Genomic DNA, 142,180 nt, shown 5'->3' on the forward strand with positions numbered 1-142,180 from the left:
ATTGTTGCGTAGTGCCATGAAGGCCTTTGAGTTTGCTGATACTTACAGAGGTGCATACAGTGACAATGCCAATGTTAGAGATGGTGTCTGCCCATTTTACTGTGATTTTGATGGTTACCAAGTAAGTACACATACATGACCTTACTCAACTCCACATAGGATATCTCTCAAGTATTCCATACTTCATAAGTCAAAACATTGTTCACGAATCACCACCTTTGTATAAGGATGAGTAAGCATAACATATGAAGTAATTAACCACATGTTGTTAATCACCTTCCATTCATTCCCACAATATCAGTTACATTATAGACAAAGCATTCAGAGATCACTTCATAATCTTTCACTGGATTTGTTTGGAAAGAGAATTTGTGACAGCTTCTATGTCTATATTGTGTAAATTTCATTCCTATTTCGAAAAAAAAAAATATAGCCGAGTTCGAACCTTATACTATCCTTTAACACACTATTGTAATTAACGTTTGACAGGATGAATTGCTATGGAGTGCAGCCTGGCTCAGGAGAGTCACTCAGGATGGTGGTTACCTTGACTACATACAAAACAATGGCAAAACCCTTGGTGCAGAGGACAATATAAACGAGTTTGGTTGGGACAACAAGCATGCTGGCCTCAATGTTCTAGTCTCCAAGGTCAGAATGTTTTCCAAGACGAATATCTTGAATATCAATGATATAATCTCATGTCAAACCTTTCCTTTATTTTCCAGGAAGTCCTGGAAGGCAACATGTACAACCTCGAATCATACAAATCATCGGCTGATAGCTTCATGTGCACCCTTATACCGGAGTCATCATCGTCCCATATCGAGTACACTCCAGCCGGTCTCATCTACAAGCCAGGAGGCAGCAACCTGCAACATGTAACTTCCATTTCTTTCCTACTACTCGTTTACGCCAACTACCTTGCACGAACCTCACGATCCCTCAACTGTGGGAACATAGACATCAGTCCTACATCGCTTCGAGCAATCGCCAAAAAGCAGGTGGATTACATTTTGGGTGATAATCCAATGGGATTGTCATACATGGTTGGATACAGCGACCATTATCCACAGCGAATTCACCACCGTGGTTCTTCATTACCATCTATTAAGGACCATCACCAACCCATTGCTTGCAAGGAAGGTTCTGTGTACTTCAATTCCTCAAACCCTAACCCTAATGTCCTTGTGGGAGCCCTAGTAGGAGGACCTGGAGAAGATGATGTCTATGAGGATGATCGCGCTGATTTTAGGAAATCCGAACCAACCACATACATCAATGCACCATTTGTTGGTGTTTTGGCATACTTTGTGGCTAATCCCAGCTAGTACCCCAAACTAACTAGCAGAAATTGATACCTGTGAAACAGAGATCGATTTTGTAAATAAAAACCACATCATGATTGAAACATAGGGAAAGAAAATCAGTCTCTCATCTTGAGAGCAGAGTGAAGAGGCTTACGTGTTATTGAGAGCTCCATACGGCATGTTATAGGTTTTTGTTGTCACAGAAGAAGTAATTTCTTTGTGACTTTTTACAGATAATAAAAGGAGTGTTTCATATTACTCTTGCTTCTCCATCACATTCTCCAGTGTTTCAGAAGAGATCGATGATGAAATGAAGGATCTGAAATGCATGATTCGGATATATAATGAAGCTTAGAGCATCTTCAACAGTTTCTTTATATTTTCTCCAAAATAGATAAGCAAACTTTAAAATCTCCAAAAAAATTATGCTCCAACTCCAATTGTTTTTTTATTTGCAGATTTTTACATTTATTATTTTAATTAACTATTATATTTTATTATTTATCATAACCATAATATATTTCATAATTTCATATTGTTAACTTGAAATATTTATTGCAGATTTTTTATTAGTTGTAATCTAAGTTTGAGTTGTTGAAAAAAGTGTAAACATTTAATATTTGGTTATGCAATTTTTTTGGCAAATGTTGCAAATTTGGAGAATAACTCTTCTCTTTTATCAAATTCTCTATTTTGGAGAATGTGATGGAGAAACTGTTGGAGTTGAAAATTGGTATTTTTTCTCCGAAATGCATAATCTGTTGGAGATGCTCTTAACATGTATCATGTATCGCTGTCTAGTATTCTATACTACGTACTTGTTAACGTACGTAGGACATGTTTGATTATCGAGGATTAATGTTAACAAAATATATTCTTCGATTTTGATGATTCATAGTCAAGTAATTATCCATTCATGTCGATATATTAAGTAATCTGATTATCCGATCCTTTTCATGTCTATATATAGTTATATCTTGTAATTTCATCATTCCACATTCAGAACTCATACAATCCAAGTACATACTGTATATATAGTTCCCTTGCCTAGACAAGTATATAGTATAGTAGTGCTGCTGCATGCATGTGGATTATTTGATTTGGATCGATAAGATGACTTCACTAAATTCTATATTTTTTTTGTTCACGTACGTATACTAAATTTTGTTTACCTGAGACTGATCAAATCATGAAATTTCTGTCTTGGCTTAGATCGATCGATCAGGTGCTGTATAGTACGTACAATTGATCAGTAGGCACATGAAAGCTAATAGTTATGACGTTTAATTGTGACAAGAACAATTTCTTATGCCTGATGTTAATTATAACTGCGAGCCAATATGATTGAAGGGTTTGGAGCATGCTAAGGACAAGAATAACATATATAACAGCGTTAGCTTAGTTTTACTAAATAATTAGTTATTTCATCATAGATCAACGAACTCCGATCCAAGCTAGTCGTCTTGAAAATGCACGGATTGATGAAAAATGTGGTATTTGTTACAGAACTTATGTCATTGATCAGACTTTGATACATCAATATATATGTCATACAGTTTATAGAGACAACTAAGTAGAAGACATGTTAGCTTATTCCGTTAAAAAAAAACAGAGTTTTCTTTCTCTAGTTCAGCCTAGTAATCACAGTGAGGTTCTAATCACTTTTCTACAGTTTGTCGACAACATCGGCGAGTTAAATGTTCACCTCCCTCTTCCTCTTCCTCTTCCCCTTTCTCCTTCGTTGGATACCAACCTGCTTTCGATATCAAAGCGAAAATAGTTTCAATTTCATGATATTAATTTCAATTCCTTTCTATATCTCACATTTTCGTTTTTGATCAAAACCTTCATTGAACATTTAGAGAGAATACATATAGGAACTTCACAGTTCACACTACTTTTTCCTCTGATCAGTGTTGAAATAAGTCGTATAAAGACTTAGAGAGAATACATAGAAGAACTTCACAATTTCTCCATTGTTTCAATGCTCGTGAAATCTAACGTTCAAATCATGTGAAAAGCTCACTCTAAAAAAGTGTGGCATGATTTGTCGATTTTCACATAACTAAATTACAATCTCAGTTTTCCCACTCCTTACTTTAACCGTACAGCATATATGCATTGCATCATCATTTGCTATCTCATCAACAAATCGATCTCTTCAGAGCTCGGCGAATCTCATTGTCGCCGCTGCCGTGCGAGTCTGGCGATGAGTGTGGATGTTGTGGACAAGAGGGGAATTCGAAACTCAGTTTACGAACTAATAATTTTGAATATTCTGTAAGTAATTTTTGTTGTGATGGCTCGGCGCCAGGCAGTGGCGGATCTAAGTTTTGACAATTAGGTGTGCGGAAAAAAAAAATTAAGAATAATGTAAATTCTTGATAAGGTTAAATAAATTTTTTTTCTATATAATATATTGATAATAATACAAAAAAGATAAGAATTGCAAATCAAAAGGCCAATAAAACTTATTATATATAAAATACTCTAACTAAATTGCGCACTAACATCCATCTCTAACAAATTGACGAATCACTGTCTTTTAAATCAATATTATTTACATATTTCTTTTCAATGTAAATCATTTTTTTATCATAATGTAAAGCATTATACAAGCTGAGAGTGTTTTAAGCCTAGTCTAATGTCTATAATTGTTATAATCATAGGTCAATTTCACAACACACAAACATAACAATAGTATACTCATTTTATATTCAATGTATTTAATAATTATAGGGAATTAGGTGGGAGACTACCCATTACAAGTAGTTTGGGGTGTGCCACATTCTATCACAACACAAAATCAATAGTAAAATGGTCAACTAATCACAGAAAGAGATAAAGAGAGTTTTGACATATATGAAAACTTTATGGGGGCTTTAAAACATGTGGCATTGGCTGGTGGGTGTTCACCTATTTTTGCCTAGTGGGAAAACTTGGCCTGACATGTTCATTTTCTTCCCGACGGCTGCTGGGCACGCCGTCACTTAGATCTGCCTCTGGCGCCAGGGGCTTCGGCCGTACTCTGTGCCTGGTGCCTTCATCTTTACAAGGTGGATTGGATTACAAGACGATGATATAGTAGTGTACATTTGTAGATTATTATGGTCTATGGATGATTAAGATTTGTCTCAGTTTCGGGGCAGCTGGAATGTTTAGGATCCCCCGGACATGATATGCATGTTTTCTTGCCTATGAATTAAGCTCACTTTTGAGCCCATATTTGCTCCAACCACTAATCTACTGCAAAGTCTGCAATGCTCTAATTAAGTGCTTAAATTATACACAAAAGTTGATCAGAAAATAAGATATACGTACGTTGCTTAGATGATTTGAGAGATGGTACAGCGTTCTATAGAGTTAATGGTCGGTATAATGACACGCATGTCCTATATAACAATTATTATATTATTCCTCAGAGCGGTAACATGATCCTTAATTAAAGTGGTAAATTAGTTTAACTACCACACACAATTAATTGGTAAAATGTGTGATTATGCATATGAATGATATGATAGCCTTACTCCACCTAAATTACTTACAATTGATCGGATTAAATGCAAGCATAGTCGACGATGGCCAAGAATATATTGGACATATGGGTGAGCTTTTCATCATATATTCCAGATTGAGGTCATAATAAGAGTCGGGTTGTCACGATTCCGAAATTTCAAGTGTGAAACTCGAAAATTGAAGTCATGAAAAATTCTAAAACAATCTCAATAAATCGAAATCATCTTATCGTCACAGCGTATCGTTACTGAGTTCATAGAGCATCTCAGTCAAATTGATTATTACAAAACCAACATATAACTCAAGCATTATATTAAATGAAAGTGTAAAATCCTCTCAATCCTCACCACAAAATAAAACAAAGGAACTTCGAAATCTTCAGAGTAGTCCTTCTATTCTGCTAATCCACATCTGCAGAACTATCCCATTCACCATCGAATAGGTGAACCGGGATTGTAAACACAAACCCGGTAAGCTTTGCAGCTCGTATGAGTAAATCAACAATATAACTCGCATATAAATACAACAGAAAAATACTGAAAATATTTAATTATAAATGTACTCATGAGTCACAGGACAGCCCATCTGGTTGTCCAATCATATCTGAAAATACAAGTGCTCATGAGAAATCGGGCAACCCATCTGTTTACCCAATTACATTTATAATACGGGTACCCATGAGGCCCAGGTACTCATATGTTACCCCTCATGCAGTACGCCGCCAGACATTGGGCAACCCATATGTTACCAATTATCCAAAAATAGGGCTACTCATAAGCCGATAACTTATCTGTTACCTCTCATGCCAGTACACCGACAGAAAAGACTAGAGCTCTAACTGAATCGTAACTGTCGCCCGGCCAAGGCTAGGTTCCGACATGCCAACACGTCCGAAGACAGAAAAAAAACCTTTTAACATAACTCAAGTTAAAACCACGTACAATACATTTCTCTCATGTTATTGCACAAAAAGACAAGCGAAGCACGCTTAGATAAAACAAATATCAGGGTTATAAATAAACTCATTTGAATAAGAATATGACAGTATATAATATAGCAACCTATATATATGTATCGATTTTTACCATTTATACACATACAGAAACTACTATATCATATACATATCGTATTTCAATCTTTAAATAAAGCATAATTATGAATCACCGCCAAGGGTAGACTTGTCATAGTGAGATTTACTAACCTTATTTTCCTGAGCGTAATTTCTGCAATACCGAAAGCAAATCTTTTATTTGTTTCGTCGATCACCTAGATTGGATAAGATGTGATTAGAATCGTTACATAAAACCTCAAATGTAGGAACAGTATTAATGTTTTACTATTCAGCAATTTGCGGTTTTGTACGTAATTACTGTTCACATAAATACTATTCACGTGTTACTGTACAAGTACATACTATTTACGTATTCTTGTACAAGTACATACTATTTACGTATTCTTGTACATCCATGTACTAATCCATCGTAAATACTGTCTCAGTAAATACTAAATACCGATTTACTTTTCAGAAATTTCTTTTTTTACAATTACTGTATGTAATTTACTTTTATATTTACTGTACGTAAATTACTTTTATAATTACTGTACGTAAATTACTTTTATAATTACTATACATAATTACTTTTATATTTACCGTACATAAATTACTTTTACAAAAATTTATTGTTCAAAAATCACTATTTATGCGCCGCCGTGGCGGCGTGTGGGGTTCACGCGCAACCTACGGCAGCCGCGCGTGGTGCTCACGCGCCTCCCCACAGTGATAGCGCGTGGAACTCACGCACCACTCAAACCGGCGCGCGTGGCTTGCCCACCGCAGCCCAAAACCTCTCATTTCTTCCTCTCCTCCCTTCCACAACCCAAGACCGCCTTTAGCCCATCTCACCTCCCCTCACGCGCCGCCTAAGGCGGCGGTACTCACTCCACCTCCTGCACCTCTGATTCTCCACCAAATCGACACAATCTTAACCCCATTCAATCTCAACAATCACAATATACACACCCTTACCTAGATTGAGCCTTGCAACCACCGGAATGTCGCCGGTAAAGCTTGAACCAGACGACGGTTGAGTTCGAGCAGGGGGCGAGGCGACGGCGCGGATCGAGCTCCAATCTCCTAGCAGGTTGGCTTCGGCGACGAGGATCAGTGATGGTGAGCTGGTCTCCGTGCTCTGGTCTTGCCAGCGACAAAGCTTGGACGGCGGAGGAAGTCGCAGGGCCTCGGGTTGTCGCGCGAGCTTCACGGTGGCGAGGGAGGTTGCGGCTTGCTCGGGGTTTACTGCGGTCGAGCTTGCGGAGCTTTTGAGATCGGCGATGAGGGCCATGGACGTCCGGTTGGCGAGATCGCCGGCGACGATTTCGGAGAGAGAGGTCGGGGAGAGAGAGAGAGAGAGAGCTGCGGGGGAGATGAGAGAGAATGAGAGTTTCCTAAATTAGAAACCCTAGTTCCAATTAATTCCTTTATATACCATTTTCCAAAATCGGAAACTAACTTCCGTCGCTAATAACTTTCACGTACGACGTCCGATAAGAACGAGTGACGTGTCCACGAAATCGTATCGACGAGTTCTACAACATTCGTGAAGAAAGTTTTTGGAAACGAGCGACGAAGTAAAAGTCGACTTCCGCGTTGCGGAAACGTGACGTTTTTCCAATTTAGATTTGACAACGTCGTGAAGCGAAGAAAAAAAATGCGATTTATTAAATTTAGCACGTTTATAAATTTCTACGAATTCGTACAAATTGAACCCAAAAACAAATCGGGTTATTACACGGGTAGCTTCTTTGTTTAATGAGACGAGTCGTGTAGCTCGAGCTTGTAAATGGATGCACTTCTTGTAGCAGAAGCAACAACCTTGATAGATAGTGTGCGCAAGAAGGAAAGACTTTACCGTTATTAAAGTTGAAGGTGATTTCAAACGACGAGTTTATGTTGTTAACGGTGTTTGCAATCCACCTTGATCGAAAGCTCCTCAAGATCGTTGGGGGTGATATTGCTCAGGTTTAATATTTGAGAGGCAAACTTTGTTGTCGATTCTATAGCTAACTTAGGTCACAATTGTTATTTCGTTGTTACTGCCCAAAACAAAAAGGAGTAAAATTCACACATCTCAAATTGCAATCCACGTACCATACTAGGGCTGGATTGGTTGGTATACTAGTCTTAATTTTCCAATACCATATACCAACCAATATATATTTGGTATGAAAAATCCACAATTTATACCAACTAATAACGTTGGTATACCAATTAAGTTGTACGGTTGGTACTCAGTTGGTACGGTTGGTAATGGGCTTGTACCAACATATTTAAGGCCCAATCCAAATAAGTAATAACAAATAAGTGAAATAGCAATAGAATTCCAAAGTCTTATATAACTTCAACCAAATTACCAAATACAAAGTCATAAATAGAAAGCCAAAGTCCAAATAGTCAAACTGTTAAAGTACTTATGAATTCTCAAAACAATTGAAAAAATAAATGATAGGTTTAAATGCGATATATGTTGACATGTTGTAAGCAATGATGGTGCTACTGATAGGTCTAAGCATTTGTACTTGGCAATTCGATTGAATCGATTCATTTATAATTAAATAAAAAAATTGAAGATGAGAAAAATAGTGTACTTGAGAAAGAAACTCAGAGAGATTAGATTAAGGTTAGTAGATTTATACGGTTTGGATTTATTTTTCAATAAATCTATGGTTGAAATTTAAAGATATATATATTTTAATTAAATAATTTAATATAATATAAGTTAGTAGGTACGATATATCATGGTATATGGAAAATTTATACCACCTACCTACCATATTTTTAATATTAGGACGGTATACTGTACCATATACCGTGTACCGAGTATTTGGTATACCAACATATTTAGTACGGTTGTATACGAATTGGTTGAGATGGTTTTATATACCATTGCCACCCCTACCCCATACTGAAAATATAAAAAATGTGCCTATATATATTTCTTTAAATTATCCTTAAAGGGATATATTTGTCATTCTACTTTCACCGTCAACTGCACAAGGCCAATTGGAACGTCGTCGTTCTGTATCAGATGTTGCTCGAACACTCTCCTTCCCAAAGATTCCATCTTTCTTCTAGCTCCAGATTCGGGTTCCGGTCTCCAATGGCTGAAGGTACGCTTACGCTTTTCGTCCCCACAAGGTTGTGTTCATCTTGTTCTTTATTTAATTTCATATTCCTGCAAATTTCCCAATTTAGGGTTCAGGTTTAGGGGTTGAGTCTGAAATGAGGACTGAGGATTGTTTATGATAAATTCACCTGCAAAGAATAGTAACCCGGTTTGTATAAAGTCGAATAGAATTCAAATGATCATTACTTGTATTTGTATGTGTGATTGTGTTTGTTGAATGGTTTTACTTGGATATCAGGCTTCTTTTGTTTTTGATACCAAGCATTGTTGTTGAAGCTTTTGAGAAATAGGACCTTGTTTGAGTTAGGGTAGTTGGCATTTTGAGGAATCCGCATTTATCTTTGGATAATCAGGTTGTTTTGCTGATTAGTTGGGAAGATTGGGGACTTTTACGGTTTGGTTGATCAATTTCAATTACTTGTTATATCTTGCCATTAATCTAGATGGTCCTCGTCAAGCATTTGTAAATGTATTACTCCTCTCGGCGTATTTGGTTTCAAATTAGCTTACTTGAGGTTTGTATTTAATTTGAGTAAAAAGAAAAGGGTTTCTGGTAAACATATATCCGTTAAGGTGAACAAGCTTCTATTGTACACATTGCTTGGCTGTTCTATCAGCTTCTGTCCTCAATTGTTTTATAGTTTTTGGTTAATGCTTGAAGCGATTAATGTGAGCAAAGTATGGTGGTCGGTTTTGGAGTCACAGTTCAAAAGGGTCTTAGATGGATATCACGTCATCAAACTCTAATTTGTTCTAACTTCTAAGTGATTGTCACTGGTTCTTTTTTTCCTTTCTGATTTTTCCATGAGAAGCTTCATATGTTGCCTTTCGTATTTCGTCTAATTCTTTGTGACATAATGGAAGAGGGTGATAAAAACTTGTTTCTGAACGTTGAATATACAATCATTGTTTTGCATTTACAACTGTCATGTCTTGTACTTGTTTCCTCTGACATGGTTCCTCGCATATTTGTAGCTATGGACGTTGGAGACGAAGTTAAGGAAGACACTATTCCTATTCTTATTAGTGGTTCTCTTGCGTCTATTCAAACAGGCAAGGCTGGTTCCCCAGAAGACATTGCTTGGGTTGATTCCTGCTTGATTAAAGAATCTGACATTTCGGATGATCACTGGAATTCTCTGAAAGCTGCACTGATAGATATTCTCAATTCTCATCCTGTTACACTTGGCTCGTCTTCTGGGGCGAGTAATGGATCACATCAGGAAACAGACACCGAGATACATCATTCTAGTGAGGAGACAGAACCAACTCAGATCGCTATCAGGGAACAGTTGAAGGCAATAGATGATGATGCCCACAGAAATAATGATATTCCAATTAGCAAAGATGCTAATGATTTGCTGTCATTTACTTTCCAGGGAAATCCTTTTTTGCCTGGTTACAATGACGACTTGGGAGTGACTGAGAACTTTGATTTAGGAGTCAGTATGGATTCTTGGGCACATGAGATCGAGCCTTCAACTCAGGATATATTCAGGGTTTGGAATTTAGAAGTTCCCGAAGAAGAAGATGAACTTGTTAAGCAGTTGAACAGCGCCCTTGAAGAAGGTTTGCCTCAATCATTACCATCAAATTTTCCTGATTCTGATGCCTGGAAAAATTTGGAAGAAACTTCGGTTGATGATCTAGTTGCTGGGATTGCTGACCTTTCTTTGAATCAAGTTTCCAGTTGAACAATTCATTGTTCGTACTAGGCTTTTTTATTTTCGTTATTGTTGTGCTCGTGACAGTTAGCTTCAGTGTTGCACATTTTCACTGAACATAGATGAGGCCTAATTGAGTATAGTTCAGCCAACAGTTTATCAAGATCAACGGAGTTTATTGAATTACCAAATACCTTACTGATGCAGTTCTGGAAGTTTCATTTGTCTTCATTACATTTTCACTTACTGGAATGCTGCTGATTCCTGATATTTTGATTCATGGAAGATGAATTCTTAGGTGGGAATATTGCCAATATGTCTCATGGAAGCAAGTAGAATGATTGTTTGTGAAGGGCTTTCACCACTCATTGACATTGCTAATCAGCCATGAATCACGTACTTGGTGATTGGAGCTAGGTAGCAATGAAAATCATCGGCATGATCACATCGAACAGCTGATGTGGGATATTATCGACCGTCAACGTTGAAATCAGTCTAATCAAACCATATGTTAAACTAGAGCCATTAGCCAATAAGACGGGAACAAACAAGCAACAGTGATGACAGGCAATAGTGTTTCTATACCAGCCTCACATTTACTTGCCAATTTGGAGAGGAATCTCTTATAACAAGTCTCTTTTGGACACTTTCCGATTGCAAGCGTCATATAATTGTCACTTTGCTAAACAGAAGAAAAACAATATCATGGGTTTTCCTACACAATAATCCACCCCTTTTACAAGGTGAGCAAAAACCCTCATGTCTGAACCACGTATGCAGCATGCCAAGTCAGCAAGTTATCATCCACATGGCAGAGCGACATTGGCCGTCTCATAACGGCCTCAAATTAGACATCTTTGTAATACATAGGACACTTATAAATACAAGAGATTGAGTGCATGTGTGGCAAAGAGCACAAGAGAGCTTTGCAGGAGATAAGATTATATTTTTATACCTGCACTCTCAAAGGGCTGCTAAGTTACATTGTAGCAAGCAATGGCATCTGCATCTCTACTCAAGTCTTCTCCAGTTCTTGACAAGTCTGAGTGGGTGAAAGGCCAGACCCTCCTCCGCCAGCCTTCTGCATCATCTGTCGTTAGATGCCACCCTTCTGCCGCATCCGGTCTCACCATTCGTGCTTCATATGCCGATGAACTTGTCAAGACCGCTGTATGTGTTCTTTCACAACATTTCAATTCATTATGTAACATATGTTATAAGCTTCTCCAAAAGATATGCATGTTGTTATGTCTTGCTGTTAGCTCATACAAACTCATATATATTCCCATACCATATAGTAAACTTGCAGCATAATAATGAGCTTCAGACCAAAAAAAAAAGAACTCACAGTATGACATAAATATTAACATGTCAAAGCTGTTTATTAATGATCAATAAATATTAACTGAACATGCTCTAGAAAGATTAGACATGCACTTAGCATAATGTTATGCTAGCAAATGAGATTAAAGCTCTGTTAGGATTTGTACTGATGAGCTCTTCTTTTGGTTGGTATAGAAAACTGTTGCATCCCCCGGCCGTGGAATTTTGGCCATGGATGAATCCAATGCAACCTGTGGCAAGCGTCTGGCCTCAATTGGGTTAGAGAACACTGAGGCTAACCGCCAAGCCTTCCGTACCCTCCTTGTCACAGTCCCTGGCCTTGGAAATTACGTCTCTGGTGCCATCCTTTTCGAGGAGACTCTCTACCAATCAACTGTTGATGGCAAGAAGATTGTGGATGTGCTTGTTGAGCAAGGCCTCGTCCCTGGGATCAAAGTTGACAAGGTAAGCCACTGTAATTAAGCATGCTGCAAGCATAACTTACTGAAAGCATAGGTACTATGTAATCTCATGATAGCTGCATATGCTGATAAGATAATGACTCCGATAACAACAGGGTTTGGTGCCCCTAACTGGTTCCAACGATGAGTCATGGTGCCAAGGTCTTGATGGACTTGCTTCTCGCACAGCTGCCTACTACCAACAGGGAGCTCGGTTCGCCAAATGGTATGGAGAAATCCCAGATATTCACTATATGCTCTTGGCCAGACCATAATTTTTGAGCTCATGATTGAGATAAAGCTAGTTCTAACATAATTGGTATACTTTGATGAACTAGGCGTACTGTTGTGAGCATTCCCAATGGTCCATCCGCTCTTGCAGTAAAGGAAGCAGCATGGGGTCTTGCTCGCTACGCTGCCATTTCTCAGGTAAGAGAAATGATAGTTGTTCAGCAAAGAACTTTATTTGATGTTATATATATATATATATGTTGTATTCTTGAATTATTTGGCAAATTTGCAGTTTGATCTCAAAATTAATTGATTAATTACTCTAGCAGATTGTTTAATATATCTGTCTAGTTGGGATGCGCGTCTGATTGAGAAAGATTGGCTTATTGTAACTACAGGACAGTGGATTGGTCCCAATCGTAGAGCCCGAGATCTTGCTTGATGGTGAGCACGGCATTGACAGGACCTTCGAAGTTGCTCAAGCAGTGTGGGCTGAAGTTTTCTTCTACCTTGCCCAGAACAATGTCTTGTTTGAGGGTATCCTCCTCAAGCCAAGTATGGTTACTCCTGGAGCTGAGTGCAAGGAAAGAGCCACCCCAGAACAGGTTGCTGACTACACCCTCAAGCTCCTCCAGAGGAGAATCCCCCCAGCAGTCCCCGGAATCATGGCAAGTCTCACAAACACTCTCCATTTTTTTTGATGATGTTATAGATTTACATGTACTAATATCTTAGGATTGTGTTATGCTGAGCAGTTTTTGTCTGGTGGACAATCTGAGGTTGAGGCAACCCTTAACTTGAATGCCATGAACCAATCACCAAACCCGTGGCATGTGTCATTCTCCTATGCCAGAGCTCTCCAGAACACTTGCCTGAAGACATGGGGAGGCAGACCAGAGAACGTGAAGGCTGCTCAGGAGGCACTACTCATCCGTGCCAAGGCCAACTCTCTAGCTCAGCTCGGAAAGTACACCGGAGAAGGAGAGTCAGAGGAGGCAAAGAAAGAATTGTTCGTCAAGGGGTACGTGTACTAGATCATTGGTGCCAATGCTGTAGATGATGAACAAACCGAAAGGAAAGATTATCTTGATGTTGGAGGAATGAAGATTAGGTTCTGTGATATGTGTGTATCGTGTTATAGCCCATGAAAGACTATTTTTGTTCATGATCATTTCATGTACTTTTAGCAACTTAATAAGCTTCTTGATGATGAGTTAGCTAGTTTCTGTTTCTCAATCAAATATTTCAACGCTTAAAGTCTGAATTTCAATTAATACACTAAACTGAACCCAAATCTATTAGCTTCTCATGGATTAAAGTTCACAGGAAAATGCAATGGCTAGGTGTAAGATAAGTTTGTGCTATTCTCTTAGTGGATGTAGCTAGCCGGCCGTGGCCTTGATCATAGAGGATTTGTTGATTCAAATGCACATTCAAGGGTGCCAAAATGTCTCGACTGAGAGTATTTGTTATGGATATAATGGTGGTGCTTATGCATTTCCTTGATGGTGTTTGTCTACAGCTAATGGTACATAATCATAGTGAAACTCGTCGAATTTCACGGTTTGATAGCTGTGATGGTAATGCTGCCGAAGGAAAAACATTTACCAATTGATTTCATGACATAATCTCATATTGTGGAAGCTTTGGCTCTGTGGCATGGTATAATGTTTAGCTAGCAAGGGGTTTCTCTGTTGAGCTGTACCCAGTTGATGTATATTGACAGTTTTTAGTTAAAGTATTGATAAAAGAAACTTATAAGAATCATGTTCTTCTTCCAGCTCATTGAGACTTGAACAGAATCAGTCCATAAATTTAATTCTACAGAAAAGTTTTCAAGATTTTCGGGACAATGTAGATATGTGTCAAACAAAAACCTAAAATGAAGGGATCATATACACATTTGTCCAATCTTTTCGTTGGACCCTGCAAATTATCGTGCTTATGATTCCACTAGGTCACAACTAGAGTTGCAGATACAATTATCCAATTTTTATAACGTACTCTTTCTAGCTCAATCTTTTTAAAACAAAACAAATAAATAATTATGTCACAGAGAAATTCTCCATCAATTTGCAGAGATACAAGTATTCCATACTAGCTAGAGTGTTTGAAGAGGCTTAAAATTACTCTGTTGTTTCAAGCTAATTACAATCAACATTACCTGCATTGTCATCAACTCATAATACAGTTCTACTATCTGCCATATGATCATGACAATTGAAATTAAGTTCTTACTCGAACAGAAGAATGAAAAAGATCATACTAGTACTTTGAATTATTATCGATTACTAATTTGTCTTTTCTTTTCTTTAGAAAGAAAAATAAAGGCTAATTCCTCGCCCTTAGTTTAAATTTTATTGATAAAAAGAAAGTACAACAAAGAAATGGGAGACTAGGCCATAACCACTCGGTGGATCACGGCCTTGTTGCTTTCCATTATGCTTATACGCTTATACGTAAGGTTGATATTATACATGCATTATGAGATAGATAGAGAATAACACCCATATTAATCTAATTTTTATTGTTTTCTTTCCCGATCAATTTCTTCTTTGCAAACCAGCTACTTTTAATGCAATTGCTAGTGCTATCTTTTCTTTGATGGTGTTAAAGAATTCAAAATAGGCGTACCTCCATGGCTTGTTCAGAATCAGTGTGCCACAAACACCCCAAAAGCCTACAATAAAGCCAAGCACGGCGCTGCTATGAATACCAAGCTTTCCACAAGAATCTGCATGATTTTTATTTTCTTCTGCATGAGGCATGTCATCGTCTTCTTCTTCTTCTTCTGGGCATTTTGAAAGAGGAAATCCACAGAGTGAAGGATTGCCTTCATAAATAGATGAATCATCCTGCGTCTGAAGTTAATTGCCAGAAGGAATCCTACCGGTCAACTTGTTGTAGGATACATTCAAGTGAGACAAGAATGTCAAAGAAGAAATACCTTGAGGAATGTGGCCTGAAAGTTGGTTCTGGGAGAGGTCAAGAGTTTCGAGCAACTTCAAGTTTCCAATGTTTGAGGGGATATTTCCACTTAATTGATTCATGGACAAGTTCAGGGTACTCAATCCCATGAGACCGCTTATTTCTTCAGAAATCTCACCTTCCAAACCATTTGACAAAATATCAACGATGGTTAGAAGTTGAGCACTAGTGTACTCATATTCCAATTCTCTTCCTTTTAATGTCACAGTTGTTAAATCAGGTCCACCATATTATGAGGAGCTCCCGAAAACACGATCATTGACTAGAGAAGTCCGATTAAGAAAGCACTTTGCTATAGTCCCTGATAAGTTGTTGTGACCCAAATCCAGGATCCGAATGTTAGAAAGAGTACACAATTGTAGAGGTATATGTCCACTTAAAAAGTTGGATCACAATTGTAGCACTGCCAATTGAGATACTTTTGATCCTATCCAAGAAGGTATGCTTCCAGTAATCTTGTTGCCTCTTAGATAAAATCTGCCCAAAGCCGACAAATTTTGCAAGGAAGAAGGAATGTCTCCGCTAAAATGGTTGTTGTCCATTCTTAATACTTGCAAAGAACTCGGAACACACATTGAGGTTGGAATGCTACCAAATAGAGTGTTGTTCGAGACATCCAGAGCTCTTATATTGTTCCACAAACCCCATTCTTCAGGGAATTTCCCAGAAAACCTATTGTTGTTCAGAACAAGGGTATGTAGAGACTGAATAGTGCAAATAGATGATGGTATAGTTCCATTCAAGTAATTATATTCAAGATATAGATATACTAACATTGGAGCATTAGTGGAGGAAAGCTGGAGGCGCCCATGAAATTGATTACGGCTTATTTGGTTGTTAGATAAATCCAAATTTCCGATTTGAGAAGAAATATTAGACATCCAATCATCTGGTATTGCACCCCAGATTCCAGCTTTCGTAAGTTTGACATGGAAGAGCTGAGTTTGAGATTAAAGCCATAGAGGGAAGCTTGGGGCATTTACTCGGCAATTCACCATGTACAGTACACGGAGCTGGAAAGGAGGAATCCATTTAGGATCAATGAAATTGAAAATGACAGTCACATGTTGGTCTGTGCTTACTCGAAAAGTCTCTAATCTTGTGAGATTTATGAAATGAGTTTCTGTTAAACTCCAAACCCATGAATTATAACCCAGATCAAGCGTAATAACCTGAGAGAGTTGTCCCACACTTTCAAGATTGGAACCGTTGAAATAATTAAAGCTGAGATCAATAGAAACTAGCTGCGAGAGTTGTCCCAAACTTTGAGGAATAGATCCCCAGAAACAATTCCATCCCAAGGTAAGATGTAGTAGGCTTTTTAGCACTCCCAACGAACTAGGCAATTTGCCTACTATCCTACAACGAGAGAAATCTAGCGACTTCATTCTATTAGATGAACAATTTGAAAAACCACTCAAAAACTCTTCAATCCCCCCATTAAAGTTGTTTCCCGAAAGATCTAATGACTTGAGCTTGCACAAATTTCCAACGAATTTGGGAACTTGACCTTTTGAGTCCCGTGCTAGATAATTGGAGGTGTTCTAGAGATATGAGTGGTGCAAATTCATCAACAAAGGAGGGGTCACTGAAAGAATTAAAACCTAGATCCAGATTGAAAATCCATTTAGGAAATGAAGAATTGACAAGACGATTCCATGACATATCAAGGACTGCAAGTGATGTTAAGTTATTGAATTCTAGTGAGTGAGGAATGATTTGAATATAACAAGACGACAAATGCAGTTCTAAGAGAGAAGGAAGCATGTTAACAACATGTAGCCAACTAGCTCCCGTGCTACTAAGGTCTACATCTCCAAGATTGAGGTATTCTAGTGAAGAGAGATGAGAAAGCCAATTCAAGTTTTCGGAAGACACATCATAAGAACTGAGGTCCAAATAGTTCAAGTTTGAAAGGTTACCAATAGAAGAGGGATTTTCTCTTGTAAACTTGGAATTTGAGAAACTGAGATACTTTAAACTCGTAAGCTACCCAAACTTGAACTATGTGAATCCCTTTGAAGTCATTGTTGCTTAAATCCAAGTAACGCAGATGTTTCAAGCCAAGTAGTGAAGGATTAATCAACTCACCAAGCAAAGAAGATTCTTCATACTCACTGGAGCTCCACAAGTAATCAGATCCAGTGTATGGATTACGGAGATCAATGGCTGCGACATGACCAGTGCGGTTGTTGCATGAAATCCCTCTCCATCGACAGTATTGGTGACCAACCCAAGAAGAAAGCCTACTAGACGGACCAGTGAGATCTTATTTGAAGCTGAGAAGTGATAGTCTCTCTTCCTCCGTGCATGATTTCACAATACTGTTAGTGTTTAGGCATGAAGAGAGACCGACACTTCTCAGCTTCAAACAAGATCTCACTGATCCGTCTGGTAGGCATGAAGAGGCCAAAATTAACAAGAGCAGCAAGTGAAGAGTGAGGTGAGATAAGGGGTTGAAGTAAGCATAGAAATCCATAACTAATTTGAGGCTTTGTTTGTTTGCTGCTGATGCATGGGATGCATAACACAAGTGAATTTATAGCCTTATTGTCCAGATATTTTGAATTCATCATTCTCCACTATTTTTACAAATTGACTCGCAAGTCCTCTCAGTAATTAGCTGAGAAAGATTGGTATGAGTTGTGTACTAGTAAATCCAAGTACTAAAGACGTTGAAGAGTCACCAACCACGAGTGTCACATTGGGTCTTTTCTGGGACTTTTCTTTAGTAGAGCGACGTATCATTAGCTGATAATTTCCAGCAATTGCAGGTCCTAAAATGACAACATCTAGCGTCCTTTACTTGTCACAATTATACGAGTTGAATAATCCGTCAACAAAGACTCCTTGCCGTAGTCTTCACTCTTCAAAGTTTGCTGCAAGATTCCAGGTCTAGATAGGACAGGACAAGTGGACAACTTCATGTTTTTTTTTTTACTTCTGGTAATTTGGTGTGTGGTCATATATCCGAAAATCACATGAGATACTTTTGAACTAGCAGATGCCATAACTACAAAATTCATTTCAATTAGTGAATCAACTATAACTTCATGCTAAATAATATTTAACACCATTCCTTTCTTCTCTGATGCTCTCGCATCCCACGGATATCGTGCTTGTGATTCTACTAGACCACTACTAGAGTTGAAGTTCCCAAATTTCTTAACCTTTAAAAATCTTTTTGAAAAACATTGTGCTACACCGTCATAATCAGATTGTAGACAACACAGATGAGGTATCTATAAGTTCCTCAGGAAAAAAAAATTAAGAAAAAAGGAATTAATAGAATCTATGGTTGACTCTTTAGGCTCTCTTTGTACCATATAGTAGAAGTCCATGTTACATGTTTGCACTCTGTAGTTTGGAGCTTGTAGGAGATCTTTTGCGTTGTATATAACTATATATCACAGGAAATCAAGAGCATATGCCCTACTTCTCTGATGGGAGGTAAAATTGGATTGCAAGGACATGATATTTTGAGCCTGCAATCTTCCCCACCATATTGACTTCAATGGGAAGATTGCAGCGCAAGCCATGTGAGCCTCAGCTGTTATTGCACAACTAAAGAGTGAGTACTGCCGTTGGAAGTGCGTTGGAACCTATTACAGCAAATTGTCACCTTCCCATTTCATCCATGGTGTACACTGGTATTTGCCAGTTCTTGGTGTTCTTCTTGGGGTCATCCGTAAGATAAAGATCTGTATCATCTTCTTTAAATGTTCTGATGAATGTTTTAGCACCCATAAAGATAAGCCTTTCAATCATGAACAATTGGTAGTTATTCTCAACCAACGGGTCCAATATGCGGCTATAATTTGATGCATACGCCAATTTGTATCTGCATAGGTGAGCAATAATTATCAGTATCAGCTGGGACATTTTAATGCAAAGCCACCAAGGGCCTTCAGATTGGCCGAGTTATAAGCACAATAAAAAAATTGAGAAGTTAAGCTAGATAAGAAATTGAAAAACCAGCACTATCACCCAGTTGATACAAGAACAATTCAATTAATAAAAATTCCCTCAAAAGAAGAAAGGTATATATATAAAAAAAAGTTAACACTCCTTTGTGAAACTCAATTCAGTGTTGGGGGCGTTCCTAATTATGACATAGTATGTGGAGATGCATTAGAGCACCAAAGTATTAAAGTTCACTTAAAAAAGAAAATATCGAGATATTCCTCAAAGGGAAGAACAAGTATAACTCTAATATAATACTCAGGACAGAATCAATCATGTGATCTAACACATTACTCCACTTAGAAGGCTCATAAATTACTCGGTCTAGTATTGACAATGGCTCCAAGGAACCAAGTCAAAAGCTCTAGTCAGATGCATTTCACTTACTAATCATAAATCGTCCCTACTGACGTTGTCAGTCAATCGCCAAACATAATTAAAAGCTTCAATCTCACTGACAACCTAGCAGTTCTTGATGATTTCTTAGGTTGGTGGTAATTTGCTAGAAATAATGACATGAAATAGTGTGAGGAGCAAACCATAACATTACGTGCATGAGACATTGTTTATCCTGGCAAACAGATACACAGGTCTTCAATCTTCAAGTAGCATTACAGAGACCAAGAAAGATGTACCTGACCGAGAGAGGTGAAAAGAATCCTGGTGTCCTTTCATTTGAAGCAATATAAAGAGTTCGTCCAGGCGGGACCCATTTTTTAATTCTGCGGAGAATAAACTGAGGGCGTGTATCCCTGTCCAGATGAGGCGATAGAGTCCTCTCAACACCATTCCTGTCCTTCCTGGTCTTAAGTCTATCTCCACGACGAACATGAATGGCATCATAATCACCAAGGATTTCCTTAATCTGTGAAAATACTTTGGTCAAAGTCTGTAGTCGCAGCTTATAGGCTAAATGCTGTAACTACATTTTTCTATATGATACAAATTAAATAATGCAAAGTAGAAACACATAAATGAGTTCAATCAAGATAAGGTTGGCTACCACCACAAACTGTACGTTCTTTTGATGCTGACAGCTGTTGTAGTCTGGATTACATGTATGTTCAATGTCCAGTTCAGCTATTTATCCCTGGTCTCATGAATAGTTCATGTTCATCTTATGACAATAAAATAATCCCATTCCATTTAGGTATAGTATTTACTATCCTTCTCTTATGATTTACATTCTTCCTCAACCTAGAATTCCTTTAAGCTTTAAGTTTTGGTCCGTGAACTTATGAGTTCCTGCAGTTTTTAAAATGGTATTACATAATCCTACCTGAAATATAGTCATTTCCGCTACAAATTTCTTAGATACTCTATGATTTATTTTTCTACCTTGTCAGATGCAAAAACTCACTAGTTCTAAAAACATTTGTTCATCGGCATTTATTTACTTTGAAAAGATACCTATTCTTCATGTTCTCAAAGTTTCACTAAAGAAGATACTTGACATCTAGCTGCCAAGATGATAAGAAGAGAGCAAAAGTTAAGGTATCCAAATTGAGGTAGGAATCAGACATAATACGAGATTTGAGAGATAATCAAACAGTTTTCAACAACAAATCCAGCTTTTGTTAAATAGTGAATGACATGAGGATGAATCAATGCCGGATTAAAAAATATGTTCATAAATAGAACTCATATATATATATATATATCAGAATCATCATGCACAATAAGGACACAGAAGAATGAGCAATTTTGATGCTTTATACAACCCTCAGATGTGGAAATACGACTTCATGACATTTACATGACACATACCTTCTCAGCTGCACTCCTCAATTTCTTTGCTGCCCTCGAGGGAAGAAAAGAATAGGGCAAAATTAAAGAACTACGGTTGTTTCGATTCTTGCACTCCGCAAACCTGTGGGAAAACGTAATTAATTCCTGAAAGAAGGTTGAAGTTCGAGTGACACTCACAAACTTAACCAAAGGGAGCATAATTGAAGAAACACACCTCAAAATTTTTCTGCAATAAAAGAAATACCACATACAATTCAAATGTATCTAACATGCCTTGTAAAACAACAGAATGCAACTGCTTAGTTACCCAGATCCTATATTTACTTTATAATTTCATTATTTTTCAATCAGGATTGACTCAATTAATTGATAAGAGATGAGTTAACAAAAAACAGGGGTTATAGGTTCATATCTATTGATGACAACTGGTTAAGTGTATATCAGATATCTCAAACATAACTAAGACATTAACAGGGCCCATGGAAACAAGGTTAACTGGGAAATCACAAAGGTTTAGAGTTCTATCCTGCGTGAACCAATAAACACATCTCATCTTTCCTTGTTCAAGAATACAATTGTTCACATCTCATAAGATAGAGTTCTATCCTGCGTGAACCAATAAACACATCTAATTTTTCCTTGTATAAGAATACAATTGTTCACATCTCATAAGAATGAGCAGAGGTTTTCCCTGAAGAAACAAATCAAAGAAATTTAGAGGCTAAAAGTAAATAAAATAAAAATTTACCATGAAAGAGGGCTTGCAGTTCTGTTTATCAGCAAAAGATTTGAGAAACTACTGTTTTTCAGATCAAAATGACTAACTCGTTCCACATGAGAAACTCCTCTATCTCCCAACTTCATGCTTGTTGTTAGCACCTTATACCACTTTTTTGAATTGTCTAATATTACTGGTACCATGTCTGATATGAAGCTAATATCATACAAAGAGTCCATGGAACAAGAGTTTGCATTCCAACTGCCAAAGAAAAAGGAAGCGAATTCACATTGTATGTTATATGCATGCTAATTATTAAAACAGTGTATACAAATTTGAGGGTAAATTACATATCTTAATTTATCTGTAAACGTGAAGCAATTCATTAATTAATGCATTTTAGGTAGCACGTGTAGATCTTCCACGGACGAAAAAAGATAAGCTACATAGGAGGTAAACAACATACTTTTCCTCTGAACTTGCATTATCTGAGTGTTGAAAGAGCCCTTTCTTATTGTGTATCGGATTGATGCACATTCTGGAAGGCATTACAAAAGTCCTGCACACAAAGTCAAATGCTACATGAGATTACATAAAGTTGCTCCATTCAGTGGATTAACTATGTCATGAAACTCGAGTAAGGTGCAATCCTTAAATCACAAGATCCATCCTGACGAGATCACACATAGTAAAGTTGTCATAAGATTACAGAAACTCTTAAAGTTACTTCATTCAGTGCAATAGTTCTGTTTTGAATCTAGAGTAAAGTTCAAATGTAGGGACTACTTTGGAGCATAATATGAGAAGAACCATCCTAACACAACATTACTAGCTCTGATAGATTTTTTTTTTACCTTGTTCACTCTTTTCTAGTCTATTTGTACACAACCTTCTCTTGTTCCAATGCTAGTTATCTACAGCTTCTGTTTTTACGTTATATATAAGGAAACATTATGTCTCATGTCTATACAGAAGATGCATCCATATAAATAATGGTGAACAAATTAATATTCAACTATTGACATGCATAATGCATAGTACACAATAAAGCTGTCAGTACTATATTACTGACATGTCTCAGTCATAAGGAATCCAAAAATGCATACGGCTTAGAGTACCATCCTGCTAAAGAAGCTTAAAGCTAGTCAGGTTTGAATAAATGTGACCCACCAGGGTGTTCTCTTTCCCATGCTCACAAGCTTAAAAAAAGTTTAGGGTACAAACAAAGGCAACGTGAAAGATAAAGAAATTTGTTTGAGGTTTTACAATTTTGGAGTAGAAAAAGATTTTATCTATCGGATTTCGGATATAATCTTGAGCGGATGTGTTGGTTTTAGCCCAGCTCTGGTCTTCAGTTCAAACAGATCCGACTCTAAGGGCGGTTTTGATTCTACTAACAGCAATGGAGTACTTAGGCGGCCTGCTCTAATCCCAGCTGCTTGGCGCCACTATGGGAGAAGAGTGGCAGCTGAAAAACAATAAAAGGGAGGAAGAATTTGGATACAGTGACGGAGATAATAATGATGATAATGGTGGTGGGGATGATTCTAAAGGCAGTTCAGGCAAACATGGGCGTGGTGCCGCAACCCATGCATCCCCCTTTGCAGCAAATGCCCTTCATGGTCACAGCTCAGGCAGGAGACTCACTGAAACTGCAGAAGGCCCCTGAGCCAGACTTGTCAGCCTATGATGAAACGTAATCCGTAATCCAAGTCCTTAACTCGCGCACTCACACCAGTCACACATATGATGCCATATACAGCCAGACTAAGTTTCCCGGAGCAGTTTCTCAGTTTAAACTTTTCAGTCCAAAAAATACAAAATCACCACCATCTACCAATCAAGACACACGTGCCCACACTCGGCTTCGTCCATGTCCTCACAAAACCAAACAATTACAAGAACCTATTCAAACACAAACCTTCTCTTGTCCCAATACTACTCTACAAAGCAATACCACAGCTCCCAAGTTGTCGGAAATGAAGCGTAAACCTATTAAAAGTGAGTACCTCTGGAGTAAGATGGCTTCCTCGAGAGCGCAGCGGAGACTGGACTCCTGGTGGCCGAGTCCCTCACAGGACTGGCAGTGCTTTCCGGGGCAGTCGATTCGGCTCCCCCAGTACAGATACTTGTCATGCCGCTGCGGAACTGTTTCTACAGTCTTGATAGATGAAGAAGTGAAGTCATTGGTGGAATTGAGATAGCTATATAGAAAAACAACAGCGATCAGTGCTACGCAGATGGCCAGGAACACAATCGGGGAACTGGGCCCCGATTTGGGCTTCACTGGCCTCCTCAGCTCCATCGGCCACAGCCTTGCTCTCCACAATCACGCATTTCAGGAGGTGCTGCAAATTTTCTGAGGGAATTGTGTTTCAAAATCTAGAGGTGGATTTCTGATATGAGATATGAATAGAGACGGTAGACGAATGTCAGTGTTTAGTGCCAGTTTTTCGCAGAGGCTTGCCCGAACTCTCTTCGATCTGATGATATAGAGAGGAAGACGAGGAACGGGGGTTTAGATTACGAAACTACCCTTGGAATAGAGCACGTGACGAGCGCGTGACTTGCCCAGGGTTTTGGGTTCGTCATTAGTTTCAGGGTTTTAGCAACCCGACGTTTTCTCTCTCGCCGGTTTGAAGATGAAGGTGAAGGTGATATCTCGATCCACAGATGAGTGTACTAAAGAACGAAGCCAGGACCTCCAGGTCAGCCGGTCACTCCCTCCTCCTCCTCCTCTTCTTGTCTCTCTCTCTCTCTTCAACTCCATTTGAATCTGTGCAGAGGGTGTTCCACAATTACGACCCTGCCCTCCGGACCCAGGAGAAGGCCGTGGAGTATGTCCGCGCTCTAAACGCCGCCAAATTAGACAAGGTAGTTGAAGCAGCTTGTTTTGATTGATCAACTCTAAAACGAATTGGATTTTGAGTTGTTTTGGTTGGGTTTTAGATTTTTGCAAGGCCGTTTGTGGGAGCAATGGATGGGCATGTAGATGCTATATCGTGTATGGCCAAAAACATGAACCATTTGGTTGGCATCTTCTCCGGTTCCATGGACGGAGGTATACTTTGGCTTCATCTCTTTGACCCCTTTCGTGTCGCCAAATCAAATGGATGTTTGAGTTTCCATGTTTTTAATGTCTGCAGAGATTCGGCTTTGGGATATAGCTTCCAGGTAATTTCTTGTTCATTTTTATGATTTTGTGTGTGTAAGTCCTCTGGTGATATGCCATGGCATTGTCGTTTAATATGTATATGTGATATAATTCATTATTTACGTGCAACTGGATATGTCAAATGTACTTAGACATTAAACATGGTAGTTCTAATCTATTTTTTAGATTTTTTTTCCATAGCATGAAATAGTGATCAAATGCTCTCTTTTTTTTTTCATGTGGAAGACCATTACACAATCGTTTGAATTATAAATTCCAGAACCTTTCTATCAATCTGATGTTTTTCACATTTTAGCTCGGATCTGCATTTGTCATTATGGTCCTTCAAGCATCCGTTGTTGAAATTTATGTCTTTATCATTTTATGAGCAAAATAGGCGCACAGTTCAGCGGTTTCCTGGCCACCAAGGTGCTGTGCGAGGTTTAGCAGTATCTACAGATGGGCGTGTACTTGTTTCTTGTGGAACTGATTGCACGTAAGGCTCAACTTCCTGGGGCATTACCATTTTCCCTCTATGCTTTACTTTTCTATCTATGCATGTAGATCTGTCCACCCACCAGGCAGATTGCATGACCTTATATAACTGCAATTGTTTTTTCATACAGTGTCAGGCTATGGGCTGTACCTGTTTCCACTGCTATGGAGGCAGATGCCTCTACTGATAATTCTGTTGAGGTATTGCCTTCCTACTTATTTTATTTTTTTTCCTATAAATTATTTTTATTTTTTAAAAGTTATACCCCTCTAACTGCCATGTGATTCCAGCCGGTGGAAACTTATGTTTGGAAGAATGCATTTCGGTAAGTAGATACAGTCGAATTTTCAGATGCTATAATGTGCAAGCTGATTTTTATGTTATGATTTTCTTCTATTGAGGTGTGTGTAATTCTTTTCAGGTCTGTTGATCACCAATGGAATTTTGATCGTTTTGCCACAGGTGGAGCTGGTGTAGACATATGGAACCACAACAGGTTTCAGTCTCGTCTACATATTTATCTGAAAGCAACAGAAGATATTATTTTCTTCCTCAACATGGAAATAAAAAATTTACTTTCTGTTGCATAGGTCTGCACCAGAACAGAGTTTACAATGGGGAACAGACACAGTTATATCTGTCCGGTTTAATCCTGGAGAGCCTGATATTTTGGCAACATCTGCAAGGTATGCACCGATCATTATTAAGACTTTGGGAACAAATATAAACTACAAAAAAAAAAGTAAACTAGATTTATCAGATATCGGGTGCCTTTTTTGTTAGGATCTGAATGGATTCCTTTCTTGTTTGAGAATGTCCTGCTCCAGGCTTGGTTCTGCTGCCAGTATTATGTTTGCTCTCAATATGTGTCATCAATTCAAAATGAAAAAAAAAATTGTGAAATTACATGGTCCAAAGAATATGTACTACTTTTGTGAGTGATGTCTACTTTCTCTTGTCAGGTTGTTATTAATATCCTCTAAGATATAAGTGAAGTGAAGTATGATTTCAAAGTATGGAGTTCAAAGAATTTGTCAAATATAGTATATTTACATGGTCCAAAGAATACGTACTACTTTTATAGTAACCTTTTTTTTATGCTTTTATGATATTAGAGCAAGATTTTTTTATTTTAAATATCCTCTAAGATATAAGTGAAGTGTTGCATATAAGAGTGACATTATATATATTCTGTTCTGTTTTGTAGTGATCGCAGCATAGCACTATATGACATACGCATGGGGAAAGCAACATCAAAGATTATCATGCCGGTATTGATGCCACATCATCGCCATAGTGTTTTTGACATATTTAGATCTGGATTTTAATTTGGAGTTGTTTTCAAACTGTCCATTCTTACTTTTGATCTTGTGTGAGGTTAATTTATAAAAAGTTGTTTCCTGGGGAGCTTTGCACTTCTGACTTATATTTTCTTTGGACAGACAAAAACAAATTCCATTTGTTGGAATCCAATGGAGCCAATCAACTTCACTGCTGTAAGTGCACTTATTTCCGTTTATTTTAGCAAAAGTTCTTTGGAGGAAATAAAGAGGTATAGCACTGGGTAGATGAGTTATACAGGCTGTCCTTTAGGTGATATGGACTTATGGAGGGATAGGCACGAACAAATTTTTGAGGAAATAGTTGTGATGGTGTAGAGTACTTGTGGGAAAGGGTTCATTTTTGAGCATCTCGGGTGTGGGTCTCCTCAAGAGTTTAATATATTCTCTTCAGGGCATTCTTTTTTTTATTGGAGTGTGGAAGTGTTCTAGTTCTTAGATGCTTGTATTTATATCATCATCTGTCTGCGCCAATGTAAAATTTTGAATATTCAGCTCTCCACTTTCAGTACACGTAAGGGAAACATAAATATTTCTTCTTTCTGTACTACAGTCTGTCAAACTGTGTAAGATTGTCTATAATCATTTAAAGAGTTCCACATGTAGAAATTATTCTTCCTTGTATAGTTTATTTTTTGTGTAAATGAGGTTCTAATCCAATTCTTCAATTACACAGGCAAATGAGGACTGCAACTGCTATAGCTTTGATTCTAGAAAGCTTGATGCAGCAACTTGTGTGCACAAAGATCATGTCTCTGCTGTGTAAGTTGATCATTTTGTGATTGAAATTCTTCTTTCACATCTTAATTGTTAAAGTTAGTCTCATTGTGCATATACTGGATATATTGCTTATATGACTTGTATACCGAATCTATATATTTTCTTTTTCAGGATGGATATAGATTATTCACCAACTGGTCGAGAATTTGTAACTGGGTCTTATGATAGAACAGTGAGTTTTGTAACTCTAGATTACTAAACTCCACCTCAACAATTTTATTACTGTCTAAGTGATATTAAAATACGTCTTTCTCAGGTGAGAATTTTCCAATATAATGGCGGTCACAGCAGGGAGATCTACCATACAAAGAGAATGCAAAGGTTAGCCCCATTTATCTGAATGTTCGGGTGCTTGGATTTTGTTGAAGATATGTAACAAACGTTATGCAAATCGACATGTCCATGTTTTTGACAATGTTGCTGTTGGGAGTGTTTGATGAGATTATAATTCTGTTTTCTTAGATATCATTGAACCTGTTGTCTATGTTCCTTTTTTTTTTTGCAGGGTTTTCTGTGTCAAGTTCAGCTGTGATGCTAGTTATGTGATTTCTGGAAGTGATGACACTAATCTTAGACTTTGGAAGGCGAAAGCATCAGAACAGCTGGGAGTTGTAAGACATATCCTCCTTTCTTTATGTCTCAACTGTTGCATTGGCTTCTTAAACATGTATTTTTAATGCACTATATAGATTGTCTGCAGTTGAAATGATATTGTTTTGTTTTGCTGTAAGCTTCTTCCAAGGGAAAAGAAAAGGCATGAATATTATGAAGCTGTCAAGAATCGCTACAAGCACCTTCCTGAAATCAAGCGTATAGTCAGGTACAGAAGGATGCATGAATTTGGAATCTTTATTTGGGACTGCAAATCTTATATATATATATATATATATATATATATATATATATAATAGTATGGGGTTTAAAAGATAACACGAGTATGCATGTGCTATATCCATTTTATAATTTTGAGGTCATAGGTAACAAGCATAGAATTAAGTATTGATTTCCCCATGTAGTCGCCATTATCGATTTGGTGTTGAAAGCTTGCTGTTGCATGTGTCCGGAATTTGTTTTAGAAATTTCTTGGGGAATATATATTTTGACTCAGTAGAACGCTTCCAAAAGCTATAATTATGTGTGGTACAACTCACATGTATGTGATTTACATGCTCTAGTTTTTTGCTCTAATACATGGAGTTGTAGATAGGTTGGTTGGAACTTTCTAGTTAAAGAAATGGTCCCTAACTTTGCAATTGTTGCATATGGTGTTTGTGCAGGCACAGGCACTTGCCAAAACCAATATACAAGGCATCTGGCCTCCGGCGTACAATGATCGAAGCAGAGCGAAGGAGAGAAGAGAAGAGGAAAGCTCACAGTACCCCAGGAAGCAGAACCTCCAAGCCATTACGTGAAAGAAAGATTATCCGTGTTGAGGAGTGAGTTATACAAGGAGGTATGGTTGCCAATGTGTATCGAAGGATGAGTATGGAAGGTCGAGTTTCGTAAGTTTACAACATGGTTCATTCCTTCAGTTAGTGGCTTCCAAATCATAGATTATCCCGACTTGGCGAAATGTCAGGTGCCTTTGGCTTTGTATTTACCTAAGGTTTTGCAGAAATGTGTGGTGGCTTTGCCATTGTACTTTATTAAGTGTCTTGTAACTGTAGATCACATTGTAGTTTATTTAATATTAAAGATGAAACTTCATCCTGCTGTTGATGGCATTTATATGATTGGATGAAAGTGTTTGTTGGAACCCCACCTCAATGCGTTCAGAATAGGATGCAGATATCCTTAGCATTAAACTCTGCTCGTGTTCTGCTTGCAAAATTACGATGGCTCAGATTATTTGCCTGTGGTTAAACCAATATTATGTTACTTCAATTAAATTCCAAAGGACCTTTGTTGTTAGATCTATCAAAACTCAATTTCTGTTGTCAGATCTTTCCTTTTTTACTTTTTTTAGGGGAATAAATTAACTTCATTTGACATTAAGCCATGCACGACCACAATGATCAAATACAAGAGGTGACATGCCACCTCACATACAAACTAACTTAAGAAAGCGAATAAATGCTAAAAAACGTGTTAATAAATAGGGGAGATCATAAAAAGATCTATTTCGACATTGGTAATTAAAAAAATGACAAAATACTGGTCACTCCCTATATTTTTAGGGTCTCGATAGTTTACTCTTCATATTTTCAATTTCAACCGATCACTCATTCTAATTTTAATTTTCGACCAATTGGTCCATTCCGTCTCTCTCCGTCTAAATTGGTCGTCAAATATTTTTTAACTTCCTCAAATGCCCTTGGGTATATGGGTATTGTTTTATTATTATATTTTTCTACTCTTTCTCTTCTTCAAAACATCTTCCTTCTAGAGCTTCTTCTATCTCCAAGTCTTTAACAGTACTTGTTTCATCACTGGCAGTATCTGCATTGCTGATCAATGCTAAGGTGTAGCGTATCAGCTTTTGTTCTTAATTTAGCGGCTTTAGCATTAACAACCCATCTATGAGTAAAGCTACTGAAAAAAAAAAGAGAAAGTTTGAGACTGTTGATCACCTGGCTAACATGTACAAGGGGAATAAAAGGAAACATTTATCAGACCTTGAATCACTATTATCTTGCATTGTCATCAGGTTCTCAATTCCCGCACTACTGTGGCCAATGACGAATATATTCTCAACCTGAAGTCAGCCACAAACAGTTCAGTTTCCGAGAACAATAGAAAGGTCAGGACAGCAAGAGAAGATACTGAAGTAAAATGCGAGTTCCCTAGACTTTATTTATCTACCAAACACAAAACTTAATTATTACAAGAAAAGTAACTCCCTCTAAGTACATCTGAAAACTAGACTTTGCAGGTTGGCCGGATAAGTTCAAGAACCCCTAAATTCAATGCCTTGATCTGGAAAATAACTATCTTTGATGAACCACATATCTGACTTTACATAACATATAAAAAAGTGGGAGGAAGAGATATGAGAATAAGATGACCTACTTCAAGAGTATTTACTGCAAACTCGAGGGCTGCATTCTACAAAAAAAAAAAAAATTAAAGTTGATAATAAAAATTTGGCGTATGAAGACCCAAAATATCAATTAATTTGGACAAAATAGGGAGTTGGTCTTCATCAATTTTCCAGTGATGAAACAAGTACTGTTAGAGACTTGGAGATAGAAGAAGCTCCTGAAGGAAGATGTTTTGAAGAAGAGAAACAGTAGAAAAATATAATAATAAAACAATACCCATATACCCAAGGGCATTTGAGGAAGTTAAAAAATACTTGATAGCCAATTTGGACGGAGAGAGACGAAATTGACCAATTGATCGAAAAGTGAAACTACAAAGAGTGATCGGTTGAAATTGAAAGTATGAGGAGTAAATTGTCGAGACCCTAAAAATATATGGAGTGACCAGTATTTTGTCCTTAAAAAAATGACCAAAGATTTAGAATTTATAAAACAGTCACTTATGTAAATTTGCTAAAGCGTTACCCATCAACTTTGTATAATTTATGAAAAATGCCACTACTTAAACTAATACAGTAATACACAGACTAAAACGACGGAGCCAACATCTTCTCCGATCATCCACTCCTCCGAATTCGAATTCCAAGTTTCCAACCCGTCCTCCAGTATCACCTCCTCCCATCGCCGCCGACCTCAAACCTCCCTGTTGCCGATCTCGGACGGCTACAACCCTCGCACGATGACGTTGATCTTCCCCAACATACCTCACCGAACTCACACTGTCACATCCCGGATTGGAACATGAATAGTATATTAGGATTTAAAAGGAGATTAGCAAGCGAACATAGCGATTAGGTTTTGCTCAGACACTCACTAATGTGAACATGTAAGTAAAAGGTTTTCGACAAGACAATCGACAAGACAAACACGTTCACAAAAATAAATGATAATACTTTACATTTCCGCGAAAATAAATAAATTTATACAACAAGGAACGCGGAAGGTAGCGTTAGTGCCACTGGCCCAAATGCTAAACAAATAGACAACCCAATTTTAATACAAAATGAAGGTGAGCGTCGTCCTCGCTTGCCCAGTAGGGGCCATCCCGCCCATGAGGTTTGAAAACCAAAATCAGGTAAGGATAAGTTTTATAAAACGTTGAGGGTAGTTTACCGCAAAGAAAATCATTTAATTAAAAATAAATGCAAGTTTGGGATACAATCATGCTAAAATAGTTTGTAGAGCTTCAAAGGTAGGGTAAGGCAAATTCAAGTTCAAGCAATGTTCGACCAATCCTAGCGACTAAATAGTTGAGGCCAACTACATGTCTGTTGTAGCACAAAGTAGCGAGAGTGTCCATTTAAACGGAATGCCCTCAATAGTATAGAATATAATAGATCCAATAAAAAATAGGGCATTGCTCCTCCGGAGGTTCACGGTCATCGACACCGTAGGAATTACCTAGTATGCTAGGCTCCCATCACTCTCAAGTCAACACGCGCGAGGATTCACTACTTATCCTATCTCGAAAACGTGCCTAGTCTCGGGTTTTCACAACATTTAATGCATCATAAATCATTCAACCGAGAACTAGACTATGCAATTATATTTGGCCCAAAATCAACATAGGAGGGTTAGCTCCCCTACCTGGAATGACATGCAGAATCCCAGCCGTTATCCAAATCAATAGAAGTAGCTGTTGTTGTTGCTCCACTGCTCGATCTCGTAGCATCAATTCTGAATTTATCAATCATATAAAGAGTCAATTTCAATTCGAATATCGAAGATAAGTTGACTTGATCATTTTCCTACTTTGACCGGGAAAGTCAATCTTTGACTTTCCGTTGACCAAGTCTTTCCTTGTTTGACCAGGAATTGTTTACGTTTGACCAGTACTCAACTAATTCTCGAATGACTCGAGAATAGTCCAACTTTAATTATCGAACAATAAGAATTAATAAGCATGCTTTAGAGTTAAACATACCCTAAATCGTAAAGATAATATTTAATATTTTACCAATACTTTTCTAAGTTGTGTAGTTCTCGATTCTCGAACCGGGCGAGAATCAGAACAATTGGATAATCGTAATGAATTGTTATGTTTAATTGTAGCCATGTTGAAATTATAATTTCACTAAGTTACCTTAGTTAAAAAGTAAAACCGTTAAAATCATTTCGTAACTAGTAAAAAGGTAACTTAGAATAAAACCGTAAAAGTCAAAGTCAAACAATAAATAGTAACAATAAAACTTCCAGGAATTTTTTTGTAAATTCACATCACAGTAAACAGTAAAAATGTAAACTGTAAATGGTAAAAACCCATTTTTCACCCTTATCACTCTGATCATACTTCCGGCCTACCAGACCACTTCCGATCAATACAAATCAACACACAAGTCACTCACAAGCTTCTCAACAAATCAATGACCACCAAAATGACAAAACAGAAGAGAAAGGAAAGAGATTGCTACCTCCACAAGTCAAAAATGCAGAGCCGAGGCTGATGCTCCTCTTCCGATTCCAAACCAAGCTGCTGCTCTTTCCCATTTTATTACAGCTCCAAAACTTGTCCAAACCAGGAACCATGAAGGTTGCCAAGATGGTGGTTTCACGACGGGACAAAACAGAAAAAGAGAAAGAAAGAAGTTGAACTCAAATCACAGGAATTCGTAGGAGAAATAAGCCAAAACAAGAGGAAGAGAGTTGGGCTCAAAAATACGAGTTTAGGAGGACTAGCTTGGACTGAGATGCTCGTCGGAGGTCCAAATCGATGCTAGGAGGACGACGGCGTCACAGTGGCCAAACCCAGAAAAGTGATCTTCAAATTAGTTTCTGATTTGAACATATTTGAGATAGAATCGGATTGGGTTTCAAGGATAAAGCTTTGGCTTACCAGAGAGTGACCAAAGAAGCTTGCCAGAGTTGCCAGATTTGCCAGAAAATCATTGAAGACATCTCACTACCGCCTTCTCCGATTTGCTAGAGAATGAAATCACGTGCAGGCTTTTCTGAGATGGTTGAGTATATGATGGAGAGAGGAAGGTGATGACGTGATTGCATGTCGCCGGATCACCGAGGCGTAGCGCTAGATGAAGGAAGAAGGTGTTCGGTGTTGAGGGAAGGGAAAGAGAGACCGAGTGGTCTCTGTGTTGTCGAGAACAAAAGAAGGGAAGGAAGATAAAAGAAAAATTACTTGGGCCCGGGTCATAGGCTCCGGTCAAACTGGAAAAGCTGGGCTCCAAAAATAAATACCCAAAATTGAAAAATACTTTAAAACAAAATACAACGTTAGAAAATCGTAAAAACAAAACCGAGCGTCGGGAAAATATTCCGAAGACATTTCCGAACTCGTGGTGACGTGTAGGTTAATAATGATGTATTAAACTACGTACTTGACATTTAACATAAATGTCAATTAAGTATTCCTAAAGTGTCGGTAATCGAGATTAGAAATCTCGGTCTTACACACATCTTATGAGATTAGCACGACGTCGATTCGACCGTACAACTCCTCAGATCTATAGCTCGACGGCTCCTGAAGTCATCTTCTTCGACCTCGTCATCCTCGACAAAGTCAAGCACACCATCAATGACTATATTCTCCGGTCAGTTTATCAGAAATCTCGATTTTTGTTATTATGCAGTAAGAATGAGTTTTCGGGTTGAATTTGTTGAGCGGGACCCGAAATTTCAAGAATCGCAAGGAGTTTGATGGTTTAATTTGAAGTTTTAGGTTTTCATCGATGATTTTGAGCTTGGTTTTGTTATCGGAATGCTTGATTTTGCTCCTCAGTTGAGGTTTTGGTTTTCCCTAATTTGATTATGTTGTGGTTAGTGTCAAGAAACGATGAGATTGCTGACGTTTTGCTGAGTGATGTGGTTGGTGTTGATTTTGTGGGGTGGAGGCTAGAAAGTAGAAAGTGAAGGAGATGATGATGGCTGAGACTCCGCCGACGCCAAATTCCAAAATCAATAGGACTACATAGTCACACTCCACGTGGTTCAAGAGTTTGTGAGGAGAAGATAATGGTCACATGTAGAGACATAGTCACATTAGTAGTCACACTGTAACTACAAATGTGACTACTGGTATGACTAGCAGTTTGACTACTTGTGTTACTTGTATTGTAAGCTGAAAAAAAAAACTAATGAACTTGGAGAAAATGGTGATGCATATGTGAAGCATTTCTTTGGGTGTCTGATCATAAAATATATATTTTTTGTTCAACTTCAATTTTTTGAATTCCTAATGTGATGTCTAAGTGCGCCACTACCAGTGTGCCTACCAATGTGACACGTGGTTTGACTCCTAGCGTGGTTATTGATGTGACTACCAGCATGACTCTCAGTGTGGCTACTGGTGTGACAACTTCAATGTCGATATTTAGATCCTTGAGAAATTCAAGATCATATAACAACATACAAATGTTCGTTATGTTTAGTCATTTTATCCTTCTTCTTTTTCACATTTTCTTCTCATCACAACATAGTCACATAAAACAGTCACAAAGGCAGTCACACTATCAGATACACTAGTATTCACATTACCAGATACAATAGCTGTCATAATGTCAATATTGTGGCTACCAGTGTGACACCTAGTGTGACTGGTGGTGTGGCTGCAAGTGTGACATGCTGAGAGAAATTGGTAAATCCGTGAAATTATGTTAAAATTCAAATAAGATATTTGGCTTGTTTGAGAAGTTTAAGATCACATAACAGGAGACAAATGTTCATTACTTCTACTCATTCTTTTCTTCTTATTTTTTTTTTCACATTTTCTTGTTGTCACAACATAGTCAAACTACCAGATACATGGGTAGTCACACTATCAGATACACGGGTAGTCACACTACCAGATACAACTGTAGTCACACTACCAGATACAACTGTAGTCACACTACCAGATACAGTGGCAGTCACACTACCAGATACAGTGGCAGTCACACTACCAGATACAGTGGCAGTCACAAAGTCGTTATTGTAACAACTAGTGTGACTACAATTGTGACTGGTGGTGTGACTGCAAGTGTTACATGTAGTGTCACTGGGGATATGATTGCAAGTGTGACTCGTGGTGTGACTGCAATGTGACATGCGGAGAGAAATTTATAAATCTATGAAATTATGTTAAAATTCAAAAGAGATCGGTATGATTGTGCTCAGAATGAAGCAAATAGCTAGAATTATGGGGTCTTGGGCTCCAGTTTCGCCGGAAAAGCTTAGAGCACCGCCATAGACGGCGGCAACCCGGTTTCAAGAGTTTCTGCCCTTTATATTGTGGTCAATTCGGAGTGGGTATGATATCAAAATGAAAGAGGGAATAGTGATCTTTCTAACGGTACCAACCACGCTCAAATCCATCGTGAGACGACAAAGTTATGGCCGAAATAAGAAAAAAAATGAAAAAAAAATGTGAAAATGGGCAAAACAGTCAGTAAAATATTAAAAAAGTGATTTTTTTTCTAATTTTGTTTGAAGCTTGTTGATCTTTTTGTAGTTTCCAATTAAATGTGAAGACCATCTTATAATTGGATTTTCTTCTTTAATATTTTTATAATTTAATATTTGATTTGGCACTAAATAATAATTTGCCCTAATAAATAAACTAAAGTCTGAAAAAGTCTAAAACGAAAACGAAAAAAACACTAAAGAAAAAAAACTAAAACATAGTAACTCCCTCAACGACTTTTGATACTAACACATCGAGCATACGACATCAATTGCGTACTCTCAATGTTAGTAAAATCGAAAGTAAAAACAAGAAGGAGGATCTTTCCTGATGCAGCTAGGAAACTACCCGTGCGCCGCCTCCGCATGGAGTCTTGCAGCATCATCCTCATTCTCAAGTCCAATTAGCCAGGCCCAAAATCCTCCAAAGCCTACAAGCCAAGGTATGAGCCCAGACCCAAGCCCAGGCCCGAGACCACTAGCTTGTTGTACCCTAACCCACCAATTTCATGGTAGGTTCTTCAACCGGCTGGTCACCACCTCTTCCAATACATGTCCGCGGTTGCAAACGCAGCCAGAGACCCTTCTAGGTCAATTACTTCCCCACACGACATCACGCACTTGATCTGCATAATCTGCATCACTACAATCATCAAAATCTCTGCCGGCACCCTCAATTTCCAACTTGCAGGCCGATAACCATTCTTTCTCCATATCAGAGTCTCACTGCTAGATTGTTTAGGTGAATCAAATCGCCACTGCCACTGCCACTGCCTAGTCCAGGTGAATCGAGTTCACCGCCTCCGCAAGAAGAAAACCCTAAATTTTCTTTCATCGGTCGCTCCGGAGAAGTTGGAGCGTTTTTGTTTTGAATGCATGGGAATGTGCAGTTTTTTGTTCATTTTACTTCTTCGTTTTATAACTATATTGTAATAAAAAGCCTGAAATTAAACAGAGGGAAGGCCAGACATGAAAACAAATAGAAAAAGATAGTGATGAAAGGTGATCTGGCATATATGTTTATTAATTTTGATATCTGAGCAGCAAAAACCAATTTGGTTTTGTGTAATTAGTCTTTACTGAAATCTTGAATGAATGTATGGACTAGAAGATGAGCTTTAATTTGAATAAGAGTACATTTCATGGCGCAATTAGTAACGAAATTCCAGAGTACATTTCACAGATACAATCATACAACACAGCCAAAAAGCTGCTACCCAAATCAAAACCCAGCATAGCTCTAACCTGCTGAGCAACTAAGATCTACATGATGATTCCTATATGGCCTATCTAACAGAATTTCAGTGGAATATGAGCAACACGTTTATACCTCACAGAAGGGATGCTGAGCTATTCTTCCATCCAAAGGATCTACGCTTAGCCTTTGGTGAAGTGAAACTAAGCCCAAACATTCCCTTGAGGGCCTGTCCTTGCTCAGCAAACCTGACCAGCTTTGCAACAATGGAAGCACTCTCCTTGACATGGTTCATATCCTCTGTGTTACTCCATAGGCGGTTGGCTAGCTGCAGCCTTCTGCGCTTCGAGTCCAGTCCAATACCCCACTTTTCAAAAAGACGCTTCCTCTCTTGTGCTGAAAACCTTCTCTGCATCAGCTTGCTTAACATTTGTCTCTCACGAGAAATTGCTTTCTTACTGTTTATGAAAACAAACATGTCAGATCATATAGAGATACCGATACCAAGTGCTGCAAGAAATATATGTTCACAGAACCATAAGTCCAGATTTTACAGATTCTTAACACTAGTCTACAAAATTTTGTGACAATCTTATACTTGTGGCCTATTGACTTGTGTACTGCAATTCAATTTGCAACCAGCTAACATTGCCAGTCAGACTCGGACCTAGTCAGTCACAATGACAATTATATATAATTCAGTAGCCATGTGATCAAGATGACTTTACTAATGAGTAGCAAAAGAGTGAAGGGAATGTGTTTGTAAAGGGAGACAGAACCTTGAAGACAAAGTCAAAGTCTGACCATCTTCCACGGCCTGATCTCCATGGGAATAAGTTTCTTTTAGGAACAAAAGTCTCCTGAGCTCTACCTCCATGTAAATGGAATCTGTGGGATCACCTTTGAAAAGCAACAAAAAGTAGGTTCTGTGAACCACTGATATACAGCAAGTCTCCCAAAGTTCAAAGATGGCCTTTTGCTGTCTCTCAAATTCCAGAGGCCAATCAAGAGTTTCCGATAATTCAAGCATTGGATCAATTCCTACGTCTTTCACACTTTTTTCAAGCTTTCCAGCTGCTCCTGCTTCATGGTCCTGGCACATTCAGAGTGATACAATGAAGCATAAAGAGTCATAAGAAGTTGAAACTCATATAAGCAAAACGTGAAAGAATTGCACTTGCAACTTAAATGCTTAAAAAGTGACATGGTCCACAATTAACAAGCCACACGAGCTTGTAGGTAACATCTGTAGGTAACATCGCATGCTTCCCAATTTTGGCCAATATGAAGTTTTGAACTTCAAGCATGAAAGTCAAGCATTGAGACTGCTTAACATTTTACATTTCATGAACAAGAACCATCCTGGACATTCATAACTATGACATTCAAAACAAGGCCACTTCAGATAAAAGAACGTTTTCTGGAGAAAGCAAGGTTGACATGCATAAATGACGGATTCTCAATTCTTTTTAGCAAAAATTTTGAAATCGAGAACATTCTTACCTCACTGTTGACAATTTGCTTGTCAAACTCGAGCTTTCTTGCCATTTTCTTTAGTCCTGTGACAAAGGTATGGACACTAGTAATATCCCCAACTGCAGTACTCTGTGCCTCTAGCTCATCCATAGCGCTCCCAATGGAAGACTGAGAATCATTTCTTGACAACATTATGCTAGAATCATAACTTATCAGAGAAACTTTCCTCCCAAAGCCTTCAGGTCTCCCAGGAAAGCTTTTCTCAAATCCATTGCTCGGAGTTCTCTCTCCTATATCAGGAGAAGATGAACCAGTCATGAGACTTTCTCTACAACTCCAACTCCTTGTTAACTTAAGGCTTCTAGAACTTGAGAAATCTGATGTTCGTACATCTTGCATCCTACTGCTATCACTCATGTGGGTGATTATTTCTTGACCAGCTACACTTGTATCCCCATCTAATGTCAAGGAGAAAGTTCCTTCATTTCCAACAATTGATGAGGAAAGGGATTCACAGTTCTTGTCCATTCTTGACTCTTCCATTTCAATACAGCGAACCTCTTTGCAATAGTCACCAGTGTCTTGTGAATTTCCTTCAACAGTATCCTCTAGACTCTGGTCTTCAGAGTTCTCCTGAAGCTGGGTGTATGAGTTCACACTGTCTCTGTCTTCAAAATGTAGATTACTAAACTTTCTGATGCCATTTGAATAATGAGGATCGGCAATGCCTGATGACTCTGATACTGAATATTCATCATCTGAAATATCCCTGGCTTGCCATTTAGGATGATGACTATCTGTAGTCTGTTAGAGAGTAAATAAGCAAGAGTTAGAAAAAAAAATATGGGAATTATTACATGTTAAAAACTACACGACAGAAGGCAATATAATATGTACTTGTTTTGAGTCATTATCATTTCCAACCATCCTCAATAAGTCCTCCACTCGTGATTGAGCAAGATCTCGTTGCTTTGTCAGCTCTCTAATTTCTTTATCCATCTGAAAAAACATCATATTTAATTTAGAGTTTGAATTTACATGGACTTATGTGTATCTAATGCCAAACCCAATTAGACTCAGTTCATGATGTATCAAGAAGAGAAGTCATATTGACATTGCTATTTTGGACTGGAGTGGAATTTCTACTGTTTTACAAGAATGTCTTGGTGGTGTACAGGATCTCAGATTCTTTTGTATGACAATGAAATTTTTCCCAGAGAAAGCATGTCCAAATTTGCCAGTATAAACATGCATACATTACTGAAACAGTGAAACTTAGGAGCATAATCCCACATATGACGAATGTGTATGTTGTATTGGAAGGAAAACATCTATTGCTATATAAGAATGTCCTCAGCGGCGTACAGGATTTTCACAAATGGTTATGAAAAATTTGTCACAGAAAACATCTCAGAATTACCAGTATAAACCTGTGTATGAATGTGAGACTTTGGAGCAGAATTCCACATATGTCAATCATAGTCTTCTTACCAAAACATTTTTTTATCTCATGTATCTCCATCTTAAGCAATGTCTTCCCATCTATTACAGATACTAGGTACTATTCCCTAACTGTAAATAGAATTTCATATTGAGAATCTTTACCTTTTCAATCTGAAGATCTTTCTTTTTGAGTAATGCTACATAATCAGACGCTGAGGAAGGAGGGCCGGGTGTTCTCAGCTCACTCTCCAATCTAGCTAGCTCTTTCTGCAAATGCTTCACCAAGGCCTTGTCTGACATGACTACATTGACCTGCGCTTTTGTAGTCACTTCTTTAGCACAACAAGCAAACAAAAGGGTGTTTCTAGTTTGCTCAACATGTGTTCTTGCAGGGCTCAAAGTGCAAATAATGGCAGTTCTAGCATTACCACCCAGGCAAGGCTGCAGTATACGTGTCAGCTTAGAATCTCTGTAGTTGATGTGTCCATGTCTTCCTTTACTGCGTTGAATTAAATAACAATAATGACGAAGGTAAAGATATATCACTAAGATTAAAGGACAGGAAAAAGTAACAAGACATAGAAGGAGACAGAAGTTCTCAGGAAAACTCCTGTTTAATATCAAAGAAAGAAATCTTTCTGTTCATGGATGTAAACAGACAAAACAATATATATTACTCTTCAAATCAACTCAGTCTAGGAGTACTCAAATTAATTTCAGATAATAACCAAACTAAGCATTGATTAGGGTGCAGCTTGTTGTTGATCCTAACTACCCAGTACTGCAATACTATTTTCAGTTTGAGGCCCCCACTTGTTTGAAATTAATTATAAAACAGGTATACAAAGAAAATTCAGTTCGTTCGCAACCCAATTAATCTCAATGTTGTCATTGTTATTGCTAGATCTCCCAAATGAAAGTTCAAACATGATACTGTTTTTGTTGCCATAAATTATTATCAATGGCATACATCTAAAAGAATTTAAAGGTAACATTTTCTGCAAGTGGTGTACAGTGTACAAATAATCCTTGAGAAGGGTCCAGGGTGCTAGATACAGCATATATATGCTCATCAGCAAAATAAATCTGAAGCACTGAAATATATATAGTCAGGTAGATGAATTTCGGTAGACAGAACAACATACAATTATAACTTATCTGTGATGGCTATCGATTGAACTTGAAAGAGATAGTCAGACGTCAAACAATTACACAAAAGAGGAGGGACTAGACAACCTTAGCTTGCGTATAACAGTCCCGAGAGTAAGCAAACTGCGATTGATGTGGCAGCCTTCTTTTAATCTTGTCCCAGCTGATAATGCCTGAGATGCACGCTCGCTCCCTGCCAAGTCCACAAAATTCTGCGACAAAAGTAATTCAACAATAATGTCATTAGTTATACTAACAGGAGTATGATTTATAGAGCACAGATCCCAATACATAATGGATCAGTATGTACCACGCTAGCTGCAAGGGTGGTTGAGTTTCCTTTGGCTAAGAACTCACGAGCTGAACTTTCAATTGCCTACAAATATATATATATATATATATATATATATATATATATAGGATTAGACATAAAGTTATACAAACAGCATTACGAACAGATGAGAATTGGACATACCAATCTGATAATTTGATGTGATCTAGAGCTTTTCTCATTCAATAAGGTCTCCCCTATCTGTCTTTGAGCTGCCCAAATATGCCAAACATAACATGAGACACAGCACTTCATAGTAAAAGGATAATTCTCTGAATTGCTTTACCTTCACAAATAGAAAGAAGCTCCTTCAAGTGGCTCCAATCCCTCAATGTTTCCTCAGTGATTTTCTCTACAATAGTCCCCCGCTGAGCAGAACATGGAAGTGTTAAAATAAAATTAGGCAGAAAGGAAAATATTATTTGTCAAGTGGTAGAAAGGTTGCCACCTCAGGATCATCTAGTAGCCTGAGTGGGGTATTATCTGTGCTTAGAAGGTCTCGGACAGCTTCATTGTATATCTCAATCGCTGAAAACTTAACAACAAAAGCTCTTTCCTCATGCTGAACAGAATAACAATGTCTACATTAGTCTTGTTGCAACAAAGGGTATTGAGGCCAATGAAATTGAATGCTGTGAACAAAAAACACATAAACCTAATGCATTAGTTGTTTTTCTTACCCTATGTATATAGTCAAATATTTCAGCTACTGTAAACTCTGTGATACCATTCATGGTGTACGTTTTCCCACTGCTTGTTTGACCATATGCGAAAATACTCGCTGGAAAAAACGTAAGCTCTTAAGTAGTCACATAAGTGAGGTACTAGAAAACAGTCAGGATGTAGATTGTTATACTTACAGTTGATACCATTCACAACTGAAAGAGCAATTTGTTGGGCACCTTCTTCATAGACCTGTCTTGTAGGGCAATCACCTCGAAATACTTTGTCTATCATGGAAATAGAAACATAAATAATGAAACAGTTAAACATGTATCGCATTAGTTTATGTACTGTTAAAAGCCTACCCCTTTAGAGAAGAAAGCTACTGCAGGACATAATAGTGACATTATGATCTCTATTATGATCTCATATTCATGCACCTTATATAAAATGTATGAGTAAACTTTTAGAAAGATGAACAATTTCTTACCGAATGTGTATGCATTTGGAAATGTAGACCCTTCCCGCAGCGTGTTCCGATATAAGATGGTGGTGTCATTGATGCACTCCCAATCTGCTACTTCATTTGATGCAAGCTCCTTCTCACTCAAGGGCCTCAACCTGACCAAAACTAGAATCTTCTCTTCGTGACCACTAGCTCCCTGCATCTTCTCCCATTTCATCAGGTCTTCCTCACCAATTGCCCCCATTATATCCCCTTTCCAATCAACTTTCTCAAAACTCAGCCAAATCCACGTAGTAGTGTATCAAGTTACTCTTGCTTCCCCAAAAATGCAAGATGACTTAAAATGTAAAAAGCAAGGTTGTTGCAGAACTTGGCAAAAGACAATAAATTAGGCACTCCATAACCACATTATCTGCAATACAAAGCTAAATTATGGTTACCATCCCAACCACCCCAAGGAAAAGCAACACAAACATAAAAACCCCAAAATGCTAATCACCAGTCACATCAGCAACAGAAAAGCTTAAGCATGGCTTTTAACAAAACCTTTAACCCAACCAACATAAATTAATATATATATATAAGGGTGATCGTGGCTACAATCAACCCCCCTGAGAAGAGAAAGTACAAATTAAATAAGCTACTTAATCATAGTTTTGTTAAGGATTAGATCATTTATTTCATTAAATATATCTGAAAACACGGACCATACAAAAACGATGGTATTTTTTTATACTTCATTCATCTACGACCAAACAGCAATGTCAATTCTGGAGTGGCTACCCACTACTATGCTTCAGAACCAAGTAAACCAACTCCCCCAACAGAATCTTCAAGCAACAATCAAAGTAACTTTCAAGCTTCTCAGTAAATTAATGTTCTTTACTCGCCGTAAAAAAAACACTCAAAGCAGACAAAACCCCACACATATTTTTACCTTTGTCGTTTGTTATCACCAAAAACCGTTACGAGCTTTGCAGATGTGGCCAAACAAAGTACGACCACAATAGCGACGACACGACGAAGCTTCTCTGAAGAAAACGCTGGGGTTGGTCTGGGCTGCTCTCCTGCTACCTCTGTTCTGCCAAACAGCTATATTTATTACTTATTTTCCAAAATTAATTAAAAACTCAAAAATAAAAATAAAAATAACCAGAAAAATTGAATGCATTAGACGTTGGAGCTAGAAAAAAATAAAATAAAAATAATATCAAACGGCTAATGGCTTCGAGAAACGCAAAAAATGTGGAAGCAAATCAGAGATTCTAAAATGTCAGAAACTTCAATCTGATTACGGATTACCTATCCGAGTTGCGGAGGCGCCGGAATGATGAGGAAGAGAACGAATCTAAGGAAGAGGAGGAGTCATTGAGAATTTGGGATGAGGAAAAAGCAAGCTCAGATTCAGTGAGGTAGAAGAAGAATAAAGCGAGCGGAGAATGGGAGGAAGAAAAGAGAGGGAGAAGGGAAACGGTAATGGATGGAACAGTAGTAAAAATCGGCGATTAATTACGTCGACACGATCTGAACTGGGAGGAGCTAAAACGGGAAAGAGAGACAGTTGAAGTGGGCGTGCTAATTAAACAAGAAGAACGAAACTTCTCAAGGGAGAATGACTGTTTTGCCCTTGGTGCTAGAGAGGTCGGGGAACCCTTGCTTTACGCGTGTGGTGGGGAAGTAGTTCACTAGTTTGGGAGTGTTCTGTAACTGATTTGGTTGGGGTTTGAGAGCCGTTGGATGTGTGGGGTTCGTGGGAGTGGGACAGGGTGGTGGACGGTGGAAGGGAGTTGGAGTAAACGAACCGAAAAGGGACAAAGAATAAAGAAGTCGGGTCATCAGACCAAAAAAACAAACAAGAAAGTCCGGTCATGTGAGGCAGGAGTTCAAAGCTACATACTACAAAAGTTTGCCTTGACGATCGATTCCCGCTTCGTAAACGGAAGCCGGAGCGGAAGCGCGGGGAAACGCGATTCCAGAAAAGTAGGGTTTGGGAGCGCGGCGGAAGCGTTGGCTTCCAAACTGGAAGCGCGGTAGAAGTGTTGGCTTCCTAATTGGAAGCGCGGTGAAAGCATTGGCTTCTTAATTGGAAGCGTGATTCCTTCCCTTCCTTTATTTCATCAATCAATGTCTTGAGTCTCTTCTTGTCGTTTCATCTTTTTTCAATTTCTTCAAGCAGTTAAAGATGAATAGCATCAATTGATCTAATGTGTCAGAGAAAACAGAAAGAGCTCGACGAGACAGAGAGAAGACGAACATTTTTTTTATTCAATTTCATCTAATGATGTCTCTTTGACTTGCACGTGGCCAATACCTTCACACTATATTGGACCTTCTTTTGTTTGAATTTTGAAATGAAGCTTTAATATTGCTATAACTAAGGATAATTATAGTTAAAAAAAGAAGTTATTAATAGTTATCAAGTTATTTTAAAACTGGATAAAATAATAAAAAAATAAAAGATAAAAATAGTATATAATATATATTTATTATTATGACGCTTCTAAAATGCACCTGTAACCTTAATTTTTGAAAAAAAATCGCTTCCGTGTTTCCAAACGCTTCGCTTCCACGTACCTGCACTCGACTCCATGCATCATAGGTTCAAAGTCATAGAATCATTCCTAGCGTTTTTGACCGGTTTGATGCCAAAGAATTAATTACATTGCAAGTGGGGTTACAAGCAAATACGGATCATACTGCGCATGGTAAAGAGTCGCGCCCACATGTGTAATAAGTTTGTTTTGTAACACATATAATGAAATCTATATCAAAATTAGATCGCTGCTTTTTTGGCAACACACTTTGCCAGCTTTGGCTCCAAGTATCATAATCTTAGGCCATTGGACTGCACACTTGATTGTGTCCACATCGTTAGTTACTATGTTGCAGAGATAAACACAGTTCACAGTCAAATGAACACCCTTTATTCGGAAATATTAGCTTCAGTAATTAGGAAAATTTACTTCTAGGAAAGGTGGAAGATTAGAAGTTTGAATTTCCCTACCATTTTGGCGCCTGGTATGAAAAGAATCAACTGAAAGTTATATGATCTTTGATAGACCTAATACACTTATGCTTAATCAGTTAAATGCAGAAGACAATGATGCGTTTGTCCTTTGATAGACCTCTCGGTTCTAAGCCTTCATACTATCCGCCACATGCAACATAAACATGCCAATGATACTTGAGTCAACAAAGATCATTTGCAACTGAAAAACTATGAATCATTATTGCAAAGGAAAAACAAGTGTCCTGGAACAACAGGTAAAACCGCAGCAGAAGCAGAGGCTTTCATGCATAACTCTGGTTTATCTTTTTTTTTTTTTTGCAGATGTAACGATGCCTGATCAAAAAATTGATCTGTAATCTGGTGTCTTTCATAGTGCATTTCGCCATCAGAGAAGAAATAAACATTTTGCATGAGAACAAAAACAGATATACACTTCAATATGATCTTCACGCATGGCCATTATTATACATAACCACATCCCTAATGAACTGGAAAGGAACAGACCATTTTAAGAGTAACTCTCAACATACTTCATGTGAAAAGGAATCCGGTTCCAGAGTTAATTTATCTAAAAAAACAGACCATTTGAAGATTAACTCTCAACATACTTCATGTGAAAAGGAATCCGGTTCCAGAGTTAATTTATCTAAAAAAACAGACCATTTGAAGATTAACTCTCAACATACTTCATGTGAAAAGGAATCCGGTTCCAGAGTTGCCTGCCATTTTTATTAGTTTTCCAGCCAATTGAAAGTTGAATACATCCATCAGCTTAAGGCTTTTGGTTCGGATGAAAATAAAAAGGAAAATACAGTTCCTCTCTTCCTTTTGGTGCAAGAATGCAACTCATGTAAGATGACTAGAAACAGTTTTAAAACTGTGACTGATGTGAAGAGGAAATGATTACTGAGTTGAACAAACAATTCATTACTCTCAGACTCAGTTATCATAGCACGCGGAATAGACCATGAGACCAGAAATCTGAAACTCATAACATCCTAAGACCTACGTAACCAACCTGGATAGCCGATGTATATGCAAGAACCGATTGCCTGGCTGTAAAGAGACACCTGTTGACCAGATGAAACCAAAACCACGGTTACAAGAGTTTCCATAATGGACTCCGGCCTCCTCTGCCGTAGGCTCAGCCAAGATGTAATTCTTATAGAGTATGCATGTTAGTGAAAATTGAATACAGCATAAGGTGAGTTTCCTCTTCTCTTTATTGACCGGCTCCTTTCCTCCCTCACATTCCTCAGACATAACTACTACTATTCCTTCGTCATTCATAGAAACTACAGGAGTCTGCACTGCAAGATATGGGAGTTAAATGCTACACAACTGTTCAAATTATATTTTTAAACACAATTAGCAACAGAAGATTCATGATATACATTATGCAACTCTCCATTTGCTCAGCTAGATGATATTCATTTTTCCTTGTGTTACATCTTTCTTTCAGCATCAAATAAGTATAATAGCATGCTTTATTTGTGTGGTAAATCAAGCAACTTATGTTACATCAGGTTTTTACATTTTTGGTTTTTGTTCTCCCATATAATTTCTGAGGGTTCCAGTATATGAACTGTAGGATATATTAAGCAGATCAATGTTCACCTAATTACCAGAAGTAAAAAAAAAAAAATCTGTCCACTTGTCCTGTCAGTGTCGTATCTAGACCTGGAATCTTGCAGCAAACTCTGAAGAGTGAAGACAACGGCAGGGAGTCTTTTTTGACGGATAGGTCAACTCGTATAATTGTGACAAGTAAAGGACGCTAGATGTTGTCATTTTAGGACCTGCAATTGCTGGAAATTATCAGCTAATGATACGTCGCTCTACTAAAAAAAAGTCCCAGAAAAGACCCAATGTGACACTTGTGGTTGGTGACTCCTCAAAGTCTTTAGTTCTTGGATTTACTAGTACACAACTCATACCAATCTTTCTCAGCTAATTACGGAGAGAGGACTTGCGAGTCAATTTGTAAAAATAGTGGAGAATGATGAATTCAAAATATTTGAACAAAAAGGCTATAAATTCACTTGTGCTAGGCATCCCATGCATCAGCAACAAACAAACAGAGCCTCATATTAATTGTGGATTTCTCTGCTTACTTCGAGCCCTTCTCTCGCCTCACTCTTCACTTGTTGCTCTTGTTAATTTTGGCCTCTTCATGCCTAAACACCAGCAATACTGTGAAATCATGCATAGAGGAAGAGAGACTGGCACTTCTCAGCTTCAAACAATATCTCACTGATCCGTCCGGTAGGCTTTCTTCTTGGGTTGGTCACCAATGCTGTCGATGGAGAGGGATTTCATGCAACAACCGCACTGGTCATGTCGCAGCAATTGACCTCCGTAATGAAGAATCTTCTTTGCTTGGTGAGTTGATTAATCCTTCACTGCTTGACTTGAAACATCTGAGTTACTTGGATTTAAGCTTCAATGACTTCGAAGGGATTCACATTCCAAAATTCATTGGGCAGCTTACGAGTTTAAAGTATCTCAATCTCGCATATTCCAACTTTGCAGGAGAAATTCCCTCTTCTCTTGGTAACCTTTCAAACTTGAATTATTTAGACCTCAGTTCTAATTATCTTTCCAGTGTTGTGTATTCCGAAAACTTGAATTGGTTTTCTCATCTCTCTTCCCTGGAATACCTCGATCTTAGAGGTGTGGATCTTTGGAGCATAGGAGGCAGTTGGCTACATGCTGTTAACATGCTTCCATCACTCTTAGAGCTGCATCTGTCAACTTGTTCTATCCAAATCAATCCTCACTCACTAGAATCCAATAACTTGACATCACTTGCAGTCCTTGAGATATCAAGGAATGATCTTGTCAATTCTTCATTTCCAAAATGGAATTTTAATCTTTCTAACCTTACAAAACTTGATCTTACTTATAATTCTTTCAGTGATCCCTTTGTTGATGAATTAGCACCATTGATATCTCTAGAACACCTCCAATTATCTAACACGGGACTCAAAGGCCAAGTTCCCAAATTCGTTGGAAATTTGTGCAAGCTCAAGTCATTAGATTTTTCGTTCAACAAATTTGATGGGGGGATTGAAAAATTTTTGGATGGTTTTTCAAATTGCTCATCTAATAAAATGGAGTCACTAGATTTCTCTAATTGTGGGATAGTAAGCAAATTGCCTAGTTTGTTGGGAGAGCTAAAAGGCATGCAGCATCTTGTCCTGCAACATAATGGTTTTTGGGACTCTATCCCCCAAAGTGTCGGGCAACTCTCTCAGCTTGTTACGCTTGATCTGTCTGGTAATTCATGGGTTGGGAGTTTAACAGAAACTCATTTCAAAAATCTCACAAGATTAGAGTCTTTTAGTGTAAGCACAGACCAACATCTACTTGTCATTTTCAATTTGACTGATCCGGAATGGATTCCTCCTTTCCAGCTCCGTAAACTTTCCATGGAGAATTGCCAAGTAAACGCCCCTGGCTTCCCTTCATGGCTTCAATCTCAAACTCAGCTCATCTATGTCCAACTTAGGAATCTGGAATCTCGGGTGCAATACCAGATGAATGGATGTCTAATATCTCTTCTCAAATCCAATTTTTGGATTTATCTACTAACCAAATCAGCGGGAAGCTTCTGTTATGTTTCAACTTTCCAAATCTAGATTATATAGATTTAAGTCGGAATCAATTTCATGGGCGCCTCCAGCTTTCCTCCACTAATGCTCGAATATTAGAGTATCTATTTCTTGATTATAATTACTTGAATGGAACTATTCCATCATCAATTTGCACTATTTAGTATCTAGACACCCTTGTTCTGAATGAATCAGTTTTCTGGGACATTCCCTCGAGAATAGGGTTTCTGGAAGAAAATAAAAGTTGTGGATGTCTCAAATAACACTCTACCTGGTAACATTCCAACCTCAATGGGTGTTCCGAGTTCTTTGCAAGTATTAAGAATGGACAACAACCATTTTAGCGGAGAGATTCCTTCTTCCTTGCAAAATTTGTCAGCTTTGGACAGACTTTATCTCGGAGGCAACAACTTCACTGGAAACATACCTTCTTGGATAGGATCAAAAGCATCTCAATTGAGAGTGCTACAATTGCGATCCAACTTTTTAAGTGGACATATACTCCAACAATTGTGCAAGCTTTCTAACCTTCGGATCCTGGATTTGGGTCACAACAACTAACCAGGGACTATTCCAAAGTGCTTGCTTAATCTGACCTCTCTTGTCAATAATCGTGGTCAGTGGTTTTCCTCAGGATATGGTGATCATGATTTAACAACTGTGACATTAAAAGGAAGAGAATTGGAATATAATTACTATGGTGCTCAACGTTTAACCATCATTGATATTTCGTCAAATGGTTTGGAAGGTGAGATTCCTGAAGAAATAAGTGGTCTCGTGGCATTGAGTACCTTGAACTTGTCCATGAATCAATTAAGTGGAAATATCCCCTTAAACATTGGAAATCTAAAGTTGCTCGAAACTAGGACAGGGCAAAAAGCCCGAAGAAGAAAAAAAATCCGGACCGGACCGACGGGCCCGTCCGGGCGGGCCGGGCTTTTTTCCGGGCTCATGTGTTGTCATGTGATAAACGGGCCGGGCTTTGCTATGTCCGGACCGGTCCCGGGCCTTCAAATCCTTAAACAAAAAAAACCCGGAAACCCGGGACATTAGGTGTCATTATGTAATTGGCTTTCGTAAGTGATCCTAAACTTATAGAATAGATACAATGACACTGGAACATAACCAAAAACAGAGTTAGGCCCAGAAAACCGGGCGGGCTCGGCCCGGATGATACCGGTCCGGGTTTTACCCGGACCCTGATTTTTTAATAATAAAGCCCGGCTCGTCGTACTACAACCGGGCTAGGTCCGGGCCCTGAAAAAAATAACCCAGGCTGAACCCGCGCCCAGCCCTACTCAAAACTCTTGACTTCTCCAAAAACCAGCTTCCAGGCCACATTCCTCAAGGTATTTATTCTTTGACATTCGTGTCTCACTTGAATGTATCTTACAACAAGCTAACCGGTAGAATTCCTTCTGGCAATCAACTTCAGACGCTAGATGATTCATCTATATATGAAGGCAATCCTTCACTCTTTGGATTTCCTCTTTCAAAATGCCCAAAAGAAGAAAAAGATGATGACGACAACAATTGGGGCAACAATCACAGTTCCATTATTGAACTGAGAGATAGTGAAATCATGTATTCAAACCCATGTAAACTTTGCTAGCGCAGGATTGAATATTGGGATCAAAGAATATGCTACAATTTTCATGAACTTACCAATCTTATTTTTGCCACAACATTACATAGTGAAGCATCAACTTGAGCTTCTCACATACATAGTGAAGCACCGAGCCACTAATCACCAAGTCACAAAAAGCATACAAAACGCAGTACAAACGAAAACCCAGAACGCACAAACGCCTCCGGTACCATACCAAGCTTCTCTAGACCAAAAAGAAGAGGGGATTATTTCAGAACTGCTTATAATGTTTGCTGTTTTTCGATGTGGGATTTAGAACACAGCTACTTCAAAACAGAACGTGCGACGCACGTGCCCCTTCGGGAATAAGGTTTTCTTTTCTGATGAAAAGAACAATTCATTGAAGAGAAGAGCCTCTAGGGTATCCCAAATTTACAACGTGGAAGAGAAGAGCTCGATCTCGTGTTCGGGAGAGAGGTCAAAAACTTGAAATCTAACGAACTTTTTCAATCCTTGTGGAAGGTCAAGTTGATATTTTTTGTAATAGTCTTTGTACGAACTTGAAGATCATGATACAAGGTCTGGTTTCCTGGTCTAGGATGCATTCAGAGTAGTCTCATAATGAAATTAAATTGTACTTGAAGCGAGGCCGTTAGGGATCAAAGTCTGAAAAGTCCTGGAGATAATACCAAAACAGAGCAAGTAGCTTTACAGGATGGAAGCTAGGACAAGAAAAGGACAGTGACACCAAGCATAGGTTCACAGGTATACAAAAATTGGTACATACGAGATGCATTATATCACAGTCATGTTCATCATACTGAACCGAGTGAGTAGCAAATTTCAAATAATGAATCAAAGTATTAGAATACAGTATTAGTTGTCCTGTTGTCGTATTTGACAATTTTTCTTTCTACGACGTCGTTTTAGATAACCCCTCCCTTCCCATTATGTTGGTCGTTCTCCCCCGACGCGACTCACCAGAGAGAGAGAGAGAGATGAGCGGAGTTTCAACAGCGGCGTACGTAGCTCGCCGGGCAGCTCAGAAGGAGCGGGTTCGGATCCTCTACCGTCGGGCCCTCAAGGACACTCTCAACTGGGCCGTCCACCGCCACCTCTTCTACAAAGATGTGCGCTCCCCTCTACTCCCAATCTCCTTATTTCTTTTGAGCTCTCACATTCATTTTCCGATTTGATTTCATTTTTTCAGGCTGATGCTCTGCGCGAGCGGTTCGAGACCAACAAGCACGTGGTTCGAATCGATTCCCCCCCCTTCCAATTTGTTTCGATTTCGATGTTGGGGGTTTTAGATACACTGTTTTGATTGATTCATTGGTTGTTTGATTTTTGGGTTTGCAGGAAGATCTTGACACAATTGATAAACTCATAGTGAATGCTGAAGCTACCTACAATAAGTGGCGCCACCCTGACCCTTATGTTGGTAAGACTTTTTTCCGACACCGAATTGACTTGTTTAAGTATACTGCATTTTTCTCCATTCAGTTGATTTGTGCTTAGTTGCTGTCAAAAATTCACTTATATTTAAATCTCAGCTTCTTTGTTACTTGCTCAGTTGCTCATATGCTTTAAGCTGGGTAGGCCTTTTATACGCATATGGATATGATATATTAGGATAGGGAGACAATTTTTGATGACATGGAATTTCATTTAATAAATGATGTCATTTTGATGTCAGACTTCAATGTTTGTCTGTGCTCGAGCTGCCTTAGTCTGGAAATATGACTAGGTGACAACCAATGTCAGTCTAGTCTGTTTCTCTCCGTCTTGATTAAATTTCTGTTACATCATTAGCTTCTCTCCTTGGTATGTAGGTGTCAAATGTGTCTAGTCTGTTTCTCTCCGTCTTGATTAAATTTCTGTTACATCATTAGCTTCTCTCCTTGGTATGTAGGTGTCAAATGTTTTGAAATTAAGGACTTGTTTCTGTTAATTATGTTGTGATCTGTTTGAATGATAGAATTATAAAATTAACAGGCCTCCATGCTTACAAAATATGTTTTGTTTATTTTCTTAAATGTTTGTAACCACTTCATTTATCTCTTATGTCTGTGAAGTTCCCTGGGCTCCTGGCGGTTCAAAGTTTCATCGTAATCCAACTCCACCTGCTGGGGTAAGATATTGTATTAACTTTGTGTTTTGTATCTTATGTTCACTTCTATGCTGTGGACCTTAATAGATGCATCTTGTAAATGGTTACTCTGTTAGGAGCAGTTACCTTTTTTTGTTTATAATTTTATACCATTTCCCACTAGCAAAACAAAGTATTTCTGGTCAGTTGAATTTATACTTTATGAGAATTTTCCAGAGTTAATTTGCAGTTTTTTACCCGTATCTTGATTAGCTCCTATGATTAATTTGATAAATTTATTATCACATTTTCCTTAAAAGAATCTTACTAATGCAAGTAGAAAGTTCTTTGCTTCGTCTGTTTTGTGTTTTACACATCAACTTGGACCAGTTACATTTTCACCTAGCATTTGACAAATTAGGCATTTTTACACTTCTCTGTATGACTTAATTGGGATTTTTTTTAATGCAGATTGAGATAGTATATGACTATGGCAAAGAAGGCAATGACTAAATGATGCTTAATTTTCCTTCCAACAAATAAAGGTAGCAATTTCATTATCTGCTCGAAGTACTGCTGTTTTGGCCTTAATACTGTACAAGTGTAAGTCATCAATTAGATTGTGGCATATGAACACATGTTTCACAACCGAATAGTAATGTTATTCTAGGTGTAAGAGCTTTTGTCCTCTTCAGTTTATTTTTGTTTTAATTTTGTGTCTAGTCAAAAATATTAATTAAAGAGCCTAAATGAACCAATAGAATTCCATAACAACAGAAAGTATGTAGAAGAAGCTTGCTTTGAGATGTTCTGATGCAACACACTCACTGTTTAGATACTAGGATCAACAAACTCTTTAAGTTTTGGAGGATGAAGACACACATAACATGTTGGTTTAGGAATCACTCCCAGGTTTCTCACCTTAATCTAGGCTTCTCACCTTAGTGTGTATGCTTCTCAAGATTTAATCTGTATTTGGGATGGAAGAGGGAGAGGAATTTGTGAGATGAAGTTTAAAGAAATGGTACCCTCGATGAAAAATAGAAAAACAAAGGATCACTTTTAATAAAGATTTGCTGGTTTAATAATAATAGATGGGTTTCTAGTCAACCTGAGTTTGGTTATCTTATTGTTGTGCCTATTGAGGAGGGGTTGTGAGAAATCCAATTACTCTTCCCAATCAACCATTCATGTTGCTTCTTTTTGCAAGTATCATATGATTTTTCTCATCTTTGAACATGGGAAATTGTTGATTTTCTTGTCAGCATATGAATTCAATTGATCTTGATTATGTTATTTTAACTTGTGCAGATCAAGATGAAGAATGCGTATGATGATGAAGACACTTTAATTATTGAGGCCAGCCTCTTTGATGTATTGCTTAAGCAAATGATGGTTTTTAAGGTTCAAATTATTTCAAATGCAGTTCCTCCTTTTTGGTGTATTTGGTTCTTTTGCTCAATGGTTCTAAACCTGCAAATTGGCCTTTGGGTTTGGAGTTGAACTTAATGGAATGCATGAAATTTGACATGTTAATAATGCATGGACCCTTTGTTAATATCAGATATTCTATTGACATGGCCTTCTTTCATTCACCTGTGTGTAGTTATGTGAAAGATAAAGACAGAATTTTGTGTAGTTATGTGAAAGATAGACTGAATTAGACGTGTTTTGCCATTTGGAGTTAAAAAATTTCGCACCTGAGATGTGCATAACAAAGTCCACAGCATAGAAGTCTATAATCAACACCAAAAGTATTCTAGACATCATCTCTAGCTATATACAAATGAAGTGAATGTAATGTTGCCCGGTATTGTGCAGAGGCTCAAATACTGTGATATTGGTTTAGTTGGATCATCATTTCTCCAAGAACAATCAAATTTACTCTATAGTTGAGTGCTGCACGATATGACTTTGAATAAGTACTGTTAAAAATGGACTCCCGTTTCCCACTAGGAATTAAACCTAACATTATCATCCAAATTCACCATATAAGCAAAGACACGTACATCAAGATTCAATCAAAACATTATGAATCTCTCTAAGCTTTAAAACCATATGGAATGAGTTAGTTGAGGACCGATGTAAATTGAAAGGCATACTAATTAGAAACGAGGGACTCATTTTTGTGCGCTGCGATGTAACCATTTCAAAGTGGCTTTCAATTCTCGTTTAAACAAAATGCATGAGTCGTTACAGAGGGTGAAATGATATATATGCAATAAAAACATCCTGATGATTTGGATAGAATTCTACTAATTTACATGTGGTAAAAATGAACGGTTACTATGCTTCTTTATAATGGAACTTTGAATTAGTGATGACCCAACTAACTATAAGATATCAGAGTTTTTCCTCATCTCTCACTCTCTCTGAAGCCAAACGCATTTCTTAATTGGCCAAAAACCTTAGATGGAGGACTGTATAGTCATACGATGGAAGATTAGAAGAGATGCCAAGAGCAAATATGCAACCTCATTTGGTGTATTTGCGTCTTTCATCGTTGTAATGCTGTTCTTGTGGACCATTTGGTCTGGTCTTGAAGTTGCAGGGGAACCAAAAATGAACCCTGAGTACTACAACAATAATTTGGTAGTGTTTGGTGGAGTGCTTACAATAGTCCTTGGTTTCTTCTTCCTTGCTGTTGGCTTTCCTATACTGGCAGACTTGTTTATCGAGTTTTCTCAACAATTCCGGAACCCGGAGGAGAGCGGCATACATCAAGGTAGTAACATCAAAACTTAAGATAATCATTTTGTCATATGATTTTCATCATCTGTTTAATGATATGTAATGTTCAACAACCTGGCTTATATTAGTTTCTGGGGCTTTCCGCACTCATTGCCCAATTTTGGAAAATACTTCACAGTTAATGGTGGCGTCATTAGTACTATGTTTGGTATTAGATATGCAAGGTGATGACAACAATGACTTCTGATAATTTGCAGAAGTGTTCAAACCTTCAAATCCTCATTTTTTAGTGGCCATTTATTTGCAAGTTGCAATACAAAAACCACTTAGCTACATTGTTGGTCGATTTCAGAACAAATTCAAGCCCTTCTACTATTTACTCCATGACTATTTCGGAAAATTCTAATATACATCAATGTATGCTATACATTCCACATCCGACGGTCGATATTGTTTTGTGAGTGGGATCAGAAAAATAATATCCGTTGCAAGAAATTGTCGGTGCATCACTCGTTAACTTTCATATATGATGTGCATCTGCTTGTGAACAATCACAAACCTCTTGGCGAATGCTATTTAAGTGTTTTATATTGCTGCAGGAGGGAAATTGAAGACGATATGTATCATGAGCCGCATAATTGTGAGTTTGATTGCAATGTTGATGCTAGTATGGGCAGTTTCCACCGGGTTTTGGCTTGTAACTATACCAAGAGAAGGCGCATATTATCCTCTAGCATCCCCAGTTGGCTTTGTCAGTATCATGTTTGGTGTTAGTTACTTCATCATTGGACTCTGCACAATTGTAAAGATAGCAGTAGAATTGACAAAGCGCTTGCAAGGGATAGTGAAGAACGAAATAGTTATTCATCAAAACGATATAGATATCAATTGTTTCGTTTGACAATCTCAATAATGCATCATAATATTAGTTTCCGATATGGGAATACGCACCATCACATTCATAATTTCATACTGAGAAACCAGTCCTTTAGCAATCTTGGTCTAAATTGCTACTCTCTATGAGCAGTAATAATCGCGACGACATTAATAACCTTTATGCTCCCATAACCTAGAACCTAGTGCCACATGAGGAAAGTACAAAGTGTTCCGTTCACAACTGCAAAGCATATCGAGCCACAGTAATGCAGAAAATTGCTATCATGAACAGTGTTTTCAAAGGCGAAATTGAGGCGCGCCCTGGGCACGCTCCGGTGCAATGCGGCAACGAAGTGCCTCGCCACCCCAGACTGAGGCGGCTTGTTGGAAAACAGAAGAAAAGCGTCGGGGTGGCCTGTTTTTGCCAAAGGCGAGCACTGATGCGGCCTGGGCGAAAGGAAGAAGATGAAGTCGTTGACTTTTTAATCAATCTTTCCGTTAAAACGACATCGTATCAACTAATACAGCACACATAATAATCATGGAGACCGGTGGGCTCGGCCCAACTTGTTGCTACGTTACATAGTTTTGAAGATGGCCTTTAAAAGTTGGAAATATATTTATACCCACATAAACCTTTTTAAAAAAAACTTATATAGATTCATATCTTATTTATGAACATATTACATTAAAATAATATATGTTAGAAAGACAGTCGCTTTAGTACGCCGTTACTCTCGTCTCGTGATGCTTCCTCACATTTCTTTGAAAACATTGATCATGAATAAGCCAGGCTATTATCACACTTCCTCTGCACCAATCACTAACTGTATTACTAGTTCACTCATCGGAGACTTAATTTCTGGAAGGTGTCAAAGCTTCACCTATGTACTTTCATCAGAGATGAACTAAAATAACATCTTCAGTATAACACATGTAGTTCCAACCCCAACATCTTGATCGAGCCAATTATGTAGGTCATTCTGTTATACGTTATTATTTTCCCTATTGAACTAAAATACCTATATTATATATAGTAACAACCATGGATCCAATGGTAAATTAGGATCCTATCAAGGTCATCAAGAACTTCAAATCAAAGTTGATTTATAACGACCTGAACATAATGAAGAGTTAGTTATTCATTCAGACACCAGATTAGTTGCAGAAAGACTACTAATGCTTCAACACTTTCAACTACACAATCGAAGTTTTTTATTTCAGAAATTATTCATTTAATTTAAATTGAATAAATAGTATTAGCAAACGAAGAGCAAAACCCTGTACGTAAGTAATGTCTCATTTTTGCATGTAATTTTTGTTAGAAATAATGTGGACTTAACATTATCCAAATCGTTACAAACGTACATATTTTGAATTGATTTGAAAAATAACAGAATTACATTGAAGAATGACTTATTCCGAGATACTCTCTAAGGTGTATATCCCTTATTAAAATGTGGATTGTGGTAAGTTCAGTTACTCTACTGATAAAAGTGATCACAATGAGGACTCTTTATGGGATTAGTCCGAGTTGTGAGGAATCGATCGATATAAATAGCAGAGGAAGTCCCTGAGTTCAACACAGCGTTTTTGCATTTATAAGAGCCACATTCTGTTAGCTACTTGTGTTGACACTCAGGAGACATTCTTAGAAGTTATGGCAGCTCAAGGAATCAGACGTGCAGCTACTGGACTCGGAACTTATGACGACAACAACCCCAGTAAGTATTCTTTACTGAACTAGAATATGATTGTTGTATGCTTGATGGTTTTGATTGAGTTATTTAGTTGTGTTTTTGATTGTGTGATTAAGATCCTAAAACTTAGGTGAGCAGTTTGTTGAGTAAAACCAACAATTTCAGTCCCTCCTCTTCTCTTGTATATCTTGTGAACCAACCAAACCAAGCAGTTGTCCTCCAATGGAAGAACACCTCTCCAACTACCACCACCTCCTCCACCACGCCATGGAAATTGAGCAACAGCCGCTTCAGAACACCGCCACCAGTTCTCATTTGCTCAATCCCATCGAAACCCAACAAGCCACAAACTGGGGGGGACAGTAATAACGAAGTGCAGCAACAACAACAACAGCCACCAATCCCAACACCTGACCTTCTCAGCCTCTTCCACCTGCCGGAGACGGCGTCTGGAGTCATGTACGACCCAATGTTCCAGCTGCCTCCTCCTCCGCAACCGTTCAGGGAGCAGCTGCTGCCATATGGGTGCAACTCGAGTTTGTTCAGCAATGGTGGTGGGGATGCTCATCACTTGTTTGAGAATGGGGTGCTGGAGTTTTCCAAGGAGATGAAGCCGTTTGCAAGAGGGAGAGGTGGTGGGAATAAAGGGACCAAACACTTTGCTACTGAGCGACAGAGGAGAGTCCAGCTCAATGACAAGTTCACTGCTTTGAGGGAACTTGTTCCAAGCCCAACCAAGGTAAATTCATTCAATCATCTCAATTTTTGACTCTGATGATTTGGTTTTGATGATGAAACCCTACCAGGGTATTGATTATTGATTTTGTTTTTTGATTTTAAGGTTGTTTTGGTACATGTTTGTGTTGGGGGGAAATTGGTGCAATTAGTCCTTCCTTTCAATTGACATTTTCAAACACTGTGTTGAATCTTTTGATCATTTTTTATGAAATTATGCCAATTGTTATACTACGAACCACTTTCATTTCTTGTTTGGCTGATTTGTTAGTATTTTTTTTATAGGATTAGGAGATCTGTTTGGGAGATTAGGAGATCTGATCGAATTTAGAACTTTAGGTTGATTAGAGAATAATCAGAATATTGAAGGTTTTTCAACAGAGGAGCTGTTTACAGGTAGTGATGTTTGATATTGATGTGCTTTGTTTTGTTCAGAAATACCGGATTCTTTGCCATTGCTATGGCTGACTTATTATCACTGAAAATTCTTGTTGCATTTGCTTGTTGCTCTCCCATGTCTTCAAGGATTCTCCTTATTCCTTAACCATATCACTTGACATGCTGAATTTGCTGCTGCAACATACTCCGCTTCAGCTGATGGTAAAGCTACTGAATCTTGCTTTCTTGAACCCCATGAAAATATGCCAGACCCGATTGTAAATGCATAGCCTGTTGTACTTTTCATATCACTCATAGGACCAGCCCAATCACTTTCTGTATAGCCATAGAATTCTGTTTTTGAGGTAGGCTGATACCAAATACCATAATCTATGGTACCTTGAAGATATCTTAAGATCCTCCTTGCTGCACCATAGTGAACCTGACTTGGACTATGCATGAATCTTGATAGAAGACTTGTTGCATACATAATATCGGATCTAGTTGTAGTCAAATAAAGTAAGCTCCCAATGAGACTTCTGTAGCAAGATGCATTTGCTTTCGGAGAGCCATCCTCCTTTCTTAGCTTCTCATTAGTGATGAGAGGAGTTGCTACGGCCTTGCACCCGTTCATCTTGAATTTCTTCAAGAGATTTTCTACTTTCTTTGACATATAAAAATACCGCCTTGTTCTTGTTGTATCTCTATACAAAGAAAATAGTGCATTAGGCCGAGATCACTCATCTCAAATGTCATCATCATGTCTTGTTTAAATTCTTGAATTATTTCTTCATTATCACCAGTATAAAGTAGATCATCCACATATAAGGAAACGATGAGGATAAAATTACCTTGAGTTTTGATGTAGAGAGTTGGCTCACTCTTGCTTCTCTCAAATCCGGCATTGATGAAATATTTGTCTATGCAGCCGTTCCATGCCCTTGGTGCTTGTTTTGTTAAGTATATAATTAGTTAGCTAATCAGTCTTTCTGTTCTAGTGTTTTAGACACACGTCATTGTTCTGTAGCTCACACGATTTTCTCGTGCTCTATAGATAGAGCTAACTCTGTATCTCTCTGTAATCATTCTTCAATATTCATAATCATATTTGCTTAGTCTTTAAGCTTTTCTCTCAGCTTTCATGTTTAAGCCTGTAGAGAGCTTTCTTCAATCTGGACACTTTGTCTTCTCCTCCTTTCTTTATAATGCCTTGAGGCTGCTCCACATAGGTCTCTTCTTCAAGTTCCATTCAGAAAGGCTGACTTGACATCAAGCTGGTGTATTTTCCATTTCTTTTGAGCTGCACGTGCTACAAGAGCCCTTATTGTGTCAAGCTATGTTGCATGGACACGGACACTGACACGGCGACACGACACGGCGATACGGAAAATTACAAAAACTCTTTTTTCGACACGGATCCGATACGGCGAAATAAAAAATAATTATATATTTTTAATATATAAAATAAATTTACAATACAATTGCTAGTTCACATCTAACTACTACTTGTACTTCAATAATCAATAACACAACAATCTACACTAACTCGTGACAACTTAAAGAAAAAACACTCAAAATGTGTTGTAGCCTTAATCTAATCTAACAAAACACACACCCCAAGTCCCAAACAACTAGTCCAACCCTAAAGCCCATCTTTCCCGCTCCAACTCCTCTCCCACTCCTCTCTATCGGGAGTCGAGCCTTTAAAGTCTCCTTTTTTATTTTACCCCCATCTCATTTTAGGGTTTTTTCAGATTTGCAGATCCAATTTGGAAAATGGTGCTCACCGACAGTGTCGTCATGAAGGTCCTCTCCTACGCCTACGTCGCCATCTGGATCTTCCTTTCCTTCATTGTCATCGTCTACAAAAAGTACATCCTCGACCGGAAGCTCTATAACAGGCCCTTCCCCATCTCCCTCACCATGATCCACATGGCCTTCTGCTCCTCCCTCGCCTACCTCCTCATCAAAGTCCTCAAGCAGTCAAACTTGTCGACCCCATCTCCATGTCAGGTGACCTCTACCTCAAGTCCGTCGTCCCCATCGGCGCTCTCTACGCCCTCTCCCTGTGATTCTCCAACTCTGCTCACATTTTCCTCTCTGTCTCCTTCATCCAGATGCTCAAGGCTCTCATGCCCGTCGCCGTCTACTCCATCGGCATCCTCGTCAAGAAGGCCCGATACGGAAAAAGGCGTGTCGGTCAATGTATCCGAAAGTCAATATTTTCTGATATGAGACGTGGCGTGTCCGATATTGAAAAAAGACGTATCGTGTCGTATCGCCGTGTCCGGACGTGTCGGACACTACGACACTCCTCCAAGTGCCGTGTCCGTGCAACATAGGTGTCCAGCCTTGCTACTAGTGCATAGGTCTCATTGTAGTCTATCCCTGGCTGCTGTGAATAGCCCTCAGCAACTAGACTGCTTTGTGCTTTTGTATTGTGCCATTTGGATTCATCTTGGTATTTTTGACCCCATTTAACACCAACTATCTCATTTTTTGGTGGGCGCTCTACAAGTTCCCAAGTCTAATTTTTTTTTTCAATTGTCTTAATATCTTCTTCGATAGCTTTTCTCCAATTTTCATCTTTTACTGCAACTTCATAACTTTCAGGTTCTAAAGACATATACTTACAAGTTTCATATATATATATATATATAGCGCTTCTCGGCTGCAGACGTCCAGACGGTTTTCTGCCGTTTCCCCTCAATCCGACGTTGGCGACGCCGTTTCTTGTTGCCGGAGTGACACCACACCTTCCCAGACACTGCTCTGATTGAGAAGAAGGCGAAAGAGATCAAGATCGGAGGTCTTGCAACAATCTCACTCAAAACTTCACCACCGATCCCGATCTCTTTCGTCTTCTTCTTCGCAGCAGCGTTTAAAATGTGTAGTGTCACTCCGGTGAGAAGAAATGGCATCGCTGACGTCCAGATCGTGGAAAAACGGTGAAAATCCTGATAGAAAACCCATTCAGACCTCTGCAGCTGAGAAGCACTGTAGATATATATATATATATATATATATATATATCCCTCTGTTTTTCTGTCTGGATGTCCGCACGGTTTTTCCGTCCAGATTTCCACCGTTTCTCTTCAATCTGACGCCGGCGATGCCGTTTCTTCTCGCCGGAGTGGCACCACGCCTTCCTAGACGCTGCTCCAATGAAGAATAAGGCGAAAGAGATCGAGATCGGAGGTCTTGCAGCAACCTCACTCAGAACTTCACCACCAATCATGGGGGACCTCTGATTCTGATATCTTCGCCTTCTTCTTCATCGGAGCAACGTCTAGGAAGACGTGGTATTACTCTGGCGAGAAGAAACGGTATCACCGATGTCAGATCGAGGAGAAACGGCGGAAATCCAGACGGAAAAACCATCCGGACGTCCGCAGCCGAGAAGCGCTATATATATATATCCCTCAATGATTTTACTCTTCTAGGTGGTGACTCTGGATCATCATTGTCATCATCTTGATTCAAAGGAAGAGTAATTGAGGCTGTACCTGAAAGTTGCGAAGTTGCTTCTTTTTCCACTTCGTCTCTTGGTTGGAGTGGAAGAATCATCTGCTTCTTTTTTGTTGGGACAAATTTGCTCTTTCAACTTGTTCTTTATCCCAGTTCCAATATGCAGCTTCATCAAACACAACATCCCTGCTGATCATAAGCTTCTTTGTTTTTGGATTATAAACCCTGTAGCCTTTAGCTTGTGAACTGTAACCAACAAAGATACCAACTTCTGATTTTTCTTCCAGCTTATGGCTTTTTGCTGCTGGTATGTACACATAGCATATGCACCCAAAGACTGTTAGATGCTTTGCTGTTGGCTTCCGGTTGCTTTAAGCTTCAATTGCTGTATACTCTGCTTCTGCCCAAAAGCCCTTTTGCAAGTGCTTCTCATATAACATCGAACTAAGCCAATAGTGTTGTTATACTATGAACCACTATCATTTCTTGCTTTCCAGTTTTAGTTGGTTGATTTGCATTTGATACAATTTGGAGACCCTGTTCTGTAGTTTCTTTCATGCTTTCTTTTTCTCTTGGTTGATTCCTCCTTTTGCTTATTGTGTTTGTTTGTGGTGAGCAATTGGAGCAAAGACTGAAGATGTAGAATTCTTTAAAGATTGCTTATAATTTCAGAAATTTGCAGTCATGTACCGCTTGCATTGATTCTCTTGTTTCTTTGGGCTGCCTATATGGATTAGTTTCATTGTTTCTATGTTTTGGCATTACAATGGTGATTAGATCATTAATTGTTTCATGACTGTTTCTTGGTTCTTGGCATAATACTGACAATTTTGCTGGATGTTTTGAAATCTTGGGAAACAAATAATTGGAGCACAGCCTGATCGAGCATCTGTGGCGGGAGATGCCATTGATTACATACAGGAGCTCAAGAGGACTGTGAGTGAGCTGAAGCTGCTGGTGCACAAGAAAAGGTGTGGGAGAGATAGGAGCAAGAGGGCACAAGACAGAGCAGGACATAGGTGCCGGAGACAACGATGAGAGCTGTAACAAGCCTCCTGGTGACCCTGATCATGACCACTCCTACAAAAATGGCTCTCTGAGGAGCTCATGGCTGAAAAGGAAGTCTAAAGACACTGAGGTCGACGTTCGAATTATTGATGATGAAGTCACCATCAAACTGATCCAGAGGAAGAAGATTAATCTGTTGCTCTCTGTTTCCAAGATTCTTGATGAGTTGCAGCTTGAACTTCATCATGCTGCTGGGAGACACATTGGGAACTCATACAGCTTCTTATTCAACACTAAGGTTGGTGCAGTAGTGCTTACTTTATCTTGTGGATTTGTTTTTGTTGGGTCATTTCTTCATGCATTGTTTTAATTCATTGATCTTTGCTTTTTTGTATTATGCAGATGTACGAAGGGTCTTCTTTGTATGCCAGTGCCATTGCCAACAAGCTCGTTGATGCCCTGGATGGACAGTATGCTGCATTTCCATGCACCTTCCAATAGTTATTAGTATAAGGAGGCATGAACTGAGATGTTACTTGGAATTACTACTAAGTCTTTATAATATCTAATGTTCGTCTAACTACATCATATCATATCTGATGGTCATTAGTAGAGAGATTAAAGAACTAGGCAGTAATAAACTTGGTGTGACAGAGAGCATGACAGAATATTATATATGCAACTTATGGGATTTGAGGATATTTATAAAATGTATGCATATCTTGGTCAGTACTTTGATTACTGAGATCAGATACAGGTAATTGGCCAAAATATTACTGTGCTTATGATATAATTTAGTATATTCTCATTAGTTATGTGCTCGCAAGGGTTCAACAAATGCCACTGTTAAATACAGCAAAATGATTTTAAATCATTTTTTTTATTTCTCCATATTTTCCAAATCGGATTTAGATAGCTTTATTTGTCGGATCAAATTGACAATCTGGGGTTTGTGAAGGTGGGGAGGAACTCTTGTTCATGTCATCTTTAGGTGTGACTGAGTACGAGTCCAATTCAGTTTGGTGTAATCGTGTAAGTGTGATTTCAGGTGAGGGTTTGAGTGAGATGTTGGAGGGGCAAGGGACGGAAGGATGGTTACGATCTCCACTTTGTGATCTACATTTTTGTTGTTGGAAGTTTGTTGATTCGATAAAGTTTGGGCAGAGGTGTTGGTGGTCCGCGTGCCGCCGTCTAGGGTGGCGCGTCGGAGCAGGTGAGGGCGGTAGGGACTAGGTAATAGGCCTAGGACGGTATAGGAATCACTAGGTTTTGGGGACTGCGAGTGAGGTCACGCGCGGCTGCTTGGGCGGCGCAGGAGCCCCACGCGCGGCCGTCTGTGGCGGCACGTGAATAGTGGTTTACTGTAATTAATAATCATATGTTGGTTTACGGGTCATTTTCTAAGCATTTTGTTATGCTATTAGGTGACCGACGAAACGAGTGAGGGAATCGCTCTTGGTGTCGTAGAAGTTGCACGCATGAAATAAGGTGAGTAAATCTCATTATGACAAGTCTACCCTTGGCGGTGACTCATATTTATGATTTCTTAAAAAAAAAAAGTGAATTGTGACATCCATATAATATAGTGGATTGTGTATGTATACAAAATAGTAAATACGATACATATATATGAGTTGCATATTATATAATGTTACATTTTTTATTTAAATTATGAAATTTTATTGTTTTCGATTAATTGTGGCGAATGAGACCGGAAGGGAGATAATGTACCTTCTGGTATAATGGATTATTGGAATGACTTTATATATATTGTTGTGCGAGAGTCGCTTGGTTGTAGTACATAAACATGAGTGAATTGTTATATTGTACGTGATTTTAACATCGAGTCTTGTTAAAACGTTTTATGGTCTTCGGATGATGTTAGCATTAAATCGGAACCAAGCCTTGGTCGGGTGTCGGTTACGATCAATTAGAGCTCTAGTTTGTCTGCTGTTGTACTGCATGAGGGGTAACATATGGGTTGCCTGGGTCTCATGAGTACACATGTTTTAAAATGATATTGGGTAACCAGATGGGCTGCCAGTGTCTCATGAGTACACATATTTTAAATAAATACTGGGTAACCAGATGGGCTGCCCAGTGTCTCATGAGTACACATGTCTTAAAATGTTATATGTTACATTTCCTTTGTATGTGATGTATGTTTTAATGTTGGTTTACTCATACGGGCTGAAAAGCTTATCGGGTTTGTGTTTATAATCCTGGTGCACTAAATCGATGGTGTATGAGATAGTTCTGCATGTAGGAATTAGCAGGTTCAGAGAGCTTACTCTGAAGATTACTGAGGATTTCTTTCTTCCGTTTGTGGTGAGGATTTAGTGAATATTACATTTCCAATTGTTATAATACTTGAGGTATAAATTGGTTATGTATTATTCAAGTCGACTGAGTCGTACTGTGAACTCAGTTTCAATACACTGTTACTATAAGATGATTTCAATATATTTGGAATTATTTTAGAGTTTTCATGACTTCGAATTCGAATTTTATCATTTGAAAATTCGGGGTCGTGACAGCACCTGAATTCAACAATGGTACTACATTGAGCTAAGGTGCCAATCTAATCAAGAGTTTATAACTTTATATCACAATCTGAAGATGTCTTCATTAGTCACATAATAGAAACATACTAATGAGAATTTTAACATGACGATGGACTAGTTTTTTTTTTCTTTGCTCTCATTTTCGTATTTTTTTCATAGAAAGTTAACCATCACAAATGAAACAAATCTAGAAATCAAATTTCAAACACATTAACACATTGTTTTATGTCCTAAGAGTTTTGCAGAATTATGAAAGGCTGATGGGTTCACCGACAATTGCTCCATCTCAGTTTGTAATAGTGTTAATAACTAAACTTTCGTCCTCTTGTATATCCAAGCTTCAGCATCCGAATCCCAGTCGAAATCGGAAAGGACCACTCACCGGAGAAGACAACCTAATTTGCTTGTTTGGTGTTTGTTTGTTCAGAACATAGGTGCCCAAATCCCCAAGCTTTAAAGCCAATACCTCATTCCCATGGACCTCAGTTCGATTGGCTAGTGTCCGAGAGGTGAAGCGATGTAGAAGCTTCTAGAAGAAGATAGGACAATGGTATGGAGTTCAAAGATGGCGAGAGCCTTCTCAGAGGGAGCAACCTGGAAGCCATGGGGATAGAGTAGTTTGATTAATGACAATAAGACTACCGAGTCTGTGATGATATGTAGCCAACTATGCCGTAAAGCAACTAGTCGTGTACGAGTCTACAACCATCAATACCAGGATTACCAGCTGTATAGATGAGCAATCTTTTGCAACAACACATAACCTAGCGCCACACAATCATCCAAAGTTCTTACCTAGTTCACATCCGACGCATCAGTTCAAGCATCTTAGTATGCTATATTTCCTTTGCAGTAATCAATCCCAACTAAATTCTAGTTCAATGTCTATAAGCTAGCGCCAAAGATGAACCTAAGTTTTTTTCTCAAGTTCACATCTCCACATGCATCTTAGTATGCTAAACTGCCATTTTGATCAGGAAAATGATAAAAATCTCAATGCAGGAAACTTAGTCAGTTTGTACTTTTGTGTACATATGACCCATCTAAAATCACACTTTATCCTTATGAAATACCCTAACAAGCACCCATCATGAGTTCATGACAATGTACTTTGATGTTTTCGCAATGAAATTTAGTACCTATCTGTAGGCTGTAGCGATCATTGTTGTCTTTCTTGACCTCAGTAATAAGGCAGATAAATAATGAGTCCACATATATTCTGATCGGACAGTAGAAAATTATCATAGAGGATGTCCCACTGCTGAAAAGAACTCAATTAACCGGTGAATTGTAAAAATGCACCTAGAACCCTGAAACTTTTAAGACTCGAGTAACCATCATCATATAAGTGCTTCGTCAATGAACAGAAAAGAAGAGGTAAATCAGAAATAGCCGTGTTATTTCTAAGAATCTCTCAATCAAAAGTTAATCTCTCAATCAAAAGTTTGAAACTTATGCAATGCAGTTTGTAGTTTAGATATAAAAGCAAGTGCATCTTTAAATTTCAAAGAAACAGAAACCCATCAAATATTAAAACCCAAGAAGCGTACAAATCATTCACAGTTTCACACAATATACACATTTAGCCCTTGCATAAATCAAAACCTTAAAAGCTAAAGAGAATTAGGAAAAAAATCACAACTCAATTCATATTATCTTCAAAGGCGGAGACATCAAATAATAAAAATTTTGAGGTCTATGTATCTGACAAAGTCTATACAAACAGAAATAAGTTACCAAAGGAGTCGTTTGCTCTGAGAACGGTAGACAATTCTGAGCTAGTTGATCTTATATACAAATTAATAAAATAGGGCTTGATCATGTAGATAACCAAAATTCCAGTAATTATCACATGCCTCAAATTGACAGTAATTACCATTTCAATAAAACACAAAATCACAGGCCTCCAATGAATTTACCACCTCCAATCTGTTCACCCAACCCAACATAACTTAATACGCAAAAAAAGATAGACAAAGGACTTGATGCAACAAATTAATATCCCAAACTGGCCTTCGCTCTACCCTTGACCAGAACACTGATAGGGTGATTGATAAAGATAGCAACAGCATAGGCATCAACCAGTATGGAAGCTTCCCAGTATTTGCAGCACTGCAACTGGGGCAGCACCAGTCATCTTTGACAAGTAGCCAAAGCAATCCAACCTTACCTTTTATTTTACAAGTTACAGGGGCATATTGTCATCTTTGGTCTCTCTTCTCCAGAGAAGATTGTCTTCCCCTGTGCTGGTTACATTGTCTTAGATGGCAGATAACTTAGACAGGTGGAAGTAACAATACACAAGGCATCATAGAGTCAACTAATTATGGCCTAAACATACTGGCTACTACGACTGTCAACATAGATGCACAGTCATCAAGAAATTTTCATAAATCTCACGCTTTTCATAAAGAAAATTGAAGCTAATTGTTGATCCAACAACCAGAAAGTCATCTTAGTATACAAAACGCACACAAATGCCATCTATGTATCGCGATCTATCCCTGTTTAGCTAAGCAAGGATCATAGTAAATAATGAGAAATTTACCCATAACAATGTTCCATACATAACACAAACTTAAGCCTCTTATTATACTCCGATAAATGTGCTTAGAAACATCACCAACGTGTCCCCTGAGTAATTTAAGTGCAATCCCATCCTCACTGTAGATATTTGTAGTCACAGTTACTGTTCCTTTTCTCTTAAGCTCAGTACAAATGAAACCAAAAACCTAGCTCTACTTAAGCATTTGACACTTGCACGCAATTTGTAGTTTTTTAGATATTAAAAGAGAAAGACCCATGAAAGAGTGAGACACAATAGCCAAACAATATAAGTAACAAATATTTTAAACAGAATATGAGCATAAGGTTGCAAATGGAACCTCTCAAAAGCTAAGGAGGAACAGGTCAGTACAAAAGGAAAGAGAATCCTAAGCAAGAGCAGGGTCAGGACGAAAGGAAAGAGTGAACGTAGTAAACTTGGGCATCTGAAATTGGCCTTCACCCATTCTATCGTCTTCCTTCTTTACTTTTTATGACAGTATTCTAACTCTTTTAGCCAACCATTACCTTTACAACTTTTAAGCTTTTTCGGGCTACAAAAATTGCTTGAGATGGTATTGCATGGGATATCTTGGGATCGGAACCTCCAAACACCATTTTCCACTTATCTGTGTTATTGTACTCAACCAACACAGAAGTAGACGATATATGTAAGAAGATACCTACTTAAGTTTACATTAGCTTAGTCTATTGACTCTAATGAGTGGAGTTCTGCGTGCATCCATATCAGAAAGATGGGCTAATATTACTCTCATGTATTCTCTAAACTGTGTGTATTAATTCCATTCATAGACCAACTACATTGCTCACATATGCAAACTGTATGTGTGTCTTATCACATTTGTACAAGCCATACAAATGATATGGAAACTGATAATATATTAGACGAACAAGCAACTAATTTCAACTTTGCTGGAAAGGAAATAACTTTTCAGCTCACCCATACTACTTCTTGTGCGAGAATGTGTGTGACCCTAGAACCCAAAACCTTAAACATCTACAGTGCTCCCTTACAAGGTGCTTACTTGAATATTATCCAACCAGACTTGAGTCCCTACTACATCAGGAATTACTCTTTTATTTCATAACCTCCGTAGAAACGGACAAGTTCCCACTTGGATAGTTCCACATTAATAAAACTAAAAACTAATCGAAATTATACTAAGCTGAAAAACTCAAGAAGAAAAGCAGCATTCAAGCAAATATCGTACACCGGATAGACGAGTCTACTGCAGCATTCCATATATGTATATAAAGAAGCAGCAGCTAAAACCCTAGACCAATTAAATAAATAAATAGAAAATTCAAATGAGCTTGAAAGGGAGGGGCCAAGGAGTGGACCTGGGGACCTCAACCTTGTCCTTGATGCGCTCTATCATCTTCTCCTTCTTCGGCCTCGCGTTTCCGAACGATCCTTTGAATCGCTTCCCCTTCTTCGTCTTCTTGTCCCCCCGCCCGCACAGCATCGGAGCCCCGAACTGAGCTGCTGCTGAAAATGATGACGTCGACGATGACGCGGTGGTGAAGAGGGCGCGCTGCTCCCTCGCCAACACTCGCCTCGCTGCGGCGGCGCAACTCTGAGCCATCGCCATTTCCCCCACTTTTGCGCTCTGTTAAAATTTAGACCAGAAAACAAGCTGAAAATGGTGGGGAGAGAGCATTTTTATAGCTAACTTACGGGCCGGGTCGGGTCATCGTGTTCGGCTTTTGCTTAGAATGGGGTTTAACCGTTTTAAGTGGTTAACTGAGTGAGGTTTAACTTTTGTATTTAATTAACTTGAGTCTCCTAGTGCTATAATGAAAATAATAGTCACTGAGGACCTCAACTTTTGTATGTTTCTGAATAATACACTGAGGATGACAATGTAATTAGAAAGTTGGGTATAATCTACGGTCTAGGGAAGGAAATATCATACCAGTATCACTACACGCTAGTGAGGGTAAAGTTGTCCACTTCAATTCATACCTACTATGTCGTTTTGAAGCTTAATGTACTACTACAAATTTTTATGTACAAAGCACAATGTCTTCACCATTGTACTTTGTGATTTGATTTAGAGAATGATCCTGACTTGGGGCGATCTTATTAGCCCTAAAATTAGGTTACACTATGACATGTTGATCTTAGAATATGTACACCTTTGAAGTCAGTTTTTCATGTGATGTAAAAGCGTCATATTTTAATTTTCAGCCAATTTTATTGGTCCCTATGAAATACAAAATACATATGACCCCAGTAGTGTTACTAATTATGGAAATGGAAAGAATGGGTGATGGAAAATTGGAAAGGGGGTGGTGAGTTTGGTGTGGTTCCCAATCAAACACATTGCTACTTTCTATTCAAAACTACTCAATTATCCATCCTTTCACAACAGAAACACAAGTCAAGAACTGAAGAAAGCAAGCAGTTTTCCTGAGCTTGCAACAATGGAGGTCTGCAGAGCCACTGCTTTCTCATGGACCCACACCATCTCCACCTCCACCTCCCTCCACGTTTCTCTCTCCCCCTCTATAAGTTACCCACTTCTTCTTTTCTCTCACTTGTGTTCTCCCACATTGCCCCCCTTTTGTATTGAAACTTCAAGTTTGATTCTTTCTTGGGTGTTTACAAGTGGGAGACCAAGAGACTCACTGTTTGGTGCGCCTCTGACCAAACCCAGAAGGTATGCTCTTCCTCTTTTTCCACAAGTACACACCTTTTTGGGTGAATTCTGTGACCCCATGTTGGCAATGCATATAGGATGAGGCAATTGTGTAATGTGTTAAATAAGTTCATAATGGTAATTATAATGATGGGGTTTCTAGGATGGCTTTTGTTTGTTGGAGAATTCATTGACTTTTGCAGGTTGTCATAGGCAAATCAGATGACTGTATCAGTAACAGGAGCTACAGGTTTTATCGGTAGACGATTGGTGCAAAGGCTGCATGCAGGTCATACCTAATACTTATTGTCTATGAAACTGAAACTTATGCTTACAGGCTTATAAATGTGGCACTCACATGAATTTACTTATGTTCCTTTATTGGAATGCAGATAATCATAGTGTGCATGTCCTGACACGGTCTAGAACAAAGGCTGAGTTAATTTTTCCGGGTAAGAAGGTATGCCTACTTATAGTTATTTGAATCTTTGTACAGAAAGAAATGGAATAGTGTGTTTTGAAATTTATAAATGCCCTACATGTGTTAGACCAACCTCATATAGTGTGATAGATACTACCTGATAAGTTCAATATTCCTGATCAATTGCATCATGTATAATGGTATTTGACTTCTATGATCACTGACCGAAGGTTATGGAAACTAAGAGATGTTACGTTTTTGTTTCTGATCCAGTACTCATAGTTATGTAGCCTACTATTTACACGATTCCCTTCCAAACAGTTATATGTTATTGCTTCATGCTTGACAGGGCATCTTTGGTCCTGTTTCAATCAGCAAAAGATAGGGCTTGGTTGTTCCTTCTGTTATGCATACCCTTGTTTTATGCTAATTACTGTTTGCCTTCATGTATATCCTTGTTGGGTTCAATGGTGTGGGTGTACATGCTTAGGGTCAGTGCTTGTAGTTGAATTGCACTTAATAAGCAATCTGGGAACACTTAGTGATATTTTAAGGATTTAAGCTAGGGGAAAGACTGAGTGACACAAATAATTTACAATCAATGTTCTATCACATTTCTATATAAATACACAGATTTAAATCAACTCCATTAGTTAACTTTCAGAATCTCTTGATTTCTGTGTTAAATGTCACTGCTTAAATTTTTCTGGCAATGGGAATATCTGATCTTGTCTATAGCTTCTTTATAGATAATTTTGTTTCACACATGAATGTTTCTTCTTGTAGTTAAGGATTTTCCAGGTATCGTAATTGCAGAGGAGCCAGAGTGGAAAGATAGCATTCAAGGTTCAACTGGTGTTGTAAATTTGGCTGGAATGCCCATTAGTACAAGATGGACTGCTGAGGTATACTACCTTTTTCTTTTTTTTAGTTAGCCTAACTGTAACTTTTACAGTAGGTAGTAAAAATATGAAAAGAAGTTCAAGCTAACTTTGCCTTTTTACTTGACATACTCTATGTGTGGCTGTTACTGTTATGTTCTGCATAGAAATTTTGTAAAAGTAGGATGAAACCATTGAAATTAATCAAGCCTCTTATATTCAGTAACTAAGAAGTGTATCTATACATATCATGGTTTGAAGATTTGATAGAGTCATACTAGCATAAGGCTACATGGTGTTATCCAAATGACTTACAATTAGCTTAACTAAAACATAATCAATATGCTTTCCTAGAAATCTAGAAGCCAGTTTAAGTGAATAGTTTTTTATTGGACTGTAGGTAAAGAAAGAGATAAAGCAGAGCAGGATTAAAGTCACTTCCAAGGTAAGCAGTTTACTGATCCTTTCACAGTGCTACTAAACCAGTGTTTCTTATATACGTATATTCCTTTGACTATTACTGATCGCTGATGCAAAAAGTTAATGTGGCCTTTCAATTAATTGTGAAGGTCATAAATATAATAAATGATTTACCAGATGCAGTCCGGCCATCAGTCTTGGTTAGCGCAACAGCCGTTGGATACTATGGTACGTTCATTCTTATTGCTTGATTTTTGTTTTACATGTAGTAATGATATTGTTGATGTAGTAGTATTCAGTTGTTAAAACACTAAAGATTTGCATGAAATTTATTTTCTGCTTTAAATTGTTAGATTTTAATGGAATTGGAGCATCCTTAATCTTTTTTTTTTTTTTGGATCATCCATCTCTTTAACATCTTTCATCAAAGTTTAATATGACTATCAGCAGTCATACTGCAGTATTTCTTTTTACTTTTGAGTAGTCGTATTGCACTTGTCACAAAGGTGTCGAGAAATTATAGCTAGATTCTTTTAAGCTACTTTTACTTGAAATTATTTTCTTTTAGTGATACCTGCTGATTTCATACCCAGTTAAAGTTTGATTAGCAAGTATTAATAGCTAGAGAACTGAGGTAATAAAATTCTCTCCCTTTCACTGGCATTGGATGTTCCATTGCTGTAAAGGGCCGGTATCTTTCATCATCATAGTTTGTATTATGAACCCCAGTATCTTTCATCATCATTTTATATTTTTATGCTCAGGTACTAATGAGACTCGTGCATTTGATGAACAGAGTCCATCCGGAAATGATTACTTGGCTGAGGTAAGCAATGAATTAGCTTGTAGATTGTAAATTTTATACATAATCAGGATTCTGAAAAGCATTTAGGAAGTAAATATGATGTTGTGACTTCTAAGACATGCTTAAGACTTCTATTCAGGACTAATGTTTAATTATTAGGTTTTTTTTAATAAAATGCTGTATGTATAATCCACTTGGTCAACAGCAGGCCCAATGTGGTCAAGTTAAACTTAGTTGTTATTACAGATCCTGGTCCACTTTTCCTCCTACTATTCATCGGTTCTTTCATGGAATATGTATTATTATCATCTGTAGGTTTTTGCTTCGTAATTTGGCTAATTCCCTTTTAGGTATCCAAATCAGGAGTCACTAGCTTCATGGCCTGTGCTTTTCATGTGAAAATAGTGCACCGTGTTTCTGATTAAAAAGGGATTGTATTCTAGTTGAGAAAGAGAAAATAGAAAGGAGTAAAAATTTAATACTGTACGAGCAGGCCAAACAATGTGCAGTTTATACTGAAGCTGAATAGTTCTTTAGGGTCAGTAAGTCAAAAGCAAATTGTTTCACTCTGCAATTTCTGCATTCTGACTCTTTTTTAAATGTTCTATTTTCTCAAAAAAAAAAAAAAGTTCTAGGCCAGCCCTCTTCAAGTGGTAACTACTACCTAATTAATTTGAAAATTCCTGATTAATTTGCATCACAAGTGATTTTTTAAAATTATTAAGAACAACACGAAGGCTATGGAAACTTAGAGAAGTCTCGATTATGTTTCCGTTCCAGAACTCTTAGTCATTGAGACTATTAATTATATGCTTCTGTTCACCCAACTTATGCTAGAACAGATAGTGGAATCACTTTCAAACATTTTGTCAGTTTAAAAACATTTTGTCAGGTTTGTAGAGAATGGGAAGGAACTGCCCTTAAAGTAAATAAGGACGTTCGGTTAGCACTCATCCGTATTGGTGTTGTTCTTGGTAAAGAAGGAGGAGCTTTAGGTATGGCTAGAGTATATCAACAAATTTGCACTGACCACATTTGGTTTAGGCTTGCATGACCTGTAGTATTGCATTACGATGTACACAATAGTTTCCTATTTGCATTTTTAGTTAGTTTCAAGAATAAAGTTAAATCTTCAGCTGCCCCGCGCATGCTTACACCTTTGAGTTTCTGCAGCTAAAATGATCCCTCTGTTCATGGTGTTTGCTGGGGGACCCTTGGGCTCTGGAAAGCAATGGTATGGTACTCTAGGGTAACATGTCACAATTTTTTGGTACTAATACTTTTGAATTGGAAATTTAGAGTGAATAAGGCTTTTAAAAGAACAGAAAAATATCCAAGAGGACATAAATGATGCTAATCTGACAATTTTGGAAACAAACTGCCAGATTGGCAATGAAAGTGAAATTTTTCTCTGGGTTAGCTTTAATAGGAAATATGCAAGCATTTAAATATCCTTATTGGACAACCAAGGTACTCTGTAGAGGGTATCTGTATTTGTTTCAAGGTACTCTGTAGGCTGAAGAAAGACTAACTATTATTCAACGCAGGTAATTAGATCAATTGAAGACATTGCCATGTAAACTTATAATTTGTATTTTGGTAGGTTTTCCTGGATTCATTTGGATGACGTTGTGAACCTTATATATGAAGCTCTGACTAATCCATCTTATAAAGGTAATGACTTCATTATTGATTTACTGGTACTTACATATTTATGTTGAAGCTGATGGTTTCGCTGGCTAATTCACCCTTCTGGTTTGATATTAAATTAGCTAGAACATGGAGAAATTAACTCTTGAGTTAGTGATTGAATGTTTCTTTCATGATAGATTTACTTACTGTCAATATCTGAACTTGTGTCTGAGGTACATGTTGCACTGTTTTCTTCTTTACCAGACACCTAGGACATGACATACAAGTAAAATCACGATCACTTCTAAACAATGTGATATTGATTCGATAAACTTTGCAACATACTGAACTTGGTTTCTTAATTATAATCACCAGGAGTTATCAATGGAACTGCACCCAATCCTGTTCGATTTATGGAAATGTGTCAACACTTGGGGAATGTCTTGGGTAGGCCTTCATGGCTGCCTGTGCCCGACTTCGCCTTGAAAGCAGTCCTTGGAGAAGGCGCTGCAGTGGTGAGCTTTTGTTGATATTTATTTAACTTTTTTTTTTCCTTATTACATCTTGCTAAGAAACTTAAGGTCGCTTCAGGTGCTGGATGGGCAAAGGGTACTACCACTTAAAGCGCAAGAGTTGGGTTTTTCCTTCAAATACTCTTATATCAAAGATGCATTAAAATCGATTATGACATAAAAGTCATACAGTATAAATGTGGCTGCGGAAACAAATCGGTTCACTTTCTTTTGTTTTTTGGTGAGAAAGAAGGCATCGTTACTTTCAAAACTGAATGTAAAAGATGAATTCCTGAGTAATTCATAAAACTACAAAAACGTTTGATAGTTTTTGGGTGAGGAAAACAACTGATACTGTGTCACAGAAGAACTATGTGATTCTTTGTTCTTTGTTCTTTGTTCTGTGTCACAAAAGTTCAAGCATGTGGAAGAAATTTGGCATTCATCTTTAATATGACCTAGGATCATACCTAGAAGTTAAAACACTACCAGACTATCTCATCAATAACCAACTTCTGCCAAGCTCTTCTGCGCAGTTAAGAAGCTTGAGCATCACGTTCCAACTAATAGTTGAGCACAAACTTGCCACAGCTGCTTTTTTTGACCTCTATAGATTGCGAAGATATTTGGCTTGCTACCAGCAAGAGTATCCAATCGTTTGCCTTTCACCCACATCTGATCGCTTACTCTTAGTACATGAATTTCCTTCGACATTGAAAGGTTGCTGCATCCAACCCTCTTCACCTCCATAGTTATCCCTAAACTCCTGATTCCTGATCGTGTTTAGGCGCAGTGTTTTGATATTGCCCATTACAAGTCTAGTCTGATTGTAGTAACCCTCATTTCGCCACCATCAGGCTCCAGTGGTGAACTCACTGTCCTCAAACTTTGGCTTTAGAGAATGGAGTAGGTTCTAACTCACTGTCCTCTTCCAAGAGAAGGGGAGTGTTGGGGTGCAAATGCACTATCATTCTTGGTGCCGAATTCTTGGGAAAGTGGTTACACCCATACACATGGTCCCAGTATTGCCCGAGTCTTCAACAACTATAATTGAATTCCTTTGTGGTTTTACAGCTTCCTATATTCTTTTTATATTGAATAGTAATGTACTAATAAGCAAAACCAGACATGTCATCTGGTTTGATTACAATCTGCATTGAGTACATCTTGATTCTTGAGGGTTTTACCATACTCCCAGCTGTTGGGACCAAAGCAGAAGTGGTTCCAAAAACAATGGCCTAGGAAACAATGAACTGAATGAAGAACTGAACCCTGGTCACAACATGTGTTATGTGATTAGATCGGATTTGTGGCGATTCACTTGTATATATAGATTTCCAGCTAGAGCATAGAGAGAGAGATCACGCATGGCAGCTTATTCATACCCTTGCGTCTCGAGCGTGTCCTTTACCTTGGTTCATGCCTCATGACTGGAGATTTTAATGAGGTGATGAGAAGAAAGGATAATTCAGGTGGCCGTCCTCGTGCTATCACTGCAATGACAAAGTTTGGAAGGATTGTCTACATTTCTATCTATCGTATGTAGGTCAAGATTGAAGAATCGTCTGCGCTCATTAATCAAGCCATTAAGCATCAAGTAATAATTCAGGGTTTAAAACTGTGACCTCACGCTCCAACTCTCCATCATTTTCTGTTTTTCCAATGATAGTATCCTGCATGGTTTACCAAACAGGGAAGAATGCATGCGGTAGTATAGACGCATATAATTCCGGACAGAAAGTGAAACCTTCCAAGAGTAGTGTGATTTTCAGTAATAATGTGAGTGAGGAAAAGAAAACTGAACTTTGCTTACATTCTTGAAGTGAAGTGTGTTCCGGAACATGATCGACAGGGTATTTTGGGTCTCCGTATCCGTGTAGGAAATTTTCGGTTACATCTAGTAGAATCTCACAAAAGAAGTTGATGAACTGGAACGCAAAAATACCAAGTGCTGCTAGATTCTTATCAAATCTATAGCTGTATGCTGTATAGATTGCCTCTCTATGCAATGGAAATGTTATATGCTGCCTAAATCATTGGTTAATGAGATCCACCAATTTCCCAGTTATGTGCCTCACTCTTATGGGGATACACCGATGACATGAAGAATCATTGGTGTAGTTGGGAGTCTCACAAAGGAAGAGGGAGAAACCCAGATTCAAAAATCTTCACGCTTATAACCCTGCAATACTTGATGATCCAGGTAAAGTAAGATCTGTGTTTGATGAGCTCGCTCTAATTTACTACCAACTAGAGCACAAGTGAGTACCAAAGGCTATTGGGGTTATATGAACTGTTTATTATCCAGGACCCTATGAAGAAGCTTCACATGTATTCTGCAAACGTCCCAAGGCTATAGCTATTTCTACAGCCCCTCCATCAAACTCAGACAGAAGTCCTACTTCCAGGAATTGATTGAGTTTCAAGAACGGATGCTTAATCATGCAATGCATTTCAATAAAGTTTATGACGATTATGTGGACAATGCCGCAACCGTAACTACAGCTGTGGGAGAACTCATCTCAAGCTCCTCATGACTTGATGTTGGGTGCTATGGCATGGCTTACTAAATTTGTGAAAGATACAGCAACTCCAAAACAATTTAGTGACCAAAACAGAAGCGTGGAAACCGGCTGCAGATGTGTGGTTACAGCTTCACTTGCAACAAATTTTGTGCAGAACAAAGGACTACATGAATGATGGGTCGGAATTCCATTTGCTTGCATGATGTTATGTATCAAACCGTAACTTAACTATCTGTAAACATGCCTGATATATGTATGAATAAGGATACTGAAATTTTCAAACATACAAACGCAGCAAAATCATTTAAAATTTACAAAATGATTGACTTTCTCAATTTCTACATAACTTTTGTGAGGAGATTCCTAAGCCAGACATGATGCAGAATGAAATAATAGAAGTGCTCAGATAGTTGTTTGCATCAAAACTGACTTCTTTCCTACGGATGATATTCAGAAAATACGTAGGAACAGATATGTCACATACATAGGAAAAAATGTCACTGAACACTTAGCGTCAGTGTTCAATTGGGGAACAGATATCAAATGATGAGATAAAGCATGGACATAGAGCACATTGTGAAACTCTATTGTGGGAGTAATACGAACTGACCCTTTCCCTAACACGGGGAATGCCTCACCATTAGCATTAGTAACATAGGGTACTGGTGGAGGAGACAATACGGTAAAATAAGATTTGTCATAAGTCATATGATCAGATGCACCAGAATCAATAATCCATGTATCAAAACCAACAAAGTTAGAAATATTTAAAGCCATACCAATTTTACTACGAACAGCTATGGATGCGGCATGTATTGCTCCTCCTGCTGTGTGATGATCATGTCCAACCAGACCATAGATATTTGGTTCATGGACGAATTGAATAGCTGCTTTCGCCTTGGGATGATAATTAGACCAGTTAGGCCTAAGGTGTGGATACAGCTTCCAACATGTTGCCCGAGCATGGTTAGTATCATGACAATAAGAGCAATGAACATAATAGAACTGAGGACTCTCTGTGTCGTCTCCAAAACCCATTGAAAATGAAAAAATCAGGATTGATGCAGCGTGAACACAATAGAATAAAAAACAGAGTTGAACCTGTCTTGAGTGCACCTGCACTGTCAGTGAACCGACACTGACAACAACAAAATAATAGAATTCGGGTCAAACCGGATCGGGTCGAATCTGGGTCTCGGGTAGGGTCGAATCCGAGTCTCGGGCCGGGTCGGATCGGGCGAATAAGGGCCGGGTCTGGTCGGGTTTTCGTCCAAATTTTTTCGTCATCGCGCTCCTCTGCTGCGACCTCCTTTTCTTCACCTTTGCTTCAAGGATCAACGGCGGCAGCACCGGGACGAGAGTCCACGTCTTGACAGCGGGTTCGACTTTGGAAAGGGACGGATCGGCGTAGAAGCGGGTCAGCCCGGGGCTGTCGTCGTTCGCGGAGGTTTTGAGCAGCGGCGATCGGCGAGCGGAGGTTCCGAGCAGTGGCGAGCAGGTCGCAGAGGTTTCTGGAGGTTGTGAGTAGCAGCGGTGATCACGGCTTGAAGGAGCTCGGACGGTGGCGATGTTGTGGCAGGTCCCGGAAGTGAGCGGTTCGCGATGAACGAGGAGCGGTTCGCGATGAACGGGGAGCGGTTTTGTACACACTCGGCGTTTACATGCCGGGTGAAGCTGAGGAGTTACACTGCGGGTAACAACGAGAAGGAAAGGTACTGCTCCTGCTCGCAAACGGTGCCTTGTGATTTTTGGTGAATGGACGGCGGAGGATTTGCATGGAGGCTCGACGGTTTGAAGGAGGGAAGGGATGCGTGTGGGCAATCTCCGTCGGACGAAACGCAGCTCTGGCTGCTGTTTTGGCTGTGCTCCACGAAGGGATGGTTGTGCTCCACGAAGGGATACCAGCCGAGCTTTGAACCAAAAACGTAAAAAACAAGGGAAAATCCAGAAATAACATAACAAGGCTCTGATACCAAATATAAAGTTTATTTCACTCTTGATTAAATTACACTTGATTTGTAATCTATATATAAAACAACTTAGCCTACCTACCCCCATAAATCACGGAGGATATCACGCCCGTGATTTCCTCCTTCAATCATGCTAATCACGCTAACATTTTAATCTCTACCACCCCCTGAGGATCTTCTTGAGTCGAAGCTATTTGCAAAATTGATTGATTCATTTACCCTGTTAAGGGTTTTAGATCTCAGTGGTAGTGAACTCGGCAATTTTTCAAGCAATATCTTAAGCAGTTTATATATTTGAATTGGTGTCTCAACCTTAGTGGTACTAGGATTAACTACCCGAAGACGTAGGTAATCCGAGTGAATTGGAAAGACTTAAACTCCAAGATTGTCCAAATCTTAGACGATGGCGCTTAAACTTTAAGAATTTGACTTAAGTTCTGTCATTTGTATTTTAATGACCTGGGTCATCTTGATATCTCGAGAGCACTAGCAACGGCGGAACTACGTAGCGGGCTAGTCCGGCTATAGCCCCACCGAAAAACAGGGTATTTCAAAAACTATATGTACTTTACACACATTAAATGAAGTTAGTTTAGTTGGCTGAGTGTCTCAATTAGTGGGTGGGGTTATGTTCTTGGGTTTATGTTCTTGGGTTCGAATCCCTTGTGCCCATTTTTTCAATTACTCTACTTATTATGTTTCCATTTTTTCCTTTTTTCTATCTCTCTTTCCAAGTCTTCTTTGGAGTTTTTATTCATATCTCCAAAAATGTTATTCACACATCTCTACTCAATGGACCTCCAACTTATTTATATACTAAACTAAAATGATACTTACACCTCTCTAATTTTCCCAAAAATGTCCACTACTCATACCTTCAAAATCTGTTGATAAAGTCAACTATAATCTAGAAAATATAGAAGTTTAATTGTCAATTTAGGAGGTATGAATAAAATCTCTCTTTTTTTTTTTAATTTTCTTCACTCATTCTTTTCTTTGCTTACTCTACTTTTATATCGCAATAGTTTCTCAGTATTTAAAAAAATCTTACAATATTTTTTATTAGAAAGAAATATATCTATTCTCTCTCCATTTTCTCCATCTTTTTCTTTAGTCATAACATTTTTTGATATAAATTCTTTAGCTATTAAGTTTTCTATTACAAAAAAAAAATTATATGACTAAAAACCAGCCCTACCTATTTCGAATTCCTGGTTCCGCCCCTGAGCACTAGGAATATTATGGGTATGAAATTAAGGCGCTGGATGACTTGAATTGCCTTAGAGATCTATTCGTATCAGAGGTCTTGAGTGTGAAAAATTTACAAGAGGCTGAGGCTGCCATGTTGGAAAATAAGAATTTTTTTGACAAATTAGAGTTCCAATGGGATGAACAAAAGACTGCCAACAAATCAGACAAGAAATGTTGATGGAGAAGTACTTCAAGGCCTTAAACCTCATAGTAGGTTGACATTTGATCATAAGCAGTTATCATGGGGTTAATGTGCCAGATTGGTTTGCCAATGCCTCTTGCAAGTTTGAGAAGCTTGTCATAGGTTCATGTGCATAATTGGTCAGGATATTTTCCGGTACATGATATGTTTATGAATGCATTCATAGTCCTGTAACAGTTATTTATATATGTTACATTAGTGGGTTGATATTCTCATCAAACAAGGATTGAGTGAACTCGGTAGTGGGTCAAAATTGATGTAGAATTTTCTCTTTGGCCTTACGTCCAACAAGTGATGGGCTCCTGGTTTTTCCTCTACAAATGAAACAAGAACAACAATCCTCGATCAAGTTTCAACGACAAGAGTCACCAACATAGCATACCAAACCGAGGACTTCAGTTTTTCAGTGCACAAAGCTAAAATGCAAAATGGGGACTGTCCGCACCTATCTATTCTCACAAAGAAACAATAAAGCCAATTGCAAGCGTCAATGAGTGAGAAGTTTTGTTTTGATTCCCATCTCCCATCAGACTCTCTCTTCAGTTCATCTTTGATTCAACTTAGCAGAATCACCTTGTTCTATTTATGGGTTCTAAATATGAAAATAGAAAGAAGAAAGATGAAAATTTCAGAAGAATTAGCAAGAAGAAGAGCAGGCGAGTTTACCATCTCAGGCTAAAAGTCAAAAGCCAGCAGCCCATTTAAATCCTCAATCTTGAAGCTCAAAGCCCACCTCAAATTTGGGCACATTTGAAGAGTTCAACCAGGCACAACATGGTGGGTGTCCAAATGAAAGTACCCGAATTCGTATAAAGATGCTTCGAGAACTAAATTCCTATTGGTACAAAACCAAGAAAGCTTAAATGCTAAAGTATGAGCTGTGGTAGGTTTGAACCCTCAAAATGGGTACTTAAGCAATCTAGCGACCCACTAAAAACAACCACAAATTCTAAATCGAATCACTGACTCCATCAATCAAATTTATCTGCCCTGATGCCACTCAAATTCACCAAGCACTAGAAAAAAGAAAATCACTCCCAAATTGCTCGAAAGCAAACTCGGGGGGTTTTAAACCCTGGCATATACCTCAAACACAAATTTCAAGTAAATGAGTTATCTACCCATTGGAATCTCAAAAGTATGGAATTACATGTGGTTTGATCCCGCAATAGTATATAGGCAATCTATAATCAAATAATCTAGATGCAAATGTATCGTAAACACTATTGTCATCCCAAAACCAAAGCCTTCCATCGAGTCATTCACTCATTGAAACTCTTCAATTACGAGTAGTTTGATCCCCTCCATGATACTTGGAAAATTGTTCATATTTCGTTTTTCTGCATTAAGATGTTTTTTGTTTTGAAATTACTTAGAAAGAAGCTTAATTTTGCTAAGCTTATTTTATAAAGCTAGGCTCATTTCATCTGTGCATGCAGCCTAGCTTTCTTTGTTGTAAGGCTGATAAACTATTGGGGAGTAAAATGATGTTTGCATTTTACATTTTTTAATTATAGAGTTGTGTCCCTTTAGATTTCGTTTTAGTATAGTAAATCGTAATTAGGTTTTGGTACTGGACTTTTTTGTCACTCGATGTTCCTATTTTCTAGTCTCGATCTCGTAGCTTTAGTTTTTTTTAATCTTATTTTCAATTCAAATGTTTCTTTCAGTGTACACAAAATGTTCAACCGAATTTGTGTGTGCGTCTTCAATTTTATGGTTTGGAAACTACATTTGCTCTGTGATTTTTTTTTCAATATTGTCTTTTTTATGTGGATAGTTGCAACACCGTAACTTGTAATCGCTTTTCTCAGTTGCTTATTTCAGTTAGGCAAAAATGCCGATTTGCACCCTAAATTTGGCTGAAATTGTCAATTTGCACCCCGAACTTGTATTTGAGTCAATTTACCTCCTAAACTTGGTAAAAATTGCCGATTTACACCCTGAACTTGTATTTGAGTCAATTTACCTCCTAAAGTTGGTAAAAATTGCCGATTTGCACTCCATCCGTTAAATTTAACTGTTTCTACCCAATTTTGCGTCACATGTCATGCACATGAGGGGTAATGTTGTCATTTTCTATATATATTTTTCTTAAAAACAAATAAAAATATTCTTTAAAATGAGGATTATTTTGTTAATCAAATTATTTATTTACATCTTTTTTCTACATACTTAACCCTACTTTGAATTATATATTCAACATATCCACCCATTCAAATATAGTGTGTTGGGTATAAATATATTTTTATATGTACACATTGTTGTAAGAGGAACAAAACGAGAATAATAACGACGTAATAGAACATAACGTAACCGTTTATTGATTGATAATTAGGCCAATATATAGGCATTACATAACCACAATCCTGTAGGATTCGGAGTCCTAATCTATTACAGAGATGCGAATCTAATGCTAACAAGAAACCTAATAAGACTAAGACACACACAATGGTAGAATAGTAATTCTCTCGGAACACACATTTATTTTTAATTTTCAATGTATTTATTTATTTATATTTTTTCTAATATCTTTTAACATACCATATCACATAAAATAATAAATATATAAATCAATAACATGTTTCGAAAAAATAAACATTGTAGCAAGTGTTCCTCTTAAGTAATTTTATTAATTTATTTCATTATTAAATATGAATAAATATATAATGACAATACTGCCCCTTAAATGCATGACATGCGACTTTAAATTAGATTGAAAACATTAAATTTAACTGATAGGGTGCAAATCAGCAATTTTTACCAAATTTAGGTGGTAAATTGACTTAAATGCAAGTTCGGGGTGTAAATCAGTAATTTTTACCAAGTTTAAGAGGTAAATTGACTCAAATACAAATTCATAGTGCAAATTGACAATTTCAGCCAAATTTAAGGTGTAAATCGACATTTTTGCCTTTCAGTTATTTGCATCACACTCATATGAAATTTATTGTTTGAATAGCCACCACTGCTACGGATGAGCTAGTTATGACTCAAAAGTCAAAACTCAAATGTCGAATATACAAAATGACGGAAAATAAAAGAAATGAAATGCGAGTGGAAGGGTTTTATTGTAATTACCAATACAGCTTAGCAACACAACGAAAAATAAAGAAAGGAAATTGAATAGCCCCCCCCCCTCCATAAACCAAGACCCTCGCTGCTCTCACTCTCTCAACTCTCCACAATTTTACAGATTCGTGTAAAAAGCTTCGATTTTTCTTTGATTTTGTGCCGTCTGATTCGTTGGGTCACGATTTTTCCGGGTTCTGGTTTCAGTTTCTTTCCCGGGTTTGGTTTCCTGAGAAAAAAGAAACCTGTAAGATTGGTCGTCCGATTTCGTTTCGGAATTGGTTTTTGCTTAGTTCAATAAAGGGTTTGTTCTCAGTTGAGAGTTGAGACTCATTATTAATTTGGGTGTTGGGTTTTCTTAGGTTGCCCTTGTTGGTTAAGGATGAACGCTTCTATAATCGGTAAGCTCCCCCTGCTTCCCATTGCTAATTTTTATTTTGCTTAAAACTTGGTGGGTGTTGAATAGCTGATTGAGTTGGGAATTTGTTTATATGGTGAAGACCCACTGCAAGGTGATTTCCCAGAAGTGATTGAGGAGTATTTGGAACATGGCACTATGAAATGCATTGCCTTCAATCGCCGCGGTACTCTTCTTGCTGGTATGTTCCTCTACCTTCCCCCATTATACTTTTGCCATTTCTGGTTTACTGCTTTCGACAATATTTGTTTTGCTTTCTATTGAGGAAAATCCAGTAATAATCATCAATCATGTGACTAATACGATTTGTTAATTATCCCAGTTTTATGGACTATTTATACGTGCATATATCTTTTTCTGTGCATACAATATAGAAGCGCTTCATAATCTTAGTTGATGTGCACGCAATTTCATGACTATACAGTAACATGTGTGGTAATTAGCATACACAAATGAAATATTGTCTAAACCTTCTGTAGGGGGCTGAGTAATTACAAAAGAACTCCCCCAAGTTTACTTTTTAGATTAACAATGCATTTTATCTGTATGCTGATAACCTGCTTATTAAGCATAATGGTTGTCAAGTGTGGGCAGTTTAGTATGAATATAGAGCATCATATCTTCTAATATGAATATAATAGTACCAGTGAACATCAGTTTTGAAGCATTGCTCGAGAGGTTGAAGACCTTGTATTGGCGGTGATGTAATTATACTCTCTAAATTCTGTTGAATTTGGGCATTTATTGAATAGAGGAAATGGAGGGCTGTCCTTAATAGTTCTAGCCAAATGTTGCACATATCCTTCCCTTGTACACTGCCAGCCAAAAGGCTATGTAGAGTGTTATGAACGGAGGCAAATACACTGTGGAATATATTGCTACTGCTTGTTGATAAGCCTTTCATTTGTTCTACATAGCTTTCTTTTTAGTACTTATGAGTGATGGATATTTTGTTAGTTGATATCAATGGGGTAGCCAGAGATCCAGTTAAGAGGGATCAAATTTACGTAGCTAATTGGTTAAGTTAGTAAAGAAAAAGACCGTGGTTTAAGATAAGTCTATAAAATCACCTATGAAAGTGGGCTAAATTCTTTCTATGACCTGAAGAAGATAAAACAAAGCCGGACATATGAATAAGATAAAAATAATTAAGGTTAAAAGTTTACATACAAAAGGACTACATTAGTTTAGTTTTTAGAATCAGGTTTATAAGTTTGTTAAAAAAGTGATTACTTTATTGCTTTAGAACGAAAGAATAGAATAAAGTACATAGCTCATATTTCACTTAAATACAGGCAAATACTTCATGCATAATGGAGTTTATGGAGATGTTGAGCAGAGTCGAGTGACCCTACTCAGCTCCGTGTAGCTACGCCCATGGTTGATATGTTTTTTGTTTGATGGACTGTAGGTCACAGAAGCTTTAATATATTGCATCAAATATATGAATCAGTCATACATCTTGTTATCAGGGGATAATTAATGGTTGGCTTTGTCTGAATTGCATATGATTGTGTCAATTTTTTTATTCATGGGACGTAATGAGGTGATTAAGAGGCTGCACACATTTTTTTTGTGGAGGGACTGGAGGTTCACTAATTTGATTGTTGTGGTTGGGATGGACTGATGAATATGTAAATTGGCTATGATACCATGCAATTTCTGGGTACATTATTTTTTGTGGGGTGCACAATGAGCTGATTAAGAGGCACTCAACATTATGCCCTGGAGATTCATCTATTAGATTTTTGCTGCGGAGATGGATATGTAAATGGTCTTTGATACCAAGCAATCTATTAAGTGTTGATCTCTTTGGATATCTATTTTGTAATCTTGTTCATTGAAATTGATCATATACAGTTGTAGACTTATGTAGGGATCGTCTCAAGGAATTCTAAACTCAATGTTGTTTTTATATTCATTCAGATTAATGATGGCATGTTCTGTCTTTCCATTTTTATTGATGACATTCCAAGTGATCTGTGGCTGACTGTTGATTTGTGGTTTTGATGCCAGCTGGGTGCTCTGATGGTAATTGCATAATCTGGGATTTTGAGACAAGGGGCATTGCTAAGGAGCTCCATGATAAAGAATGTGTTGCTGCCATAACTAGTGTATGTTGGTCAAAGTATGGTCATCGTGTTCTTGTGTCTGCAGCTGATAAGTCGTTGACACTATGGGACATTGTCAGTGGCGAGAAGATTACAAGAACGATACTGCAACAAACTCCTCTACAAGCTCGATTACATCCTGGTTCCTCTACTCCATCTCTTTGCTTGGCTTGCCCTCTCTCATCTGCTCCCATGATTGTTGACTTGAACACAGGAAGTACAACTATGCTTCCAGTTTCCATTCCGGACTCTAATCCAGGATTCGCCCCTCCATCACGGAATAAAATTTCTGATGGAACTCCCCCCTTTTCTCCTACTGCTGCTTGCTTCAATAAGTATGGGGATCTGGTTTATGCAGGGAACTCCAAAGGGGAAATACTTCTGATAGATTATAATAGTATCCAAGTGCTTGCCATGGTTCCTACATCTGGATGTTCTGTGATTAAGAACATAGTTTTCAGCAGAAATGGTCAGTATCTGCTTACAAATTCAAATGATAGAACAATAAGGATTTACGAGAACCTTCTTCCTTTGAAAGGTGGACTTAAAGCCCTAAATGGCTTAACTGGCATTGATGGACTAGATGATGTGGAGAAGTTGAAAGTTGTTGGATCTAAATGCCTAACACTTTTCCGTGAGTTTCAAGATACCATCACAAAGATGCACTGGAAAGCACCGTGTTTCAGTGGTGATGGTGAGTGGGTAATTGGTGGTTCTGCAAGCAAAGGGGAACACAAGATTTACATATGGGACAGGGCCGGGCATCTCGTGAAAATTCTTGAAGGGCCAAAGGAAGCCTTAATCGATTTAGTGTGGCACCCTGTTCATCCCATTGTCGTCTCTGTTTCCTTGACTGGCTTGGTTTACATATGGGCTAAAGATTACACTGAGAATTGGAGTGCATTTGCTCCTGATTTTAAGGAGCTCGAGGAAAATGAGGAATACATAGAACGAGAAGATGAATTTGATCTGATCCCCGAAACTGAAAAGGTGAGGAGATTAAATATGGGAAGCCTTTTCTTTTCCTAAAATTTAGTTGTCTAATATAAATGTATGTATGCAGGCCAAAGAATCTAATGTTAATGAAGATGATGAAGTTGATATTGTGACAGTGGACAAGGATTCAGCTTTCAGTGATTCAGATATGTCACAGGACGAGCTGTGCTTCTTGCCAGCAATTCCTTTGCCTGATGCTCCTGAGCAACATGACAAGTGCTTAGAAAGTTCATCAAAGTTGGTGGAAAGTAATAATTCTGGCTCCCCTCTTTCAGAAGACGGCAGACCAAATGGACGTGCAATTAATCATGCATCAAGTCCACTTGAAGGTAAGATTAGATGTCACATGCATATTTTTGTGTCTCAGTGTGGGTTTATGTTTGTTCAATTATCACCTTCCAGGGAATAGCTTTCTCTCTTTCTATGCACTAAAATTAAACTGCAAAATTGGCATTGTCTTCACCCTTTTAGTATACGTCATCAAGCCACTCTTCCCTCACACTATCTTTTGATTCGTATTAAAGTCAGAGTTTGAAACAGGTTATGCTGAGTATAAAACAGTTGGTTACTGTCTTTTCCTGGTATCTTCTCCATTTTTTTTGTATTTTTCCTTTTATCTATATGTTACATTTCAAAAACAAGGAAATTCCATGATACCTTCAGCTTTAGATTTTAAAGTACTGTTCACTTGCAGCAGTTTAATGCTGTTATCTAACATTGGATATATCTATGCAGAGGACCCTGGAACAACACGCATGAAAAGAAAACGAAAGCCTTCCGAAAAGTGGTTGGACTTGCAGCTTTAGAAATGTTAGGTAACCCTTGAAATCTTCATGTAGATCATAATCATTTATAATGGCATGTGATGAGTTTACTGATGGCGATAGTAGTAGTTCTACTTTTGTATTCCTAGCTTTGTAACAAATATACATTGTATTAGTTGTACTTCTGTTGCCTGGTAATTTAAAAGTTCTGTCGCTTGATCTAAGTAGATGGCTTAGTTGTACACCAATTTTTTTTCCCCGGTAATATCTCCTGTTGCAAAATGAAATATATTTGTCCATTTGATAACTTAAGAGCACCCTATAATTTAAGACGGGATCTGAGGAATAATAAACTGAAGACATCAGGTACCAGCACTTTTTCATATGCGACTCGTCTGACTCGAGGTGCATATCATGTTCTTTTCAATCTTTTTTCCCCATATTAGTTACAATTTTCAAGGATGGTCAAATGAGGCATAAAGCTAGATGAAAGAAAGAGCTGACAGTAGATTTTACAAATAATCAAATTGTGTAACTTTCCCAAACACCGCCTGGACTATCAGCAGGCCGCTTTAGGTCATGGTCGGGGCTCTGGAGGTTGAAAGAGATATATGCTAGACTGCTAGTTTTGAGTGAGGTATGCTAGCTTTAGCAAGAGTATCAGCAGCACTGCAAGACTACGTTCTGTGCAAGTCGTTGGCAGGATCAAAATGCTCAGGATATAGTGCTATTGGCAGCTAAAGCTCCAAGAGAATGGATCATAACTCATCCTAGTAAGCCAAGAAATTCTACACTTGCGATCACATTCGACCAGTAACTTCATCCAACGTCATAAAAAGGACCAGGGCTGCTCCAATGCCAACATCGAAACTGTGTTTAACTATTTATCAAGGCTGGTCATAAAATGTCTGCAGCCTAAAAACAAGTGAGCCAAGGGTCATTCATATTCATCACCAAATGCAGAACACTAGACAACTGACTCCCTAATAATCCACTCAAACTTACTGGTTTAGTATCAGTGTGCACGATCTAGCAAAACTCTGAATCGGATGATTTCCATTTTTTTGCCTGCTTGAAAATATAATGTAGACGAAATGATCCTAATCAAGTACTTGTAACATTTTATATGTTTCTCATGCTTCTCTCTCGACTCCCGCTTGATGACAGAATGCTTCTATGAGTTCTTTCCAACTTCAAGGCCTATGTTCTTAAATTAAGCCTTGATGTTTGATTACTAGACAACCTACATGATATATAGCAGAAAGGTGCTCCACTATACGAAGATTTCAGATTGGTATGCAAAGTTGCAAACTAACTGTTATTTTATCTGCCAACAGAAAGCGATATGTAACATTAGGAAATGAGGCCAGAAGACATTTAGCAATGGAACCAAGGACAAAAAAATCCACTGTTGCATCCGATCATACAACAATATTGGAGACAAATATGTAACCTCTTAAGAAGGTTTAGCAATACACTAGAAATCTCAAAGGTACAAAAAAAAGGGAATCCAGTCGAATCACAATCACCGATCAAGATGTGATCGAAACAAACGATGAATATTTTTGACTTTCCGATTGTTGGTTTCATCTGAATGTTGGTTTATGTACTGTACTGCTATTACCATTTCATTTCCCTTCTGTTATGAAGATGGAAAATAAAGAGCCTCAGAATCCTTATATTAGGATTGCTTAGCTGAGCAAACAATTACAGATTCCATGAAATGCAATTCTCCCCTAAGACAGTAAGGCCCTTCAAAACTAATCTTTCACTAGTAGACTGCCAGAGCACCTAGATTCTTTTATTCCATGGACACTCTACCTCAGTGAATGTCTACTACTCAAACTATTACTGTAGTTTTTTCAAGAAAAACTATTACTGTAGTTCTCAAGACGTAATGCATTACCTCTGACTATCAACATTATCATTTTGACAATTATTTCTCAATATCTTTACAATGCATCACTATACAATATTTCTAGAACCTATTAAACCTAATATAAAGAGAACAACCAATTGAACCAAATAGCAAAAAGAAATTAAACCTATACCTTATTGAGTCAATCAACACATCTAACCTAGCTTCATACGTACTCAGAAAGTGTCATAGAAATAAAAATTACATAATATGAGGCCTAAAAGTGATGAAACAAACTGAGAGTTCGAAAGGAGAACAGCAATCATATGACTCCATTGAGGGAGGCATACGCGACTAATTGGAGGTTGCTATAAAATTCAAATAATCAAGATGGCAGGAATGACTTGTGGGAGAGGTTGGTCATAACTCCAAGCTAAGATTCAAGGCTGTATCAAGACTCTTTAGAGTGGGTGTGAGCAACAATATAAATTAACTTCTATGTCAAAACATATGAACAATCTTTAACTGAGGAATTTGATATATATGCATATAACTGTTGATCATTGCTTTGATAGGATGGAGGTCATCGTATATGAATATCCTCTTTTAAGGCTCACCATAAAGAAAAGGAATAAGAATAAGATGGAATTTCACCCTTTTATATGTTCCTGCTATGCATACTTCACTCTTCTCCTACTCCTTATACGATGCTTGATTCCTCAGTTTATATCATAAAGAACTCACAAAGTAGAATCGCATCACCTCTACATCTCAGATGCCATTTTAAATGCTTCATAGTGTCGGTATGAGTTGTAGACTTGGTTCTTCTGCAACAGAATCATTGTATACTCATATATATTTGGAGATTTAAATATGCATATCTAAATGGTAATGAGATATGCACATATTTATCATTGAGTATATATCGTCCATATTCATGTTAGTATGTGATTAATATATTTGTATATATATTGTTACATTTTAACTGTGAAAGATATTGTGTATAATTTCGTTGGTTTATAAATTGTGGAGGATGAGACTGAAGGGGAATAAAATGTATCTCTCTGTAAATTGGAGGTTGGATGAAATAACGGTATAGCTGAAGTGTATATATTTGTTGTTTGGCCAGAAGGGAAGAAAATGTATCTTCCGGCATTATTGTGATTATTGATGATTGTGTTGTGTAGTCGGAAGGGAAGAAAATGTACATTCTGGTATAATTATTGTGTGTGACTTGGTGTGATGTTGTTCTACCTTTGTGGCGGCCAGTTTGGCGTAGGCAAATGTCTGAACCACACATTGCCCAGATGTGGGGATGATTAGCTAGAGCTCTAGTTTTTATTGCCAGTTTTCTTATGGGTACGATTCGAGAGTCAGTTTAACGCAAAACTGTCATGCATGTATTGCGCTGTTGTTGTGAGTTGTATTATTCTGCATGTATTGCGTGGTTATGGTGGTTTATGCATGCGTTGCGAATTGTTTTGATTGTTGAGGCATTTGTTGCGTTGATGTTTTTAGGTTGAGTATTTATATTAAGTTTATTCATACTAGCTGTGAAGCTGACTAGATTTGTGTTTACAACCCTGGTGTACCATTATTGGTGCAGGGGGTAGTAAAACAGATACTACGCAGTAGCTGAGACGGAGGGATTGAGCAGCTTGACAACAGAGTGTTGTTTTTGCCTTTTGTTCATTTTTCCTTTTTTTATGAGGCTTGTGAGAGATGAAAACAGTATATCTTTACATTTGTGTAATTATGTTTATGTTTACAGTTTGTAATTCAAGTGGTTTGATAAACTTGGTAAAAATATTCAACTGCTGTAACATAATTTCATTTATTGAAGTTATATTAGAGTGTTAGCATCCTTAAATTTGAAATTTTATTGTTCATAATTTAAGGATGTTACATTGTCAAAATGTAAAATACCTCTCATAGTTATGTGATTTATTAGTAAACTATACTACAAATTTGTTTAAAAGATGATAATATATCCATATTGTTCTGGGAGAATTACTATTCTACCATTGTGTGTGTCTTAGCCTAATAGGTTTCCTGTTAGGAGATAGATTAGCATCTCCGTAATAGATTAGGACTCCGAATCCTACGGGATTGTGGTTTTGTAATGTCTATATATAAGCCCCCATATCATTCAATAATACACAATTATTTCATCCTGAAACACATTATCACGCACTTTGCCCTAAAATCCTGAACTTTTAGAGCCCTAGAACTTTTTTCTCTTCTCCACCGCCGGCCGCCGTCGTCTCCGGCCTCCGGCATCTTCTCGTCGGCGCAGCCCCTGCTCGCTGTCGCTGCAGCCCCCCTGCTGCTACCTCTGCAGCCCCGTACGCAGCCTCACATCGCAGCTCCTGCAGCCCCGCTGCCTCTGCACGCAGGCACGCAGCCCCACTGCCCCTGCAACACCCCTGCACGTACCCCCGCAGCCTTGCACGCTGCCCCTGCAACACCCCTGCAGCCATCCCCGCAACCCCGCAGGCAGATCCTGCCCTGTAGCCCATGCGACCCCCCTGTAGCCCCGCACTCAGATCCTGCCCTGCAGCCCCTGCGACCCCCTGCTGCCCTTGCACGCAGCCCCCGCAGCCCCGCAGGGTCTCTTCCGCATTCGCTCCGCAAAAACATCTTTTTGTCACGCAAGACCCCGCATCAAAGGATTCAAAATTGCTCCTCCCGCATATCTACGCAAGAAACGCGAACTGCATAAGCAAACTCTTCGCTCAAGAGAAGCTACTCCCGTCTTCTCTACCCTTTTGGGTCTATGGCCTGCTGAGCACAATGGCCATTTGGGCTTCATACTATATTTTCTTTTCCTTTTTCCTATTTCATTATTTAAATGTTCGTTGGCACGTTTTTATTTCTGACGATATTTCACGTGCTCGTATAGGTAAAATCATTACTCGTCATACTATGGTGATGACATTCATGCCGAGATGGACGATACTTTTGTATCTACATACGATTTTGATCGTATCCTCCCAAGATTTTTATGTCATCGGACGAAGATCGAAAAGGAATTCATCAAGCAACTTCATGCATGACAATCGATTTGCAGAGCAATTTAATTATATGCGGTCTATTTGGCAGACCAACAAGTATGTTTTTCTTAAAGTTGCTGCTTTTGAACATATATATATAAATTATCAGGCGCTATTAGCCTTTTTTCATGTCTTCTTTTCCGGTCTTTCTTATAACGCCGATGAGACCAAAGAGGGATATGATTCCCCTCTTGGTCGACGTTTTTCGTGTGACGGTCCTGGGGGAGTCACGTTATTATTTAAAGGGAAGAAATCGATTTCGTGTGGTTGTCTGAGTACACTGCTGTTTTGGGTGCGATCATGAGAATCGCCGATATGCATCGATTATTTTGTGACCATATACATCACAACCCTTCTAATTCCGGTTACATACTTGAATATTTCGATTATTCGAAACCAATACAACGCTCGTTTCTCATGGATGCGTCGTCATCGCGACTGTTATTTGAATGTTTGAGTTTTCTTAAACTCATGTCTATAAACGATAATCCCAAGATCTATGTACTCAATTATTTGAGTTGAAATTCATTACTCTGAAACAGCACTATTTGCTGACAAAAGATCCCAAAAATGACGAATTCTATGGGACACACTTCAAGTGATTTAATGAACGTCTATGACTTTGTATTATCAGAGTTGACCTTGATGCATACTCTACATCCAAGAAACGCATGCCATTTTTGGCACCTGTATCTATTTCTTGAGGGAATTTTGGAGATGGAAACGTAACATTCTTCCATTCTCAAGTATGCACATTTTTAAGCCTCAGGCTAAGGCTCCGCCCGATCCGATATGCAAGATTTTGTTGCTACGGATTTTTTGATTAGTCAATCTATTTTGACTATGTCTTCTGCTTACTATTTTTCAAGTATGACGTTGGCATTGCCATGTTTCTTGCTCGACTTTAGCTTAAGTCATCTATTGGAATTGGAAGCTTGGTTGTGTTGTATTAAATATTGGCATATTCTATAAAATTTCACGTATTTCTTGTTTACAAGATGGACTCGTGAGAATTTTATTTGCCTTGGCTTAGCATGCATAGTCAACGTTTGCAACTCACGTGGTTTTTAAATTGGCCGCTTTTGGATTACATGGGACCAATAGCACTACATTGTGATTTTGGACCTTGAAATTTAGAAAACGGACCTCCATTCGTCAAAATTGACGTCGTTTTTCTCGGTTACTGTTCCGGCGTTTCCGAAACATTTTCCGGCGTATTCGCCGCCTTCCGGCCATTTTCCGGTGTGTCCGGCACCGCCATCCGGTTCCGGACGGCGTTCCCTGTCGGACCTAAAGTTACGGCCACCATACTAGCCAGCTCCGGCCACCGTCGGCCGGATTTCCGGCAATCGGTGCCACCGGCTTCTGGCGAGTTTTTCCGACGATTTTATTTTCGTCGTTTCTCGTCATTTTGCGGCATATTTCAGCAGTTCTTGCTACCATGTTTTCCTAGTCCAAATTTCACCCGGTTTTGAGTTAATTTGACATGGTTTTCCGGTTAATTTTCCGGTTTTCTCCAAGTCGTTTCATAGCTCAACTGATTTTATTATTATTGGTGACCACCCGCACCAATTGGATGGTTTTTACCACCCAAATTGTTTGGTATTCACTGCTCCAATACCATATTTTTCCAACTCTTAAGTTGAAGAATGTAGTTTTATTGCCATGTGATACATTCGATGGGATTGCCATTTGTTTCAATCCCTCCTCTTACAATATCATACGGCGTATTGTCTAGAGAAGTTCACTACGTTGTTGACTCTCTTAATTTTATTTTGAGCATGTCCCGCCGTGAAATCGAGTGTCTTGCTAATTGTGTAACCACCCACACTGTCCTACGACGCAGGTAGTTGTTTTACGGATCTCGTGCGGAGATTGTATTTTATATCTTCGTGCCTTGCTAAGTTTAAAGGCCATACATGCCAATGATGGATTTTCATCTTGATATTTGTGTTAAGAATGAAGAGGAATAAATCTGTCAGATTTCATTGACAGTAGCTTTTGCAAGCTTAGACAGTAGCTTTAATAGCCTGCAGACATAGCTTTGCTTGCTTGCAGCAGTAGCTTAATGTAACTCAAGATGCTTTGAATCATGGGTTCGGTTTTGTTGTCTCCTCGGTTTTGACATGATCATTTTTTGGTCATTTTGAACGAAATATGATGATTCTAGTTCTTTGAAATTCACATGATCATCTATTTTTCATGTTCACGAAGCGATTGGAGGACCACCTCACCCGTGCTCCACACGGTGAGGCCGTGCCTATCCGTGCCATGCACGGTGAGGCCGAGCCAGCCCCTCCCGGCGGCTCCATGGCATTGAGGCCGTCAGTGGCGGCATCCCCTCCTTCACATGAACTTGTGATGTCTCCCGTGTTTTCTAATGCCTCCATAAGAATCTCTAATGCCCATCGCTCATTTTGCAAAGCTTGTTTTTTTGCTAGATTTCAAAGAAGTCTTTATTTGCTAAGGCTCCAACCGAGAACATTCCATTCTTACAAAGTATTTAAGGTAACATTAGTGGACCCTATCCAACCGAATGCGGACATTTTTCGGTATTTTTATGGTATAGGTTAAGAGCATCGACGCGTTGGTCACACGTCGCTTTACTTTCCACAAGGAATGCTGCATTTGCTAAGTTTTTAGCTATGATCATCATACTAAGGGCTCACCACCCTTCCTATCCTCTCAAATCTATTCGATTGGATACCGTTGGAGGGTTCACCTCCACGACTTTGATAATTTCGTTTTGCATATCTACTGGGATTGTCGTTGAACATATTATTCCTCATGTTCATTCATTGCATGATCCAGCAGAGCTCGGACTTGGTTATGGGTACTTACCTGCCGATTTTTGCATGGGGATATGTAATGATGTTGCATGTAGCGACACTTATTCGTTTCAGACCCACAACTTGCCAAGCGTTTAGTGCGTACCAGATGGTTACTAGATACGATCCCAACGTTCTTTTCATTAAACGCCTATTTGGTTAAAGTTGTTTATGTGCCTCTATTGTAGTTATCTCAATGGGTCTACTTGAAACAATTAAGTATTCTGGTTGGTTATGATTTATGAATCACCAACACTTGTCCGCTATTTCCAATCTACAGCCGTTGATCTCTATCCTACGATTTTAGCAGACGGTCACTTTGATGAGACATACTTCCCGTCGTTAGGGGGAGATATGGAATGCTCCCATTCCGGTTTTAACGCCAGGAATTGACGTGGTGTGGCACTATGTCTCATTAAGATCCCGCACTACTCAAAGTGAGCAAATGTGCAACGCATTATCGACCTCCATAAAGTCAAAGATTCGATGCTCAATAACTTTACCGATATTGCGAAAGTGACGAGATCGCACATAAATGTTGTAATGTGCCGGTAAGGTTGGAACTCTCAGATTATGAGAGAATTTCATATGACCTGGTCCTAGCACCGTTGGCACCATCCCTAACAGTGGGAAGGAAGCCGGCGATGGCACCATCGTACGCTGTGGTGTTGTCGACGCCCATGGTATTGCACTACAAAACAAGGGCGGCAAACGCAAAGATGGACTAGTAAGGGTCATAGCTTCGGTCTTGGCTCCTGCCTAGATGAGGGGAGACCATTATTCTCTGGAATCAAAACCAGAAAGAAGCGAGATGCGTAGGCACAAGTATTTCACCCATCATCAAGAGATATTCTCTAAACATGTGTATCAACTAGTTTCTGTGGGACGCTACAGACTCCTTTTGTTGATGTTAGAGAAGAATAGAAATCTCACGAATTGATCATATACAGCGCGCGCGTGTGTTTAATGGATTGATCTCCCATGATTGATGATGTATTCGCTTATGCTCTTATTCCGTTGTAAAGCATCAATGATGAGCAATTTGACCGAAGTGGAAAGAATCAATACAGGCTGAACTAGACTTGTTATGTTTGTCGTTGTTCGTAAGTGTAATGAGAAAGATGAAGTCATGCGATATATGCAGGACTTATGGCGCAAAGATTGTCTCATTATCCTAGTATTGACTACGATGAGTTATATTCTCTCGTTATGGACATAATTGCTTTCCGTTACTTGATCAGTAGTAGTGTCCATGAAAACTGATTTGCAGCATATGATAGTGGTCATAGAATATCTGTAAAGGAATCTTAACGCAGATTTGAGAGTGCCCGAGGGACTTTAAATGCCTCTAGACCACGGAGAGCTTATGTAATTAGATTGCGACGTTCGAGAGAACGTAATACAATCGGTTGCAAGAACTCATACCCATATGTGTTCATATGAAAGCTAATTCTTGATTCTCTATTTCGTCTAAGTATAGATGATGAAGAGATTCAATGAGCTATACATTCATACATTTTAGTGTTGTTGGGACACTATTGTTTTCATTATGATGTGATTAACTATGCGCCTATGCATTGTCATTGGACTTGCATTGCTTCTTTGACATGGGTTTAGTTCTACACTTAGTGAACCAACACAAATCATATCCACACCAACGCCACCAGCAGCTCCAGCAACATCAACGTACGCTTTGCTGTAGCAGTCGGCACTAGTAGCGTAAAGGATACGTACGGTTTCACTTCGGACCAAAATCAGTCCTTCATTGGTTCATTCCCCCATTCTTTTTGCAAAAGACACATTAAATGTGACAAATCAGAATCTGTCCAGTATCGTAGGTCAACTTCAACGAGACCTACAGGACAGCTCGCTCAATGAAATATGGTGAAATTGGTACCGTTGGAAATGTCTATGTGTCTACTTTCTAGGAACACCAACCATTTGTTCATAGCTATCATATTGAGTTAGTTATGGCCATTTTAGCAAAGTAGGACAGTTCCGTCCGGAAATTTGCAAGTTAGTCAACTCGACAGAGCATTGTGAACTGCTCCGATCGGATTAGGTTGTGAACTTTATGTCACTGGAACGCCACGGGTGTCTAATTTTCAGAACATTTTACGGTTCGCTGATACCTATTTTGATGAAGAAGTTATGGCCGTTTAAGTGAACGAAGGTCATTCTATCCGAGAATCTGATTTTCATTGCAAACTCTTGTTTTGAGTTATTATGCAATCTTGTTTCCTAAGATCTAAGTTTGGCTAAGTATAGCATGTATGATCTAAGGATGTGTGGCTAGATTAATGATTAATCATTGGCCCAAGACTACGTTTGAGAAGCATGTAATGAAAGTTGTATACGTTGTTCTTTGTACTCCATGATTATGGCACTAATCAGGGGGAGTTGTTTCGTAGACTTCAGGGAGAGTCTACCTCATATGATGCTATCAAATGTAGACGGTGCGTTGTGCTCTTTTTCCCTTCGATCAAGCTTTTGTTTTTACCCAAGAGGTTTTTATTTTGCTTGACAAGGTTTTTACCGAGACAACGATGTGTGCACCATGCAACCTAGGCATGCGACACAAGGGGGAGTGTTCTGGGAGAATTACTATTCTACCCTTTTGTGTGTCTTAGCCTAATAGGTTTCCTGTTAGGAGATAGATTAACATCTCCGTAATAGATTAGGACTCCGAATCGTACGGGATTGTGGTTTTGTAATGCCTATATATAGACCCTCATATCATTCAATAATACACAATTATTTCATCCTGAAACACACACATATATATATATATATATATATATATATTAGACAAAGTAATCTAATAACAAGATATGTACCTTATGATAAAAAAACACAGTCACGTTCGTGGCATGTCTTGTGTTATTCAAAACATTTCCTCAAGTCCTCAACTATCACTCGGAAAAGTGGCGAAAGGTAACATATACATAGTCAGCCTCATCATTTCTTCAAAGCATATATCTCTGTCTTCATATCAAATCTCTTAATCTTACGATATTGGAAGGAATATACCTACTAAATAGATTAAGAACTACAAACTTTTGTTACAAATAAAATAGTTTTGTCATGAGTATATATATATATATATATACACATATATACAGTCCTTATCCAGAGTGAAGCTTCACTCTGAAATTACAGAGTGAAGTTCCAATTTTGGCACACTTTTCGGTCAATTTTTTTCACCATAAGCGATTCAATATTTAGGTATGCTATTCAAGATCATCTCTACAAAATTTCATCTAATTCGGACATCGCTAAGGTATTGAAATTAGATTAAATGAATGAATGAATTAAAATTGTTCAACGTGAACCGTTCGTGTAAATTTCAATTTTGAAAGTTCAAACCATTATCAAATTGGATGAAACTTTATGGAGATGATCTTGAATAACATACCTAAATATTGAATCGCTTATGGTGAAAAAATTTGACAGAAAAGTGTGTCAAAATTAGAACTTCACTCTGTAATTTCATAGTGAAGCTTCATTCTGAATAGAGAATGTACATATATATATGCTCAAGTCACCAAATTATGTAAATTAATAGATGAAATTGACTGAAATAGAGTTAATAAGATTTAAGTTTAGTCAAATTCAAATAAGATGCTAAAAATATGTTAAAGGGCAAATTAGACTTGGTAAAAATATTAATTACACACATATAGTTCATATGAAGGTTTAAAATATGAATTGGGTGTAAATTAAAAGTGTGGATTTATCTTAAAATGGGTAAACCAATAAAATACTGCCCAACATCTTAATGTTAATTAATGTATTAGCATTAATTACAAACATATACTGCCCAACATCCCCTGTCATTTTTGCCCCTCTCAATAATTAACATTAAGAATGTTAGTGCAATTTGTAGGATTATAAGCTCATTCTTGATGAGAATGACAAACCGAAAAACAAGTATCCAAACCATTGGAAGGGCGTCTACTGTGTCGGACTTACAGGGATGGGAATTCCAGGGATTTCGTTTGATTCAGAGGCTGTTGCTGAAGACATACATCATATTTTAATAGAAAAACGCGCTTATGCTCAGGGGCGGATCCAGCCCAAGGCTTGCCTGGGCTGGAGCCCATGCTTAAATTTTGGGTTTCAAAAAATTATTATATATTAACTAGCCCAAGAAAAAAAAACAGATTAGATATTCCTTCGTCTCTCTCCTCACGCGAAACCCTCTGCTGCTCAGCGCCCACTGCCCAACAGCCCACTGTTTTGATACATCACAAGGCTTTTGCAAAAAACCGTAAAATCTTCGAACTCTTTGGAGCTCTCTCTATCCTTGCCTCCCTATTTTCCCTTCTTTCTTCTTCTCCGATCCCAAACCCATCGCTCTCAACTCACGGAGACCCTCTCTCTCTCTCTCTCTCAACGGCCTTCGCGATCCTTTTCCAATCCCTAAACCGCTGCGTTTCGATCGGCTTTTCTTCTTCCTTCTTATTCTCCGTGTTCGAAAACCTAGGGTTTCCGCGGACCTCGTTGAAGCTTAATCCTCCACCAGGCAAGTTATATAGTCTCTTCTGATTCTCGATTCCTGTTCTTGATTTGTTACGCTTCCAATTGATACGGTAGGAATTCGTTACTGCCATTTCTAGGCTGAATCGATTGCCTTACTCGTTCTTGTTCTTGCAAATGCTTTGGTTGAGATCGAGCCGTGCTGTAGGATGTGTAGCTTTGCAGTTATTGGTTCATATTGTTTGTTAGGTTTTTGTTTATAGTTGTTAATGTATGAATGGTTGATGTACTGGGCTATTGAAATAGCAGCACAAGAAACCCCCTAGCTCTTTTTGAAACTAGTGGTGTTTGGTTTTGTTTCCGAGATCGGATTTTTTTCATTTATTAGTTTTAGCTCTTTGGCTTATGTTTAGTAACTTTAGGTTGAAACTGTGAATTAGTGTTTATCTGTGAGACTGTGACATTGGGAAGGAGGGTGGTTACTATTAATTGCAGTTCTCCTGCACTTAATGTAGCTGGAAATAGGATAATGGGGCGACCGAAGTTTGTGATCCGTGCTTGATCATGATCGGTCGAGACTATATAACTTGCCTGGTGGAGGATTATAGGGAAGTGTTGTGTCTGTTGCTGACGTATAAATTCAAGGGAGAAAAGGTTTATGAGGCAACTTTCAGCTGGCTATGCTTATGTTATAAATAGCTAACTACATGGTGTGAGTTGTGACGATTAGTGCATGAACCTGAAGTTATTAGCTAATAAAGTTTTGGTTGTGTGGTGGTTTCTATTGTGTGTTACACTTAAGATTCTAGTATGAAGCTGGAAGACGGACTTTCGGACATTGCTTGTGTTTGAAGTTGCTCATCATGTCTTTCTTTATTAGTGCTTCATATGATACCTCATATATTGACGGCAGTACGGTATGCTCATATGTGTTTACTTGTGTTTACAGTTTTTATCCAAATTGTTTGAATGACCTTGTGGAAACAGTTGAAACATGACGTCGAGTATGTTGTCTGGGGATCGGAGGTATGTTTTTCATTGTGACACCTTATCTTATTCTGGCAGCAATCACTGTGTTCCACTAGAAATTGCAGAATTGCTAGTTTATGTGATATATCTGTCAGAAGAAAACCTGGTTTCTACGAACTGGAACTCATATAATGAAATCTTAAACCTAGTTTTTAGTATGATTTTGTGTTGACTTCAAGTTCATAAGCTAAAAATCTGTGTCGTTGTGATCTCATTGTTAGTATGCTTAATTTCAGAATGTCAAGTTCATAAGCTACATTATTTTTATTTAATTTGTACTGTTATATAAGCCACGTTATTAAAGCCCCTGCATCATTTCAATCCTGGATCCACCCCTGCTTATGCTCATGCAAGAATGGTTTAGCTACTACTAGCTCTGACCAGTATGTCTACTGTGCTTGATATATTCTGGAATGGTTTTGGGCAACTCGAGTCGTATATCGAAATAAACGTGGTTTGCTAGTTTGGTGGTCGTGTTTTCTTAATTGTCATCTAGGGAAAAAACATATGTGACTCTATATATGGAGGATCGTACGTGTAACCTTTTTCATATGGTTTGTGTTTTATGATATATATATATATACAGATTTTCTCAAATGCGGAGCTCCGCACTAATGATTTTGGTGCGGATTTCCATCTTTTTACCATTTTTTTGATCAAATTTTTTCATCTCCACCGTCTCATATCTAGATAATATTGTGTAGATCATCTCTGCAAAATTTCAGCCAATTTGATAATCGTTAAGGCCCTCAAAATCAAATAACAAATGGACGGACCGAATTCTCATCTTCACCGTCTAATATCTTTATATATAGTCTCTTTGTTATTTAGAAATTACAACTCTCTCTCTCTCTCTCTCTCTCTCTCGATAATACAATATCTCTTTTCTGGCAAATTGCGTTGCGCGCCCGTTGCACAACACTATGATGAAGCTCGGTGTTTGATTAGACCGGAATGAGCTCTAACAGCTCAGGTAAGTTCGGCATTGTAAGTAATACTGACAATAAGCAAAGATCCAAGACTTGCCAAATTGAAGTAAACAGAAGCTTCTCATGCAGTCATGCATAAGGGTGTATTTCTATCCTCAGTTCATCATTGAATAATTAATCAAAGAATCAGATTACTTTTGCTGGGTTTAGCTTGGATGCATGGGTTTTTATGAGTTTTGAGGTTATTCTTTGCAATTGCAAGAGACTAAAGAGAGTACGTATATTATTATTATTTTTTTAAGTTAAAGTTTACGTACTAGGTTGCTTTACAGAAGAAAATCTGTCTTTTACTTCTCCATAGTGGAACTGGACTACCATTCATTCGAAGGATTTGATTTTTACAAAGAAAGTATTTCAAAAGGGTCACCAGTTTACCCTTTCGATTCCTTACCTCAGTGGAGTGGGATTGCTCCTCTCTATATAAAGGAAACAAGGCCAAGTCCAAATGTAAATTACTTATTGAAACTTGAAAGCTAGCCACGAAGCAATATCATGAATCCCCTGGTTTCTGAATTTATCTTATTGATCACCTTTGTACTTGTAGTACTAGTCCTCTGTGCCATAGCTGTTATACTTGGAGACAAAATCAGAGAAGCCAGACCTGGATCTGCAAAAGCCATAGATATCGTCGTGAGAATACTCATGATACTATTTATTTATCTTGCCCGCTCCATTACACTTGGTATTCTTACCATTGTTGAACCCGCCGTCGATTCTTGGATCGTAACCGGTCTCGGTTATGGATTTTATGCTCCAATGTTACCCTGCGTGTATGACATAATAATGATTCTCGGCTCATGTTGTTCAAGAACCATGGTTACACTGAAGCACAGTGCCACTTTCATTCTCGTTGCAATTGGTGCCAAGAGCCCCGAAGGCTATTCAATTTTGAGTTATCAAGAGGACCAAGAAATGGGGTTCTGTGAAGGCGAGTGTGCTATATGCTTGATGGAGTACGAGACGAAAGCTAAGTGTGCCTTGTTAGATAAATGTAGACACATGTTTCACCACAAATGCCTACACGAGAGCTTGGCTGTGTCTACCAGATGTCCGCTTTGCCGTCAAAGCATCAAAGATAGTGCACCCGAAACCAAGGAACTTCCCCACTAGGGTTCTTGAAGTCATTCAGTCTTCGAGCTGTTATACATGCATGGAGACTTACTTCTCGTGGGCGATATAAGGGTGGAGTCTGAAGCGAGCAACCATATCATGAACTCAGAGGGAGGTAGGAAGAGAAGGAAGTGGAGCAGGAAAAGAGCATAGAAGGAAGATGACAGGGATAGAAAGGAAGGGCCAAAGAGGCCATGGTCATGACACAGCTAGCTTGGTTACAAGGTCGAGAAAGTTCTCTCGTGCAGTAGTATCCCACGACTTAAAATTTTGTCTAGCTATTACTTACAGTATTGTTTAGATCTTCATAGGCAACAGATAGTACACACTACAAAGATGTATAAATTTGTCCCACCCAGCTATATAGCTGCTTATTATTTACCATAGGGTTCTTGAAGCGACAAAGAAATGAGTCATCCCAACTCGTCTGTAAGCTAATTGCGACATCATATGATGAAAGTTTACTTCAATTCAACAACCAAATGATGTGGGTTCCAGGTGATATACCATAAAAATGACTCAAAAGATAGAATGACAATAACGTTAATAAGAAATCACCATTCACCCCACTCGGAAGGACAATATATAATTACATCTCATTCCTGTTCATATTGGCTATTAGTTCAACCAACCGAACTGACTTCAAATGGGGGATTAGGGGAAGTTATGATAAACTCAGTATTTGGGTACACCAACAGCTGGGTTACGTTCAACTTAAAGCAAAAGATCCAGGGTGGCCGGAGGTATACAGAAGTTGTATTTCTATCCTCAGTTTCAGCACGTGTAATGTTTCATTCGATATTACAACATTTGAGATCAGTTCAGAATATTCTACTATTCATCCATTCTGCACCAGAGGTCAGATGGCAGGAGCGACATAAGTTAAAAAATAGGCAGTGGATTCAGAACCAGATCAACCCCTTAGCGAGTACTTTTTCCCAGTAAATGGCTGGAACTTGGGATCTTCTTTCTTTTCAGGCTGCTGCTCTTGTTTAGCTTCTTTTGTAGCTTCCCTCTGAACAGGAGGAAAAGATAAGTAAAATTAATAATTGGTAATGTATGCCGAAAACATAGGAACCAATGAAACAATAGAGAATACCTTTGGTGTCTCCATTGGAATACGGTTGGCATTTGCCCCAAAAACAAGCTTTCCCTGAGTCTGACGACTACCGGTTTGTGAACTAGATCCTGCAGAAGGTGGTGCGGGACCGTTAGCAACCACAGGTTTCTTGTCTTTGGACCCTGATGAGGAAACTGGTGCTGGCTCATACTTCAAAGGCTTTCCATCCAAGCGCCTTCCAGATCCAGTAAAAGGGTTGAACTTTGGTTCAGTCTCAGCAGGGTCCTCTTCACCTGCAAAAAAATGGAAACAGGATCACTTCTAAGTTTTTTTTTTTTGGTAAATGGGATCACTGTTAAAATAACATGACTATTAGTGGTGTTATTTGAGAGAATGGTAGTTATATATAGTTATATACCACTAGATATTTTCTGAGCATTACACTAATATCTATGGTCTTTAATTGCGCTGTTTTTTTTTCTTGTCAGTAATTGAACTGTACCAGTTGCCAACGGTAATAAAGCTCGAGTTCCAGGTACTTTAAGACTTTATACATCAGATTATAGCCTAGCAGAGAAGAAAGCCTAATTGGTAGGTGTACTTTGCAATTTGTGAATATACCAAGAAAAGGTCAACAAATTCCTGTTGAGACATTCAATCAACTACTATGAGAGGCTTCTAGACAATATGAGTCAACAGATTTATACAATAAAAATTTTGTTTTCAATTATGCAGCTACAAAAACAAACTTCATATGACTACACCTCTGAAAAGTGAACACAAAAAGAAATATGGATGGAAAAAGCCACTTAAAGAAAACAAATTCCATTGAACCTTAAGCTACCGAGTGAAGAAAGAAAATGGCAAACAGGACCAGCGAATGCAAGAGGATAGAGAATTCTGTACCTTGAGCTGTTGCCTTGTTTAGAGGAACAGGTGCCACAGGCCTTTCAGGTTCCTTATAATCAAGAGGAGGGGCAAAGTCCACCTCACAATCTGTCTCTATTATACTTATTGCATTAGAAGGCTTTGATTCAATGATATCTATATAATACTTCTTCTTGTTATATGCTACCATAATACTATCTCCAATGGTCAAGCAGGAGAAATTCCTTAGAGTTGTCTCCAAGCTGTACGAAAAAAATTAAATCAATTTGACATATCACAGACAGCAGGATATTCAAAACCTGTATATAATTAAAATGTAATAAATCCAAAAAGTAAAAGCAGGTACATGTGGAAGATAAGTTCTGCAACAATAGAAGGTATATAGCATAGGAAAATGGTGGCACAAATTTTCAACAGCAAATGAAACACCTAGCCAGCAAAGAGAAAAGAAATACAAACGAGGACGGCACCTTTTTTTCTTCTTATGTTCTCTTATCAATAGAGAACAAAAAAAATATGCAACAAAAGGGAAAAAAAGTCCCTAGAGAAAGTAGAGAGGTCCATGGAAGATACCGGGCAGGAATGCTATTCTATCATAAGATATCCGCATCAAAATAAAATTTCATAAACTCAGAAAATACTGGCGCCCCCAAAACCCTAACTCATCTCACAAAACATCACCCTCTTTCCTCTCATGCCCCCTCAAATTTTATACCCTCCATCCACACCACGCGTCAGATTAATAACACACTACATCTGCTTAGCACCAATACCCTCTTATTGCTACCAAAGAACATATGACTCTAATTCAATACAGGCCACACACGAACTCGATTTTACCAGCTCACTTGGATCTCACAACACAAGATATTTGAACTTTCAGCATGCCTTCGGCACAACTTGTCCATTTTCCTTCACTCATGAAACCAATTTCGATCAGACCAAGTAATCTGCTCTTCCTTCCAACAACCTTCCACCAAAAATATCTTGTCAAACTTCTACTGCTTGCCACACAAATATGGAACCAAAAGAGTGATAGTTGATATGCATGTTGCATATAAGTTACTGGAATAGCATAACTCTTCGCACTCTAGATATAAAGTTTTTGACTCAACTGTATAGTATTTCCACATTTTCTAAACCGGAACTCAAAATCTTACGCCTAAGACTAACAGCCAAGAGGCAAAAGGACAAACAGATAGCATTTTTTAAGTACCATATCCTCACCATCTCATTTTTAAAAACTGAAGAAAAAGATGATCCTATTAGATACCAACATGAAAATCCACCACACAAACTGTTAAAAGTAAGCCCTTCCTATATACCCGGAACCAAACAATTCTTTCTTCCTCCAAACAAACTGAATCTTTCACCCCAAAAGATTAATCATTAGTTGGCCTAACCAAGATTACAATCTCTAAGGACCCTTTTCCGAAGAGCTGAAGAAAGCAGATGATGTAAAAACAAATTATTTACACTCTGTATCTCTTCGGATAATACACCAGTGAGGGTGGAAATAAGGAAAGGAGCTTCTCCAATGAACCATACAATAAGTATCTACAGTTCCATGTACAATGATTGAATGTGGGGTTGGACAACTCTGGAATTAAAGAAAGAGGGCAGCTGAGAAACAAATCAGAAGACGGAGAGGTATTTGATGTAAAGCTCTTCGCAATGCTTAGCTTAGACTAGGTTCACAGAATGTCGTTTCAACAAATTTATTCTTAGTAGTGGTATGCCTCCATTTTATTAGTTTCTGCATGTCAAGCATGGGAAATTTCCTTTTATAATACAAAAGACTGGGATGGGGGGTTGTGATGCATTTGTTGACTTATACTTCCTCATAAACAGAAATAGCTAAAAGTTATAATATTAGACCAATAAAAAATAAAAACATAGTTCCTAGACATGACCAAGGAGGAGGAACCTTTGGTCTTATTTAGACAGACTGATATCGCACATAAATGACAAATAAGCTCATGAAATCGGTAAGCACACAACAGAATCAAAATGTATCACCTGCTAGTATATTGTCCTCAGAGTAACAGCTCATATCAAATCATGCTCTACTACTTTGTAGACATAAAAAAATAAAAACCCATGGAAACCTTATCATTTAAAAAGATAGCCACAATTTTTCCCTAGTGCTGTGAATGTCTGTCGTAGGATACCAAAATAGTTAAATTATCAGAACTGCATGTACTGCATAGGCCTCTCTTTTTCACATGAAAGGCTTTATGTTTTAGTCTTTCAAGACAACAAGTAATAACAAATAAGAAACAACATAAACTAACATGTTTACTTACATAGCTTTTGGATTTGAGATGTCTAAAAAGTCCTTTGTATGGGGTTGAAGTTTAACATATGTTCCCTTTGGAAGAGTTACATTTTTCACTCGGACTATGTCCCCCTCTTGCAAGAGCATATTCTCCATCATCTATGTGAGAAGAAATAAAAAGAACCAACACGAATTGGAGATCAGAATACAATATTTGGATGCCACAAAATTCACGGTAACTTGCAAAAAAAAATATCAGTCTTCCCACACTCAGAAGTCTTACCCAATATGGCATGTAGATCATGCCTTCTTCTGCAATGAACTCCAATACCCCACAATGAGAGACCCGCTCAGCAGCGTCATTTCGAAGCTCAAATAACATTGGATAATCAATGTGCAGTGATGCTGCATGGATTTGAATCTAGATCAGAATTGATAGGTAATTAAGAATTAATCAACAACAACATTACAAAGGAGCTAAATCGACTAACCAAGGCGGTCCAGGGCTGAGGGAGGCATTATAACTGGAGGAAAAAAGAGCACAACAATAAAGCAAAGAAAAATATTGTCAGATACTAGAAAGAACTATCTGACCAAAAAACAAGTGACAATAAGCTAAAGACTTACTTTTATCACCGCTTTCAAGTTGCGGCTGCAAGTTTGATTACACAGAGAAACATCAGAACAAATGAACAATTGAAATGATAAATTCTAAATTTCAAGGGCAGTTACATAAATGGGATGTGCCATACTGAAGAAACTGGGAGGAGTAAAGTTTTTCCCTTTTCATATACAACATAAAACATTTCCCAACGAGAACATTATGGAGTGTGGCTAAGGTTTTAGAAGACAATAAATACACAAACGCGACTGACATAAACACTATTCTCACAGCTATAAATCACACATATAATCTAGAAAACAATGTACATAAAAACATTCCAACCTTTTCAATAAAGGATGCAGGATAACATCGATATGTCTGCTCGAATGAGGTCCCATGATATCCATATCCATCAAAATACTGCAACAATAGAAAAAGTTTATCACACTCCAAATTATCAACGAATTTTATGCATGCAATAAATTAATATGAACAAAAATGCTGCCGTCATAGAGACCAAGCAATATGAACAGTAGCAGTTATCATCTTCCTTGACACATTGAAGCTCGTATATAGACAAGTGAATAGAAACACCGAGCTCAGATGATTAATTAAAAGCATCAAACAGCAGAACGGTAGCATTTAGTACATATTTGTACATAGTTTCGACACGCATCATCACTAATAAACAAAACAAGCAACATCTCCAATCGCAACTTCCAAACTAGATTGCAAGCAAGCTAGAACACCTATTTCTCAAAACTAGTCAAAAACTAGTGTCACAAATTTGAACTTCACTAAAGTTAGGCCTCTTACTTTACGATTGGAATAAATTCATACCATTTTTCACTGCTGATAAATATTGCTCACCAGTAAATCACCTCCGAAAGCTCCCTACAAAATTGAAACAAGACACAGATGATATACCAAACTGAAATACTAGACAGTAAAACTTGTAGTTGTCATTATAGTCCGAGTTCGTGTCATAATTTAGGGTTTTGCTCACATTTAATCTCGAATTTTTCGTTTTTTCAGATCTGGAAAATAACGAAACAAAAACACAAAAGGATAGAGCTTCACCTCGAAATCGTCAGGATTCTCAGAGAACTGGGTGGTTTCAGGAATCGAAGAAACTACTGGGGGATCCGGGATTGAAGAAAAGGAGAGGAACAAAGTTGGGTTAAAAGATTATTCCTGTCAATTGCTGCTGCTGCTGCTACTTGCCCAACAACTTCTTCTATTGGTGGACACGTGTCTAAATCACATCCTTTACTATGTGTCTGATTTCGAGCCGTAGATTAAGGCTTACTTTTTTCAAACAGTCAACGGTAGTGAGGGGCTTTTAAAAAAACATTAACCGAGGTAAAAAGATTTACCGTCGTCCCTGATCTATATAAATATAAAGAGGGATTAAAGCCAGCGCGCCACAGTAGTAGTGTGGTCAATTTCGCAGCTCCCACTCGAAGCCCTAATTCTCGAATTCAATGGCGGTGGCCGGAGAAAGCTCGTCCACTCTGCCGGAAATGAAGCCGGTGATTGTTAGGGTTAAGCGCAAAGCCAACCAGTCTGTACTCGACGCCTTCTGTGAGAATTTCCGCTCTCTTTTCCCACTATATTCTCTTTGCTCCAATTTTGATCGGCAAGGACTGAAAATCTTGCTTTGAAATCCAGGGATTGAAATCAACGAGCGGCCGCCCAAGCGTCCACTCTTGGATTTGGCCAATCTCTCGCTCTCTGATTCACCTGGGAAAGGTACTAATTTGCTCTTATGTTTATGTAATTCCTATGGTTCACTTTAGTGATAATGTATTCGGCATTGGTAGTGTAATCTGATATTGCATTTCGCTTGAAAGTATGTCAAACTTGTATTAGTGTTATTCGCTCCGTATATTAGAGCAGTAGTAAAGTTTTTTCTAGTAACTCTTACTACTTATGGTTATGTTCTTTTGTATTGGGTTACTTGTGACATTTAGTGCTGATTCTTGTATTTTTACAGCAGCAGAAGAAGAATTGAAGACCAAGAAGGTATTTGTGCGGCGTGTAGAGACTGTTAGCAGCTTTGATACTACCATTGAAATTGTCAAGTCGTTTGTGGTGGGTAGAGCAATCCATCTATTAGTTCTTTTGTTTTGGAAGCTGTTCTAGTTAAGCATGTGTATACTAAGAAGTTGGTGAAAATGTGCATTAGGATCCTACTACGGATGATGTCATTAAAAGTAAAACAAAGAGCGAGGAACGGAGACACTCTTTAAAAAAGGACAATGTGAGTTCTCTTGATCTTAATTGGTTGTGGCTGACAAAACTTCAGTTTCCACTAAATTTCCTAATATGACGTCAACTTATAGTTACACTATTCTCAGAAACAAGAGCAGATTTTGTCTAAAGCTCGACAGACACAAGAGGTACGTTACCACAGTAAATTTATGTTATGTTGATTGATTTACAAAGTCCAGGATGTGCTATCTCTTGATCAGGTGCATTCAATTGTGTCCTTTGTTCTTTCATCCTTAGAAGTGAAAACAATGCTTTGAAATTCTGGTACTCTTATTTTATTTATTCAGTCACATATCAATGCCACATTTTTTTTGTTGCTCGTTAAATTGCTCTTCTCTCAGTCTTCATCAGTGTCATTTCATTTCAGATCATCATGAAACACTAATTTGTAAATTCCACGCTAGTTTCTTTGTCAATTTTTTATTTATTGATTGATCCCATTTCATAATCATGGATTGCTATTGGAATTGTATATGTAAATACATAAACCTATTAGTCTGTTACATTCAAAAGATCTAAACTCCTCAAGCAGCCATCTATTATAATAAGTCCTCTAATAGATTATAATCTGTCAGTGCCAGTTTTGTATCTATCAGTATATCACATGATCCGATCGTTGTGACAAACATAATTTGCAATGAAGAAGATTCTGATAGTGGAAGCGTATGTTTTCATGTTGTATAAATTTGTGTGGCTATACTTTATCTGGTTGATGATCATGGCTATTAATATGTACCTGGTCTATTCTGTACTTTACTCGTGGACACTGTCTCATTGTGGGTCCTCTCTACTAGGTTGTAGCAAAAAATGCCCGTTTTGAACAGGTATGGAGAAGCCGAAAGGGAAAGAAAGAAGAATCCGATAAAATACAAGAAAGATGCCATTTCTATGATGTTATTCGTGTTGATGCTGAGGAAAGATCTAATGAACTGAAACAACAGGAGTTAGTTTTGCAATCATGATTTCTCTTGCCCAATTGTATTTCGTACAGTATTTTGGAAAATAATATTCTAAAATGGTATATTGCAGAGAGTTATCTTTGGAGGATCAGAGAATTTTGCAGAATTACTTGCCTCTACTGAGAGAATTCATCCCAAGTGCGGCTGTAGAGGTTGAATCAGATTTACATGCTCAAAAACAAGGTTGGTAGACTTAAATAGATGAAAGAGGTCATTGTATTTCATGGTTTAACTAATTAGAGCCATCAGTAAATGAAATGGGATCTAGACTTGGATTTGTAGAGATTGCATGTTTATCAGTTTTTTTTCTGTTACTTTTCTTTTATACTAAGACTGCATTGTTTTCTGTTTGATGGGTTCTTCTTATGCTTCTGTAGAGTCTGAAGATGAGTATGTATATGATGTTTATGCTGTGAACGATGAAATGGATACAGCAGATGAAGATTCTTCCCACCCATTTCCTTTGTAAGTATCTTGTGTATTAAACTTGTTCAGTTTCCACCTTACTTTCCGCTGATACTGATTAATAATTTTGGCTCAGGGTGCAAGTTGATGATGAGGATTTCTATGATGGGCCTGATGAAACAGAATATGATTCCGAGGATTCAAATGGTGATGAGAAATGATCTAATTTTCATTCATTTCCCTTTTATAAATTCTTTGTAGCAAAATGTTAACCGTTTTTTTTTTTTTTGTGCTTCTCAGCTGAAAACAATCCAAATTATGATTACCCCGATGAGGAATCTGAAGATGAAGAAGAGGAATCAGATGGTGAAGCATCTGATAATGAATCACAAGATGAGAGAGACAGTGACAGATCCTTTGAATCCAGGGATTTAGAGGGATATGACATTTCAGGAGATGATATTTCTATGGATTATGGTGATGAAGATGATGATGGTGATGGTGATGGTGAAGACTGAATGTGGATTTAAGCTTTTGTGTACATGATAAATTAGATCATTCTACTCTGGATATTTGCTTTTGCAAATGTACATCAATTCTTAGATGTTAGTATGGATTAATGGTTCAGTCTGTGATGATGTGAAGACGAATTCCTTCAACCTGTTATGCTTTTAGCACCTCTGATAGATCGAGTGGTAGTAGACTAGTAGGTTAGGGCATGGGAAACCTTTCCAGTTATTGTAGGAAGGTCTCTTTTCAGTGATTGTCCAAGTTAGAGAATTGGATATTTGTGCGGGCTTCTCTTCTTTCCAAGATTAATCTGCGGTAATGTTTCTGTCACCTTAATGCTCATGTTTTACAGAATACGAGTTGTTTTGTTCTTCCGGAGAAATTTCTCTAGCTTGCTCATGTTTAATTTATCGGTTTGGCAAATTCACCTTTGGGGATTGCCAAAAGGCCTTGTACCATTGGAGTTTAGATATTGCAACAAGATAACCAAATTATTGGGTGTATATTTATCTGGCGAATCATGTAAATGCAGAGTTTACATGTTTCAACACTCCAGGCTTCTGTGAAAAATTGCTGCAAGGGTGATCCTTCGATGTGTACCAAGAGCAAATTTTTATCACAAGAAGTCGCAATGGCCAGTTGAACTGACGGATAAAACTCTGTTAGGATGCAAATCGAGTGAAGTTGTAGGATGTGTGAAAATTGGGAGGCAGAGAAAATGAAATTACAACAAGTGCCGTATTTCAACGATTCTCGAGCTGAAAGCATACTTCATGGAGTACATGAAGCTGAGCAACAACCAACTCTTCGCAGGATCCACTAATGCCATCAGCATTGCTGTGCAAAGAAACCAATTGTGAGTCATGATGTAAAAAATTTAATTTTGTTGAATATGCTTATCTGAGGATTGCAGAACCAGCCCTCACAGAAGAATGAAGAGAAATCCCCCACGGAGGGGACCTTGTGACCATCGAAAGCTATATTCAACCAACTAACAATGTCACTATCTCTCTATTTACTTGGCTTCCAGTTTCAAGAAATGAAACACCCTGCCAATCTGAAGTTCTGAACCTACTAGCTATAACATGAACCTGATTGGAAACTACTTCATTCAATGATGACTTTTGATTCTTATTGAGCTACTGAGATATCTTTCACCTTCTCAGTAGCCTAATTCTATAAAGCAAAATACTAAAGACCACTTGCCACTAATGAGTGAACTCACCATCTGCAACAAAATGCAGGACATTACTACACGAGAATGCGAGCTTACTAAGTTGGTGTTTGAGAAGATGTTGGCCACAGCGTGCATTGTTCTTCTCACTCTCCTTGTGATAATGCAGCATTTTTACGGGCCTACAATTGAGTGGATTAATATGTGAGACAAAGCTGGCTTTTCTAATGGAAAAAAAAATTAATAACGAATACAATCATAGCAAGTATGGAGATAACAAGCTCAGGAGTCAGGAGGAGGCTTTTCCAAAAGAATAACAAATGATCTCAGAAATTATAATAGCCAAAACAGGTCACGTACAAGTGAAAGCAATACATGAGAGAAATCCACCAAGCTAGAATGTGTGTCATGCAATATACAATACAGTATATGGGGTGATGTAAAAGAAGTTTAGCAACAAGCACAGCAAACTAATCATCAAATGGAACTAAGATTTTAACTTCTATCTTCATGTTATAGTTACCGTGTTGGTGACCTTACTCGGTGACCTGAGTAAAATTCATTCAGTTAGGGGTGGGCACGGGACGAGATAGGACGGGACGGGGCTCATCCCACGTCTCGTCCCACTCTTTTGAATCGGGACAGGACGAGGGTTTTTAAGAATGCATCCCACTCGGGATTAATCCCGGTTGGGACGGGACGGGATCGGGACAAATCTCACCTTACTATGAAGTTAAATAAAAACATATATTTTTACTTTTTCATTAACAAAGTAACATTCAATAATGAAATTTTAACTAAAAAAATACATATTATGTTCAAAATATTATAATTTACCATTATTATTTGAGTTGATATAATTTTGGAGTTATTAAGAACATAAATTAGTTTCATTTTGATACAAATATATAAGAATTTTTAAGTTTTCATTAAAGGTGGGACGAGACGGGACGAATCGGGATAGAAATTATTCGTCTCACGTCCCATCCCACTATTATGAAATGGGACGGGATTGGGAAGGGACGAAAATTTTTAGACCTCCGTCATGTCGCGTCCCGAAATTGGGATTGGGATTTCTATTTTTTATGCCCACCCATACATTCAGTGGTATTGAAGTTTTTTCTTGACCAAGAACGAGACTTTAACTATTAGAACAGTGCAATAGTGGTCTATAATCTATATAATGTATGTGACAACTACAGAGCTATCACTAAAACTAGATTACAACACTGGTCAAGAATCACGATTAAAACAGAAAAAGACCCACTTGTGTGGTAAAAGGACTCAATTGGCAGGGCTTTATGTTGACAGACAAAGTACCATATCTACATTAAGAGAATATATAACTGAGTTCTTCCCTGTCAAGTATATCAAAAGTCAGCTTAAATATTCTTGAAATAAACCAAAGATCAGATAACAGCAGCATATGTGGTGTCAGTGTAAGTGTATATTGTCTTGGCAATCGGCATAAATATCACTCTACCCGGAAAACCCCAAATCAGTAGAATATCAAGCAATGCATCCAAACATGACGAGGATATATGCAAAGTTAGTTAGTGAGACGCTAAAAATAATATGAGCTTCATACCTCATACTCACATTCTTTGTTTTAGATCAATCTGAAGTTAAGTAAAATAGAAGGCCTGAAGCCCCTGTATTTCTGGGTAAAGTTCTCTCTGAGTAATGAAACTGATGAGGCAAATCAGCATGTAGTCTGCTAAATTCAGCCAAATGTACAAATTTCCTTGTTGGTCACAGATCAACATCTCAAATTAAACATCAATCAACCCTTAAGAGTTGGTCAAGATCACAAGCTAAGGTAGCAATTTTTTTCGCAATCCACTAAATGTTAGATATAGGTGGCATTTGAAATCATCATAGGAAAGTAATTGACCACAGATAAACGCGATCAATGAAGGAAAAGGATGGCTATAGTCAGATAGGTTGGACATGCAGGATAAGCTATCTTCTTGATTTGAAGTATGATTTAGCGAAACATTTTATGCATCATAGCCAACATAATCAGAAAACAGGAGGAACTGTAATTTATAGAGATTTGAAAATATGACAGATACTGACCTCCATGATTCCATGAACAAAGATTTTTCTGCAACCACGTCATGTGCCTTCGATTTTCCAGCTGCATAATTTTGGTTTTGACATCAAAAGGATGATTTCTTTATTCATTTTCCCCATCAATGAGAAATATACGAACCATACCTTTTTGGGTACCAACATCTTTGGTTCATCTGGCTCACATGGCATGAATCGTGCTACTTTTCCTTTGAGAATGTCTTCGTTCATTTGGCTGTGACAGTGTTGTTCATGTATACTAGAAAAAGTACCACATTAGTGCTGAGTCTATGTTCAGAAATCAGAAGTGACTTGTTTATCTACATGACAAAGTTTCTACCTTCCATCAACAGTGAGAATTATTGACAGCCATATTCCGTAAATTGCCAAACATCAAAGCATGGTAAACATTATAGCAACTTACAAGAAATGAAAATTCAAATTCATTCATTCTCAAGTCTCTAGTAGCCAAGAGAATTCTTGCCCTTATCCGAGTAGCTAAGTAAGACATCCAAAAGATTATGCTAAAATCTTTGTAGATATCATGACACAAGTGTTTCACTATGGTAATCCTTAGTCCTATCCAAGATGTAAGGCTACCACAGGACAATCTAATTTGCATAAAAGAACATGAGAAGAAACACCAACACCAACTTGACACAATCAGGTAGAATCCCAGAAGATAATTAGATATAAGTTGACAAAAAATTCTGAATAAAGCAAAGCAAATCATGTGTGATGTCTATGACAGTAAAAAGGCCAATATTCTTTGAACAGTAGATCATATGAATACAAGAAAGCAAAGGAAGGCATCTTCAGAATGGGGTTCAATCCAGCTCACAAAACTTGAAATCTATTAGTGAATCTTCACAGTTGAATATGCGCATTCTATGCTAAAGATATATACACATAAAAGTTCTGACACTGTTGTATCTTTCTGTTTTGATTCCCATGTATCTATTAAAAACAAAAGTAATGTGGTGGGTAATACATTCTGAATTTATATATCATATTATATGCATACCAAGAGCAAATATTTAATCACGGTATAAACTATAAATATATACAAATATGCATATTTCCAATGAAAACTTCTGGTAAACAAAATCACAAACAATGATGAACATTGCTGGAGTAAAAGAAAATTTAAGGGTTCATCATTTGGGGAACCAACAGACAGAAATCTGTAGAAGATTGCGCTAATTATTTGTTCAAAATTTGAATTAAAGGATACAATAATCATGAAGGATCTTTACTTTTGTTCCATAAAGCCTGAATTATGCATAGTCCATGGCAACGCTAATCACAGTCCACCTTCAAACCACAATCACCAGATAATATCAACCCCAATATTTTATAAAGTATGAGAAGCATCAATAGTTTTCACAAAAAAGTTGTTCTTTCCTAGTATCTCCAATCCTTATCCAACTTTAATTCAAACACAAGTATTGTAACGAAGAAATTTTATTTTTCAACCCTAACATGAGGCACCATGCTACTTATTATAGGCTGCCCCGATACCAGAATTACTCGGGTGAAGTGGATAATTTCCTAGTGAAAATATAGTTCATGGGTAAAAGATAACCTCCCTGAACCATGCTTGCACTTTTCGTTAGACAGTTCCTTCCTAAAACACCAGTCTAAACAAGTCTGAATACTATCTATTACTGCATGACCATTTAGCAACAGAAAATAGACCACATCAGCTAGAGTACTTGGTCACAATTCTCATCTTACACAATTGTGCAAGTTGCACTTTTTTCTTCATGCTTCAAGCCATAAAAGCATAATGAACTTAGTACTTGTGGTGCGTCACAACTCACAGAGACTCACAACCACCAGTATGTACAACTATACACATAACAGTACTACAGCCAATCTCGACCACAACTAGTCTTGAGGGCTACACAAGTCCACGAGACTGTGGTCATGGTCAATAATCAACCAAGCTAAGGCAGTTTCCAAATGATTCCAGCATATTAAATTGTGTCACAGACTCACAGTACTATATAGAATTCATGCTTCAATGACAAATCTGAAAGATGCAGGCAAAAACCAAAACGACACAAAAACATAAGCAAAAGCCAGAGACCCTACAAGCCATGATTTCAGAATCTCCTTATCCGACCCTTTTCGAAAGACACTGACCCCATTTCGGTTTTTGTTTATGATCAAAGCAAACCAACCAACCGCCCACAAAGGCCCTACACAGGATCGCAGAATTGAATGAAATAGACTAAAAGAAGAAGAAGAAGATAAGCAACACACAAATTAGGTTAAAGCTACATCTTGATAAATTAAAAGTAACATAGGAAGAGGGAATAAGGCCCCGAATTTTACAAAAGGGTGGATTCGGCTCCTATTCCCTCTTTTCCTCAAACTGCAAAGGACTCTCACTCTGACCTGATTTTCTAACATCCTTTTGCATTTCATGAAATTTAAACAGCAAAAAAGAGAGAAATTGAAATTTAAATTAAAGTAGACGTTCCCAGCAGAACAAACCACCAACAACAATACTCATAAGGGAATGCTAAGACTGACTGATCGACTCCTCAAGCGCAGCAATATGACCACTGCTCCTCACCAGCATTCGCAGCACCGGAATCAGCAACAATGTCATAATCATCCTCACTGCAATAGTACAAACCATGGTTGTTCATTGCAGTCAGGCAACAAGACGAAGGTGCAGCCAGATACGGCATGTTGTGGAACGAGTGTGCCAGGCTGGTGGCCAAAGCCGAATTCGCCATTCCATCTTCATCTACCTCACCGCACTCCTCGGCACGGTGCTTCAGCGTCTCGAACATGAGCTCGGGCTCGTGCTGCATCACACGAAGGACATCCGCACAAGACGGCCCAGGCACAGCCCTCGTAACCGCAAAGCTGTAAGGACCATCGCTCTGAGAGACCCGAACAACGCTCGGACCTCCAAACAGGTTGTGGACGCCTCCAAGTGCCTCCTCATAAGCCCCGCCCAAGAACATCCCCAAATAGTACCGCCCACCAGAACCATTCCCTTCCAATTCATGAAGGGGCAAGCTAGACTCACCGCCAATGAACTTATTGATCTTCCCGTCACTATCACAGGTCAAGTCCGACAACACACCCCTCACCGCCGGCCTTTGATCAAGCCGGTGAATTGGGACAATAGGGAAAAGCTGCCCAATGCCCCAGAAATCGGGAATTGAAGTGAAAACAGAGAGATTCACATTGTACGTCCGAACCGGATCAGATGCTCCAATTGCTTTCGAGACCAAGTCAAATAACCCATCAACAGTGGCCAACTGCTCCATACCCAGACACCCATCCTTGAATTGTTCAACACACCGTTGCTTCAGCTGATCCGCATACATCAAACAAGCCTCATGCTCGCCCCGGATCGCCGCAGCCGAAAGGTTCCGGTAATCGGCACGAGCTTCCTCCGTAAGCCCCTCAATGAAATACTGAAGCGCAAAGGCAGACATGGAAGGAGCAACATCACAAGCACTAGTAGCAGACACAGCCTCGAATATCAAAACAGAGTGATGAGACACAATGGCTCTCCCACTCTCGCTGCAAATCACAGGGTGCTTCACTGACCTCCGGTCACAAACATACCTAATCGCTCCAACAACAGCCATTGCATACTCCTCAAGCCCATAGCTAACCGAAATCTCCGAGTCGCTCGACTTCGTCCCATCATAATCAATCCCCAAACCACCTCCAATGTCTATAACCTTCATCTCCGCACCGAGCCTCACCAACTCACAATAGATCTGCGCCGCCTCGGACACACCATCAGCGAGCAGAGCAGTCGTCGGAATTTGAGACCCGATATGGAAATGCAGGAACTGAAAGCAATCAAGCATGCCTACTCCCTCGAGCTTCTTCACCACCCGCAGAATCTGAACGGTGGTTAACCCGAACTTCCCTTTCTCGCCGGAAGTCGACCCGAAATGGCCGGAATGCTTGGTTCTGAGCTTGGCGCGGACGCCGACAACTGGACGAACCCCGAGCTTCTTGCTCAACTCAATCACCAAATCCAGCTCTTCCTCCTGCTCCAGAACAATCACCGAGTTCAGTTCCAGCTTCCTCGCCATCAGAGCAAGCGAGATGTACTCAAAGTCTTTGAATCCATTGCACACAAGTAGCGCCTCGGCGTTGCCTTTGCACAAGCAGCTCATGGCTAGGAGGAGCTCCGGCTTCGACCCGGCTTCGAGCCCGAACCGGAAGGGCTTCCCGAACCGGACAATGTCCTCCACGACGAACCGGTCCTGGTTGCATTTCACCGGGTAGACTCCCTGGTAGTGGGACCCGTAGTCCTGCGACTGGATCGCGAAATCGAAAGCTCCCTGGAGAGATTCGAGCCGGTTTTTCAGCACGTCGGGGAATCGAACAATGAGAGGGAGCTGCAACCCGAGCCCGGATTCGGATTTCGGATCCGAAACCTTCTTCACAATCTTGAGCAAGTCAATCTCCTGGTGAGGCATGGTGCCGGAGCCGTACGGCCGGACGGACACGTTGCCGGAGGAGTTGACCGTGAAGTAGGGGCCACCCCAGGCATCGATGCGGTAGAGGTCGTTGGATAGAGAGGTGGACCAGGCGGCGGCGGCGGTGGTGGTGGTTGCCGGAAATACGCCGGAAAATGGGACCGGCGCGGTAAGAGTGCTATCCCCGGCGAAAGCGTAGGTGGGAGGAGCCACGGCAGCGTCCACGCAACAAGCCAAGGCAGGCATCTCTTCCGCGACGATCTAAATAAAAAGAATGAAAGAAGAGAAGAAAAAATAAAATAGGGAAAGGAAGGAAAAAACAAAAAACGGTTAGGGTTTGATTTGTGTGAGTTTGTAGAGAATGGGGGCTTTAGAACCCGCCGAGGCCGGAGCCCCGGCTACCCCCTCAAAGGAAGCAGTAAAGGGCTCTATCGAATCGGGTCACCACCCCACTTTCACCCTCAAACGGCTCCGATATCCCCACACCGAAACTTCAGGAGAAGATTTCCTGAACAGAAAACTCTGGGGATTCTGTGGTGCTGAACGGACGGTCAAGGTTTAATCTGAGCCGACCATGCAGTTCATGCAGATCTGAGGAGGGTGGTGGGGGCTTTGTTCTGGGGGTTTCAAAGAAAGAAGAAATGGAAAACGAGATAATTATCAACTGGAAATTCTCTGTGAGAGAGATTGAGTTGGCTTCAAATTTGTGAAGAGGAAGAAGAAGAAGATGGGTGACGAATGTGGAACTGGCGAGAATTGCATGAGAGCCCAGGTGGCTTTATATAGGAGGTTCTGGTGGGGACCTGCTGGCTAGTCGGGCCATGAGGTGGGGGCCTTGTATTGATTTGGGCTAAACGAACAAATATCAGAGCTTATTTAATTGTTTTTCTTTCAACTTCTCGCGAGAGATTCCGATCAGGAAGAGTGTGGTAGCTAGCAGCGTCGAGTTGCCGCGTGGCATGGTTCTGTGGTGGGACCGCTTCTGGTCGCATCTCCCAAGGCCCCCTCTTTCTCTCCAGATTCCGACTTACGTGGCGATAAATTGGGGGTTAGGTTTGTAAATATCGCGAGTGGCGGTATTTTATTAGGAAGCTAGCTGGAAGTTTCGCGCGTTGAAGATCTGGGTTTGCTGTTGGCTACCGTTTCCGGCTATAGAGGTTAAGCTTCGGTGGCCTTTTCTGCCATTCAGGGAAAACAGAGACTTTTCTGCCATTCAGGGAAAACAGAGACTTTTCTGCCATTCAGGGAAAACAGAGAAGGTCACGTGCTGGTCACTGACTAGATAGGCTGGATTGCGCGGCCAGGAGGTCGCGGATGAATCATTCTTTTCCGCGATAAAAAAGGAGCAGCAAATTTCATGCATATGATGCTTCCCTTCAATTTAGGAAAATGGGCTGGATGGAGTTTTAGAGTTTTTAAATATTTTGTAATAGAAAGTTTCTTTTTCTTTTTCTTTTTGAAGGGGGAAAAACAATTCTGTTAAAAGTTTCTTTTTATAAATTGTCTTAAATGAAATTAAATATTTAATTTATAATTATCTTATAGAAGAAAATTTGTGAGATAAGTTAAAAGGTTCATACCTCAAATCATTTCTGATAAGAAGTAGATCTAAATTGGTCTCATTATCTGATTTCATCTTTTATCATTGGGAGAAAAATCTGTTAGAGTTCTTCCATATAAGACTCCTCATTTGTTCATTGTCATTTCATGATTTCCTCTTTTCATTTTGAAGAGAAATCAAGTTCTGATATTTCCATCTCATTCCATTTTAAATGAGACATCGGTTTAGAGTTCATAACTCCTCATTTCATTTCTCTTTGGCCAATTTATTATTTCTTCATTCATTTTAAATAGATTTATTGTCAATGGTCAAGATCCGATTTTTTCATCTTTCATTTGAAGAAGAGATATGTTTAGAGGTTTTGTTTTAACCTCATCATTTTCGATGTTGGTTCCAATCAAATTTGTTCCCTTCTAGTAAGAAGGCCTCGGTCATATCCCGATTTGGCTTCAGGGGAGCAATTTTTGAGCAATCAACCATTTGAGGAAGCAATTGCTCTGTTTTTTTGGAATGACATTGCTGCACTAAAATCGAAATTGGGATTGACTCCGACCTTTGAATCTAGTTATGTAAAAAGATACATAAACTAGACACAGAGAGCTTTCCCGACATATGTGGTTAAGGGTCTCAGGTTGTTAGAGCAGAAAATGGGAGCCATCCAAAGTGGACAGACAGAGCTGCCATAATTTGTTTCATTTATTCCCATCCACCCTCTCATCCATAACTTCTTTAACCATACTTGGAGATTTTGGTCAATCTCGGCTGTCGTTTTTCTTTCAGCCTTCGCTTGATGGGAGAGTATTGGAGCATAGGAGCATATTAGAGCATTAGGCAGAGCTGCAAGTGGCAGACATGGTTGTGCAGGCATAGCTGCAATGATGCAAGGCAAGGTGTGAGAGTAAAGTGTGAATAATACGAAATGTGTTATTCAAGCTACATTTAATGTTGAATCATGGCTGATTGAAGACTTCACATTCTGCATTAATTTCAGCATTAATTGTTGAATGAATACTTCACATTCTGCATTAATTTCAGCATTAATTGCTTATTCAAGACTTCTCATTCGCTTAGCTTGTTAAATAGGCAGAAATGTTGCTCTTCGGTGTTAAAAGGAAAAATTGTTTCTTTCGAACTAGTTTCATTCTCTTTGTTCTTCTGTCTTCATTCTTCAAAAAAGAAGATGAAAAAACTCAGAAGAGAGAGAAGAAATTGTAGAATCCAGTAGGTAAGCTCTTCCCCAAAATAAATTATTTGTGAATTCTGATTATTGTTTTTCCTCCACCAGAGATTTGTGATGTTGGCGCTGATAAGGATGATGATGTTGATTCGATAATGGAATCGATGGCCTTCAATTGGATAAGGATGATATGATGATGAATCTGATGTTAATTTGATATAAAAGAAAGTCGCAAAAGAAGACTGGATATGGTTTGAAGAAGATGAGAGTGGAGAGAGAGAGAGAGAGAGAGAGAGAGAGAGAGAGAGAGAGTAATAAGAGGAAGAATGAATATTTAACAGGGTGAGGCTACGGTAGTTCTATCAGAAGCAAAACTGGAGAATAAATATATTGTTTGTACAATATGTCATAAGAGTGCATGGTGCTCTAGTGGTTGGTGGAAGAGTTTATGTATGAGAGGTGAAGGGTTTAAACTCTATCTCTTGCAATTATTTTGTGTATATTGACATTGTACTTGTACGTATTCATATACGGTCGGTTCGGTTTACCAACACTATACTCATACATATACCACAGCCGAGCCAACTAAAGAGTTTCTGTACGGTTGAGCTGAGCCGAAGTATCAGTAGGCTGAAAATTCAGCTCATTTCGGTTCGCACAGACTCGAAATTTGGATTTTGTTTTTGGTCGAAGGCTCGAAATTTGGATAGTTTGGCAATTTCGGCCCAAATTGCCAACCCTAGATGATCTAATAACGAATTATGGGATAATTGTAAGGAGCTTGAGTGGAGGCCAATTGCGTTAGATGTTGACAACTTTTGTTGTAGTTGTATACTTTTATTGTGGTAGTGATGAAGTTGGCGGCAATGTCATTGGTAATTGTCAGTGTGACGTAGGGTTGTAGTAATGGCGAAGTGGTGAGATTAAGGTCTACTACAATAGCATGTGATATCATTTTCATTTTTTCTAGAGTGTGTAAATGTTTTATACTGTAACTATGTTAATCTAAATCAAACTTAATATTAGGGCTGGACTCGGTGCCAACGGTTCGGTTTATGACACTAACTGAAAACCGACACCGAACTCTCGGTTTCATGTTTTCTAAAATCAAAACCGAAAAATATATATAGAAACCGTGGTTTCGGTTAACCTATAATTCAGTTCGGTTTCGTTTCGGTTATAAACCTAATATCTTTATTGACATTTTCGTACTTGATTAATGAAAATAAAAAGATTAAAATGAATGAGTAAGCTAAAAGTTCAATACTTTAATTAAGTTACATTCACCAAATAAATAATTCATAACTCAAATATTAAATAAACAAAAACATTGTACTTTGCTGAAACACATCAACTTAACCAAAATAAATATTAAACCGCATGAGCTTCATCACCAGACTTGTCTAACATGAGGATTAGTTGACAAAAACCCTCAAGTATTACATTAGATCTCTGCATGCATGATTGTACACATACAAAAAAATCAAAATCACATATTACCTTGTACAAAATCACATATCTCTACATGTATATATTTATTACCAAATATATTCGCATAACACCCCATTATATATATTCACCCAATACAAGCTATAGCATTACCTCCCAATTCTCTGTTGCTGAAGGTTGATTGGCTTGATTTAATTAGCCAATTGAAGTCTCTCAACTTTTGAAAAAGCATAACAAAGAAAATGATGTTAGTAAAATAAGTTGGCAAAACAAAGCAAATGATGTTAGTAAAATAAGTTAGCAAAATATAAAATGTTGGTACTAAAGCTATAATTTTTTTAGTTTCTTACTAGCCTCAACTTCCTCACACTCCATGTATAGCTCAAGAACTTCCTGACTTGAAATTGTAAAGACACAATTTTTTTTAGCTCTTAGCCAATCATAGCAGCAAACCAATGCATCAACCATTTTAGGAGTCAAAGAACTCCTAAATAGATTAAAGAAACTAAACCTATTTGCAATTAAACAATCGATTGATACTTGTCTTTCATGATCAAACTAAACTAAAGTATCATTGTATCCAACCCAGTTCTTAGTTAATTGATATGCTATATAAAACAAGAAATATATTAATAGATCAATCTAAACTAGTAAAGTAAAGTGACTAAAGTCAATAAACATCAAATAGAACTGGGTAGTGGGCACAATACCTTGCTTTGGAACTCGATTGAATGGGAAGTTTTGCGTCTGAGAGGAAAAGCGAAGAGGCTGAAGAAGAAAAGAGGCAGAAGATTAGGTTTATAGATAACCGACATTATATATTATCGATACCATAATATATAAATATTAGTTCGGTTCGGTTTCCATCAGTTTTTTGAAAGCAGTAACCGATAACCCGCACCAATTACTCGGTTCGGTTCAGTTTCCAGCACTGATGCGGCAGTTCTTTCCGGTTTCGGTTTCTCGATTTCGGTGTGGTTCGATTATGGCCGGTTTCAGTTTTTTCGGTGTCAGAAAGTCCTGCCCTACTGAATATTCTAAAAAAAAAAACTCAAAACTTATATGTCTCGAGCAAAGAAGAACAACAACCTCTCTTTTCCATTTGTTTTTCTTTGTCCAGAGCGCCCAATCATCTTTCACCGGCCTCCGTTGTATGCTGACACCATGGGTTGCTGCCGGACATAGAATTGTAGATATGGTCTTGTTGGAGTTATAAAAGGTAGTGTGGAATGGTTATTAACAGTGTATATGTAGGCTTCTCGAGAGCAACAATGATGGCTATTGTGAGGAAGGTGAGAGGACATTTAGAACGTATGACGACTTGTTTTAGGGCGAGTATGAATGGCCTAACTCGTTGTTGAATCATAAATGTTTTTCTTGGTGGCACCATTACAACAACCTAATATTAGATTTGAGAAATTTGATATGTGTTTGGGTAAATCATCTTCGCTTCTTTCTTGTGGTGTTGCAAACTTAGAGTGGTGATGTTAATGGTGTTGTTGTTGGTGGCAGGGATTCAAGTCCGGCGTTTTTTTAGAAGGTGTCAGTGTGTCTACTATTCTACTACTTGGGTGGGATCATTTGGGTTTTGGGCCTCCACCTAAGTCTTTTCATCTTTTCTCCGGCTATGATGTTGAATCTACCCCAACAGTGAGTTACGCTTGGTCATACAATATGTTGGGCTTGTTTTGTGTTTTTTATTTTTTGTTTTGTGTTACAGAGGAATGTAATAAGCATCAAAATAGGGAGATACATCATCTTTATTCATTGATAAGGAGACCTTTATATAGGCATTACAATGAGTATCATGTAAATAAGGGATTATATATTCTTCCTTAACTAGACTAACATATACTAATTATGAAAAGATACAATAGAAGATTATGGAGAGTAATTCTCCTACAACACTCCCCCTTGTATCGCAATCCTAATGTGTCATGGTGCAATATTGTTGCCTCGGTAAAAAACTTATCAAGCAAAACAAAAACATCTTAGGTAAAATAAAAAGTTTGGTCGAAGATAAAAAAACACAATGCACCAACTACAGTTGAAAATAATATGTGGTATAGACTTCCCCTGAAATCTGCAAAACAACTTCCCATGAACGGTAACTCAATCTTGGAGTTTAGATAAATAGCGTAAACGAACGCTCTTCACATTCTTCAAAAGTAGTAATGGGTCAATGACTTGAATATCAAATCTCACCAAACATTCTTAAATCAAATATGTACATTTATCCAGAAATGGATCAAAAGAAAGAGAATTGCATAACAACTTAAAACAAGAGTTTGCAATGAAAATTAGATTCACACGTGGTATGACCTTTATGCACTTAACCAGTCACAACTTCTTTGATGCAGTAGATCTAAATAAACCGTTAAAATGTATGGAATATTGACACCCGTAGCTTTCTATTGATATATGGTTCACAACTTAGTTCATTCTGAGCTGATCACAAAGCTTCGTCGAAGTTGACTCATCTACAGTTTCTGGACAGATCCGTACTATTTTACTAAAACAAATATAACTCACTTACTATAATATATATGATCAAATAGTTAGTGTTCTTGGAAAGTAGACACATAGATATTTCCAATAGTAATAAATTAATCATTATCCAATGAGTGAGCTTCCCTATAAGTCTCATGGAAGTTGACCGATGAATCTAGGCAGATTCTGATATCGCTTCATTAAAGTGTATTTTGTGTTGAGATATAGGATTTGATGTTATAAATGTGTTGTGATCAAGCATTGACATATGTGTAGGCACACTCAGCCATCATCTGGATCTTATGAGATGTCAAGTCAAGTATATTACACAAGTACATGCATACACATATCGTACTTATGTATGAAGAGTTTCATCTCTTAAGACTTATCGTCGTTCATACGGCGGAAACATGTCAACTCATGACTTCAACTGATTTATGGAATACTCGTAGGCATTAGTTTAACATCTTTATTTCCCTTAGTCAATTGATAAAATCATTAATAATGGTCATCACTTTCGAGACCTAGTATTCTCAAGATCCTTTCATTCTAAGTATAGTTGCATGCAATATTGCATATCCCCAGATAGTTTTGGATAAATTACTTATGTGTAATGAGAGCCCTAGCTATAAGTTGTAACCACTTAATTGTTGCTCCTACTCATCAATTCTACAGAATGACATGGGGTTAGAGGATGTTCAACATCTATCTCATGCAATAAAAAGTCTTCAAAGTGAATTCTCATGCACTATCCAGTCTAATAGACTTAATTGGATGGTCAAGGTGGTGAGCCATGAGTTTTAAGCAATGAGCTTCGAAATTGTAGCATTTGGCTCTTAGTTCATTAAGGGTTCATCATACTTCATTTTAATATCCCTACCTTAATTAATTTAATACGCTCCGTGGTCTGGAGGCACTTGAATTAGGTTTAAACCAATTATATTCATGATTTTTATCTACATCTCTTAACTTAGTCCCAACAGAGATGATCTATAACCACAAGCTGCAAATTAAATTCTTTTGGAAACCACTTAACTGACAAGGTAATTGAGTGCAACGATATCCATTATGAGAAAAAAAAACCATCTCATATTTGATTCCAGGGTGTTTTGTTATAGAGTTTGCGCCATAAGGTGAGTTTAAACTCTTCTCTTTCTCACTACGCCTAACAAAGATATAATCGATAGGATTTATATATGCGATGTTGGCATTACCTGACCAATTACCTATATCTTTGTTAAAATTGGATCATACGGCTTTCCAGGCGGTAGACGGGCGACCAGTCACTTACAACCTTACGCAACTCCACCTAATCCGGTCGAATAGCACTTTCCATGTAGGCCAATATACAATGTTGGAATTTTGCTTCAATATAGTATGCATGGTTCGACATCAAACTCATTCAACATCATCATTATTCGAGATATCTCATTTGGATTGGTATTGACATTGAGGCGTCCCCCAATGATAACCATCATCTAAGAAAACAGACAAGTGAGTATCATTGATCATAGATCAAGTTGTGGCATAACTCGCATTCAACAAGTATTATCAAACCAAGTGGTCTCTCTACACTTTCGTGAGAACCACGACCTAATGCACCATATACCACATTTTTGGAGTCACCACGTCACCAGCAAATAGTGACTACGTGTCCATTTGTTAGACATCAATCCTTACAGGCATAATTGTAGCATATATATCTAATCTCGTCACTTTAATTTATGGGACTCATTAGAAACATGATGAGGCTTAGTGGGACAAACCACGGCAAAACCAAGTCGTTTAACTTGAACAAACCTATTTTTCTCTCCCCCTAACGACAGGGAGACTCGCTCATCAAAAGTGACTAAACGAGATCGCCTGTTAAGGTCTTTATAAGCGGACATAGGTAGAAGTTCATTTTTTATTCAAAGACAAAATTCAACATCAAATAACTCATCATTATGCGCTTATGAAGGCACAATTTGGCAGATAATATATATATACAATAAAATGTTAACATAATTTGTTAACAAACATGCATATTGTTAGACTTGAAACATTAAATGCGAATTGTTACAACCGTAACATCAATGAGAGGGGTATAAATGGATACCGTAAAACAAGACACGCTACAAGCCGTAGCTTATAGTTCCATAAAACAATTTGGTTTATTGTGTGAAGCATGAGACCGATCAATATATATGGGTCCCAATATAGATGTCGGTTGAACCATGAACACATCATTAACCAATACCGAACCTCTGTTTTACACTTTCTTGAATAGTTCACTGACTTTCCAAACCCCAAATTCTACGAAATTTTAGAAGCAAGTAAACATGGGTGTTAGGAATCCAATGCCACCACCAGCCTCACTACCGGAACCAGTCGGAAAGACACCGAACCGGCCAAAATACTCGCCGGAGGTCAATGACCACTTGTGTCGAGCGGTTCACCATGTTCCATGTCTCCACATGGGCTCAATTTTTGTGAGTAGGTAGCCTTAGATGTTAGGAATCAGTGGCTGCAAGTAGCACCCCCAGACCACCGAAAAGTATGTGAACCGGTCCTCACAATGACAAGTCCACAATATGGAAATCCTAAACTTTTAGGTTTTTCCGACTTTTAGTCATTGTTTGGGTGCTCCATAACATCAACGTGTTATGGCTTGAGTTTAAACATGAAATATGTATTACCACAATATATTTTATTCTCAAAGTGAATCATGATAAGCCGATCTAGGCTTCCATCTTATATATCATTCTCTTTAGTGTAGGAGGGTGTATGTCACTCCTAAACTTTGCTAAAGAATAAACTTGAATGTTGAGCGTAGTTAATTAAGGATCATAGGGGGTTATGCACTTGTTAACGCATAGATTACGTCTCCTTTATATCAGAGGAATTATCTTGATCCGTATAACATTTTTGCTCAAAATAGCTTATACGAATCACCGATTCATTAAACCGAATCATAGTAACGCGAAATGATATAATTCACACTATTTCGACTAATAAGATGCACTCCATCATTAGAAGTGATGCATAAGAACTCTTTTCACAATGAGTTTCGAGGTGATAAATGTTGGCACAAATATTGCCTTCAAGTAGCTTATTGTCTCACCAGTTTAGTCATGGTTCGTTGTTAATTCATCAACATAGACAACTACTATGGCAAAACTAATTCATATGTTTAATTGTTCTCTTGATCCATAAAAACATGTGACTTGAATCATAACATCATTAGACATTTAAACTTTAGCTTTAAACCACTATTTGATTTTATATGATGACATAGGCATTGTTGTCACAATGGATTAAAAACACTATATCCATAAATAATTTTAAGTTGTTTTAGATATGCACTCAATGTCTCTTAAACATATTCATATACAAGAATGTAGAGACAAAAATCTTAGGTCAAGATAAATAAATATCACAATATAAAGCTCAGCAAGTGCAATAAAGTAGTTATGAATGACCGTCAAACGTTACTTAAGAGTTTTAGGACCCTTAAACGGCATTCATGAGTGATTTTGACATGCTAATATCATCCATATACACTATATATCCAAATACAATTATCAGTGTTGCTTTGATATACCCAAAAGGGTTGCTGGCGTCAAAATATAGAGCCAAAAGGCTAGGAGTTCGTGAGGGGGCCATGCAGGGGACTGCGGAGGCCTTGCGAGGGTCTTGCGGGGGGCTATACAAGGGTACTCAGGGGGCTGCAGGGGGTGTTGGATGCCTAGGGCCCGAGACAAGAGGTCGGCCAATTTTTTATGCCATTAGGAGTAAAAGTGGACAGCGGACAGAATATCTTGGCGATACTACTAGGGCCGTAACTCGCGAACCTGTTATAGTTTGCCACTTATCTTTTACGAGCATTAGTTCAATTCGAACTTTGTGAAAACATCACAATATTTTAAAACAATGGAATATATAGTGCATTAAATGACGTGTAACACTACAAATCATCACCAAAATAAGGTGGAACCATGTCATAACAAGACATAAATCAAGGCTTCATCATGCCAACGAGGCATAAATATGCTACAACAAGAATTGTTTGTTCGAAATAAAGCCGAGAGCAAATGCTCATGGCTCGGAGTCCTTCGGCGTTTTGCAATGCCAGTTTGCAAAGTTTTGATCAAAATCAATAGATGATGACCTAATCCGCCAAAGATTATGGAGAACCGAAACATATGTATAATAACAATATCAAAGATCATATAAGTATGCATTGCGCCACACAAAGATCGTGTAACTCTGACTTATGCCACAATTAAAATCGTGTACTTATGTAGGTAGTGCCATATAGAATGTAATACGTTACATTACATTAACATATTTCTTTTGGTAATGAAAGCATAATTTCACCGAGACATTCTCGTATGTTCGTTTACTTGAACTTCATGAGAATTTTATAGCCAACAATTGTATTGAGATCTTGACCATGAACCAATTAAAAATGTATTGACTAAGTAACATTAGTCAGATAAATTTGGGAATAAACGGATATGTAGTCATTCAGACTATTAACCGAAGCATTTATGTTTCATTGTTTTCTTCTAATAATCGCAATGTATAATTGTTTTTGTAATCCGTGTAATAGTGAGAAGTATTATTATGTTCTTCCATATAATAAGTGTCTTGTTTCAAGAACTTCGCATATCTCACTGTTGTATATTTTGACCATATTGTTTCTGTTTTTCCATGAAACAATGTTGCACCAAAGGAAATTAATCCGGACCAAATGCATAAACACATCCAACATGAAAATGCCAAATTTCAGGCGCATGTTGCAATCAACAAGATGGAAGATTTATTAGTATCAAAATCTGATACAACTTCCAAGTACTGAATTGTAGGTCAAGTCTCAAAGTGTGGTAACTCAATTCAATTATAGCCGTGACAAATTCCATCACAATGGTATACGTGACAATTTTCGTAACAAACCAATGGTATAAGCGACAATTTACGTCGTAACCCGATGTTTGTTCCATTTTTTTCAAACATGTAGCTACACACAACGGCTACGGATGGTAATAACGGCACTCCCAGCCACTCCGAAAACTCAATACCAGGGGAATCATATCCATGTATACCACCCAATAAGTGAAAGAATCGAGTTAAAAAGGAAAATTGAAGTTGAAAGACAAAATTCAGAGGAATTTAAATTGTATGAAAGCAGCAATATTAATTAAAACATACTTGGTTGTTTGCCAAATATACAACGTATATGTGTTGATCTTGCTTGATTTCCACGATCATGCTTGAATCCACAAATACGTCGCAAAGTGACTCTCACCATTCGATTTTGTATTGTAATTTTTTACCTGGAGAAAACATTACCATGCCCCTTTTACCAATTTACCCGAGAGGTAAGAAATACCTCAAAACCAGTTGGGTCAGATTTGTGAAGACCAAACCGGATTAGGATCGGATCCAGCAGCACTGCGTCGTCGAGTGTGACGCTACAAGAGGATGTCGCCAAGCTGGGATTTCAGCCTTGGAGATCGGCGCTACGGCGTGCTCAGGGGCGCCAAATGACGTTGACGTCATCGCTGTATCGCCATTGTTCTGGGTTGTGAGAGCATGCGTGCGTGGCAACGCTAGGGTTCGTGCAAGCGAGCACGAGAATGACATCGACTGGCAGAGGAAGCTTGATCAAGACAGATGAGAGGAGGGGTGCCCAGAAACGATTTCTAGGTGCCAAGTTAACGATTTCTAGGTGCCAAGTTCTTCTTTTTTTTTTCTTCATCTTTTCTGCAATTTTTTTTTCAGTCATCTTTTGCCAAATATTTTCATGGCAGAATGAATTTTTCCGTCTTCTTTTGCCGAATTATTTTCATGGCAAAAGAAATTTTTTTTTTTTCAGAAATTAGGGTTCTAGATTTAAGAATTCATGGTTAGAACTACGTGCTGATAATGTGTTACAAATGAATGTAATACGCATCAAAATAGAGAGAAACATCATCTTTATTCATTGATAAAGAGATATTTATATATGCATTACATTGAGTATCTCGTATAATAAATGATTATATATCATTCCTTATTTAGATTAACATATATTAATTAAGACAAGATACACCGTAAGATTACAGAGAGTAATTCTCTTACAACATTTTGTTCATTTTAATTACTTTCTTTTCATGTAGTTGAATCTGTTTTATGGACTTCATTTTTGTCATGGATTTAAGTTTTTTTCTTTTGAACCTTACATCGAAACTACTCTATTGCAAAAATAAAATGACTTTAGGATTTAGATTTCTCTACTTAATTAATGCACCTAGGGGCTTATAATTTTTGAATGTAACGAACTAATGATGAGGGGAAAACAATTCCAACAAAAGAGGGAAAAGGAAAATTAGGAAGTTAGAGAACAAATCAAGGAAAGCATTGATTTGATGATTGCAACCTTAATAATGGGGAGTTGGGACCATAATGGAGGTAGAAGAGATTATATCGCGAGTATAAATGAATAAAACAAACAAAATGTGGCAAAGGCAGCCTCCCTCCTAACCTTATCCGCCTCTCTCTCCCAACCCTATTCCTATTTTCCTGACGCGCATCCGACGCGTAAATAAAATATTAATTTTTTAGTGCACTAAAAATCTAAAATGTAGACACCTTTCAAAAAAAATTCGAAAGAAAAAGAAAAGTTTAATAAAAATTTGGGTTCGTGTGGGTTGGGGGTGGTATCTAGGTCAGGCGCTCACCGCATGGCCCGTCAAATTAGTTGCGACGCCAGGGCTTGCGTGTAAAAGGGGTGACGTTACCAAAGTGCCCTTTATCTCTTTGAGACCTCTCCTCGAGATTTTCTTTAGGATCATGGGGGGCTCTACAAATCCCTGCCATCATCGGCTGCCTCACCTTCCCAGATAATGCCTCCTTCAGGGGTTGGTGTTCTTGATCTTTTACTTAGTGTGGTTCACAATTTTCAACAAAATAGAACTTAGCCAAAACCCTAACGTTTCAATCAGGGAAACTCAAGTTGGAATTTACCACCTTTTTAGTCTCATGGTGTGCTAGGAAACGTGTCTTTCTTTTGAATCCAGGATGATTTTTCGTTTTGGTCGAAAGAATCTAAACACGTTATTTGGTGTTATGTTATGAACTTATCTGGTTTTCAAATACATATTATTATTATTATTATTATTATTTAAATCTCGTTGAGTAAAAGTAAATGTTTGTTTGTAAGAATAGTCTGCACTTACGTAAGTGAAAGGGTTATGAATTGAACTCACGAAATAATAACAAGATTATTAATGAGTGGTATCATACTGTGATTGGTGTTGGAGCAATTTAGCTTCCTAGAAAAAGCGAGACAAAAGGAAGACCAAGTAGACCCTTGCTAAAGTCCATAAGTAAGGAGCCAGAAATGGAATAGGATGGAGAAAGACATGACATATAGACACTATAGTCTTCTTTTACCCGCAACTCACTCATATGTGACTATTTGACTTGAGGGACTTTTCTTGAATCATGTCACATGGGAACCTTAGACTTTTCGTGACCTAAAAACCACCTTAATTAGACCATCTAATTCCCCTCGTCCCCAGCTCCCCATTTTAATATAATTGATTCATGTCGTCTAAACTTCTCCCGCCGAATATTCGCTTAATGACCCCCTTCTGCCCCTTTAATTATAATATGTGTGAGGGCTTTTTAGTCAAATGGTCAACTGTCGACAGATACCAACGGCTATGAAAACATGGAATCTTGGATGTGTTCTGAGGATTGGTCACTTTTTTTATGTTTTCTTGAGCCATTCCTATAACGTAACGTGTTGAGGGGAGATAGCATCATGAACCAAGATCTACTTTGGATCTAAATGTTTTGGCAAAAATACTTGTAAATTATATAATCTAATCATTGGAGCAATAGGCACCTCTAGGGGACTAGGGTTTCATGACTAGTTGTGTTTTCGTGAGGACGATCGATATCGGTGCTGAAGACATCATTCAGTTTAGACATTTTACATTTGTGATTAGTCTAGCGAAAAGATTGATCTCACCAACATTATTTACAAGTTGAATACGCTTTTCTATGCCACCATAAAAGAAGGCGTGAATTGAGACCGATAGTTAGGTACAAAATGAAATTAGCTTTAAACAACTTCAGAAAATAATTTAGTATCTTAATAAACCGTGAAATCTAACTCATTCCTATTTCAATCTTGGTTGCCTACAAGACCACTTTAATTTTCATAAGTTAGAGAGCATTTTTTTTATTGATTAAGAAAGCATGGTCACAACTCACAACTCAAAAGAGTAAGAAAAGAGTTCGACCTCCGTACTTAGGCACTGGTTAAGGAAACCCACCTCAAAGGCTCAAATGGTGTAATTAGTTACTGGTTAGATTGATTAGAATTGCACTCAAAGGTCATTACATTGATTATATATGTAAGTAAATAAGTACCCGTTTTGCACATGGTCACAAATAGGTCGTCATGTTTCGGATTCTTATGTTAGTTATGTTAGGTATATTTCATCTTCAATGATAATAAGATAAAATAAAGTGACTCAGTCAAATAACTGGAGCATACGTAGGATTATATGGGTTCATTATTGTTTTAAACAAATGAAGTGAGTCGAGTTCGGTTCCTCACAAAAAATTTTTTTATGCAGAAAAGAAGTTAAAGAAAGAAATGCACGATTGTTGCGGCTTATTGTCACACATAATTGAGCATTATCATGAATTAAGGGGAGGACATGTGTTGGGGGATAGACCAAATTAAGTTGTATTATCTTGTTCTTATAGTTTATGAAGAATAATTAGAAGATTGATTGGACCATATTATACAACTTTTTATCCAGCAACGAGACTTGGATGTTGACGAGGGTACGTTTCTTCAAAAACGGTGACCGCATTCTTAATGCAAAACCAATTATCATAAAGGAACACAACTACACAAGCACAATGAGTTTGGAGCTATTGTTGGCACTTGATATAATACGACCCCTAAAATAAGTGTCTCTCGTTGTTTTGGCACAACATGTGCAACCAACAACTTAAGCTATCCAACTTCGCTAGCTCCCCATTATACTTTTAAGCTAACATGCTATGTTGTGGTTGTATAAACACTATAAATCGTTAACTTATTTGGCTAAGAATCTCTAAATTTTATGGTTTATTTATATATTATGCAACAATTTCATACGCATGAATTGAATCATATATAAAATTCAGATTTCGAGTACCACAAACATTAAAAATTCTTATCATGACATGCTTTTCCGGCATGAGGCACCAAACCACGAACCTATAGCTGAAGACTTGCAACTGATTGGTAAACTATATATATATATATATATATATATATATATATATTCTATATGGAATCCTTGACGTATTTTCTCGATCCCAATAGCTTAATTAGGTCAGATTCTAAATTAGGTTTTTTGTCACTATATGCACGGGGTTGTGGCTCTTGCATAAATTCTTAGTAATTTAATGAGTGAAAGGGCAAAGTTGAATCCCTATCTAGTATCGCCGTATTGGACTTGGCTTTGATTCTTGCTCTACCTTTGCATCTCACTTTCTAATATCTTATTACCTACGTACACTCACTTTTGCCCCAAAGAAAGACAATATATCAGCACAATTCAGATGCATATGTAACCGAACTGTATGGTATACAGAGTCAGCTATGGTTTAAATGAATATACTGATCGAGTTGATTAAACTCGCTAATATGTTTCTTAACGAGTTCTAGCTAGTTCGAATTTGTGGCACAAGCTTAAACTATTTGACTCGAGCATCGATCAGAAACTGGGGCGCGAACTGAATAAAACGTAGATTTAACTATTGACACTGAGTCGATCGAGTTGATTTTTATACCGTGAATGGATTACGAGGACGATATAACTTTACTGATCGATCATATGATTAGACATTAACTGTGATTCATGTTAAATAAAGTGCGTGAATGTTTGGATAAACAACATGCAAAGTAATTAAAAGGTAGCATTAACTTAATACATGGGCATATATGGTTTCTCACGTAGTTCATTAGGATCAGAATGCACATGGAAGCATATATACATCACCATCTATAGCTAGCAACTAAAATTTAACCAACTCTCGACACCTAGCAACGTTGCGTAGGCTTATCTCCATTAATGTGCAATCCACCATGCATGCCATATCATTGATGATTCTTGTCACTTAAGTCGTCGTATAGTCGCAACTGATTAAGTTCGTTTATTTGTTTAAATTAACTAATTAACAAATGTGTCTGATAGAGTAAGCAAGCCGAGGCTACGTGATTGGATTCGATAAGAGAAGATGAATAAGAAGCAGAAAAGAATATACATGTTAGAGCATTTTATATACATAGTTAAAAATAGCATTTAACTAAATAATATCATTGTTATATTTCAACACTAATAACTATTTTTAAGTTAATTTAATTTTCAACACATAAATATAGTTTAGCTAAAGTTATTTTCTCTTTCCTCTGTAGCTATATTTGACTATAATTTTTAGCTAAAGCTAAATATAACTTTTAAATAACTAGTCTGATGAAGATAAAAATTATCAAACATTTTGTTAAAAAGTCAATTTTTTTCAAAATAACTAGTCTTTTGAAGATGCCCTAAATCGTCTAAATTTTAAGAACTTACGTATGCATAATGCATTCAGACTTAACTATAATACATTAGTGGCAAAATCAACTCGCACCGAATGCTGAACAAGGCTGGATCTGAAATTTCAAGACCTAAAGCGGATTATAAAATAGTGTCATCTAGTACAAAAAAAAGGATAAATAATCTAAAAGTTTAAAACAACAATTGCAAAACAACCAAAATTCATAATGTACGTACGAATACAAGAAAAATATGAAATAACATCAATCTTCTTGAAATTATGAGAGATTTAGTCTAGATAAAGCGAGGGAGAAAGTTATAACATAATAAATGTCATGGAAGAGAAAATTTTGATCGAGCAACCAAACCATTAATTAAGAAAGTTGTGAAAAATTCTCTATATAAATATATAGACATATAAATTATCTATATATATAGAGGATCAAGAGAAGAAGTCCGCAAGTGCGGACATCGCCGCTTCCGGCCGTCGGTGACGCGTAACGACGACGCGGATGGTGCCTGCCGTGCAACCCCCTCCCGGCCAGAGCTCCATTGTCAGCCCATGACGGCTGGAATCTGCAAATTTCTTATAAACTTGAATTTTATGGAAATTTGTAGATTTCGACCGTCGTGCGCAGACGATGGAGCTCCGGCTGGGATAGACAGGAGCGTCGACACCTTCTGCGCCATTGTTGTGTGTCGCCGGTTGCCGGAAGCAGCGACGTCTGCACTCGATCCCCCATATATACATATATAATGGGCAAGAAAGTGGTGCTTGAGGCGGCGGTTGGTGCGGCCTCACCCCAGGTCCGAGCATGATGCTGGATCATGATACCTAATTGTACAAAAAGGGAGAAAACAATATTCATCCAAATTCAGAAATCCATATTCTAAGAACATTTGAATTAACTAAAAAATCATATTCCATATTTCTTATACAAATTATGATATAAGTTCAAGCCAAAAAATTAGTAGACCTAAAACTGATTAAGTAATTAATGCTAAATGTCAAAAATACCATTATTTTTGTGAAAGTTACTAATCTGCCACTCTCATATCTAACAAGTTTCTCTCTCTTTTTTTTTTTAGTTTTTTTTTCTAGCAATTTTATGTTTTTTGAACAAACCACCGATAATTTGGAGGTGAGTTAAGATAAAGTTGTTCCTCATAGACTTTCATTTAAGTATCATATTGTATATTTTTTGAGAAATTTTGTATTTCAAAATTTGTTTACCACAAAAACCACAGTAGGAACTAGTTTTTCAATCAACAGTAGCAGTTAGATTCATAGTCGATAGTAGCATGTACATTCTCAGTCGACAGTAGTAAGTGTCTTCCAAGTCGACAGTAGCAATTGTCTTCCAAGTTGACAGTAGCAAGTAGCTTCCAAGTCGATGGTAGCAGTTAGTTTCATAGTCGATAGTAGCAACTAGTTTCATAATTGATAGTAACAGATAGCCTCCTAGTCGACAATAACACATTTCTAATTGGAAGTAGCACGTAGCTTCTTAGTAGACAATAATAGATATACATATAGATGTGACATGTGGTATTTAGAATAAATTTTAAATTCTCTTACAATGAAAATGGGGAAAAAACATATGACATGTGATAACTTGTCATCATATTACGTTTATTTGTAACTTTTAGTCATAATTTATTCTATTAAATTAGAAAGTAAGTTTTTTATAAACCAAATTGTTGTATGTTATTATTAGTAGTTTATTAAGAATTATATTACAAATTTAGGCAAGTAGATGTAGTATATTATACACTATTAGGGCTTATACAATTTTCACGTTCAACTATATCATCATATCCTCTCTCTCTCTCTCTCTCTCCAGACGACCTAATATTTTCAGGTCACTGATCGACTCATGGCTAATGAATACAAGTTACTACCTACTATGTACCCACTCCTTTATGGATTGGATATGGCGCCATTAAAATGCTTATCGCAACTATGTCTATTTGTTCCCTTTATTGCATGAATCATATCTCATGTTGAGCAAATTTTCCATACTTTCCAATCGGTAACCAATCAAGATAAAACTAAAGTTTGGTGCATCAATCGTCTAGTACGTTAGTGGTTGCAGAAGAACAAGTCTTATATGATTGGTCATCTTCTACAATCCAAGAATACAATGTATGGCCTAAAACCTAACTTGGGTATACTATGCAATCAATCAGCTAGAAACCGAGTCAGATCGAATTGGTCACTCCATCTCCGGTAGCTGCATTATTAATTGGCCAGAATCACAAACCTCCTACAATTTTTATTGCCCACCTACACGTTACGCCGCATGCAATATCCATTAAGTTAGGCCATACTTGTCAATTGTCATTCTCTCACTCTTTATTTATTTCCGTTCTTTGATTAATACAAAGGGTGTGGATGCAGATCTGAGTAAAGCCCATTCATCTTCCGCCTCGAGTCAAATTCGACGCCAAAAGAAACGAGGGCCTGTGTCAAGGTGACCTCGCTCGTTGATGGTGGTCCGATGACTCCGATCAATATAATTAGATCGATACGATTTCATACTCAAGAAACTAGCTAGATCATTGCGAAGCAGTAGTGCGTGTGTTTGCAAAAAGAGCGATCATGAGAAAGATAGATATCATTGAAGGTGCAATGAAGTTTTCAAAGACATGACCGACGGTAGCCTCCAGTAATTAAACTAACCAGCCTGCGCGCTGAGTTATCAAGATCTGATATGCAGATTAATAATGCTACGATGGCTCGCTTCTGTATGGATGCAGGAAAGTTTGTACAATTCAGTATTTCAGTTGGCTCAATCATAATCTGTACTGTTTCTTACATTATTGTTCTATAGACAAAAAATGAATACATGGCAATGTATAATTCTTTGGAAATGGCTATCTGAAACATTTACTATTCAATTTGCGGATAAAATTGCAACTAGTCTGACGAATGCATGAAGGCAA

At 38.1% G+C, this 142,180-nt stretch overlaps 13 protein-coding genes, 1 long non-coding RNA gene and 2 pseudogenes across 22 annotated transcripts in view; 10 read left to right on the forward strand and 6 right to left on the reverse strand.

Moving 5' to 3' along the window:
• Positions 1 to 1,549, forward strand: part of LOC126782266 (endoglucanase 24-like) — a 3,919-nt gene extending 2,370 nt beyond the window's left edge. The window contains exons 2-4 of the mRNA XM_050507481.1: positions 1 to 121; positions 490 to 651; positions 729 to 1,549. The exon at positions 1 to 121 is cut by the window's left edge and continues 179 nt beyond it. Coding sequence (XP_050363438.1) covers positions 1 to 121; positions 490 to 651; positions 729 to 1,331 — 886 coding nt within the window. The 3' untranslated portion in view covers positions 1,332 to 1,549. The remainder of the gene's footprint in view (positions 122 to 489; positions 652 to 728) is intronic.
• Positions 1,550 to 8,877: 7,328 nt separating this feature from the next.
• On the forward strand, positions 8,878 to 10,889 carry LOC126784420 (uncharacterized). Its single transcript, XM_050509886.1, has 2 exons — positions 8,878 to 8,993; positions 9,986 to 10,889. Exons 1-2 carry the CDS (start codon positions 8,912 to 8,914, stop codon positions 10,702 to 10,704), a joined length of 801 nt encoding a protein of 266 aa, XP_050365843.1. The 5' UTR covers positions 8,878 to 8,911; the 3' UTR covers positions 10,705 to 10,889.
• A 360-nt stretch (positions 10,890 to 11,249) lies between these two features.
• Positions 11,250 to 13,947, forward strand: LOC126805522 (fructose-bisphosphate aldolase 1, chloroplastic). Its single transcript, XM_050532305.1, has 6 exons — positions 11,250 to 11,844; positions 12,193 to 12,462; positions 12,575 to 12,684; positions 12,797 to 12,887; positions 13,088 to 13,357; positions 13,445 to 13,947. Exons 1-6 carry the CDS (start codon positions 11,671 to 11,673, stop codon positions 13,721 to 13,723), a joined length of 1,194 nt encoding a protein of 397 aa, XP_050388262.1. The 5' UTR covers positions 11,250 to 11,670; the 3' UTR covers positions 13,724 to 13,947.
• Positions 13,948 to 18,916: 4,969 nt separating this feature from the next.
• On the reverse strand, positions 18,917 to 24,517 carry LOC126783357 (uncharacterized). The gene is made up of 6 exons (XM_050508814.1): positions 24,117 to 24,517; positions 22,574 to 22,666; positions 22,138 to 22,368; positions 21,408 to 21,510; positions 20,276 to 20,505; positions 18,917 to 19,518 (listed from the first exon to the last, which is right to left on the reverse strand). Exons 1-6 carry the CDS (start codon positions 24,410 to 24,412, stop codon positions 19,296 to 19,298), a joined length of 1,176 nt encoding a protein of 391 aa, XP_050364771.1. The 5' UTR covers positions 24,413 to 24,517; the 3' UTR covers positions 18,917 to 19,295.
• Positions 24,518 to 24,721: 204 nt separating this feature from the next.
• Positions 24,722 to 29,610, forward strand: LOC126782772 (uncharacterized). Its single transcript, XM_050508079.1, has 17 exons — positions 24,722 to 24,815; positions 24,892 to 24,981; positions 25,057 to 25,168; positions 25,254 to 25,281; positions 25,659 to 25,757; positions 25,888 to 25,957; positions 26,048 to 26,082; positions 26,179 to 26,253; positions 26,348 to 26,443; positions 26,965 to 27,028; positions 27,200 to 27,253; positions 27,774 to 27,859; positions 27,989 to 28,049; positions 28,134 to 28,198; positions 28,383 to 28,488; positions 28,609 to 28,697; positions 29,155 to 29,610. The coding sequence occupies exons 1-17, from the start codon at positions 24,750 to 24,752 to the stop codon at positions 29,315 to 29,317; spliced, it is 1,359 nt and encodes a 452-aa protein (XP_050364036.1). The 5' UTR covers positions 24,722 to 24,749; the 3' UTR covers positions 29,318 to 29,610.
• A 95-nt stretch (positions 29,611 to 29,705) lies between these two features.
• LOC126782773 (uncharacterized) lies at positions 29,706 to 33,997 on the reverse strand. 2 transcript variants are annotated; one of them, XR_007670809.1, is made up of 5 exons: positions 33,752 to 33,997; positions 33,330 to 33,631; positions 32,506 to 32,595; positions 30,493 to 30,572; positions 29,706 to 30,409 (listed from the first exon to the last, which is right to left on the reverse strand). It is a non-coding gene; the product is annotated as an uncharacterized LOC126782773 (long non-coding RNA). The 2 variants fall into 2 exon arrangements; XR_007670810.1 differs by having other exon boundaries at positions 33,330 to 33,676.
• A 3,447-nt stretch (positions 33,998 to 37,444) lies between these two features.
• Positions 37,445 to 44,554, reverse strand: LOC126785123 (kinesin-like protein KIN-7E). 4 transcript variants are annotated; one of them, XM_050510722.1, is made up of 15 exons: positions 44,335 to 44,554; positions 43,970 to 44,108; positions 43,057 to 43,444; positions 42,764 to 42,853; positions 42,584 to 42,684; positions 42,352 to 42,465; positions 42,190 to 42,271; positions 42,048 to 42,115; positions 41,883 to 41,948; positions 41,660 to 41,784; positions 40,586 to 40,922; positions 39,878 to 39,979; positions 39,008 to 39,784; positions 38,284 to 38,597; positions 37,445 to 37,962 (listed from the first exon to the last, which is right to left on the reverse strand). In XM_050510722.1, exons 3-15 carry the CDS (start codon positions 43,274 to 43,276, stop codon positions 37,641 to 37,643), a joined length of 2,718 nt encoding a protein of 905 aa, XP_050366679.1. In that variant the 5' UTR covers positions 43,277 to 43,444; positions 43,970 to 44,108; positions 44,335 to 44,554; the 3' UTR covers positions 37,445 to 37,640. The 4 variants fall into 4 exon arrangements, with proteins under 4 accessions (XP_050366679.1, XP_050366680.1, XP_050366678.1 ...); XM_050510723.1 differs by having other exon boundaries at positions 43,970 to 44,113; XM_050510721.1 differs by lacking the exons at positions 43,970 to 44,108; positions 44,335 to 44,554 and adding an exon at positions 43,769 to 43,942.
• A 2,604-nt stretch (positions 44,555 to 47,158) lies between these two features.
• On the forward strand, positions 47,159 to 49,820 carry LOC126783913 (receptor-like protein EIX2; annotated as a pseudogene).
• A 2,391-nt stretch (positions 49,821 to 52,211) lies between these two features.
• Positions 52,212 to 54,909, forward strand: LOC126783046 (NADH dehydrogenase [ubiquinone] 1 beta subcomplex subunit 9). Its single transcript, XM_050508427.1, has 6 exons — positions 52,212 to 52,374; positions 52,455 to 52,496; positions 52,604 to 52,685; positions 53,320 to 53,375; positions 53,805 to 53,878; positions 54,645 to 54,909. The coding sequence occupies exons 1-5, from the start codon at positions 52,243 to 52,245 to the stop codon at positions 53,844 to 53,846; spliced, it is 354 nt and encodes a 117-aa protein (XP_050364384.1). The 5' UTR covers positions 52,212 to 52,242; the 3' UTR covers positions 53,847 to 53,878; positions 54,645 to 54,909.
• Positions 54,910 to 55,723: 814 nt separating this feature from the next.
• Positions 55,724 to 64,845, forward strand: LOC126783457 (transcription factor bHLH91-like; annotated as a pseudogene).
• A 5,373-nt stretch (positions 64,846 to 70,218) lies between these two features.
• Positions 70,219 to 70,946, reverse strand: LOC126783496 (30S ribosomal protein S31, mitochondrial). Its single transcript, XM_050508973.1, has one exon. It carries the CDS (start codon positions 70,908 to 70,910, stop codon positions 70,623 to 70,625), a length of 288 nt encoding a protein of 95 aa, XP_050364930.1. The 5' UTR covers positions 70,911 to 70,946; the 3' UTR covers positions 70,219 to 70,622.
• A 678-nt stretch (positions 70,947 to 71,624) lies between these two features.
• Positions 71,625 to 77,016, forward strand: LOC126782807 (epimerase family protein SDR39U1 homolog, chloroplastic). 2 transcript variants are annotated; one of them, XM_050508129.1, is made up of 13 exons: positions 71,625 to 71,829; positions 71,928 to 71,981; positions 72,174 to 72,249; positions 72,353 to 72,412; positions 73,168 to 73,286; positions 73,663 to 73,707; positions 73,832 to 73,910; positions 74,447 to 74,508; positions 75,380 to 75,482; positions 75,661 to 75,721; positions 76,091 to 76,161; positions 76,495 to 76,634; positions 76,711 to 77,016. In XM_050508129.1, the coding sequence occupies exons 1-13, from the start codon at positions 71,746 to 71,748 to the stop codon at positions 76,810 to 76,812; spliced, it is 1,056 nt and encodes a 351-aa protein (XP_050364086.1). In that variant the 5' UTR covers positions 71,625 to 71,745; the 3' UTR covers positions 76,813 to 77,016. The 2 variants fall into 2 exon arrangements, with proteins under 2 accessions (XP_050364086.1, XP_050364087.1); XM_050508130.1 differs by having other exon boundaries at positions 71,762 to 71,829; positions 72,164 to 72,249.
• An 8,708-nt stretch (positions 77,017 to 85,724) lies between these two features.
• On the forward strand, positions 85,725 to 90,158 carry LOC126783107 (protein RBL). 2 transcript variants are annotated; one of them, XM_050508507.1, is made up of 6 exons: positions 85,725 to 85,898; positions 86,014 to 86,052; positions 86,152 to 86,250; positions 88,086 to 89,170; positions 89,244 to 89,505; positions 89,912 to 90,158. In XM_050508507.1, the coding sequence occupies exons 2-6, from the start codon at positions 86,034 to 86,036 to the stop codon at positions 89,980 to 89,982; spliced, it is 1,536 nt and encodes a 511-aa protein (XP_050364464.1). In that variant the 5' UTR covers positions 85,725 to 85,898; positions 86,014 to 86,033; the 3' UTR covers positions 89,983 to 90,158. The 2 variants fall into 2 exon arrangements, with proteins under 2 accessions (XP_050364464.1, XP_050364463.1); XM_050508506.1 differs by having other exon boundaries at positions 85,725 to 86,052.
• A 15,660-nt stretch (positions 90,159 to 105,818) lies between these two features.
• On the reverse strand, positions 105,819 to 111,328 carry LOC126784592 (uncharacterized). 2 transcript variants are annotated; one of them, XM_050510063.1, is made up of 10 exons: positions 111,197 to 111,328; positions 110,957 to 111,010; positions 110,459 to 110,536; positions 110,140 to 110,164; positions 110,004 to 110,036; positions 109,796 to 109,917; positions 109,541 to 109,671; positions 107,253 to 107,476; positions 106,386 to 106,633; positions 105,819 to 106,301 (listed from the first exon to the last, which is right to left on the reverse strand). In XM_050510063.1, exons 2-10 carry the CDS (start codon positions 110,957 to 110,959, stop codon positions 106,200 to 106,202), a joined length of 966 nt encoding a protein of 321 aa, XP_050366020.1. In that variant the 5' UTR covers positions 110,960 to 111,010; positions 111,197 to 111,328; the 3' UTR covers positions 105,819 to 106,199. The 2 variants fall into 2 exon arrangements, with proteins under 2 accessions (XP_050366020.1, XP_050366019.1); XM_050510062.1 differs by having other exon boundaries at positions 105,828 to 106,301; positions 106,386 to 106,639.
• Positions 111,329 to 111,556: 228 nt separating this feature from the next.
• Positions 111,557 to 114,834, forward strand: LOC126784590 (RNA-directed DNA methylation 4). Of its 2 annotated transcripts, none has more exons than XM_050510060.1 (10): positions 111,557 to 111,700; positions 111,788 to 111,868; positions 112,113 to 112,210; positions 112,305 to 112,379; positions 112,477 to 112,518; positions 113,185 to 113,333; positions 113,420 to 113,532; positions 113,727 to 113,814; positions 113,891 to 113,961; positions 114,055 to 114,819. In XM_050510060.1, exons 1-10 carry the CDS (start codon positions 111,601 to 111,603, stop codon positions 114,270 to 114,272), a joined length of 1,035 nt encoding a protein of 344 aa, XP_050366017.1. In that variant the 5' UTR covers positions 111,557 to 111,600; the 3' UTR covers positions 114,273 to 114,819. The 2 variants fall into 2 exon arrangements, with proteins under 2 accessions (XP_050366017.1, XP_050366018.1); XM_050510061.1 differs by having other exon boundaries at positions 111,573 to 111,700; positions 112,116 to 112,210; positions 114,055 to 114,834.
• Positions 114,835 to 119,756: 4,922 nt separating this feature from the next.
• On the reverse strand, positions 119,757 to 122,731 carry LOC126784588 (arginine decarboxylase). Its single transcript, XM_050510057.1, has one exon. It carries the CDS (start codon positions 122,224 to 122,226, stop codon positions 120,064 to 120,066), a length of 2,163 nt encoding a protein of 720 aa, XP_050366014.1. The 5' UTR covers positions 122,227 to 122,731; the 3' UTR covers positions 119,757 to 120,063.
• Positions 122,732 to 142,180: the final 19,449 nt, after the last annotated feature.

Source organism: Argentina anserina, chromosome 2, assembly GCF_933775445.1.
Source record: "Argentina anserina chromosome 2, drPotAnse1.1, whole genome shotgun sequence".
Lineage (NCBI taxonomy): Eukaryota > Viridiplantae > Streptophyta > Magnoliopsida > Rosales > Rosaceae > Argentina > Argentina anserina.

Coding starts and splice junctions, on each gene's coding strand:
- LOC126784420 (XM_050509886.1), top strand. CDS start 8,912: ATGTTGCTCGAACACTCTCCTTCCCAAAGATTCCATCTTTCTTCTAGC. Junction 8,994..9,985: donor CCGGTCTCCAATGGCTGAAG/GTACGCTTACGC, acceptor GCATATTTGTAG/CTATGGACGTTGGAGACGAA.
- LOC126805522 (XM_050532305.1), top strand. CDS start 11,671: ATGGCATCTGCATCTCTACTCAAGTCTTCTCCAGTTCTTGACAAGTCT. Junction 12,463..12,574: donor CTGGGATCAAAGTTGACAAG/GTAAGCCACTGT, acceptor CGATAACAACAG/GGTTTGGTGCCCCTAACTGG. Junction 13,358..13,444: donor CAGCAGTCCCCGGAATCATG/GCAAGTCTCACA, acceptor TATGCTGAGCAG/TTTTTGTCTGGTGGACAATC.
- LOC126783357 (XM_050508814.1), bottom strand. CDS start 24,412: ATGGAGCTGAGGAGGCCAGTGAAGCCCAAATCGGGGCCCAGTTCCCCG. Junction 21,511..22,137: donor ACTGCAAGCCCTCTTTCATG/GTAAATTTTTAT, acceptor GTTTTCCCACAG/GTTTGCGGAGTGCAAGAATC. Junction 20,506..21,407: donor TGAGGAGTGCAGCTGAGAAG/GTATGTGTCATG, acceptor GTATTTTCACAG/ATTAAGGAAATCCTTGGTGA.
- LOC126782772 (XM_050508079.1), top strand. CDS start 24,750: ATGAAGGTGAAGGTGATATCTCGATCCACAGATGAGTGTACTAAAGAA. Junction 27,029..27,199: donor CATCAAAGATTATCATGCCG/GTATTGATGCCA, acceptor TTCTTTGGACAG/ACAAAAACAAATTCCATTTG. Junction 28,050..28,133: donor CTGGGTCTTATGATAGAACA/GTGAGTTTTGTA, acceptor CGTCTTTCTCAG/GTGAGAATTTTCCAATATAA.
- LOC126785123 (XM_050510722.1), bottom strand. CDS start 43,276: ATGGGGGCAATTGGTGAGGAAGACCTGATGAAATGGGAGAAGATGCAG. Junction 39,980..40,585: donor AAGATCTTCAGATTGAAAAG/GTAAAGATTCTC, acceptor ATGTTTTTTCAG/ATGGATAAAGAAATTAGAGA. Junction 37,963..38,283: donor ACTTTGACTTTGTCTTCAAG/GTTCTGTCTCCC, acceptor TTTCATAAACAG/TAAGAAAGCAATTTCTCGTG.
- LOC126783046 (XM_050508427.1), top strand. CDS start 52,243: ATGAGCGGAGTTTCAACAGCGGCGTACGTAGCTCGCCGGGCAGCTCAG. Junction 52,375..52,454: donor GCCACCTCTTCTACAAAGAT/GTGCGCTCCCCT, acceptor TCATTTTTTCAG/GCTGATGCTCTGCGCGAGCG. Junction 52,686..53,319: donor CCACCCTGACCCTTATGTTG/GTAAGACTTTTT, acceptor ATGTCTGTGAAG/TTCCCTGGGCTCCTGGCGGT.
- LOC126783496 (XM_050508973.1), bottom strand. CDS start 70,910: ATGGCGATGGCTCAGAGTTGCGCCGCCGCAGCGAGGCGAGTGTTGGCG.
- LOC126782807 (XM_050508129.1), top strand. CDS start 71,746: ATGGAGGTCTGCAGAGCCACTGCTTTCTCATGGACCCACACCATCTCC. Junction 72,413..73,167: donor GGCTGAGTTAATTTTTCCGG/GTAAGAAGGTAT, acceptor TTCTTCTTGTAG/TTAAGGATTTTCCAGGTATC. Junction 76,635..76,710: donor TTGGAGAAGGCGCTGCAGTG/GTGAGCTTTTGT, acceptor AGGTCGCTTCAG/GTGCTGGATGGGCAAAGGGT.
- LOC126783107 (XM_050508506.1), top strand. Junction 86,251..88,085: donor CCGCGGTACTCTTCTTGCTG/GTATGTTCCTCT, acceptor TTTTGATGCCAG/CTGGGTGCTCTGATGGTAAT. Junction 89,506..89,911: donor TGCATCAAGTCCACTTGAAG/GTAAGATTAGAT, acceptor ATATCTATGCAG/AGGACCCTGGAACAACACGC.
- LOC126784592 (XM_050510062.1), bottom strand. Junction 110,037..110,139: donor ACTTGAAAGCGGTGATAAAA/GTAAGTCTTTAG, acceptor TTTTTCCTCCAG/TTATAATGCCTCCCTCAGCC. Junction 106,302..106,385: donor TTCCAATGGAGACACCAAAG/GTATTCTCTATT, acceptor CCTCCTGTTCAG/AGGGAAGCTACAAAAGAAGC.
- LOC126784590 (XM_050510060.1), top strand. CDS start 111,601: ATGGCGGTGGCCGGAGAAAGCTCGTCCACTCTGCCGGAAATGAAGCCG. Junction 112,519..113,184: donor AAGCTCGACAGACACAAGAG/GTACGTTACCAC, acceptor CCTCTCTACTAG/GTTGTAGCAAAAAATGCCCG. Junction 113,334..113,419: donor AATGAACTGAAACAACAGGA/GTTAGTTTTGCA, acceptor GGTATATTGCAG/AGAGTTATCTTTGGAGGATC.
- LOC126784588 (XM_050510057.1), bottom strand. CDS start 122,226: ATGCCTGCCTTGGCTTGTTGCGTGGACGCTGCCGTGGCTCCTCCCACC.